Source organism: Dasypus novemcinctus, chromosome 2 (genome assembly GCF_030445035.2).
Source record: "Dasypus novemcinctus isolate mDasNov1 chromosome 2, mDasNov1.1.hap2, whole genome shotgun sequence".
Classification (NCBI taxonomy): Eukaryota; Metazoa; Chordata; class Mammalia; order Cingulata; family Dasypodidae; genus Dasypus; species Dasypus novemcinctus.
The window spans coordinates 183,805,159-183,948,329 of NC_080674.1; the positions used below are offsets into that span (position 1 = coordinate 183,805,159).

At 48.7% G+C, this 143,171-nt stretch overlaps 1 protein-coding gene and 1 pseudogene across 1 annotated transcript; both read right to left on the reverse strand.

Annotated features, from left to right (window-relative positions):
* Positions 1–7,528: 7,528 nt before the first annotated feature.
* STC2 (stanniocalcin 2) lies at positions 7,529–21,237 on the reverse strand. The gene is made up of 4 exons (XM_004473643.4): positions 20,831–21,237; positions 18,677–18,819; positions 15,942–16,153; positions 7,529–10,947 (listed from the first exon to the last, which is right to left on the reverse strand). Exons 1-4 carry the CDS (start codon positions 20,979–20,981, stop codon positions 10,542–10,544), a joined length of 912 nt encoding a protein of 303 aa, XP_004473700.1. The 5' UTR covers positions 20,982–21,237; the 3' UTR covers positions 7,529–10,541.
* Positions 21,238–22,685: 1,448 nt separating this feature from the next.
* LOC101417681 (ATM interactor-like) lies at positions 22,686–90,053 on the reverse strand (annotated as a pseudogene).
* Positions 90,054–143,171: the final 53,118 nt, after the last annotated feature.

Consider the following 143,171-nt stretch of genomic DNA (forward strand, 5'->3'; position numbering starts at 1 on the left):
GGTCAAGTATACGTGAGTTGGCTGGGTGTAAGGTAATAGGGAGTGGTAGGGACTATGGTGAACAGGAATGTGGGCTCAGAATTGATGGATATTTTTATTCTCGAAGAGGAGCTGGAAATCTGGCTTTTTGTGGCTTATACATGTTGGCTACTCATTTGGCTTTCAACAAATCAACTTGTGAGTCAAACACAACGCACCTAGGGGCAATATTTGACCCGTGAGCTACCATTTTGTGAAGCTGTAGTGTGGGCTTCGAGTTTTGGCAAATATTGTAGTGTTCATTGTCTTACCTGTTTCTCACAATAACCTTATGAAACCTGTTGCCAATGGTCTGGTCAGGGGTAGAACCTGTCTCAAGAACTAAGCCTAGAGCTCTGTTTAAAGGGATTTTTTGCCCATCAGATAGGGGAAGTTTTTGTTTTTGTTTTGGGGGTAGCTAGGGGAGAGTTGTCGCCCAGATCTCTCTTCACGAGAAAACCTGCTGCAAAGAGTGTAGGTAGCTGCCAGTCCACAGCTGCCACAGCTCAGGGGCCAGCGCAGCGTCATGCTGAGGCCGTGCTCTGTTCCAGCTGTTTGGGCTGAGTCTGTGCATGCGGTGGCACTAGAACTGGGCCGTTCCTGCCTAACTCAGGGCTCCTCTAGTGGGCAAGCTTTGTCCTGGGGCTCCCCGTCGTGCTGGCCGAGACTTTGTAGGAGCTGCCCTGCAGTCCTCTGCAGCCCCCTGTCCTTCCCTCTCTTCCTTCCCAGCAGTCTGCCCTGCACTGAGGCCTGAGGCTCTACCTGCTTACTCTTGTTTGTTTGTTTTTAGGAGGTACCAGGGATCAAACGTGGGATCTCATGCCTGAGAAGCAGGTGCTCAACCCCGTGAGCTGCATCCGCTCCCCTCCATCCTCTCACTCTTGTTCTCCACTTTATCCTCCACAGCGTTTCCCCCAATCCACCTCGTACACTTCTAGTTCTGCCTCTGTGCCCCAAGGGCCCTGACAGGCACGGCTTTTAGGGCCCGGGTCCCTGAGACTACCCGTGGGGAGGCTGCTTCTCTCTCCGCCCGAGGGTGCCCTTGTAGAAAAGCGGTGATTGGGAGAGCAATCTCGGGACGTTCAGGCTTGGCTGGGAGGGGCCTCAGAGGGCAGCTGGCCCCATTCCTCCTGCACAGCTGCAGCCGTGAGGGGCCAAAGACCCCTCCACCAGGTGCTGGCAGTCACCGGAATGGCCCCAGGAAGGCCTTCTGTCTTCTTGGGAGCAGGAGAGACCCAGGGCCAGGAGGACCAGGAATTCATTCTCTGCTGTTCTCCTATCTGTTGTCAGATTGTAGGAAATGCAGTTCAGGAGCTTCTCCAAAGGTAGGGGAGAGGCTTCCTACCCCAACCCTGCTGCAGGACACTCGGGGTTTGATCAGGGGACCCTTGTAATAGGTTGAATCATGTCCCCTCGAAATTCATGTCTACCTGGCGTCTCAGAATGGGAGCTTATTTGGAAATAGGGTCTTTGCAGGTGTACTTAGCTAAGATGATGTCATGATCACCCAGGACAATTAACAAGGAGCTGATGATGGACAACGCCCATCCCAAGGAACAGAGAGTGTCTGCAACGGCAAGCAAGATAGTTCCATCCACCTGCCCCATGGGACCTAAGACCCCTCTTAATTAGGAGCAGAGTGGGCATCACCATCCCCAATCCTCAAGATTGGGGAATGGACTAAAGTAAGTAGACTTACTGTTATTCTATAGCAGCCTTATTATTCTAGCAATGCAAGAACTTCTATCATTGATGTAAAGGCAGTGGCCACCAGAGGTTCTGAAGGATGGGAGAGGGAAGAAGAGGTGTAATATAGGGGCATTTTCCAGACATTGGAGTAGTCCTGCATGACATTGCAGTTACGGAGACAGGCCGTTGTATATTTTGTCATAACTTACAAAATTGTGCAGGGCAGAGTATAAACTACAACGTAAACTGTAGTCCCTGGTTAGTAGCGGTGCTTCAATGTGGGTGCATCATTTGCCACAGACCACTGGTGAGCACAGGTGGGAAAGTGTGGGTGGGGGAGGGAGTGGGGCATATGGGAATCCCTGGTACTTTTTATGTAACATTTATGTAATCTAAAGCTTCTTTAAAAATAAAAAAAAATTAATTATTTAAAAAAAAAAGGTGAAGTCATAAGATGAGGTCATCCTGGATGAGGGGTGGGCCCTAAGTCCAACCACGGATGTCCTTAGGAAAAGAGGACAGGCAGAGAGACGTACTCAGGAGGAGAAGGCCGTGTGGCAGCGGAGTCGGGGCTGAGAGGGATGCGGCTGCCTGCAGAGGACGGCCACCGGCAAAAGCTGGGAACAGGTTCTCCCTCAGAGCCCGGAAGAGGCCAAGCCTGCTGACCTTGACCATTGACCTCTGGCCTCCACAACTGTGAGAGAAAGAATACATTTCTTGTGGTTTCAAGCCACCAAGTCTGCGGCACTTTGTTCCGTCAGCCCCAAGCTGGGGAAGCGAACCTAACCCGCCCCCCAGAACCCCACTCTGCGCCCGTGGTGACGGCTGACCCTCTCCTGCATCCTCCCTGGAGAAGAAAGGCCGATGGTTGGCCCAGGGACGGGAGTCTCTTGGCAAACTCTGGGAAACTCTTCAAAAAGGCTGGTGGGATTGACGAGCCCATGCTGAGGAGTCCTAGTTCTTGGGCCACCCTGAGCTGACCTCTTCTCCCCCAGCCTTCCCTGTTCTAGAAATGTCAGTTTCCACCGAGTTTCGGGCTGGGGAGGAGATGGGACCCCACCATGAACCCACCACGGGCTGGATGGTCCAGGAAGGGGGAGGCGTGATTGCTATTTATTCTCTTTTCATTAGCACGCCTTCTCTCCATTGACTATTTCAAAATGACACTTTTGCAATCAAGGTCTCTGACCTTGGCCGTGGGAGGGGTTGGATTGGTGTCAACTTCTGGAGGACGGAGGCTCCTTCCCTCTTCCTCCCCTCACTGCCCCCCTGATGATTCTGCAGATGTGGGGGGGCGATGTTGGAACGGAGCGAAGGGTGAGTCAGGTGGGGAGGGTCCCAAAGACCCCTCCTCCCCTTGCCGTGGGGGGTGAATGGGAGTCTCGGGCGTTTTCTGCAGTGAGAGGGGCGTTTCGCCTTAGCTCTAGGGCTCTGGAACTCGCCCGTGTTCTGTTCTTAGAGTCGAAAGTGAGGAGAGACTTCTGAACCGCCAGTTCCCTTTCAGAGTTCCTCCTGCGGGGTGGGCACGAGCCTCGCGGGACCACCGAGCTGGGAGCGCTCCGGGGGAGGAGGAGCTGACCAGCCTGGAGGACGGTCTTCATTTTCGGGGTGCTAGTCTCGGCTTGGAAACGCTCACGAGCTCTCGAGCGTCTTGCACGTCCGCCCCTCTTAACTCAGAGGAGGCATCTGGAGCCTGTCCTGGGGCTCCATTCTGCTCTTTTGTGCTTGTCATCGTTTTGCTTTTTAAAAATACATTTCTCTTCATTTCAGCTGAGTCATTTTCCTCCTCCTCCTCTGCCTCCTCCTCTTCTTGAGACTCCCGGGAGCCGGAAGGAGCCCTGTCCCAAATCCTTGGCTCCTACATAGCAGATCTCTTCCAAATGTCAAAATCGTAGGAAAGCTGGCACGGAGCAGGGCAGGCTCTGGCCAGCCCCCCTCTCCTCCCTGGTCTTTGTCGGTTTCTGCTTTCCTTTCTCATTAAGGAAGTTTCTTAATCGGCTTTTCTGTGGGTACCTGGCCTTGATGTGTTCAGAAAGGCTGGCAGGAAGGGCCCTCTCCTCCTGAGCCTGGCTTCCTGGCTGCCCCGCTGAGCCCGGGGCTCCTTTCCAATCTCCAGCCCTGTGAGAGACACAGCATCTTCAAACTTCTCAGGGTTTGCTCTCGCCCTGCAGGGAGGGGCTGGGACCTGCTCAAAGTCCCCATCCAGATAGCCCTGGAAGGCAGCGCAAGCGCCTCATGCCCCTTGCAGGCAAATACCCCCCTGTGCAGAGCCGGCCTCTCTGGTCTGTCAGTCAAGAACTTCTACTCTCCTCCCAGAATTGACGGGATGGAGTGGAAAGGACAGGGACAGCTCAACCGGTCTCTGCTCTCGGCTTTGGGCTGAAGCCTTCCAAAAAGCAGCCTAGGAGAAATAATAACCATCATTTATATGGAATGTCACAGTCTTCAGAGCATTTCCTATGTATTATGACTTTTCATGTAGCTTATGTCATTTTAGCCTCACAATTCCCCTGTGAGAAGAGCTGGGTCGTTGTTAGTTTCCTTATTTTGTAGCTGAGGAAACAGGCTTAGAAATTTAACTGATTGGCCGTGTCTGAGGCTCTGTCCTGATTTACTTTTCCAGTCATTATTTATACACCATCTTATTCCAAATCAGATGAACTGGTGCAAGACTTAGAAGTGGCCTGACCAGTACCCTTACTTAGGTCTTCTGACTCTAATGACTGGCTTCCTGCTAATTTTTTATTTTTGAAGCCTTCTCACTGATTCTCTGACACCCCCATGCCTTTTATAAGGACACAACGATCTATTTGCTTTTAAGGTTAAAGTGAATTAAAACTAATCTGAATAGACATTCTGGCACCCTTTTAGACAAGAGGAGATGCCAAGGTTTATTCGTTCATTCACACTGCACAACGATGGGGCCCCTGGGGTTCTACAATGTTGTGTGCAAAATGTGATTTAGTCTCTGTCCTCATGGTGTTTAGAAACTACCGTTGTTACACTATTAAGGGTGAATAGAGTATGGATTAGAGTGGACTTACTGATATTCTATTCATGAACTATCGTGATTAGTAATCGAAGAAAATGTGGCATTGGTGTGGAGAAAGTGGCCATGGTGGCTGCTGGGGGTGGGGAATGGGAGAAAGAGATGAGATGTGGGGGCGTTTTTGGGACTTGGAGTTGTCCTGGGTGGTGCTGCAGGGACAGTTATCAGACACCGTATGTCCTCCCATGACCCACTGGGTGGACTGTGGGAGGGTGTGGGCTATGGTGTGGACCATTGACCATGAGGTGCAGCGGTGCTCAGAGATGTATTCACCAAATGCAATGAATGTCTCATGATGATGGAGGAGGTTGTTGTTATGGGGGGAGGAGTGGGGTGAGGGGGTATATGGGGATCTCATAGTTTTTGAATGTAATATTAAAAAACTAAAGACAAAAAAAAAAGGGTGAATTCAATCCCCTAGCTTAGATTTAAAGAATATTCTGAAAAATCCTTTAACCTCTCGAGACCGCCATGCTGTGAGAGCCCTCAGGCAATGAGATGCCACGTAGGGAGGCGGAGAGTGGCACCGGGGCGCCATCTTGAAGAAGCCAGCTTGGAGTTGGCGCCTCCAGCTCCAGCTGCCCTAGCTGACACTGTGAGAAGAGACTGCCCGAGTCCTCTCGAAATGTCCCTACCCTCAAAATGGCAAGGAAAATAAAATGGTTGTTTTAGCCCACGATGGCTTGGGGTCGTTTGTTACATAGCAGTGAACAGCTGGGATAGACTTCTAGAGCCTGATAGATTTTCCTTGCACAAAGCCCTCTTTGGAACACGCAGTCCTTTGCTGACTTTTCTTCGTGACTCTGCGGGGCAAGCAGGTGGCCACCATCCTCTTTAGCATGCCGCTTCTTTCCACATGGGCACCCCCCTTAACTTTGAGAGCCGTAAAAAAAAACTGCTGGAAGCGCTCTCCTGGAAAATAGAACCAGCTTAATCTCTTCAGCGCCCTATGAACAATTGCCCTGCCTCTGAGAATTCCTCGGAAGTGCGCTTCTTGTTTCTCTCACTTCTAGCTAGTGCAAGGGCAGAGAGGGATTTTAGATGGCAGCTAGTGGCTGCGTACCCGAGTGAAAGCAGACTGAGGTTCTGGGGAACGGCAGGATTCATTCTGGTGAGGTCTATTTCAAGCATAAGCTTAGGTTGGTTTTGTAGCTTTTGTTTGTTTGTTTGTTCTCTCTTTGGGGAACGACTTTTTTTTTTTTTTCTTCCTTCTTTTTGGGAGTGATAAAAACCCAAACTGATTATGCAAGCAGCAACGTGACTCCTAGCCCTAGGCTTCTACTGCTCTTTCTTCTCTTCTCCGCCCACAAAAAAATAATTCACCGAAATCCTGTTCTCTGGCCAAGGCTTCTCCGCTCTTCAGCAGGGGGGCTTTCTTTTTTTGTTGACTTTAGAAGAAATTCAGATTTCTGTCTTCAGATTTTGGGACTCGCAGCTCCAGCTTCCTTTGGAAACTTTGCTTGAATATCGGCCTACTGGGAGGCCCTTTCTGCTTTCTTCCTCTCAGAGCCTGATATGAGCTGTTGGACTGGAGCAGGCCTGTAGGTTAGGGAGAGAAGAGGCACTTGACACTCAAAGGCAAGCAAGGAAGACAGAGCATACGGAGGCCTGGGCCCATTTGCCCAAGGCAGACTGAGCTCTCCATCTGGAAAATGGGGTTGAGAAATGACACCTGTAAAGCACCAGGCAGAGTACCTGGCCCATAATTGTACTAGACATTGTAACTATCGTGATGAAGATGACGATGATGCTTTCGGGGGGCCTAGGATTGGGCTGGTTTCCTAGCTCTAGTTGCTTGTTCACAGAAGTCAGCTTCTCCCAAAATGCTTTCCCCAGTGGCGCATGACGGGGCAACAACAACAAAATGACCCATTTGAAAGGAAAAGCGATGATTCTCTGCGACTTGCCCTCTCAGTCTTCATCGGAACCGAAATTTGAGCCTTTGCAGGGATCCAAGGTGAGAGCATCGATGTTCCTTTCCGTTCTAAAGCAGAACTTCTCAGAGGCCTGGCGCTATAAATACAAGAGTATAATTATTCTTTCGCTAAGCCTCGTGTAAAATAGGACCGATACTGATTGGTTTAGATTAAAAATAAATGGAGTGTGGAGAGTCCAGACCTGACAGTGGAGGAAAGCACACAGGCTTGGGAGTCCCAGATCTGGGTTGAGTCCCCGCCCCCCACCCTGCCCACTCGCCAGCGACATGGTTGGGGACAAGCTGCCTCCTCTCTCTCTGCCTCAGTTTCTTCACCCGTAAAGTGGGGTTAATACCTCCTGGTCTGTGGGATGCAGTCAGGACGAGACAAGGTGTGCCAAATGCCCAGCGCGGTGCCCGGCACACAGAGGGCACACCAGTGGTGCTGACCGCTGTTCTGGAGCGGGGAGGCGTTGGGAGGAGATGCAGCGCGGCCCTGCCCGTGCCTGGCCCCTGGCTGCAAAGTGGTGGCATCAGCAGGCCCAGCCAGAAAGAAGGGGCAACCAGTCCACAGGGGAGACCCAAAGCGAGACCAGGGAAAGCTGACATGGGGCGTGGGGCGTGTGCGGGATTTCCAGGCCAACCGCGTGGGGTTCATGCTCCTCTCAGCCTGTGGGAGCCAGGGAGGGACCCAGAGCTGATGGAGGAGCCCAGGGACGGGTGTTTTCACCTGTCCCCCCCCCATAACGCGAACATTCCCCGGAAGCACAGGATTCTCTTGGCTCAAAAGCTCGCCCCCCGCCCCCCACTGGATATCCCAAAAGCCCTCTCTGCCAATAACGCCACTCAAGTGGAAGTCATTTATTTAAAGCCTTTATTAATCCTTGAAGAGAAATAACGCAGTGGGACAAGGTACACTGTTGCCTAAATTCATAGCAGAAACAGATATTAGGACTTAGCAAGCTCGTGCGGCGCCAATTCTGAGATCAGAGGAGGTCTTTCTTCCTTAGGAAATGGCCCCTGGAAGCATTGTTCCCCATGTTGTCCTAGCAAAGCCCTTTACTTGGTCAGAGTTTAAATCCTCTGTGTGTGTGTCAACACTGGACTACAGTTCTGGGCTGGTGTTTTCTATTTATTTAGTTTTGGGTGTCAGCATTTTGCTCTGCTCACTCCTCTCGATTCAGGGCTACTTACTGACACCACCGAGAGGTGTTCAGACCTCTTGTTAAGATGCAAAGTTCAAAATAAACATCATATCTATATTTGGAGATCAACATCCTTCCTCAAAGGAAGGCTCATGAGAAAATTTGTATGGAGTGCGAAGCCCAAGCAGAGGCTCTATTTTTAATGACTGCTTTGCTTACGTTTTAGATTGTACAAATGCCTTGGTAAACGCTAACAGGAATTCGGACTCTCCTCCGCTTTGAGACAAAGTACCTGAGCAATAAATACCACTGTATGCTTCCAATAACATTACGGACGAGAATGAAATATTTACCTGACTTTGAGGCAAAAGCAAAACTTTTGAGGAAAAAAACAGAGTGGCATGAAAAATACACAACGGAGACCAGGAAAGGGGTTCAAATAATCAGAGTAAGCCATGTCATGATGCCCTTAGGGAGAAAACACCGATATCATAAATACAAATGACAAATATGTACAATAGAAACTACCACTGGGACATCAGTAGGCAAACACATAAAACATTTGCACTGAGGAACCAATAAAAGGGATGCCTTTCGCACATCCAGGCCAGGGGCTGGAGAATAAAGGAAGAGCTGACTGAGCAACGCGGGAGAATGTTATTGCTTTAGGTTTTGAGTGATGTAAGTAAAACAGTCGGCGCGCTCGAGGGCCACTCGGCGTGAGCCGGCCCGGTTCCCGTCGGTTCCCATGGCAGAGCCTGACACACCCCTCCCCACCCAGGGCTGGATTCGGGCTGCCAGCTCCTCTGTCCTCCGTGGCACCAGCTGTTTCTGGGTGCTCCTCGCCCTTGCTGACACCCTCCTTAGCTTCCCTCCAACCCAGAACCCAAATGGTATTTCTCCAACATGGACCACCAAGAAGAGCGGCGGGTGCCCCAGCACCAGGTCTGGACCACAGGGAGACTGGATTGAGGGTAGATAGATACTAATTGTGTCTGGCGATGAGGCTATTCCCAGGAATCCCTCATGTCAGAGCAGATCCGGGAGTTTCTTGTCTCTGGCCTCAGGCTGCTTGGAGCTAAGGAGGTGATCTAGAATTGAAGATCTTTTTCTCCACCATCCACTAGAGCACGGGGGTCTGGCAAACCACAGCCTGCAGGCCAAATCCCCCTGGACTGCTGTGCTAAATAAAGTTTTATGGGAAGGTAGCCAAGCCTATTCATTTGCACATTACCTCGGCTGTTTTTACTTGACAGTACCTGCAGGTAAATGCAATGGAAGAAACAGCAAGGCTGAAAATACTGTATTTACTACTCTTAGGCCCTTTACGGAAAACAATTTGCCCACCCCTGTCCTAAAATGACCTGGACCAGAGCACCCTTTTCACTCCTTATAAAACTGGGTTCGTATTTGAGGACTGGCTGTGAGGAGGGATAAGCTTTAACTTGATAGCCTGTTAGGAATGGACAGACAAGAGACATTTTAATTAACTACAATTAGCCAACTGCCGACACTTTCTTTGGTAGTCTTCCCTTCTTATTTTTACTTCTCTCTCATCTCCATGCCTTTCCTGGACCCACTTTGATTTCCTTTCCTCATGGCTCAAAATTTCCAGTTAGGATCAGGGAAATCCTATCCCTTAGGGGTTTTCGACAGCTTCCTTCATTTATGTAAAAGGTCAGCATGCCCTGATGGAAGTTGTCAAGAAACCTTCATTCCTCTCTCTCCTTTTCCATCTTCCAGCCTGGAAAAGCAAGGCTTCCCGCGTGGCCTCGGGGAATCGATTGCTGGGTGCTCGCCCCGTCTTGGCTGAGGGTCAAGGGGAGTTAACACCCTTCTAAGGGAAATCTTTCAGATGTATTTCTCCTGTGTTTTCCTTCATGTGTAAGGTTTGCCCCAAGCAGGCAATCAGATGTAGAGGCATTGCTGCTTGTTTCCTTTTTAAATAGCAGTTAGAAAAAACCCCAAAGGATGGGCTGTTTCTTTCTTCCCCTCCCCCCACCTTTGAGCTGGTTTTTAATGGACCCAGTTGCTTTGTTTGGAAGCCATTTATTTAGATGACAGATAGGTAGATGTAACTGGATAAATAAAAAAGTGAAATCGAGATTTGAAGCAGTGGTTAAAATACAAACACGTCGGGGCTCCTCCCTTGGGCGGTGCCCCCCTCCCCCAGACAGAACGGCTCAGAAATTACACGTAGAATCCTACACCCCCACTCCCATCCCAAGCAGCTCTAAACCCCAAGGTCCCATGCAAGAAACTGAATTTCGGTTTGGCACCAAGCACCCCCGCGGCCTCCTCTCCATCCGTCTCCTGCCTTCTCAGCGATATTTTTACATTCACTCCTGCGCCGGAATCCTGGGCCCTGCGGAATCCAGCTGTCCTGCCCTCCAGGAAGACAGTACCAGGGGCTGCGGGGCAGGGCCTAGCTTGACCCTGCCCCCTCCCCGCTCACCTCCCCCACAACAGAGTAAACTGCAGAGTTACAAGGGGGGACGTGGTGCACTCACTTGCGTAGGGTAAGTGCAGAATTCACCAGGTATCCCGCCCAAGGAGTCTCCACCTCACCTGCTCGTTCTGCTAAGATACACCTTCGTGAGGTCCACAATTCCCCATAAAATCCTGCGTGTGATATCCCCCCTTCCTTAACGGTAAATGTTTTGGAATGTCCATAGATAAGAAAATGGACGGCAGGAGGAAAGCTCTCAGGGCCGGGCCTTGGATTTCACCTCCGGTTATCAGAATACTCGGACTGTTCATCCTCCCACTCGCTGCTTCCAGAAGATCCCTGGGCCCCGGGGGTGCCGGCTCTGCCCCGGGCGAAGGCGTTGGGGTGGCTCCTGCTGCCTCGCTCGCCCTTGGAGCCTCGGCTGCTCTCTCTGCTGCTGGGCTCTGAGGGGTGAGGGCTTGCATCTCCTCCCGGCTGCGCCCTGGAGAGCTTGGCTCTGTCCCCCTGGAGCTGGCGCTCCGGAGGCACGGTGGGCGGCCTCTGGGTGGCCGAGGTGCAGAAGCTCAGGATGGAGCACAGGCTCCCCCAGTTCTGTTCGCACTGCACCTGCACGCTGTGGGTGACGGCCTCCTTCACCTCCTCGCCGCACGTCAGCAGCAGGTTCACCAGGTCCACGTAGGGTCTAGAGATTGACGGCAGAGAGGGGGAGATGCTGAGAATGCAACGAGCCCCCAGAAAGGGAGACTGTAAGGCCGCCTGTTGGCCTGGGCTTGATCTGGTGTAAGATCTTTCTGGAATTGCCTTCAAGCAATGCTAGTGTGTACCAGGCCCCTTGCCAGGCTTTTGGGGTGAGTTAGAGGCACAGGCTCCCACTGTCGGAGTAACCACAGAGCGAGAGCACCCGGCACGAGAAGGGCCAGAAATAATTCACAGGGGCACAGAAAAATGGCTGGAGGCCGCACACTGCAACCAAGCACCCCTGGGGAAGGTGGGGAGCTGGGGGTGAGGATGCCAGGGAGGGCCGCTGTGTGAATAATGCAAGAGCAGAAGCCTGCTGGGCTGCTTGGGTGTCAGCTGGACTGCAGCTGTGTCTCGGGGACCAGGGGAAGAGGCCTTAGGCAGGAGGGGGGGGGCCTTACACCCCAAACTGAGGTGTCTTCTTTGGTGGGCAGGGAGGTGGTGCAACGGGAGATCCAGGGCTCAGGGAGGGGCCCCGAGTGGCCTCCACGAGCCCCACGCTGATCTCCTGCACGAGGCTCTAGCGTACCCAGTGTGCTTTGCAGGAGGCACCCCGTGCCCGCGTCAGCCACTGGTTTAGGCCAATGGGAAAAATCACGGCTCACAACGACGGGCGTTTTTTAGAAGGTGCTGGATGTGCTTCCCCTGGCACACGGAGGTGCTGGTGGGGGGAGGGGGACTGCCTTCCCGGGATGTCATTTCCGACGGGAGTTTTCCCTTTTTCGGTGGTAGAGGCCCAGGCTTGGGAGTGGCTATCTGAATATCTTTGTTCTTTCACTCTGGGCTTCCCCAAAACTGGAGGTGAGGGCTGGCGGGGACCCGCCTATGTGTTTGGCACCAGCCATGGGCTCTCCGTGAAAGAAACATTCAGTTCTGGAGGGAGGGCCGTTCTGGCTGCCCTGGGTGGTTCTTAAGGAAAACTGCCCGAGGAGGCATGACTCTATCAAGCAAACTTTCCTCACAGGGGCGGGGTGGCTGTGGGAAAGGGGGGCCGGCCGCGTGCCTGCTTTTTATATTTATGGGCCCATCTGGATGAGGGATGTCCCAGTATTGGGCTCGGCTGACCCACTCCCTGAGCCTCTCTTCCCCCTTACTGGACTTTTAAAACCCCCAGGGAGGGTGTGGAATGTTTCACAGAGCCAGCCAGCGTTCTCGAGCAGTCCCCCGTCCAGCCAAAGTTTCTGCATCTATCTGTCCATGAGCATCCCCTCTGGACCCCAGTCTTGGGCAGGGACGATCATATTTAGAAGGAGAAGGGAAATTTTTTTCCTCCCGTGAAGCCTGGACCACCTGGGTGGCTGTGCTACAACCCATTTCATCTCTTCTTTGCAGGCTGGCATCTGTTCCCGTACAGAGAGAATAGGTTGGGTTTTGGGGAATTGTAAAGTCATTTACTGCCATTTTTATTAACTAGTGCCCCGATTCTACTTGTGTGAAATGGCCCTCCTTTCACGGATATGAAAAACGGGAGACCGGGGGAGGGAAGGTGGCTTTTGGAAGCTTCCCAGGGCTAGCCTAGAAGGCCTGAGGCTGGGTTGAGAGCTGAGAGGCGGAACGTTCTGGCTGATAAGAGATCAAGCTGCCTTTTAAGGCCTTCTGGATGGTTCTGGAATCGGAGTCAGTGCGTTGGGACTGGGCAAACTGCTCCCGCTAAGGCAAGCCCCCAGCGGAGACCAGCAACATGATGGCACTCAGGCCACCGCGGGCCACCTGAGAAGGGCAGGACGGAACCCTCGGGAAATGCTTAATGCATGTTTGTTTCTTTCCATTTTTGCAAATGAGCCACTGTCCCAGGGAGCTCAGGTTGCCTGGCTGTATCTGCTAAAGCAGCAACAGGATTTGAGCACTTAGTTGTACGCCCCACCCCTCCCCGGCGAGAGGAGCAAATGGGCAGCAGGGACGGATTCTCTGTCTTTTTGGAAGACAACAGGGATGCTCCTTTTCAAGTTTCTTTCCCCAGAGTGAGGAGAGGGCTATCTTGGGAATCTGCAGACTGCCTCTTGGCCTCCTTTGCCGGGGCATCCTGCCTGCCAAGAGAGCTCTCACAGCCCCAAGGCAGACTCGAGAAGGCTGGGCCAGCCCCGGCGCTTCTTTGCCGGAGGAGAAAGCTGTGCTGGGAGGGGTGTGTGCACCGAGTACAGTCGTTCTAAGCTGTGTTCTGAGCTGGCGTGGTGCCAGGCTGCAAGCTCAGCCCGTGTCTAGTGACAAAGCCTAGTGACAAAGCCCAGCTCTCTCAACTGGGTGTCAGCAGGGCTAAAGGATTTTACAAAAAATACTTGGAGGAGGACGTGGCTGAAGGCTCCAGATGAGCAAGAGGTTGCCAGCACGCAGTGACTGTGTGTGTGTGTGCGCGCGTGCACGGGGGCCAAGCAGGCTGGATGCAGCTAGGGAGAGGCAAATAATTTGGAGAGAGTGGGGTGGGACCGCTGTGGGGAGCAGAGAGGAACGGAGAGTTTGAAAAGAGCCACCCCAACTGGAGTGTGAGCGTTTTTGGCTGGGTGGCAATTCGGTCGAGGAATGGGGACAGCAGGGGATGCGGTCTCCTCTCCGAAGTGGAAAGCGATTTCGCTCTCATTTTCTTGTTCGTGACCAAAGCTGCACCTTTTTAACGGCCTTCTTGATATTTGGGAACTGACAGCGTTCTCTGGGCCCAGATCAGTTAGGATGGTTAACAACAAGAAGAAGAAGAGAGCTTGGGGAATTCTGCCTGAAGGCCAAGTTGATGCACTGTGTAGTCAAGGCTTTAGAACGGGTGGCAGGGGGGGCTTATGAGGGGGTGGGGAGCTGGAGTCAGGTGAGACCTTCTGCCCAGAAGTGCTAGTTTAGCTCAAAGCAAGGGGACTTGCAGGCAGTGGTAATGAGTATTCTTAAAGAAAGGCCCACACTTCTTATTGGGATGGGCTATGTCCATTCCCATAGCCGGCTGGGGTGGGGGTGGGGGCCATTTGCTCATTTTAAATGAGGCAAGGAGCCCTTTGTAAGAAATGGACTGATGCTTCTCAGGCCATATCCATGGAGAAGGCACTAGAAAGTCACAGTGCTTTACCCCCTTCTTATAACCTAGGGGAACCGAAAAACTACAAAACCTTCAGTGTGTCCAAAGAAGACTTTTCTCCAAAAAGACAAAAGTCTACTTGTGCTCTAGGAATGTTATCGTTCTTTTTTAATAAACTAGCACCCCATCATCTATCCTCCAGGCCAACAAACTGTCTCTAAAGGGTGATAACAGGTTGAGGGTGACGTACTGCGTGGAATTTTTCAGCTGTGGAGCATTTGCCTTGACTCACTGATAGATGTGGTAGAATAATCCTTTGTTTCACCTTGGAGGAAGGGACTTTTACTGTGCTCTCTTTATATAAGGAGCATGCTTGAGTAAAGGGAAAAAAAATGCCACATTTGGGAACCAGTGAGCCTTCAGCTGTTGGGTGGGGAGAGAAAAGGCCAGGAGCAAGGTGCTTTGAGGTATATTCCCGACAACTGGCTTAATTTGTGTGTATCACCAATTCCCAAGTTGGAAAGTAGGAAGGAAATCTCAGAGATACAGTTTCCTCGTCTGTTACATGGTACTCGGGGTTTCTATTTTGTAGCCACATAGGGAAGGATAAATGAAGTAACCTAGGCAAAGCCTTTCCAAGGGTCTGGCACACTCCCCAAAATGGTAGCTATTATTACTGTGCTTGCTACTGCTGATGTTGTCACTATTGTTCCTTTATAGCAGTTGGAAGAAAAAGTAATATTTTATAAAGCTTCCGTGTACCTCAAGGTAAAGGCAACGCTATTATGCTTTTGGCAAGAGCTGCCTGCAGGGCGCCACAATGAACCTTGGCATTTCTAACACTGTACCAGGGATGTTGTAAGATACCTAGGCTCTGCAACCAAGTGGAAAGTGACACGAGATGATTTTTGTCCTCCATGATCCAAGTGGTGATGGTGGTAGGCTGCCTATTTACCGACACAGCTGGGAAAGGTTGTGGAACAGAGGAGCAAGAGTTCATAAAATTATACTGATTTGACCCAGTGAATCACCATGGAAAAAGCAATGGTGCCTCTGAGCTGGCCACGATTTCTACAGGACTGCTTAGCTGGCAGGTTTCTCTCTGCCCTGAATGTCTGAGGAAGGACCAACTGACCATGCTATATATTAGGAAAAACTGCACCAACATGCTTTTCTACAGATGGGATTAAAAAAAAAATCTTTTGTTGTTGTTGTTGTTGGGATGTTTCTTAAGGAATGAGATGTCCTGGGTTTATCACTGAATTGCAAGTCTTCAAGTAAGTAAGGTCACATCTCCTCACTTTGGCATAAAGATGCTTAGCTGGTGAGTTACAGGTTTTTGACATTTGTTTCGTAGTTTCTCAGGGAGGACATCAATGTGTTACAGAAAGTGAATTGGACCTTCATAGGGAAAAAAGAAGCTATTGCTTCTGGCTTTTAAGAGCGGAGGATCTGGGATCTGAATCCTGGCTTTGCTTTCCATTAGCTGCGTGACCTTCACCTCCCGAGTCTCGATTTACTCATCTACAAAATGGGAAACGATAGTGGCACCTTTCTCACAAGGGCTGTTTGCATCCAGTGAAAATTTCATATAAAGCCCTTAGCAGAGCGCCTGGCACTTAGCAAACATTTACTGAGCCGTCAATGTTGTTAGCTCTCTGCTGTCCGTAAGGACACCTCTACATACAGCTACTGGGACTTCTCAGAGAACTATTTTATTCTTGACCAAGGGGAAAGGAAGAGAATTTCTGAATCCTATGCATTTCACGCTCCATACAAAATCCCCTGCTAATACTGCTTATGATTCTCAAACTGATGGTGGGAATTGCTTTCGCTTTTCCTGACAGTCAATGGGAAGGGCCCTGGGGTGGAGCGGGTGGTCAGGGCAGCTTTCCGAGGTAAACCTATGGCACAGAATCGTCCTCCTGTGGGGCAGTACTCACTCGTGCTGCAGCAAGTCCCTGAAGCGAATCATCTCCACCATCACCTGCGTGTTCTCCTGGGCGGCGGCGCACAGGCCGTGTCTCAGGTAGCACTCCCGCTGCAGCTGGAACACCGTTTCCCTGATGGCCTGGCACTTCCGGCTGATGCAGCTGAATCGGTGCCGCAGAGCGTGAGCCTTACACTTCAGGGTGTCCTTGATGAAGGACTTGCCCTGAGAGCACCGAGGGCGGGGCAGGGAGGCAGGGAGACAGACGTTAGGTCTCGTTACAAGTGTGGACAGGTACCCTTCCTGGGCTTACACAGGGGTTTGCGGGCCCCTGGACCCCAAAGGCCGGCTCTGGACTGACCGTCTTCCAGGCAACAGGCTAGTGTCACATCAGGAGGTAGGTCCAGAGCGACACGGCCCTCTGGCATTCGGCCAAAAAGGATGTTACTTCTGCAGATGAACAAATCTGCCTCCTTCCCCTCCAGCTGCTCTGTTCGATTCCTTTGTCCTGGCACGTCCCTGGCTGGCTGGTGTCAACTTTTCTGCCACGCCGGGGGAATGCGGCCAGGTGTAAATCCATATAGCGCCTTCTTGGTTCCCAGCAATAGCTTTTCCGAGTAGAGGATGCCTGGTTGTCCCACGCTCATAGCTTTCCTTTCCCTTTCTGTTCTGCCAACAATGTTCAGGTCAGGGCGAAGCGGGCCTCCCCCTCTACCTGGGTGCCTCCCACCCTGCCAAGGCCCCAAATCCACACTCTTGTTTCCTCCTAGCTGTTGGAGGAGGAACCTTCTTTTCCTTTTTGAAAATGACTCTACTCCTTTAAACTGTTGGGATTATTGCCTCTACAAAGGCTCACCAGGCACCCTTGCTGGCAGTATCTAGAGCCTGGACTGTCCAAGCCACAGCCCCTCCCCCAAGTTCCCTCCTCGGGGTAGGGGTGGGGGCGGCTCCCCGGCCAGGCATACATCTGGCCTACAGTTCTCCCTTTCTGTTCTTATCTTAGAAAGGAGACAGCTGTTGGGGATGTGGAGGCCAGCTCAGAGCTGCTAGCCCCCTTCTCAGGCTCCCATGGCACGGGGCAGTGTGGGAGACCTCCTGGGGCATCCCTGCTCCCACCGCTACAGAAACCAGCTGTGGGTGGAGAGGTTGCCCCTCTGCTGTCGAAAGGCCCAGAAATCAGCGAGCTGAGGAAGTAAAGGGGTTTACCTTGGAAGGGGGAGGCCATCGTACGCACTTATTTCGGTTTTCCCTTCAGAAGCAATTGAAATGTCTAGATGGTGTCTGATCATAGAAAAACCATGCGCCCCCCTCACCCCCACCTTCTCACCTTCTCAGGGCCCCCTCTCCTCTGATTTTTTTTTTTGTCAAGGGGAGCCAAATAGGATGGAGGGCAGAGTGTGCCCATTTATTAAGTACTGTGCTGAGAATCGACTGGAAAGGATGTCTCTAACTTGAGAACATGCTTCTGCTGGCCGAGAGAAAAGCACGATTAATTTCTGCGTGGGCTGCAGCAGTGCGTCCTTCAGTATTCTTCCCTGACATCCGGTGGGATTGCTCTGAAATACACATCTTTCCTCCGGATTTCCCACTACGTTTCCTAATTCCAGTTAATACAGAAGGGATGCTTTACCAGGGTAACAGCCTCTAGGAGCGTCAAGGAATTCAAACGTTCTACCCCTTTCCTTCCCCGGTTTCTGTTTCCCCTCCTGCCACCCCATATCCTCTGCAGCTTAGGCTGCCAGCTCTGTTACATCCCCTCCCAGTTCCCAGGCTTTGCTTTGTCATGCTCTCTACAGGATGTCAGGAGGTAGTGGCTGGGGACTTCCATAAATCACACCTAAACTCCTGGCCTCATCCAAATGTTGTCATCAGTCTTCAATGAAATGGGAGATGGAATTTATGGGATTTAATAACAGGGTGCTTTGGCAGTGCAGATAAGGGCTGGGCAGAAAAATGAGGAAGGCCAGTCCAATGCCCCATGCCATTTAAAGATGTGTGTGGATTGTCAGCCCTGGAGCCCAATGGTGCTTGGTTTAGTCCCTCTTATGCCCCATGCAGCAACTCGGCTTTACTCTTGGGATGCCAGGACAACTGAAGTGGGTCAGGGCCTGGCTATATTTATTATCTAGAGCAAAAGAAAAGTGCAAAAGAGCAAAAGGGACTCTTTCAGGATTCTGAATTTCCAGGGCGGGAGAAGAAGGTCTGTGTTATCCAGCTTGCCTGCCCACACAAGCAGTAGATGAGAACTTTCTAGGAATTTGGTGTGGCACTGACTCCTCTTCTCGGTGAGGTGAAAATAGCTTTTGGAACGTATAATTGGAGTCCCTGTCTCTTACCCACTTCCCCAATCTTGTTCCTAACACATGCACCCGGGGACTGAGTTTTGTGTGGCTACACAGTGTGTCACTTACCAGGTATTTATCATTTCTTTTGAATTTGTCTCCTCTATTAAAATTCCCCTACTCCCCCCCACCCCAGTGAAATGTTCAGCTTGCTCTTCATTCCACTCTGCCTGTGAAGACACTGCTTGAGTGCACAATTTAGCCTACATGAGAAATCCAGAGAGCAGAAGATAAGTGCAGGTGGGCAGGGGGCACCCTGGCATTCTACTGTACATCTCAAAAGTCTTTTGCAAGTGCTGAAACACACCACAAAGAACTGCTAAGGCAATCTGTTAACAAGTCTTTCCAATGTGTATTTCAATCATGCTGTGCTAACTTAAAATATTCTTTATCTATGGTTGTTTACCTGGGCATCAAATTTTCCAGCGTTGTGTAGAAAGCTCATGCAAATCCCATGTAAGCCTCGAATTTCACAAGAGTTGTTCTCGAAACACTCAAACACGCCACATCCCACATCACCTGCGCTGACCAAACAGTGCTGGATTTCCGCTAAAACAAGAATTAAATAAAATATATGTATAACTCTCAGCTATGCTGGGGAATGCAGAGAGATATAAAAAAAAAGGTAAGTCATGACTTTCAGGATTCAAAAAGCTGAGGAAGCAAAAAAAAATTTCATCCTTTAATCTTATGATTAAGTATCAGTAACTCATGAAAAACATCAATAATTGTAAAAATTAGTCAAACCAGCATTACAAAAATCACAACCAGCATACCATTTTTCATCCTACCCATTTCCTTAAAATATTTGTGGGAATATTTAGTGTAAGAACAGAAGATATTTCAGGTTTTAAACCCACAGCACAAAAATAAGGTTTTAAACGATCAGCTTTCTTGCTCCTGTACTTTTATCAATGAAATACCCTTTTCTATTTGGATCTGTAGACGCTGTTGCTATTAAATCACAGCTATTTCCTTCCTGACCCCAAATAAGACCGTCCAAAAGGCAGTTTCAATTCAGCTTTATGATTCAACACCTAAAAATCAAAACAAAATTCCTATTAAGGCAGCGCCTCCAAACCAGCCGCATTAAAAATACCAAGCGAGCGAAGCTGCGGTTTGCGAGCAGGCTCAGGATTCGAGTCGGATGGGAGATAACCCTCAGAGACGCGGCCATCCGCAGTTAGAGGCTCCTTTTAATTAGGGATCCGGGGTGAGATGTCACTTAATTCCCCCAGAAGGCCCGCGGCCCTGCGAGAATGTGGCCCTAATTCCTCTCTTAGAGGGAGTTCACCGTCAGGCTGCCTTGTGCAAAGGCTCTCCTAGTTCCCTACCCCCTACCCAATTCCCTGATGTAAACCAACCACAAAATTATATCAGAAGAGCATATTTGGAAGAAGGGCGGGGTCGGAGGAGATAATCCGTCTTCAGACGAAATCGAGCGAAAGAACGAGGGGCGTGTATTTGTTGAGGGTCACCAACTACCAAGAAGCACGTTCACTCCGGGAAAGCGCAGGAGAGGGAGGGGGAAGGGAGAGGGAGCGAGAAGGAGCGGGGGAGGGGGCGCCGGCCCGGGGTGCTGGCACCTGCACCGGGAGGTGCGAGGTGCCGGGATCACCCCACGCGCGGTCGGGGCAGCCGGGCAGGACCGCGCACGGCGGCGATTCACTCACTTGGGTGTCCCTAATGAGCACTCGTGTTTCCTGCTCCTGCGGGTGCGCACGCACGCCGCCGCCGCCGCGTTCGCAGGGCCCTCTAAAATAAGCGGGGAAGGGTGAGGGGCGCAGAGCGAAGGAGCAGCAAGCATTTAAAAACATTTTCCCCTGTCCTTGGAGCTGGGAGGAGGTCCGGCCCGTGCCCGGCACGCTCGGCTGTGCTCGGCAGCCTGGGGGTGAGCGGAGAGCCGGTCGAGCAGCGGCGGCGCACGGCTCGGGGCCGTGTCACCGTTTCTTCGCTCGCCGACCAGCCCCGAAGCAGGGGGCGGCGAGAGCGCCCCGGAGGTAGGCTCTGCGTCTCCCCCCGCTTCCCTTTTCCGAAAGCAATACCCCCGGGGCAAAGTTCTCAGGGCAAATTTGTCTCGGCGACAAAGTCCTCGGAGGTCTGGCATCTTTCGAGGAGGGGGAGGAGCCCTCCTGTCCAGGCTGGCCGGCTGGGAAGAGAAGTTCTCTGGGCTCAGAAGCAGCCCGGCTCCGGGACCCTCAGTCCCTCCTGCCGGCCGGCCGGGATGGAGTAGCGCGCTTTGCACCGGATCCGGGATTCGGGGGCAGGCGCTGGCAGCGTCCAGCGCTGCCTCATTTCCCCTCGACCCCGGGGAGGACAGCAACAAGTCCTGCCCCAGCCATTTCCTCACCCTGCAGCGCGTGCGGATTCCTGGCGCTCGGAGCCCCGCGTGGACCTCGCCTCGCGCTTCCCTTGGAGAGTCCAGCGCCGCCTCAAGAGTTTGCGCGGCCATGGGTGGGCGCCCGACTCCGGGCGAAGCGTCCCGGGCGCGCTGCGGGGGCGCACGGGGTCCTCTCCTCCTTTCCCAGCAGCTCCCGGCCGCGGGGACGCACGCGCTTACCTGCGTTCTGCAGGGACAGGCGGCCTTTCTGGTGCGGGATCCTGTCTGGGGGACCCTCGGGCCGCTTGGTGGCGTCGATCCCCCGGGCCGGGTCGAAGGTGGCCAACACCAAAGCCACGGTCAGGATTCGGCCCAGCCGCTCGGCACGCATGCTTCTGGGTATAAACCTCCCGCCGGGAGACCTGGATTCTTTGTGCGCCCCTCCTCCTCCCTTTCCTCCTTCGCCGCTTCCCCTCCTCCTCCCACTCTTCCTCCTTGCTCGCCTTTTCCCTCCTCCTCGCGGCCGCCGCTAGGATAGAGGTTACCCAGCGCCCTCCCGTAGCTCTCCGGAGGACATGTGACCAGGCTGCGAGCCGCGCCGCGAGTGCCCGGCAATGGCAGGGATGGTGCCTCAAATATCCCTGGAAGCTCTGGTGTCACTTGAATGAAGGAGTCGAGCAGGTGTTGTCCCGGCGGCTGGACCAATCCGAGACCCCGGCCCGTTTGACAACACGGCCGGGAGGCGGGGCCTGCGTTCAACTACTACAGGAGAACAGCCGAGCGCCGCCGCGAGCGCCTGACAAAGTTGCAGACCTGGCGGCGGCCACGCGTCTGCGGGTGCGTGTGCGGGTCCTCCAGGGCAATGGCCCGATGGAGCTTTTTTTTTTCTTTTCCAAGCGAATTCCAGCTTCCGTTGCAGCTAAAGAAGGGCGTGAGGAGACGGTCTGCTCTGGGACAGCGCCCTCCGGGACTCCAGGCTCGCAACCCTCGCGCGCCAGGCTGGGAAAATTTCCTCTTTGGAATTCACTGAGATTCCCAGCCCCAAGGCCTTGACAGATTCAAGGAGCTTCCCGGGCACAGTGATGCTCGGGGCAAACTGAGCACATATGGGATTCCTGGTATTGTGCCGCTTTGCATTAAAAAAACTAGAACCAAAAACAACTGAGCAGCTGCCCCCATCGTTCCCCTTTGTTTTTGCTCCGCTTTGGTGCCGTGTCTCGGTGGGGCCGTGCGACACAGAAGGTGTCTGCTTCTCACCCCCACCCTCCAACCCAGACGGATTCCGGGCTGGGTTGCAGAGACCCGGGTGACAGTCCGGACTTGCATCATTTCCAGGCGGGTAGTAGAGAGGCCCCGGCAGCCCTGAGTCAGCCGGCAGCGGAGCATCGCGTGCCCCGGGGGCCGGAGCTTGAAAGGCAACTTTACGTTTACGCGTCTCCAAACACATTCTTCCATTTTCCCAAAGTGCTACTGGCCGCCCGGTCCCGGGTCCCCTTCCTCTCCAGTCCTCGGGTGGCAAATGGCTAAACAAACAAGCCACCAAACACAGCCCCCCCCCCCCCCCCCCCCGGAAATTCTCTCCATCTCTTTCTTCACTCTCCTGGTTCGAGCGTCCTCCCCAAACGCTTCCTCCCCTGGCCGCGGAAGCTTGGAGAAAGTTGGGCGCCTCTCGGAGCGCCTCTTTCCCTGCTGTGTGTGTACGTGTGCAAGCTCACGTCTCCCCGGCGCAGGGGACAGGAACTGCACCCGGCATCGTCAGCCCGACGGCGCAGCTCGGGGTCTCGCCGGGCTGGGGGAGGGCGGGGACCCGAGCGCAGCCACCCAGCACATCCTGAGTTGGCGCGCCCTCGCCCCTCCCCCGCCACCTCCCGCCTGTAGGAGAACAGGTGAGCCAGAGTACCAGCTCCCACCTTCCATCCCCCCCACCCCCGAACCCCCCACCCATGCCCTCTGCGGTAATGTGCCTGGAAGGTTTCATCACCCACTGCCGGCGGCGCTGCGGCCCCAGGTCTCCGCGGCAGGGCGCACTGTCTGCCTCGTTGGGGCTGCCATGTGACACGGCTGGGGGAGGGGGCGCGGAGACGCGCCGGGCAGGTCACGCTCCGGCCGCCGCTGCACTGGGGCTTGGGGAAGGCGGAGGCGGGGGCGGGGGGGCGAGGTGGCCACGGTGGCCGCAGCTGTCCAGCGCGTCGAACGGCCCTGAGGAGGGAGGAAGGAGAAGGGGTGGGGAAGGCGCCTTTGGAGTGGGTTCTTCCCCGGCCTCGATCGCCCATCTGCCCGCCCGACTTTCAGAGCCCCAGTAAATGGTCACTGTGAAGGTCCCAGTCTGCTGCGGAGCGCAGAAACGGACTACTCATGCCTGGGATTCCAGCAGCAATTGCTTCCCGCAGCTTCAGCTCTTTTGTGGAAGGAGGTGGCGGTAGGAGTACATTAAAATGGGTGGTTCGCATTTCCCACCCCCCTTTTGTTTGCAGAGTTAACTTAGCTTCCTTCATTAGTTTATGAAAAAACAAGAAACAAAAACCCACCTCTGGTGGAAGCTAGGGGGGCGGGGGAAGCAGTTGCAGCCTGGGCCTCTCACTAACTTCTTAAGCCCCTCAATTTCCTGGGATCAGAAGGCCATTTGGTCCCACTCTTGCTTGTAGGTATAGCTGGTTAGGCTTTCTTTTCCTGTAGCCTCTTTTGTAGGTGAGAACCTGAGCCATACTGGAATTAAAAAGGCATCTGGCCACCTGGTTCTCTGAGCAACAGAAACAGGAGAGAGGCAAGGGAGGGAGCAAGCTGGCCTTTGCCAGATGCAAGTTACTCTTGAGCCTGCTGGGTGACCACCCAGAGGTCACCAGGCCAATAGGGCTCTGACCGCTGGGTCCCCTGGGCTCCTTCCTCCTCACCGCCTTTAGCTAGGGGCTGCCTTTTGCCACCACGAGGCCCTGGGACTACACTTATTGGACCTATGGGACACTGCTGCTGTTTTGTTTTTTGTTTTTAAATAGAATGTAATTTAAAAATTTATTTTGAGGCTAATTTGCTCCAGAATTTCACAGAGGACATTCTTGGTTTCACCTGAGCCAAATGCCCCTTTAGAACTAAAAAAGAGCACCCAGTAACTGGAATTCAAGGTATTGCAAGCAGAAGCCCTGGTTCTGAAAGATTTTTGTCTCGATCACTTAGCCGGGACCGATACCACCAGGCAGGAAAACGCATTCTAGCCAGTCCACCAGGGCTGTGAAAATTCTTCTGCAGAATGAGTAGGCAATTTGCATGGGACTCTTGGTGTAGGCTGCAGGCCTGGGGGAGGAGGACAGTGAGGATGGGCTGCAGGGGCTGGGGGAGGATTGGTCTGGTGGCTTTATTGCCCTGTGATCCCCACCCTGCTTTTTTTTCAGTTCTGTAACTGGGGCCTGGTTTGGCAGATTGTGGCTGATGGGAGTTGGGGGATGGGAGGAGGTAGTGGTACTCACCATGATTAGTATAAAGCCAAAATGAATTGAGAACTGATACCATGCGTCACACCGAGTGTTGCTGCAGACCCAAGTCCGCCCTAGATGGGAATTGAGATTTTATACAGTTGCCTCCTGGGAGGCGCAAGGACTGATCAGCCGGCGGCGTTGCCTTGAGGTTGGGGACTCCTGTGAAGTCTGGGTGGATGGGTCCTCTCCTTCCAGTCAGAGGATGAGGCTGCCTCACGACATCAGGGGCTTCTGTGGTGACGCTCGGAGCTCATGTTTTCCTCTCCAAATCCCTTTTTTCAGATAAATTCAGTCATCATTTAATGAGCAAGTTTCAGGAAGGGGGTAATTGGGTTAGACCTTGAAAGATGGGGGAGAATTTTGACGAAAAGGGGTAGGGAAGAGAAAAAGAGTGCCGCAGGGGAAGGACCAGCAGGGGCAGGTGCACAGAGGGATGCATGGTGGGATTTGTATCGGGAACAGAGCTGCCCGGTTCGTTGTTGACGATGAAACCAGCGCGGTCGCTTGGGCAGGAGTGTCCAGGCTGGGGCCATCGTGGCAAATCTGTGCTCACTGCTGAAGATCTTGTTCTCTCACCCGATGATATTTAAGAATGAGACTTTAGGATGCGCTTAGTCTAGAGTCTGCGCTGGAATTAGAAAAAGACTAGGGGTCTCAGTGCTGCCACTGGGAAGGGCATGAAGATGAGAAGAATGGGAAGCAATTAATTGGCGTCTTCTTGATGTAGGCTGTGATACCCGGCAGGACAGAAAGTGTTCTCGCTCAGGTGTGTGCACACTGGGGCCTTTGAAGATGGGGACGGTTCTTAGGTGATGAAGCCGGGTCAGTGTTGTCTAGTCCAGAGCCTGAGCGGAGAACGTGGCTGACGCGTGGAGAGCTCCGCCCAGCGCACGCCCCGCCCCCTGGGGCCGCCTGTCTGCGCTGATGGCACCACCTTATGGCCCGAGAGGGAACTGCCACACCAAACAGTCGACGCTTTCCTGGTCTCTAAGCTGACTGCGGGCCTGCTCACCAACGCTGAGTCTCCTTCCTTTTCCCCCATTTCCTTATCTTTTTCCTAGCAAATCAATTCATGCCACTTTACGCAGTGTTCTCCCAATGGCATGTTTTAGCCCCCTCCTCAAGAAAAGCTCTGTCACACTTTTTGCTTTCCCTCTTCCTCCTCTTCCTGCCCTGGTCTTGGTGAACCCCCAGTCTAACCTGCACCCATCCTAGTCTACTGTAAGCGAGGCTCCTTTCCTATGTGATGGAAGATGAAAAAAACCAAACGAAACCGAAGTGAAACTACACTGGAAAAATAACTACTGCTAGTTGCTAGCGGCCTGTAAAAAGTCTCCTCTTCCCTTTTTCTTAGTTCATTAAACCGTATTTCATGAAGATAGAGTTCAGGAATAAAGGAGAATATGTCTTCAATATTTGGGTTTGTTGTTTTAGTACTGAGCAAAACTGCCACCTACTAATTTCCACCATAAAAGTACAGTGTTTGGACAACATAATGAGTTAAGTAGGCTTTCGTGAGCTTGCCTGTAAACCTAGCCATCATTTATAACATTGTTTATTAGAGGACAGTATATTCTGAGTTACCAAAACAGCCAGCTCCCAAAGTTTTGAAACATAACACTTTTGTGAATTGGGCATTTCCTCTGTCATTGATCAATAGTCAAACCATGTTCATGGATTGACTGGAAACACAAAAGATTAAAAAAAAATTTTTTTTAAAGCCCAGGATAATAGGCATACTGTATCCTGTACAATAAATTCATTTACAGGGAAGAATATAAAGCAGTAAACATCGGGTGTCTGATTGTGGTCCGAGTTTTGTTAGTACCTTGCTCTGAAGCCTGAGTACTCTCCCAGAATAGTCTCTCTTGTTTTCTTTGGGCCATAAATTTTAATTTTTGCTTCCTCATTGTGTCCTGAGATGAATTTCAGGGAGAGGCTTCCTAGCTTCCATAAAGAGTGAGCTGGTTGAGCCCCAGAGGTGAGCCTCCCAAGGCTGGAATATTACAGCGCTCTCTCTGGATTTCAGAACTTTTGGCTTTCAGCTGGGTGAAGGAAGAGTCCTTTTGTGGGACAGTTTCCCAGCGAACCAGATTTGGAAAACCTTCACAAAGTGACCAAATCTAATACTGTGGTTTTAATCCTCAGGACCCTTCAGACCCCATTTCAGTTTTTGAACTTTTCTGAGCAGTTCTAACTATTTGTAAAGGTTGATGTTACATGAATTTTTGTTCTTTCTTAGAAGTCTTCCAAAGATCAAAGAGAATATTTATTATTATTTTTGAAATAGAATATAGCTTATTCTATCTCGAAGTTACTCTTATAAGACCATTGGAACCTTAGTGATTTTATTTTTCTTATATCCTGAAACACTTTCTGTTCTGTTATCCTAGGAATTATTTCGTCATTGCTCATGAATTATTTTCAATTATGCTAAAAAGACTAAAATAATAAGAAAATAGAATAATAATGAAATCACCTGTAAGGGTGAAGTAACAGTGAAATAAATCGTCACTATTGCATCTTCCTTTGGTTCTCTTGTTAGATTGCTCAATGTCTTACATCATCTTGTAAGAAGGTATAAAAGAAAACGGAGGAAGTGATTTTCGTAGTCTTATTTCCTTGCTTTCATGGAATGCTGTTGAGAATACAGACATTTCCATTTTCTGCACATGATGGCAGAGAGAAGAAAACGGACAAAGGAAAACCATTTTGCAGTTATTAAACAAATCAGAGGATAAATGCAAAGAATGGAGAGCAGCATTGTAGATTCTAAAGGACAGTGAGGACATTGACTGTAAAAGCGAAGCCTCAGACTATGAGTTTTACATGACAACATTCCAGATGAATTTTCTGAAACTCAGGAATCTATGAGTGAACAGTATACATCCAAGGACAAAGAAAAAAATAAGTTAGTCATTCAACAAGGATGACTTCATCAAACAATATTTTGCAATGAGAACCTGGACCATCCTGTTTCTGCTAAAAGAAGGGGTGGAGGGCAACATTCCTTTACTTTTTATGATGCTTGTTTACCAAAATTTACTTGATACAGTTTGAAAGGGACAAGTGATGAAGTCATATGTGTTTACAAAGGTGATTGGAAAGAAATAGATGATAGAGAAATGAGAAAAATCATTGGACTTGTTATGCTGAACATTTATAAATTTGAAAATGAAAATGCTTTGCAAAGACAGTGACGGTCTTCTCATTAACAAAATAATGGGCTGTCAAAAGTTTCAAAGGTATTTAGCTGTGCAAGCGCAAGGAGAGCCAGAAGATCAGGTAGAACTTATTAGAGATGTACTTGAAGTCTGGAATCAACGTTTATCAGATGGATATATTTCAAGTTCATTTATGACAGTTGATGAGCCCTTAGTCGCATTCGAAGGCCATTGCCCATTTTGGATCTATATACCTTCAAAACCAGGAGAATATGAAATGAAAATTAGGGATTGCTATGACTAACTTCTTATGGGATTCTCTAATAAAGTTTTTATTTTAATCATCCTTTTAGTCTTACTTCTATAAATAATCATAAAATTAGAAGATTTCATTTACCAGTAGTAAATGGTGATGACAGCTTTTTCCTGGTATCCTGGGATTTAAGGTTATAGAGACAAAATAGTAAAACAAAAATGAAGGAAACCCTTTCAGGCAAGGGGAAGTCAGTGTAGAATTCTCCCTGCATTTGGAATACTTTCTCCTCCCCACATTCCCACACATGCCCATCATTAAGGATTGATGATTATCTTAAAGCCAGTGTTTCAAGTGAGAGACCTCTTCATATAGGCTCCCTATCTATACTCTCCTTTAGCATAACTCAGTGCCTCTCAAAGTAGGGTGGGGTAAGAATTCTTTACAAGACTGTAGTCATATAACATGACTATTTTAATGGGTATTTTATACTCATTATAGGGTTTTTAAGGTTAATTTTTACCATTCAAGATTTTCACTTGATCTGAAGATTCTGGAGTCAGATATACTCTCCATCCGTTCATTTGTTCATTCAACAAACTCTTGTGTGTGCCTATATACTAAATCCGGTATTGCTCACTGGGCAACAAGGAAGAGAGAGGCACCATCTCTGCCCTTATAGAGGTAGGCAATTTAGAGGGAGGAGGCAGTAATTTTTAACAGTTTCATAGGTAGGAATTATCATAAAGATGAGGACAGACTACCCTGGGAACCAGGGGAAGGGTTGAGGCATTCTTGAAGGGCATCACAGATGAAAAATTTTAGGTTTCACATTCACTTCTTTAAAAATGGAGATTGGATCTTGAAGGATGCTTAGGAGGTATTTAGAGGGCAGAAAAGAGCAGAGAGAGCACTCCAGGCAAATGATGCAACATAGGTCAGAGGAGCAGAGAGGGCGGCAGGATGGCAAAGCTGGGTGGTTTAGTGTGAGTTTAGTGAATTATGTACCCCAGGCTAGACATGTTCTTAATCTTGGTTCTTCATTCCTGTGGGTGAGAACCCATTGTAAACAGGACCTCTTGAAGGTGCCATTTTAGTTAAGATGTGGCCCAAGTGAATGAAGTTGGTTCTTAATGTGGATGACCGGAGTCCTTATAACCAGAAGAAATTCAGAAATAGAGAAAGCCTCAGGGAGGGGCCAGAGGTGGGAAGTCAGCAGAACCCCAGAGGAGAAAGGAGAGGACATTGCCATGGGATGGGAAAGCCAAGGAGCCCAGGGGCCGCCGGCCCGCCCGAGTGCTGGCTTCCAGCCTCTGGAACCACGAGACAGTATGTCCCTGTTGTTTGAGCCCGTGACGTCGTGTTTGTCATAGCGGCTTTGGGAAACTGAGACAGCGTGACCGGGGAGGAGAGGAATCTTGGTGGAAGCAGTGGCTGGGGCTAAACCCCGAGGGCTTTCTCTCTGACTTTGTCTGCCTCTACCAGAAAACTCAAGCAAAAGTGGCTTAAAGAAGAAAAGAAAGTGCACGATTTCCCCATTCCAGGCAGTCCTGAGGATGTGGTGCTAGACTGGGTGCAGCAGGTGGATTCGAGGGAGAGACCCCCCCCAAGGGGATCTCTCACACAGAGAGAAGTCTGGAGATGGAAAGGAAGGTGTGATTTTGAGAGGCTGGTGGGGAATAAACACGGATAACGAACCACCTTTTACACACGAGTGGTAAATGGATAAAAGGACCAAAGTTTCCCCACCTTCCCCTCGCCTGCCCCTGGGCCCTCTTCTCCTCCTCCACCCACCTTCTCCATAAATGCTATCATTACAACTCTGGTTGCCCCGGCAAAAATCAAGAAACAGATGGGAGTCGTCTTGCTATTTTCTTTTCCTTCACTTCTCTGCTAATTCTAATGAAACGCATCAGTAGTTCTTGTTGCTTTTGACCCCAGTACGTGTTGATTCCATTCACCCCTCTCCGTTTCCACTGCCACCAGTCACGCTGTCTGGGCCTATTGCAGAGTTGATGAGCTTGGTCTCCTGCTTCTACTTTCACCTGCGAATACTCTCTAATCCAAATTCTCCACATCATAGCCAGACTGATTAAAAAAACCCAAAACACAAAAAGAGACCAACCAAAACAGAAATCATACCACTCGGTTGCTTAACACCTCCTGTGGCCTCCTTAGAATGAAGTCAACACTCCTGACCACAGTCCAGAAGGCTCTGCAAGGTCTAGCGCTTCAGGTTAGCCGAATTCACGGGAACCACTTTCTTCCTTCCTTATTCCCTTCCGGGACCTTTGGTCTATACTGCAAATTGGCCAAGCTCCTTTCTGTTTTAGGGCCTTAATGCAGGCTGTTCACACAAACCATTGCACAGTTATCACCTTGTTTATTCATTTGTTTTAATTATTGTTTGTCTTCTTCCTCCCACTCAAAATGAATTGTAAGCTCCCTGAGGGCAAAGATATTGTCGACCATGTTCACTCTCCAATCTCCAGGGACTGTACCTGCTACAGTCCCTGGCACACAGCAGGTTAAAGATCTATCTATATCCATCATCAGTTATGTCTTTCTCTCCCCCTCATCTATCTATATTTATATCTCTCTATATAGATTTACCTATATATCTCTATTTACCTATCAATTATGTATCTAGTCAACGATCTGTCTATAGCTATCCATCTATTTCTTCCATCCATCCATTCATCCATCTCTATCTAGCTATCATCTATCATAAATTATCTATCTATCTATCTATCTATCTATCTATCTATCTATCTATCTATCTATCTATCTATCTATCATCTGTCTGTGTCGGATGATGAACTACCTTTGTTCCATTAGCAGAATTGGGACTTAAAGAGTGGAAGCCCAATTTTGGGAGGGGAGAAGGTGGTGGATAGAAGGGGCTGATGGACCATGCAGGGGGATGTCCAATGGACAACTCAATAGGCATTCTCTGAACTCTTGAGACACTTTGCAGTTTAGTCAAGGCCTTGATCACATACTGCTTTGCATTGTAGTTACTAATAGGTTTGTGTACATTGTCTCTTTAGAACTCTGCAAACTTGGGAGGGAGTAGAATTACTATCTGCATTTTACGGATGAGAACCTCAAGTTCAGAGATTCTTGTGGTTCACACAACTGGAAGGGTCCGAGTCCAGATCTGAATCTGGGTATTCAGATTCCTACTCTTTGTATTTGACCGTGGTTCTAGAAATCATAACAACTCCTCAATCCCCAACAGTTAACAAAAAAGGTAACAGATCATGTTGCAAAACACTTCCTTTTCGATGCTGATCAAGCTCAGCTTAGCTGGCAAGCTGGAGGAAGCCAATCCATGCGTACTTATGTATTTTTGTATATGATATGTATATGTATATTTTTATGTATATGTATATATACTTTTTCCCGAAGACCTTAAAACCTCAAGAAAAGCAGAAGAACCAGGGAGAGAGAAAAGTATAAATAGAAGAAAGGCCTCTGAGGAAAGAAATGGAAACAAACAAAGGTAAGATTATAATCTAAAAGAAAGCCGAAGAATATTTTTAGATTCTTCTTGTTTTGGGGCCAAGCTACCCACAAGAAGAAATGGATAATGAGATAAATTAGGCACACAAAACTAAAGCAAGAAGGCTAATATTTGGTGAGAGAAAAAAAGAGAACCCCCCCCCACCCCCGGAACCCAGGAATAGCAGAGAAGAAGAGAGGCTTGTCAGAGGGGGATAAGCAGGAGTCAGTACGGGAACCAACTCCGTGAGGTTCCCTGAAGGTTCCGGGCATAGATGGTGGGCACTTAGGGGCGACAGAAGAGAGGAAGGCACACGCACTCCATCTCAGTTTGTTGACAGCAGGGGTGAAGTGGGCAGCTGCACAACGAACTGGATGAAGGTGAGGAGAGGTGATTGATAATGAGAGGAGGCAGGGGGCAGCTTCTGGGTGGGTGGGGCAAGCAGGGGCTTCAGATCCCAGTCTTGACCCTGATCGCCTCGTAACTTTGGCCAGGTTACTTAGCCTCTCTGAGCTTCTGTCCGCTCAACAAGAGCATAAGCACATCAACAGCTACTTCATAGGGTCGATGTAGATTTAAACGGGGCAATGTGTCAAAATGTCTTGCTCAGTACTTGGCACCGGGAAGACACTGCCTAGCTGTTGGTTTCCCCGGTGATCAAAACAGCAGTGCGGGAAGCGGATGAGGCTGAAGCGGCCTGCTTCCCACATGGGAGGTCCTGGGTTTGGTCCCCAGTGCCTCCTAAAAACAACAACAAAAAAACCGACAAGCAGACAAACGAACAAACCAACTCAGGAGAGCCGATGTGGCTCAGTGGTTGCGCGCCGACTTCCCACACGCGAGGTTCTGGGTTCAATCCCCAGCCCCAGTACCTCAAAAACAAAACAAAGGAAAACAAAAAAAGACCCACACCACACAATACAAAAATGGCATTGGTCGCTGCCATTCTCTGAGCGGTATCTGAGCCTGAGGACAAACTTTCGGCACCAAGAAGTCCACAGAAGGCAGGGAGCTAACTGTCCCCTCTGTCTCACCTGTCCCAGGCAGCTCTGTCTACACGGAGAGAAGGGTGAGGGCTTCATCAGTGAGGAAACTGTGTGGTTAGCATCTTGACACGCTTCTATTTGCAGGTTACTGTATGTAACTCAGCACATTTGCTTTTTTAATAATGCCTTAATGGACTGTGATAGTAGAAAGAGAAAAGTCCTTTATTTTGTTTTTTTGTGAGTATGTCTTCCAAATGGTATTTTTAAAGGTTTATTTTTGTGAGTTCACCATGTTCTTGAATAATGTTTCCCTAAGTGCCGTCAAAGGCAAAACTTGCGCGGTGCGTGAAATCTGGTCATGCATATTTCAGAGTGTGACCGTCTTTTGACCAGCCTTGGGCTCCGTTTGCCAAGTTCTGCCCTGACTCGGGTTCCCTTCGGCGCCCTCGCGTGATCTGGCTTGCTGACTGGAAGCGTCGGAACGCAGGCGGAGCTGATGGGAGTGGCCTCTGCCGGGGTCACCCTTCCCCCTTTACTTTTTTTTCTTAAAGATTTATTTATTTATTTATTCCCCCCACCCCTGCCGCTCTCGTTGTCTGCTCTCTGTGTCCATTTGCCGTGCGTTCTTCTGTGTCTGCTTGCCTTCTCTTTAGGCGGCACCGGGAACCCATCCTGGGACCTTCCGGAGTGGGAGAGAGGCGCTCCATCTCTTGCGCCACCTCAGCTCCCTGGTCTGCTGCGTCTCTCATTGTCTCTCCTCTGTGTCTCTTTTTGTTGCATCATCTCGTTGTGCCAGCTCTGCGCTTGGGCCAGCTTGCCGTGCGGGCCAGCACTCCTGCGCGGGCCAGCGCTCTGCGCCGGCCAGCTTGCCTTCACTAGGAGGCCCCGGGAATCGAACCCTGGACCTCTCATATGGTAGACGGGAGCCCGATCGTTTGAGCCACAGCCGCTTCCCCCACTTTACTTTTGACAGCTTGGTTCTCTGACCTCAGTAGTGGACACCAGACCCTCATATCTCAGTCGTTTATTTAATCAATATTTTGATGAGTGCTTTTGATGTGTCGGTCCCTGTGCTGGGTTTGGGGGGACAGAGTGGTGAATGAGAGACGAATGGCCTGTGGCAGCCGGGGTAATTGGGGAAGGCCTGCCTGGACAGGGTTCATTCCTCCAGGCTGGCAGGAAGAAGGCAGCCATGCGAAGAGCAGGGGAGGCTGCTGTCGGGCAGCAGGGGCGCAGGTGCGAAGGCCTGAGGTTGGAATACGCTCGGCTTGTCCAGGGGACTGAAGGTGGTTGGTGTGGCTGGAGCTAGTGAGTTTTGAGGAGAGTAGCAGGAGATGAATAACTTAGGGCCAATGACCAGGGTAAGGAGCAGGGGTCGTTTTGTTAAGTGGGATGCTTTGAGTCCTGTAGGAGTTATCCCGGAGAAGGGGAGGCAAGCCACGCGAGGCAGAGGGAACAGCCCGGCCGAAGGCTCAGTGAAGGCGAGTCTGGTTCTAGCTAGAGTGGACATGGTTGGCTAGTGCCCCTCTCCTTGGTCGCACAGCTCTGCTTCTCTCTGCAGATCCACTTTCTTCGTGTCTCCGGGCCACCTGGCAGAAAATGGCCTTCCATGACTCTGGAATTTTGTACCTCCAATGTGCAGGAGACCAGCCCAGAGTGCGTTCTAATCCCAAATTCGGAAAAGTTCCTAATTCCAGAGGGAGGACCTGACCGGCTCAGCTTCCTCCTCCAGTCCCTTGTGGTCAAGGGGGTGGTCATGTGAACCTGGTGCCTGGTGCTCCCCCCAACACCCCGAGACCCCGCGGGGTAGGAAGGGCCCTCGTAAGGTGGACAGGGTCACCCCAGCTAATCTCACCTGGGCTCCTGCCCTCGTCCCACCCCCCGCCCCAGGCTCTGTGTGTGTTCCACTCTCTTACATACTGTTTTGCTCCGTTCTCTGGAGGCTTCTGTGAGTGCAGACTCATTCGTTGCAGCGAGCGAACTATAAGCTTCCTCAAGTCAGGGGGCTGCTGGGGACCTTCCTCTTTCGTGTGACTCCCTCGGTGTGTCCCCGTTCTGGGCGCAGAGAGGCTCTGGGTGAATGTTTGTCCACTGGGTCCAATTGCCTCGTGACTCTGACCTAGTCTCAATTCACGAAGGGCCGTGTGGGGCCGCGTGCTGGCTGTGGATTTATGCAACGCATGTCAGCCTCACCCCAACATCCGCCGTTCGCTCACCGTCTGGGTCTTTTTTCCCACACCTGCCTTCCACTCAGGGCATTCATACTTTCTACTTGTCTTTCATTTTGGCTCCCTTTTTTCACTTTGAAAATTTATTGAACAGGAAGTTTTATTTGGTGAAAGCCCATGAAAGCCAGTATCCCTGCTCATCGTTGAAAGTTGATTGTGAGAATAAACCCAAGCGATGCGATAGAAAGCCTTGTCCGCAGCGCTGAATCACCTCGAGGGCGCGGGTCATGAACGCGCACATCACCCTTTGGGGAATCAGATTTATGTCGCTGTGCGAGGCTGTCCCGAAGACAACGGCAGCTGTCCCCGGACAAACTTCCAGCTCCTGGGCCACTCTCTGTTCTGTGAACGCGGACCAGCCAGCCAGCGGCTACCCCTTGCCATGGACTGTAGCCAGGAGGCAGCGTGAAGACCAGGAGAGGGCCAAAGGAAAATGACTACTTGGTAATTAAACCCAGCCAGTCTGGTCCTGTTTCCTTGCCCTTTTTTTTTTCCTTCACTTTTAAAAAATTTCCTTGACTTTCTTTTTTAGGGTTAGTGTGATACATTTGTTACAGCCGATGAAGCAGTCTAAGGAGATGGATGGTGATTAAGGGTTGGCCCTGGTTTTCTCATAGGCCAGCAGGGTTTCACTCGCTTGCCCGAGGCACTCCTGACCTGAGCTCGTTTCCCCCACTCCCTCCATACGTGGCCTCCCCCCTCCCCTTGCTCCACGCTGGGAGGGGACCCCAGTCTTCTCTTGCCCCCCTTAGCTGCTCATCCCGAGGCAGCCGCGGAGGAGGAGGCCCCTGGCGTGGGAAGGGGAGACGGGCTGGCCACGCAGAGAGCCGCCGTGGGCCTGGAGGGGCGAGAGCAGCAGGAGGGGCTGGGGCACCGAGGCGCTGGCGGGGAGGGCCGGGGGCTGACTGTGGTCGCTTGCAGCCAAGACAGTGGTTTTGGCTGAGAGCGGGAGGACAGCAAATGGTACATTTTTCTATCGAGCCCCGGAGGTGCCCTTGGGTGGGTCAGGAAAAGCAACATTTGGTTCTTAGATTGCAATGAGTAACACTCCTGTGGGATGAAAGATGTGAAGAGTAAGAGGTAAGGTACCAACGTAAAAGCAATATGATAATTAAGGTAAAGACTCTCTGTGGGCTTAGGCTATTTGGATTTGGCTTAATTAGTTGGATTTCAGCCGGTTAAGAGACCGAATGACAACAGTGGATCGTCAATAAAACTCCAAATCCCAAAACGCCTGTGGCTTGGCTTAACAGAGTGGGCTGGGACCACGGGGGAGACACACCTTCGAAGCCCCTCGGCTGAATTCTTTCCCAGTAGGCCTTGTGGTCTATCTGTCCCCCCTCCCCCTGCACCTGGCGACAGGCCTGGCAGGTAACCCCTGGCTTCTGGCTGCCTGTATCTGAAGCCGCAGCCCTTGCCTTGGGCCCCGGGCCTCGGGCGCTGCTGCCGAAACCGTGTGGTTGGGGACGTGGCTGGGGACGTGGCTTTCAAGGATGCTGGGAACCAGCCTGCCTGCGGGAGGGCCTGGAGGGCCCGCGCCAGCTGCTTCAGGAGGGCGCCTTCCCCTCCGCCTCTAGGTAGGGTGGCTCACCCTGGCTGGGTGTGTAAACCGACCACCACCGGCTCGGTTCTGGGTCTGCATCCTGCGTTTATCTCCTTCTCGTGGCTTTGGGCAATCTGATTAACCTCGGGCACCTAGATCAACTGCCGAGTTAGAACCCCAGCTCTGCCACTTGCTGGCTGTGTGACCTTGGACAAGTCATTGCCCGCTCTGTTCCTCAGTAAAATGAAAATGGTGCTAATGATAGTACTTATCTCTTAGGGTGGTTGTGACGATGAAGAGACTTAGTAGATGTTGCTCAGAGCCCTAACAGTGGTGCCTGGCGTGCAGTCGGCACCGAGTAGAAATGGGAGCTGCTGGGGCTATTTGCAGCCTCCGCCTCCCCACCCTTTGTGCACCAGGTGGGTCTATGAAGTGGAGAACTCTGCCAGCCTTGCCTGTGGGGGCCTGTCCTCATCCTCACGCTCTCTCCCTTCTTCTCTCCCTGTCGCTCTCCTTCCCCCTCCCCCCTCCCTCTCCCCCTCCCCCTCCCTCCCCCCCCTCCCTCCACCTCCCCCTTCCTCTTAGCAGGTCTGCTACACCAACCTTCCAGTCTATTATTTTTTTTAAAGATTTCTTTCTTTCTCTCCTCCCCCCCCCCCCCGCCCAGTTGTCTGTTCTCTGTGTCTATCTGCTGCATGTTCTTCTTTGTCCGCTTCTGTTGTTGTCAGCGGCATGGGAATCTGTGTTTCTTTTTGTTGCATCATCTTGTTGTGTCAGCTCTCCGTGTGGGTGGCACCATTCCTGGGCAGGCTGCACTTCCATTCGCGCTGGGTGGCTCTCCTTATGGGGCGCACTCCTCGCGCGTGATGCAGGGACACCCCTGTGTGGCAGGGCACTCCTTGCGCGCATCAGCACTGCGCATGGGCCAGCTCCACACGGGTCAAGGAGGCCCGGAGTTTGAACCTTGGACCTCCCATGTGGTAGGGGGACGCCCTAACCACTGGGCCAAGTTCGCTTCCCACCTTCCAGTCTTGCCTTGGGCCCGGGTCTCTTACGTCCAGATCGTGTGTGCATACCACCGAATTCATCCCCCCACCTGCGCTCACCCGCTTCGCCCTCCTTGGAAACAGGGCTCCACCTGCCCAGTCCTCCCCGCCCACCCTCCCACCACAGTCTTGTCACCCACCCCTTCTCCCAGTTGTCTTCCTTCCCGTTAAACCCTCTTCTGCTCTCAGTACCCTCCGCCGCCCACCACTCCGTGTCCAGGGACCTCCGCTTACACCTAGCTGGAAGCCCCCGTCCTGACTCTCACCTAGCCCCTTTGGGCTCTGGGGGTGCTGGCTGGACCGGGAGGGGCTCTCCTCCAGGCCGAGCCCTGGGCCCCTCTCCCTACCTACGTCTCCGTGGGCCCTCTTGGGAGCCCCCGGGGCCTCTGACCTGTTCTCTTTTCAGCCCCCGTCCCCTGGAGAATCCTCCAACGGCTGCAGCGGCTGCAGTTCCCTCCCGTGTGGCTGCCTCTGCTCAGAGCCTGGCTGCGTCCCCAGGAATCTCAGTCCGGGTCTCCTCAGAACGTGCAGAATCAGAGTCCTCAGCCTGCCCCTCCCCTGGCTCAGCCCCAGAACCAGCGGGGTCCCCTCCCCGCCCTTCCCCACCCAGCCTGCCTCAGCAGCCGCCCCCCTCGCCCCAGCCTGGTCCTGCCCTCTGGTTGTGACAGCAGACTTGTCAGTGGTCTGTTCTTTCCAGCACATCCTCTGACACCCTTGCCAGCTTGTGGTATTGCGCGTATCGTGGGAAACCTTTGACAGCTCCCGTAGGCCGGTACGCTGACCGCAGACCTCTTGGCAGACAGCCCCGTCCTCGTGTCCTCTCCGTGCTGACCCCCAGGTGGCATGGCCTTGCGGCCCCGTTCTCATCTCCTGCCTTTGGCCCTCCCGCCTCTCTCTTAGGCCCTGCCTGCCCCCACAAGGGCTATCCTGCCCGTTCTTGCTCTTGATCTCGAAGCCTCTTTCCTTCGTGCCTCTCCAAATCCTCCCCCTACTGCAAGGCTTCCTTTCTGGGAGCTTCCTCTGGGGTTGGCCTCAGTGTGTGGGCGCCTCCTTAGGGCATGGCTCACGTGCTGCCTCTTGGGCAGCCCAGCTCAGTTCTTGAGCAAAGATGCCTGTTTCCTACCTCTTTGGTTCTTCCTCACCTCCTAGAGGACCTGAGCACATAGTAGGTGGCCATCCCACACCTGCCGAATGCATGCACCCAGTAGGACTGAATGGCAAGTTGGTGGTGATGCTAAGTTAAGCAGATGAGAAACACTTTCCTGGGTGCTCAGGGGGTGCGAATCAAGTGTGTCCCCCAACGTTACAGTCTCAGGAGGTTGGCGGGTTCTTCTTGTGTTTGAGGCCGAAGGCTCTAAGCTCTATCTTAACTACATTCGTTTCCATGGTTCTCCCTCTCTCTGCCTCTCTGCCCAGCAGGGTTTCCAGAACATTAAAGACCGTAAACAAATGACAAGTCAAGTTCAGCCCTATCGGATCAGCCTCGGGTAGCCTGCTCCCCAGCTTACAGACATTCGTTTGTTTGGTAGCTACAGCTTGGCTGTTGTCCTGCCTGAAACTGTACTGCTCATGGCTCACCAGCCTCTTGGGATGCGTCCCCTGCGTGGCCATCCCTTGGGCATGTCCAAGCAGTTCCAAGTGGAAACCACAGCTGTGCCCATACATACATCTGGAGAGCCGAGCGGTCGGGGAGGCCGGTGGCGCCCCGAGGCCCTGGAAGCCACCTCCAGCGGGCAGGGCTGCTCCCTCCCCTGACGCCCGGGCCCAGAGACCGAGGTGGAAATCCACGCAGGAGCCCCCGGCCTGGAGCCCGGGAACTTTTCAGCTTTAACAAAAGCCAAGGCCTTCCTGGAATTTTCTTTTAAAGACCCGGCACATTAAGAAACAAGACGCAGCAAATCGACACCAAGAACAGACAACCGGGGGAGGGGGGGAAATTAAATAAAATAAATAAATCTTTGAAAAAAAAAAAAATAAAGACCCGGCACACAGCCCTGCTTGACCTCTGCTGGCATGTTTTGGAATCGGCAACCCTTCCTGCTTTCCCTGGTAACCCAAAATGCCACCCTGGCCGGTGGGCGCGGCGGAATGAATGAGCACAACGAGGGCATTGCAACTGATTTTGAAAAGGGTTTTGCAAAGGATTTCTTTTTATTTGGTCGTTTTTTCTGGAAAGGTCAAAGAATTGAGAAACGTCCTCGACGAGGATTTATACTTAGGGTTTACAAAAAAGCACACTTTGTTGATAAAATATGAACTGTTTGAAAGATTTATAAGAGTCTGAAATCCTGCATAGCCCTTCAGAATGTGAAGCAGCAGGAAACCACTGTGATATTTTTAAAACAAGTATTTATAAAAGTAATTGGGTACTCTTGATGTGGAAGCAGGAGGAGGAAAAAAAACTGCTAAAGAAGCTATATTGGACTTGACATAAAAGCGAGGTATGTAATTTGGGAGCAGAGTGAAGGCAGAGAGACGCGGACACGCAGTACCTGCGGGGTTCTCGCGTCCGCAGAGCTGGAGGCAGGAACGGGCAGCGGCGGCACTGGCCCAGGTGGGCAGCCGCCGCCAGCCCCCGGCGCGGCTCTTCAAGGCCTGCAGTTAGGGCCCAGGTAGGGCAGCTGCATTTCTGAAACCCCAAAGCTCCCAGGCCCTCTAAAACTGATTACATGCAAACGGGACAGAAAACACATGTTTCTGAGAACATTTTGGTTAAAATTAAAAATGTGGCAGGGGCTGTGCCAATAATTTACTCGAGAATATCCGAACCAGATGCTGCTAGCCCGTAATTCCGAGTAATTTGCCAAAATTATGTATTTACTTTTAACCTCAGGGATGAAGCTAAACTATGCATGGTTTTTGTTATTTGCGAGGAAAAAAAAAATTCCGACGTGACTTGGGCTAATACCGGCTGGAGGACAAGACACGGGCAGGCTCTCTGTTAACTGTGGCTCAGATACGCACAGGATTAGCCAAAGGCTAGCAGGGACAGATTCTCAAGAAAGATGTCATATACACAAGGAGGGGCGACAAAAGATTTGGGGCGATGGGGGGTAGAGCGTTAATTCATGAAATGACAGACTTGCATTAAGGCAGTGCCTGCTGGTGACAGAATCCCAGTTCCTCCAGGGTTTCCACTCATGGACATGCCATCTTGTTTATGGGATGCCAAACATCTGGATGGAAATGGGAACACATTCAGGCAGCTGTCTGGATTCCTGTTCTCGATGCAGCCGAATAATGGAGTAGTGGGGCTGGCCGGTCAGCGGACAATTATATTTTTTGGTTCTTGTTTAGATGCTTAGTCTTTAGCCAGAGAGGGCCAATCCAGGGCAGTGGGCGAGCAAGCAGGCAGCTGCTGAAGGCCGGTGGCCTGGGCTCAAGTCCTGACTTTGCCAACCTTGGAGGGGGTTACTTAAGTCCTCTGTGCTTAGTTTTCTCATCTGTAAAATGGGCGTGGTAACAGGCTACATACTTTGGAAGGTTGGGTGAGAGTTAAGGGAGTGTATATGAGCAAAGCAAAGTATAATGTCCCAAACATCTTCATTATTAATATTATTTGAGAGCTAGGAGAGGGTAGTCCTTGAATTTATACCCTTGCCCTTTGGGTAAATGGAAGTCTTTCTTGGAGAGGGAGTGATTTTCTTTTCTTTTTTAAAAATATATGATTTCCTTTTGATATAGAAACCTCTTGAGTTCACGGCCTCAATTTGGCCCCCTCTCCCACCAGAAATACTTTGGTGACCTGGAGGCTGATATTTCTCAATTCCTCTAATCCGTGTGTGGCTGTTTCTAGACCAGCCCTTCTGCAAGGCAAATCTGTAAGTTGTGTAGGACCTTTCCATGGTCCCCCACCTCCTACCCCCTAAACCATCCCTGCCCCGGGCCTACAGTGTGGCCTCTAAGCCATTTCATCCTTCATGCCTGCTGGCCTGGTGCTGCGCACACAGGCCTGGGGAAGTGTTTTGGGGTCTCGGAGGATGCACTGCCTGAGGAGGAGGGATCCAGGCACGAGGTCCTGTTCACAGATGAGAAGTGGTGTCGGCGTCAGCCACTGTGACGGGGAGCCTTTTGCAGGACCACACGCAGCGTGAGGGCATCAGGGGCCAGGCAGCGGTCCCCGCTTCCGAACACCTGCTCGGGGCTGGTCCCTGCACAGGGGGCCAGCAAACCAGCCAGTTGTGCTGGAGGAGGTCTGGGTTTCCTTATCTGCGGGCAGATGGGCTCTTCTGGGCCTCGGTCCCTCCCCTCTGAAATGAGGCGGTTCGGCTGCAGTGGTCTCCGTGCGCCTTTCTCGCTCTGAAGGCCCGTGAGTCAAGAATTCCTGGAGTCGCCCGTCGGAGGCAGCCGCCCCTGGGTAGGACGGTGTGGTGGGTTGGCGTACGCGCCTGAGCCGACACGTGTTCTTCATCTTACTCCGTGCCTGTGGGTGTGAGCCCGTTATAAATAGGGCCTCTTGAGGATGGTATTTTTAGTTAAGGTCTGGCCCAGCGGCGGGAGAGTGGGTCTTGATCTGGATGTGTGGCGGCCTTGCAAAGAGAAAGCCACAGGAAGGAGCGTGGGGCTGGAAAGCCGAGGAACCCCAGGGCTCGCCTGCAGCCAGCCCCAGAACGCGTCCTGGCTCTGCCGGCGTCCAGCTTTGGGACTTCTCCTAGCCTCAGAGCCATGAGCCAATAAATAAATTCCTGTTGTTTAAGCCGAAACCAATCTGTGGTGTTTGTGATTGCAGCTCAGGCAAAATAAGATGGGCATCTTAGACCTCTCTCTGGGGTCGCTGCAGCAGGGGGGTGGGGGAGGCTGGATGCCAGGGGAGGGGCGTCCTTCCAGGTGTGGGCTGGAGAGGCGCCTGGGAGAGGGGGATGCCTGAGAAGGTGGGGGGTGCGAGCTTCCCTTAGAAAGGTGAGAGGCCGGAGCGAGGCCCCGCTGATCCCCTGGACCGTGAGCCACTCGGCTCCAGGACACCTGCTCGGGGCCTGATCCAGAGCAGTGGCCAATGAGGCGTCCCTGGACTGCAAGGAGGTTTTGAGCCCTAGTGACACTTTTGACAGCCGCTCACCTCTGAACAAGGCTCTCTTTCCACCGAGTTTAATAATAACCCCCCATTTCCCCTGCTTTTCCCACCCCCCGCCAAGAAGACCCCTCCTGGCGCTCTGAACCGTGGGAAAATGGAAAAGGTCTCATTTAGAACCCAGAGGCTGGCTCCCTCCCACCTCCCTCAGTCCTCGGCGCCTTGCGCCTTGCATCTAGCCGTCCACCGGCCTGCTTTTGTTCTGCAATTGACCTTTTTGGGCGCAATTTAACCTTTCTTCTGGATGCTTAAAAAAGCCACCTAAGTGCTCAACAGGCTCCATTCCTGCAATCTGCCCTGCACTTCTTGCACTTGGCCCCATTGCCTTGTAAATGACCCCAGCTTTCTATCTTTACAGATGGGAAGAGGGTCTCGCAGGAGGGACCCCTCCCCCACTCCTGAGGGCTCCCTTTTGACCTGCGCCCTGGCTGAGTCCCCTTCTCAGGTGGAGGTGACCCTCCTGCAAGCTGCCCCTCGGGAAGACTTTGCTTGCTGCCAGGCAGGAAAGATTGCAGAAACGCCCCCTTTTTAAGTACATGCCGTAAGCTCTGAGGTTGTTGAGGACATTAGGACGAGGCCAGGCAGAGGCCCTGCCTGCTGACATTTCCATCCCGTCTCTCCTTTCTGGGTCTGCCGGGTTCCAAGGAAAGCCCACCAAGAGGGGCCCCTCCCGTGTGGTGCGGGCGATGCTGCCCCGAGGGACAGCCTTGAGAGTGTGGCCATCGTCACATAGGGGGCGCCCGAGGGAGAGGCCGCCGTCCCACCTGGAGGTGCAGATGCTGCCTCCCGTGGGTGCCCAGGAGGAGACCCGTGGGCGTGCGGGGTGGCTTTTGCCGGAAGCGGTTACACTTGCCTCTGCTGGACACGTGGGGATGAGCAAGCGCTTTTCTTCGTTGGAATCCCCGAGGAGCGGCCGCTAAGTGCACCCCTGGCTGTGCTTTTGCTGTCAGGTTGCCAACTACCCTGTGAGCAAAGGAGGCGACAGAGGAGCAGACGCTGCGGTTGCCTGAGCCAGGGTGAGCGCCGGCTCCCGGGAGGCCCGTCCACCCCGAGGCATTTTGCTGGTAATTAACGAGGTCGCAGCGAGGGAAACCCCAGTGCGTGGTGATGATTGGCAGCCCGGTGTCCTGTGGGCGTGGCCGTGCAGGGTGCTGGTCCGGACGCAGGCCCGCCCACACCCGCACACACGCATGCTCCCCCAGACACGCATGCTCCCACACATGCATGCTCCCCCAGACATGCATGCTCCCACACACGCATGTCCCCAGACACGCATGCTCGCACACACGCATGCTCCCACACACGTGGGCACACACATACACCTGCACCCCCACATGCATGCACGCACACGTGTGCTCACCGACCCACCCACAGATGCACACAAGCACGAGAGCACTCACGCACGGGCGCGCAGGTGAACCCCACTCTATTTGTAAAAGCAATAAACCTAGCAAAAATTGAGGTAAATGCCGGCATAAAATCTTCCACATTTCTCACTGCTCCTTAACTATTAACACCTCTTCCTCTTTTTTTCCTTCTCCCTTCCTCATTCTGCTTTAAGAAGAGAGGCTGCTACTTCCTCTCACTCAGACTTGGGCATTGAAAACCGCCCCGCCCCGCGAGTCTTATAACTGACTCTCTGACTGGAATGAAAGCCCCCTGCATCCTGTCTTCCCCGGGAGGCTGTGCTGTAAAATGGTTCAGCTTGCTGGGTCTGGGATTGGACTATCTTCTGGGCCTATAACTTTTGGATTCAACCTGGGACCTCCTATGTGGGAGCTGGCGCTCAACCACTGAGCCACCTCAGCTCCCCTGAGTTGGCTCCCTTGTCTGTTTTGCTCGTTGTTTTGACTTGTTGTCTGCTTGTTGTTGTTGTTATTTTTGGCTTGTTTTTTCTTCCTGTTTTTACTCTGTCTGCATGTCTGCTTGTAGTTTTTGCTCATTGTCTGCTTGCTGTTTTTTTTTAAATTTGTTTTTTATTTATTTTAAAAAGATACATAGATCACACAGAATGTTACTTTAAAAAAATATAGGAGGTCCCCACTTTTCCCACATTAACAACCTCTTTCATCAATGTGGCACATTCACTGCATTTGATGAACGTGTTTTGGAGCACTGCTGCACTGCATGGATTATAGTTTACATTGTAGTTTATACTCTCCCCCAGTCCATTCAGTGGGTTATGGCAGATAGATAATGTCCTGCATCTGTCTCTGCAATATCATTCAGGACAACTCCAAGTCCTGAAAATGCCCCCTCATCACATCTCTTCTTCCCTCTCCCTGCCTTTAGCAACTCCAGTGGCCACTGTCTCCACATCAATGGTACAATTTCTTCCATTGCTAGAGTCACTGTAATTCTATAGTAAAATACCAGTAAGTCCACTCTGGTCCATATTTTACTCCTCCACCCTGAGAACCCTGGGGTGGCGATGCCCACCCCACCTCTCAATTGGAAGGGGGCTTCGACCCCACATGGCTGGTGGATGGGACTCTTGTGCCTGCTGCTGTCGACTCTCTCAGTTTCTGGGTGTGGTGGTTGTCCCTCTGTTGCGTTCTTTTTTTGTTTGTTTGTTTGCTGTCTGCTCGTTGTTTCTTTGTTTTCTTCAGGAGGCACTGGGAACCAAACCCAGGACGTCCCGCGTAGGAGGCGAGCACTCAACTGCTTGAGCCACATCTGCTCCCCTGGGCCTATATATAACTTTACTAGCTGTGTGACAGTAGGCAAGTCACCGAACTCTTTGTTTCTCAGTGTCCTTGCCTGTAAAATGCAAATAATGATTATCCACCATTAAAGGATGTTGTGAGAATAAAATAAAATAAATAATAAATACTAATAATTATTAGTTTACCCCTGGCCCTGACCTCTGGAGAGAATCTTTTGCCTGCTTTGGGCAGCCTTCTTGCCTTCAACTACCCAGGCTTTGTGGCTGGGGAAGAAATCATCTTTCTCTTCCACGTGAGTTGGAGAAGAGCAAGCCAGCAAGATCAGACATGGGCCCATGATGCCTCTCTTCAGTCTACAGGCTTCTCTCTACCTACCTGACTGCTTCTCTTTTTACCCTTTCAAGCTGTACTTGGGATTATTCCTAATTTGCATCACATGGTTTCTTAGCAACCCTCACTAATATAGGATTAGGTACAAAAATACTTTGGTTAGAATTTCAAGCATTTTCATTTATTATAGGCCATTGCTTTAAAAAAATAATTACTTTGAATCTCCCCCATCCTTATTTCAAAAGTAAAACAAATTCATGGTAAAATATTCAGAATACCCAGATAATGAGAAAGAGGAATCCAAATCACCCTTTGGTCAGCATTTGGGTGTATAGTATTCCACTTTTAAAAATACATATACATACATATTTGATGCAAAATTGGAATTGGACTATGCGTACTCTTTGTTCTGAGTTTTTTCTTCCATTTCTCAATGTCCATCATTCCTAGTGATTTTAAAAATGAACCAACAATTCGGTGGCATTGAGTACATTTGCGATGTTGTGCAACCGCCTCTCTATCAAGTTCCAGAATATTTTCATCACACCAAAAGAAATCCCTGTACACATTAAGCTGTCACTTCCATCCCCTAGTTTGGATAAACACCTGTCTTGATTCTGTCTCTATAGACTTGATGTCTTATAAAAATGGCATCATACAATATGTGACCTTTAGGCATCCGGCTTCTTCTGCTTAGCATAATACTTGAGGTTCATCCGCTTTGTCTCATGTACCAGAACCTTGTTCCTCTTTATGGCTAAATAATATTTCATGCTGTGCATAGACCCTATTTTGCTTATCTCCTCATCTGTTGACGGGCACCTGGGTTGTTTCCACTTTTTGGCTATTGTGAATAATGCTGCTAGGAACATTCATGTACCAGTATTTGGCTGCACCCCTGTTTTCAATTCTTTTGGTGTGCCTGGTGTTTTAAAATAATTTTTAAAAGAATGCATGTTTCTAATCAGATAAAAAGTGGCTTTTCCAGGAAAGGCACGTTACCCGCTCTAGGTGCACAGTCTCAGTGGAGAGGCCGTGGATGTGCAAATGGCAATGAGGCCAACTGACTGTCCCCTGGGTGCACGGATCAGCCCCGTGGTGTGTCCCCTGGCCGGAGGTGGGGAGGGCCAGGGAGGATGCAGTTGAACGTGGGTGGAAAAGCGTCTCCCCACCCCAGTTTTTTTCTTGCAACCAGAGATGGCTTTCGTTCCCGGTACAAGGGGCTGGATGGACAGGGTCTCCTCTTGGCCTCCACCAACACCGGAGCAGTGACAGAGGAGGTGGACCTCTCGAGACCTGGACGGGGGTAGGGAACGAGGGGCTTTGCGTCCCAGAGCGGTGTGGTGCGTGGTGGGAGTTCAGCATGCAGACGCTATCTGGGCCCAGCCCCACTAGTGCTGCTTGCTGGCCTGGGGACGGTGGGCAAGTCGCTGACTCTTTCGCTGTGCCTCAGTTTCCTCATCGACAAGCTGGGGATCCTAATGCTATCTATCTCTTAATGTGGTTGTGTGGCTATAAAACACTTAGAGCAGTGGTCTGAAACACGTAGAATTGTGGCCTAAAATGAGGACACATGAGCTTTAATTGTACTTATCACTGTTTTTAGCGTAAGGCCTCTCAGCCTTGGTGGAACATCAGGATTTCCTGGGGGAGCTTTCAGAAAACACTGTTGCCTGGGACCCACCCGGAGATTCTTACCCAGTAAGAAGGCTGAGACCCATTTCTAGGTAAAGAGAGGGAGGCCACCCCTCTAGCATAACCTTTGATTACAACGGCACATCACTGAAATAAGGATTTACCCTGGCAGCTCAAAGCTATGCTGTACTGTAGTCCCCAAACTGCCTGAGTGCTGGAATTACTTAGATGGAGAGCTTGGGAGAAAAAAAAAAAAAGACAGATTCTTGGGGTTGATTCCTGAAGCTTCTTAGTCTGTGGGTCTGCAGGGGGCCCAGGAATCTGGATTTCAATACCCCCCAGGCTAGTGGATAGAGCAGCCACTGCCTGTTGTTTCCTGATGGGCCAGCTGTCACACCTCTCTGAGGCTCAGCTTCCTCAGCTGTAAATGGGGACAACAGTATCCCCCCTTGCAGTGTTGTTATATTAGAGGTATTGGAGGAAAGAAAGACCCAGCCCTTTTCAGACCTTTTCTGTGCATGACAGAAAGAGGCCAAGAGATGAGGACAGAGCAGGACAGGTGTGGGGCCTCTGAGTGGTCTGCCTGGGCTCCCAGACTGGCAGAGCACCTGAGGCCCGGCTGGATGGGCAAGGATTGGAGCCAGGTGTGGGCTGCCTCTGCTTGGCCAGTGCCTGGCCAGTGGGGTGGGGGCTCTTTCTGATCTCCCACAGCTCTGGTTGCCCAGCCTTGGGAACGTTTCTCTGTTGTGTTAGTTTCCTATGGTTGCTGTGGCAAGTTGTCACAGACTCAGTGGCTTAAAACAACACACAACTGTTGAAATTTATTGAGGAATGGATGTAGCTCAAGTGGTTGAACACCTGCTTCCCATTGTACGAGGTCCCGATTTTGATCCCTGGTACCCCCTAAAAACAAACAGACAAAAAACCCCACCAAAAACCACTCCTTATTGGGGAGCAGATGTAGCTCTGTGGTTGAGCACCTGCTTCCCACGTACTAGGTCCTGGGTTCAATCCCCGGTACCTCCCCCCCCCAAAAAAGCTGGAATCTTTTCTGTGTCATGAGCATGGGACATCTCCACAAATTTAAGTTCATGTTCAACTGGAGAAAAAAAGTGAGCCCTTCTCCCATTGTGTCATCCTGACTTCCTCTTCTGCCTCCCTCTTCCACTCTTGAGAGCTTTCATGGTAACTGAGGGCAATCTTCCCATCTGTTGATTGTCAGCCTTTGTTCCATCTGCAAACTTATTTTTTTTAAGTTCAAATAAAAAACCTTTTATTTTTAAAAAAGCTTTAGATTATATAAACGTTACATCGAAAATATGAAAATATAGGGGATTCCCAGATACTCCCCCACTTTTCCCCATTAACATCTTTCATTAGTGTGGTATGTTTGTTACAGTTGATGAACACATATTGAAGCACTGCTACAACCATGTTCTATAGCTTCCACTCATGGTTTACACTTTGCACCACACAATTTTATATGTTTTGGCAAATGTATAATGGCCTGTATCATTATATATCATGACATTGCAGTGTCATACAGGATAATTCCAATGTCCCCAAAAAAGCCCCATGTCACACCTATTTTTCCCTCTCCCTCCCCTCAGAAGCTCTGGTGATCACTGCCTTTATGTCAATGTTACAAGTTCTTCTATTGCTAGAATAATAATATGTCTACTTTAGAACATACTTGCAATCCCCTTATGTTTGTTTGTTCCTCAGTCTTGAGGATTTTGGCATAGCAATGCCCACCCTGCCTCCAATTGAGAGGGGTCTTAGATTTCACGGGGCAGATGGATGGAACTGCCTTGCTTGCACTTGCAGATACCCTCAGTTTTTTTGGGATGTGGGTTGTCCATTGCAAACTTAATTCCCGTTTGCCATGTAAGGGGACATAGCCACAGGTCTGGGGACCTCTTGGGGTGGGCTGTTGTTCTGCCTACCACATCTGTGGTCTTGAACTTGTCCTTAGATCTTTTCTTGTTAGTAATCTACATCACTTCTCCTTACCCAGATGCAAACTTCTGAAAGACTCAAGGTGTCTTGTTCTCCCCTGTGTTATCCATGCTTTGATTTTAAAACTCCTTACCTCGGGAGGGATGGGAGAATTTTCCAAGGGCAGTTTCAAAGGAATCCTAAAGTGCCATCTGCTGTGGAAGCTGATTCTCCTTTTCCTTCTGTTCTTTCCAGATGGTTTTCTCCCACCTTAACAAAGAAACACAAGCCCTCCTTCACCCTGAAGTGCCAAATTGTGACATACAAAATACTGGTGTATGTGAAGCCTCTGCATCCCACCCTCGTCCATCTGATTAGGACATACATTTCCAATAATTGTACTGTGTATTTAATATTTATATACCAAAATTTGTAATATGCTTACATTATTTTATCAAATGTGTAGGAGTAATAATTACAAAGAGAGCTTGATCCAGAGAAAAAAAATTTTTTAAGGAGATACCAGGGATGAACCCAGGACCTCGTACATAGGAAGCAGGTGCTCAGCCACTGAGCTACACCCATTCCCCAGCGAGAGTAGATTTTTCATTTGTTTGTTTTTTAGTCAGTACCGGGGATCAAACTTGGGACCTCATACACGGGAAGCATGTACTAAACCACTAGCACTCCATCCGTTCCCCCAGAGGAAAATTCTTAACAGTCAGAAGCTAATGGTCACGGGAAGTTACAAAAAATAGAACTTCAATTTATATACATTTTTTTTTCTTGCATGAACGGTGATAGGGTGATTAATAAATGGCTTTCTAGCTTAATCATCATATTAGAATGAAATTCTGTGAGGAAAGCAAAGTGGAAATATGATTTCAAGGAGAAAAAAATGTAAAATTTTCTGACTCATAGAAAAGCTTGTTCATGCATTGTTTTAAAAATAGTTGATGGTGGGTATCAAATTGCTATGGTATTTAAGTGGCATTGGAAATATTTAAAAGAGTGATGTAACAGTTTCATTTATAAAATGTCAATATTTACAATACAGTGGGAGTTGCATACTTTGAAGTATTTACATTTATGGTAAAAAACTTGGATGCCAAGTTAAAATTGTGCAAAGGACTATATAGCATGTCATAATTCTCTTAGTGGGTAATGTGAGCTCAAAAGTTTGACCACCAACTACCCTATAGCACTGACACATAGTAGGTGCTTAAAAAATGTTTGGCTCCAAGGAAGGAGTTCAGTGACACTTCTAAAACATTAGAAAGGCTAAAATGAAAGTGGCCATGCAAGTTTTCAATGAGAAAGTTTTAACAAATAAGATTCCCTGACAGATGGCTTAGATGAACGCTTCTTGGCTGCTTGTGCCATTGCAAGCATCTTTTGGGGACTCTGGGATTCTAAGAAACCACTGACCTCCTTTCTTAGACTGGGAAATTGGAAGTTGGCTTAAGAGAACAGAGGCAATTGTGATCTTACGGTCTTTGCAAAGTCCCTGAGGAGTAGCACTGGGAAGGGATAATAGGGCTCTCCATAGAGATTTAAATTGCATATCCATCCATCCATCCATCCATCCATCCATCCATCCATCCATCCATCCATCATCCATCCATCCATCCATCCATCCATCCATCCATCCAACCATCCATCCATCCATCCATCCATCCATCCATCCATCCATCCATCCATCCATCCATCCATCCATCCAACCATCCAGCCATCCATCCAACCATCCATCCAACCATCCAGCCAGCCAGCCAGCCAGCCAGCCAGCCAGCCAGCCAGCCAGCCAAGTTCACAGAGGGCTAGGTGCGTTCCAGGAGCTTGGAGGTGGGGGTTGGAGGGAAGGCAGGAAGTACGATTGTGACTAAAACACAGTTCCTTCCCCTAAGGGGCACGAAGCCCATGGTCGACACACGGCCTCTGGGCCTTTCCGGACTTCTCCCGAGACCCTCCCTCGCTGCTTCCTCCTTCCCTTTTGCCATTCCTGTCGGCAGCCGTGGGAACAGGGTCCAGGTGTGCCTGCCGCCCCCCGCCCTTCCCCTGGCTGCGGCCGCTCCCCGGATGACCTCCACAGCCCCCTGCACCCAAATGCCCCAGGGCCTTTAGTCTGTTGATTCCTCATTAGTAGAAATCGAGTCCATTTTTAGGAGTGATGAGTGGATGGAAAAAAGTCATCAATCACGCATGACAGATGTCGCCACAGCTTAATGAAGGCCAGACAATTTCAGCTCAGAAACTCTGTAGAAAGAATGTCTGGTTGTGGAGCAGGGATTCAGAGTCTCAGGCAAGCATCTGCTATCAATTTATCTTCATTTTTGGGCCAGGTGACCGGCTCTACAATGTAGGGGATAGAAAAATGGACGGGATGTAGTTTCTCCCCTCATGGAGGTTATAATTTTAAAAAAATTAAATGTATGTATGTATGGAGGGAAAATAACACAAGGCATAAAATTGTGTTTGTCCTTCTGTCCTCTACCCCCCTTCAGGGGACGGGGTTGGGGGGGCGGAGAGAAAGAGAGAGAGAGATTGGATTCTGTCTTTGGCTGCTAGGCTGACTCCTCTGCATAGAGAGGCGGTGGCTCCAGCTGGGATTCTAGACCCTGCTATCCTGATGGGGTAATTACTGGGAGGATGGGGTGGTAGAAAGGAACTGAGAGGTGAAGCAAAAACAAAAACGCTGGAGAACAGAACAGTACAGATTCAAGAAGGAAGCCTGGGAAGTTGAAGGACTCAAGATCCTTATCTGGGGTTTTAGGAGAAGTTTCAAGGGGAAGTGAGTTAAGGCTGAGGCATGAGGAAAGAGGCTGCTGAGGAAACGGAATTGGACGAGGTGTTGAGCATGAGAGCAACCGGGAAAGAGGGTTGGGTGAAGCATTGGTTTTGGTTGTGAATTGGATCCCCTTCGTTGTTCCAGAAGAGATGCTGGTAAAGATGGGAATTGCTTTGAACTACTTTGGTCTCTTGACTGTACTTCCTAAAATATATCAGGCAGATGCTTGTCCACATGATTCCCTGGCTTGTATTTGTGTTCAATGCATTTTTATTAAATGAGTTAATGTATGTAACTGTGAATTGTAAATGACAAAACACTGCATTTGTTGTTGCTAAAATTACAATGAAAATAATAACTCCCAGTTTAAACTGAGGTCTATTAGAAAGTATCTTCAGGGAAGCAGATGTGGCTCAACTGATAGAGCGTCCGTCTACCATATGGGAGGTCCAGGGTTCAAACCCAGGGCCTCCTGACCTGTGTGGTGAGCTGGCCCACACGCAGTGCTGATGCGTGCAAGGAATGCTGCGCCACACAGGGGTGTCCCCTGTGTAGGGGAGCCCCATGTGCAAGGAGTGGTCCCCTGCAAGGAGAGCCACCCTGTGCGAAAAAAGCGCAGCCTGCCCAGGAGTGGTGCCGCACACACAGAGAGCTGACACAGCAAGATGATGCATCAAAAAGAAACAGATTCCCAGTGCCACTGACAAGAATGCAAGTGGACACAGAAGAACACATAGTGAATGGACACAGAAAGCAGACAACTGGGGGTGGGGGGGGGCAGCGGGCGGGGAAGGGGAGAGAAATAAATAAATAAACAAAACAAATAAATAAATCTTTAAACTAAAAAAGAAGGTGTCTTCAAGATACAATGTAGGGAAATGGATGTGGCTCAAGCAATTGCGCTCCCACCTACCACATGGGCGGTCCGTGGTTTTGGTTCCTGGTGCCTCCTAAAGAAGACGATCAAGACAATGAGCTGATGAGACATGCAGGCATGGTACGCTCATGCAACTAAATTATGAAACAAGAGACACGGGGAGGAAAACATAGTGAGAGATACAACAGAGCAGGGAGCGGAGGTGGCTCAAGTGGTCAGGCACCTCCCTCCCACATTGGAGGTCCCAGGTTCGGCTTTCAGTGCCTCCTAAAGAAATAAGGAAGACGGACAGACACATCAAGTTCAAACAACGAGGGGGAAAGAAATATATAAATAAAATAAATCTTTAAATAAAAAAGAGAAAATGTAAATCTGATCATATTGTTCTTATGCTTAAAACCCTTCACTGGCTTTCTCCTGCATGTGATGTAAAATCCCAGCTCCTTCCAGTGGCTTCTAAGGAACAGGCGTCCACATGCCCCTCCCAGCATATCTCAGGTCATTTTACTCACTCTTCCCCACCCACGCTGGCTTTCTTTCAGTTTTTGGAAAACTATAAACTCAGCTACTGCCCTCAGCCAGGAATGCACCTTCTCCCAATTTTCCAGCTCCCTATTCTGCATGCTGTGTCCTTCCTCATTCTTCAAGTCTTGGGTTAAATCTCATTTCCTCAGAGGCCTTCTCTGACCCTGTGATCTAAAATGAGTTAACCAGAGAACAGGTGCAGCTCAGAGGTTTGGGCACCTGCTTCCAACGTACGATGCCCCAGGTTCGAACTCTGGTTCCTCCCCCCCCAAAAAAAAAAAAGAATAAATAAAGTAAGTTAGCCCATGAGTATCTCTCAGCATCCTTTTCTTCCCTTTATGACGATTTCCTTTCCTTTTACCAGTTTGCCATCTGCCCCTTGATTAGCTTGCTAGGGCTGCTGTAACAATGTACGACATTGGGGGGCTTGAAACAACAGACATTTATTCTCTCATAGTTCTGGAGGTCAGAAGTTCAAAATCAAGGTGTCTGCAGGGCCCTGCTCCCTCCAAAGGCTCTAGGAGAAGGCCCCTTCCTTGCCTCTTGCAGCTTCCGGTGGTGGTTGGCAATCCTTGGCATTCCTTGGCTGCCCCTGATGCCACGGGGCCTCCTTCCCTGTGTGCTCTGAATCTCCCCTTCCTTTCTCTGCTTAAGACACCAGCCATTGGATTCAGGGCCCACCCTAATCCAGGATGACCTCATCTTAATTTTACTATTTAAATCTGCAGACACTTGTTTTCATTTGCTAAAGGCTGCCAATGCAAAATACCAGAATGGGGTTGGCTTTTAGACTGGGAATTTATTAGGTTAAAAGCTTAGAGTTCTCAGACTGTGAAAATGCCCAGATCAAGAGCTGCTGTCTCCCCAGAGGTCCCTGCTGGAGACGCTGGACCCCTGCCACGGGCGAGGCAAGATGGCGGCCGGCCTCCACCCTCTCCTCCAGCGTTGTGTCTGTGCCTCTGGGTGGGTGGGGGCGCTTTCCGGGCCTCTGTGCTCCGCTGATTCTAGCCTCTGGCCTCTCTCTCAGCCTCTCGGAGTTTTTCTGTGTTTCAGCAGCTGCAGGTGATCCTGGAGGCTTCTCTGGCCTGGCAGGGTGAAAGGGCAGCCCTTTTTCTGTCTTCTCCATTTATAAAGGACCCCAGTAAAAGGATTGAGACCCACCGTGGTTCCCGCCTCACTGAAGTCCTCCAATCAATGACCCCCAACTGAATTCAACCCAATCAAAGGGTACCCCCCCTCCCTCACAGGAATGGACCAATTTAAGAACATCATTTTCTGGGGTCCACTAAAGACTCAAACAAACGCAACACTTTTCAGATAAGGTCATGGTCAGAGGTTCCGGGTGGACAGGGATTTTTGGAGGACACTATTTAACCCTGCACCCCCCTCCCAGCGCTACTCCCCCCCCAGCACTCCTCCCCAACCTCTCACTCTCGGCCCCACCAGGGCAGGAAGCGGATCTTTTTAATTCCTTGCCGAATCCTGCCTAGCACCGTATCTGACACGCAGCACAGCAGTTGCTGGATAAATATTTATTGGATGAAATCAAGTAACCTGTCTCCTTGTTCAGCATCGGTCTCGGGAAACCTTGGCTTCTGGGGAGCCTTAGGTCTTGGCGCGTGGGTGTGGAAGGCTCGCATCTCACCTGCCGGATGCCCCCGGAAGCTGCTGCCCTTGGTGAGGCGCTTAGCCGATCCCTCTGAAGTTGAGCCCACACTGCCCCTTTTCTTCAGTCTTCCTTTCCTTATAGAAAGGGTGACACTTAATTTCCCCATGGTCCTTTGCAAATGGCCCCAGACACCACTGTGAGTCGGGGGCGGCCAGGCTTGGAGACTGGAGGCTAAGAGCACGGGGTGCAGGCACATTAGGTTTCGGCAGGACGCAATGCCAAAGAAAACACATTCTTTGACGAGAAGGGTAATGTTGAAGGCTTTGTCTAATGTTAAGATGGGGGGGCAGACCCTTTGAACTGGTTTAGCGTCCATGATAATATATGGTTCAGGACTCAATAAAAGGGTGTAATTCTATTGAGGGATTCCACTGAGCTCATAAACCGCGAGAGCGCGGCTCGTCAGCAGACCTCAGAGATTGGGTTACACAGAGCCTGTCAGCAGGGACCACTCAGGCCTGCTGGTCATGCCTGAGAAAGAGTTATCACAGGGTTCTCTAAGGACTGTCACAGGGTTTCTCTGGTTGGATGTCTAGAAAATCAGTTTCCAAATAATTCAGTTAAATTGCGAGTGTGTGTGTATGTATATGCGCATGTGTCTGTGTGGCCCCCAAATATAGCAAGGATTGCAGGAGAAGAAAAATTTCATTACATGATATTTGTTAGTGAAATTTATATGGTCCCCCCTGCTTCTCTAAAGATGCATAAAGAAGCAAGCAATGTCTCCTGGTAATCCATGTGAAACAGCCTTCACCCTTACCAAGGAATCCTGACAGCAAATGTGAAAAGTGTCATGATGTAAGACAATAGGGAAGAGTGGGGACTGTGGTTGAGGAATGTGCATGTCTTGCTTAAACCCTGGGTTTGCCAAACAAAATGTGTGCAGGCCAGGATTAGATCATGATGTATATACTTATCTTTCCACTAGACCTAGGGTTCACAAAACACAACAGTTGGGTCAAATCCAGCCTGCCACCTGTTTTTGTAGTTGAAGTTTTATTGGAACACAGCCACACCTATTTGTCTACTTATTAACTTTGGCTGCTTTTGCACTACAATACCAGAGTTGAGTAGTTGGAGAATAGACTAAATTACACTCAAAACCTAAAATACTTACTGTCTGGGGCCCTTTACAGAAAAAATTGCTGGCTCTTTCACTAGACTGTGAGCTTCTAGAAGGCAGCTTGGCACGTATTCTAATCTCAGGTATTACGATTATTTATTTACTTATTTTTGAGGACAGGATTTTCTGTTAGCCACGGCAGGTACTGTGGGTTGCTTACCCAGTAGCCATTCTCCCTTCTTCCTTCCGACAGGGGCAGCCACATACTTCAGGCATGTGGGAGATGGGCTTCTCCCCACCCCAAAGAGGTTGAATCACCATCAGTTCAAGACTGTTGTGGGAAACCCACTCCTAGTTTTGTGGTTTAGGCACAAGTGTGGCCAATGAGATGTGAGGGGAAAGGTACTGGAAGTTTCTGAGAAGGGAAATCTATGAGATGTGGGGAGGTGGTGATCGCAGGATCTCCAGCATCACGAGACAAGCCTGAGGCCAAAAGCCAAAGCCGCGGACGGCAAATGACAGGATAGAGCCTGGGTCCTCAATAACATAAAGGAAACCAAATTAACCCACAATCCAAGATTGTAAATTCAGTTCCTCAGTGGCATAGCTCTATTTCAAGTGCTCACTGGCCCCATGTGCCTGGTGGCTATCATCTTGGACTGTAGAGCTTAGGGAACATTTCATCCTCATCATCGTGGCATGTTATATTGGACAGCACTGATCTAGAGCAGCGTGGACCACCCCTAGCCAGAGAGGTCCAGCCCGCGCGGGAGAAACCATCCAAGTCCCAGAGGTCAGCCGGACTGTGGCTCGTGGGGTCCAGTTCTCCCTGCCAGTTATCTTGACCGTCCTTTGAGCACCACCGTTGTACCAGGACGTAGCCGAGGGAGCATCCCAGCCAGGGCGGGCCTGGTGACCTCGCGTTCCACAGGACGCTGTCACCCGGCATGCTCAGCCGCACTGGTCTGCCGTCCCTTCCTCATGACAGCTGCTCAGCCGCAGAGTGCCTGGAGTCCTGCCCTCGTACTGCCGTGGAGTCGTCACAGCTCCCGTTGGCACGCAGTGTAAATCAAAGTTATTTATTGTGCACAATTTTTATTTATCTTTTATTAGAGAAGTTGTGGGTTTCCAGAACAATCGTACATAAAGTTCAGGATTCCCATATATCGCCCTCTTACCGACACCTTGCATTGGTGCAGCGCTTGTGTTACCACCTATGAAAGCACGTTTTTGTAGTTTTTAAGTGTGATACTGATGGAACAAGCGTATTTTCTAATTCCTAACAAGGAATGTAAAATTGCTCTTGAAAAATCTTAGCCATAAACCATCAGTTTTAAGACAAACTGGGGAAGGTAAGGGAAACATTCATTCTGGAAAGTAACTGATCTGACCCATCCCAAGAAAAAGTATTGGGTTATTTCCTAGAGCTGATGAGGACTGCTGAAAGGAAAGTCAGAGTAAAAATTTGTCAGCAAATTTCAAAATTTCTAGAAAGGAAAGCAGTTGGATTTTGGGTTGCAGAAGTTCCTCATTAGCTGAAGATAATTGGTGTGGAGACACCATCCTTGCAGTATATCCACTTAAAATAGGGGCTAAAGTTTCTTATAGAATTAAAACAAACAATCCAAAATCTTGCTGGGTGCTTTGAATGGATATATGAAATAATTTTTAAAAGTTAATTTTTATCATTTGGTTTAATCTTGTATTTGTCCTTTGGACAACAGGTGCACATAATCTTTGATATTTGACTCACTCTCATCAGTGGTCCTTGCACGCCTTGTGCAATAATTTTAATAATGTAATAAGGATGTGTGAACCCACCACTCGATACAAGCTAGGACTGTGTTAATAACCTACTGTAAACTATATGTCTTCCAGCCCATTCTCCTGCCTCCCTGCACTCGAGGTAGCTGACAACCTGAATGCTTATCATTCCCTTGCTTTTCTTTTTATATTGCTTTATTGCATCTCTGTGTATTCCTAACATGTCTATATTTTTATCTTAGTTTCTTTTAGCTCTATAAAAAATGTGCACCATGCTGTATGTAATTTGCCTTTTTCCCTAAACATTATATATTGATAAAACCCAACCCCATTGTGTGTCATTGTCCTGCACCCATGTGGACACTTTAAAATGCTCCATGGTGTGACTGTATCACTGCTGTATGATCACGCTCCTGTTGGTGAGTCTGCGATTATTCATTTGCAAGTTTTCACTCCTGTGAAAAGGGTAGCTGGGAACATTAAAGTAAATCCCTCAAGATTTGGGAGCATCATCCCCTTTCATGATTAATAGTAACATACTTTTAGGGAGACAGGTTTCCAGTTGTGACTGGCTATGAGATTTCCCGGCTTGCTAACACGTGAACTGGTGGCTCCTGGGCATATATTCAGCTACAGGAGATACTGCCATCTGTTTTCCAAAATGGTTGCACTGGTTCTCACTCTGTCTAGCAATGTATAAGAGATCCCATGGATCTGCATTCTCTCCACCTGTTGGTATTGTCAGATGTTGCTACACAGGGGTGGCAAGTCAGATCAGCAAGGAAAGGAGGATTAGTAAAGAAAAGAAAAAAAATGGAGCTGTTTACTTATTAAAAACAAAAAAAAGGAAAAGGCACATCAGGGAGTCTAGTAAATTTAGAAAATCCTAACATGTATTAACTTTTTCTACTTCTTAGATCAAAGAACACAGAAGCTGATCATCACTGCAGAAGCAGCATAAATGAAAACATTCTATTTAATACATGTATTTTGATATATATAAATATGTATACATCTCTCTCTGTCTTTCTCTGTCTCTCTCTGTCTCTCTCTGTCTCTCTCTGTCTCTGTCTCTGTCTCTCTCTCTCTCTCCCTGTCTGTCCTAGGCACTGGGGATACACAGAATTGAATAAAGCACTATTTCTGTCTGTGAAGATCTTGAAGTCTAGAAACAGAGTGAGGAACACAGCAATAGATAATGTCCATAAAATGTGGTAAATGCTATTGATAAGGAAATGCCCAGGAAGAGATAGTCGTCTAAGAAGGCTTCAGGGTCTATCCCTAACTATCTTCTCACCTCACCTGAGGGTTTTTATAGACCGAGTCCATATCATGCGCCTTGAGGCACATCTCTGTAGGCAGAGAATATTTCTCCATCCATAGTTGTGCTTGGTCATATGATTTGCCTGGGCCAATGGAATAGAAGCGGGAAAAAAAAAAAGTCCTGTGAACTTCCTGGAGGTTTATAAGAAGATTTAATTACCTCTCAGCTTTCCTGGGAATCCTGAGGCGGCCTGGCGGGCCTTGGGGATGGAAGGCTGGGAAGGGAGCTCCGAGCTAGAGCTCTATTTGATTGAGTCATCTGCAGGTTTCATTACGGAGACTGTAACGATATTACAGGCCCTTGGGAAGTAACGAAATGTACACCTTGAATATATTATTATATTTTGGTCTTTATACATTTTGTTCTCTGTTGGCTTTTGGCCAGGCAAGAGAACAAAGAGGGTAAAATATAGCAGGTATTAATAATAAGGAATAGCAAGGCATAGGAAAATCAGTTCAAAGGTTTTCTTTTCTTTTTCTTATTGACAACTATTAGCAGATCTAAGCAGTAGAGATGGGGGAAAATGGAGTGGAAAAAAAGGGTTATCTAATGAGGAAAAAAGATGAATTTGCATCTACCTCATACAGCATAAAGAATGGACTAAAGACTTCAACATCAACAACAAAAATTTAAAATTCTTGCATAAAATATAAAAGAATATGTTTTCGTTCTTGGGCCAAGGGAGGATTTTTAAAACCAGACGCAAAGATTTTCTATAGAAAAAAGTTGACTATAAAAGATTGATATATTTGACTATGTTAAATGGAAAAGCATTTGGTAATTAAAAGATACCATAAATAAAGCAAAATGACAGTTACTAGGGGAAGATATTTGCAGTATACACAACCAACAAAGGATCAGTTGAAAAGAACATTTGCAAATCCATAAGAGATGAAAACTGAAAAAATGGGCCAAGCATGAACAGATATTTTTCAAGAGAGGAATCCCAAGAAGCCAGTCAGATTATGAAATCTTGCTCAGTATCATTAGGGTCAGGAAAATCTAGATCAAGATCTCAAGGAGATTGCCATTTACATGCATTTAGTTGGGGAAAATGTATACTTAACCAAATTTAGTTTATGACTGCAACTATGCAATTATAAACTCTTGGAACATACAAAGTAAGACTCAATTTTTTTTTTTTTGGTGGAAATTTTTGGCCAAATAATGATACCCATAGCTTTATCATAAAAAGGATCCATGTTCACAAAAATATTTCAGGACACCAAATTCTCATCAAATAAGAGCTGATTATCCTGCAGACTTTTCCTTTTTAACTGTTACCTGCTTTACCTTGGCCAGATCCTCGTTTGCCAAAGATTCTTCTTTTGATTTGAGCAGCTCTCAGCCATTACTCTACTGGAATTCATGAATTGCATCTCTGGAAAGATTGTCACTGTCACTTGCAGTCCATTTGCATTGGAATGACGTTGCATTGTCGGGAGTGTGCAGCTTCCCTGGGTGCTTGACAAGACATTGACTGAGAACTGAGGAGATTTGGGGCTTGGGAGCTCCTATTAGAGTGGGAGGGAGAGGCATGTCTGGGGTGGGGACTAACCTCCTAGGTAACCACTTCCCTGATGAACATGTGTATTATGATCGGTCTAGTTTTCCCATGCCACTGCCTAACTGAAGTCCTGCATAAAAGAAATCTTTGGATAACAAGGACCACCTGTTGGTTCTTTCATAGCCGCATCCTTAGACTGAAAACGGGTCATTGTATTAGTTTCCTATGGCTGCTCCGACAAACGACCTCCAGCAGTTTATGTTAAAACAACATAAACTTATTACACAGTGGTTCTGGAGCTTGGAAGTCTGAAGTGTGTCTCACTGGGCTGAAATCAAGGTTTTGAAAGGGCTGGGTTCCTTCTGGAGGCTCTAGGGGGAGAACCCGTTTCCTTGCCTTTTCCAGCTTCGAGAGGCCACCTGAATTCCTTGGCTTGTGGCGCCTTCCTCCATCTGCAAAGCCCACAGTGGTGGGGTGAGGTCTTCTCATGCTGCCACCTCTCTGATTCTCTCTTCTGCCTCCTTCTTCCACTTTTAATGACCCTTGTGATTCCATTGGGCTCACTGGATGATCCAGGATAATCTCCCTATTTTAAGATCAGCTGATGAGTAATCTTAATTCCATCTGCAGCCTTAATTCTCCTTTGCCTTGGAACCTAATATACTCACAGGTTTGGGGTCTAGGATGTGAATATTTTTGGGGGGCCATTACTCTGCCTAGCTTGCAATTCATTCAGCTATTCTAACTTGTTGTAAATATTACTCAAAAGCCATGTGTTTGCTTTGCTTTAATTTTGTACTCATGGGGAAAACGTCTGTATTTAAGGAAGTAACACTATGAAGCCTTTAGAATTTGTTTCTCCATGATATGCATCCTTTGGCTGTTAGGATCACTGCCCCTTCTACTTCCCACTCCTAAAATTTATTCTCTCAAGTGGATCTACTTGTATAGACAACTGATTCTGGTGCTTAGATGTCTCTTATCACTATGATAAATCTAAAAATTAATTATAGAATACAATAACCCCCCCCCCCCATGAGTTTGGGTGGTCTGAATTGATCCTCCTCAGCCTGCTAACCCTTGGGTAAACTGATCAGATTGCATCTGAAATGCCAGCTCATAAAAGCCTCCTGACCATTTTCTTTATCATCTCATAACTGAAACAATTGGCAGGACAAATATTGTTAGGAGAATTTTATCAAAAAAGTATACTGGGTTACTCAGAGTTTGTGAGGGTGGCTTCCTGATGATGGAATCAGACAGGTTTGAAACCACATTCTACCACTTCCCAGCTGTGTGACTTTGGGCAAGTTATTCAGCATTTCTGAGCCTCAGGCTCCTCATCAGGACAAAGGGTAATAAAAGTATCTGCGTGGACATATTGTTGTCCAAGTGTCCACAGATGAATGGATAAACCAAATACGGTATAGACATATAATGGAATGTCATGCAGCTGTAAAAAGGAATGAAGTTCTAATACATGTTGCAATGTGGATGAACCTTGAAGATATGCTGAGTGCAACAAGGCAGGTACAAAAGGACAAATATTGTACCATCCCACAGATGCCTTTGGCTCTTGTGCCTTTTCCACTGAACCCGTGCAAGAGATGCTTGTCAGTCTCACTCACCATTGCATCCCAGCACCTAGCATGCTGCCTGGCACAAGGGCATAGTTCATATTAATCAGTTCCTTTGTTGAGTAGCCCAGGACCACCTAGGAGGTTGGAAGTTGGGGTGGCTTACAGTAGCTTTTGTCTGTCTAGTGATCATTATCTCCCTGTTTTGGTAATTGCACATTGATTTTCTTGGGGAAACCCACTCTTCCCCAACTCTCCAACTACTTGGTTTGATGGAGGCTGCTCCCAACTCCAACAGCAGGGGTCTGGCCAATAGGAGCTCATGAATCTTCCTGGCCACCTTGACTGGCTCAAAGATGGGCATGTGACTGAAAGCAAGCCAATGAAATTCCATTCTGTGGCTTTTGAGGGAACTGTTAGAGAAGAGGGTCTCACTTTCTTCTGGGGTTGCTGAGCTGGTGGAGTGGTGGTCATCTTTGCCACCACTTGGCGGACAGCAGATCTTAGACCAGAGCCAACACAAAAACAGTGGTGTGCTGTCATGGTGGGAGACAGTTTCTTCATAACATTCTTTGAGAACCTGGAGATGCTTTTATTTTTTTTTACAAATTCTTTTTTGTGTGAGTTGTTTGAGTTGAATTTCATTCATGCGTTCTTAAAGGGGGCTAGGTGAGTGGATGTGGCTCAAGAACTGGAGCTCCTGCTTCCCATATGGGAGGTCCCAGGTTCGGCTCCCAGTGCCTCCTTAAAAAACAAACAAACAAGCAAACATGAAAAAACCACTCAGGGGAGCCCCTGTGGCTCAGTGGTTGAACACTGGCTTCCCACATATGAGGTCCTGGGTTCAATCCCTGACCCTGGTACCTTAAAAAAGAGGGGGGGGGGCGGGCTGGATTAGTATGATTGCAGAATTGAGATTAGAGCCCACATTCGTGTCTTCTCCACTTTCCTTGGGTCCATCCCCCATATCCATGTGTTCAGTGTCAGCCTGAAGTCTCGTGAGAGGAGATGCTCTCTCCTGTGTAGGAATTTGCCACCTGTGCTGATGGAGCCCTGCCCACATCAACCAAGCAGTTTACCTGGCAAAACATTTGTTCCATGGGGGGGTGGCTTAAACTTCACTCACCCTCAGGAGGCTCCCACAATACCTTCAAAACGAAATTTCATAATAGAAGGTGCCTGGGAATCGGGGCTGGCATAGGAAAGTGTAGGCCTTTGAAGAGGGTTAGAATAATCAACTGGCGGGTCCCCACATGAGTGCACATGTGGCTCATGAAACAGCAAGGAAGGAAACAACACGGTTGGCCTTGTTTTCTCTTCCTGTTTTACCAAATTCAGTGCTGCTGAACACGGCCCCAAAATGTATAAGAATGCTTGGATGGTGGTTGTAGATTTGGGGAGACACTTACCAATTGCTTCCAAAATGTGAAGTGCTGGTCTTAGTTTCCCTGGCTGCTAAAACAAACCCTGTACAATGGGTTGGCTTAAACAATAGGAACTTATTGGTTCATGGTTTTGAGGATAGGAGAAGTTCTCCCCGGGGCTGGTTCCTGGAGATCCTTGATCCTTGGTGCTTCTGTCACATGGCGATGCATGTGGCAGCAATTTATTTCTCTTTCAGGTCATATTGGCTTCCAGCTTCTGTCTGTTCCACATGACATGTTTCTTTGTAGCCTCTATGAGACCTCCAGTAAATAGGATTAAGGCCCGTACCTACTGATTCAGTTGGCTACAACTTAACAACTTAATCATAAGCTACTATTTACAATGGGTTCCTACCCACAGGAATGGATTAAGTTTATGAATATGTTTTCCTGGGGTACATAATTCAATCCCCAACAGTGCCAAAGGGAAAAGTGCATGAAAGTAGGGTGTATATATCAGTCAGGATATATTAGGTTTGGCTGAAGTAACAAACATCCCCCAAATCCCAATGACTTTTTAACAACAAAGGTTTATTTCTTGTTCACATTCCGTGTCCATGTGGGTTGGCAAGGGCACCCAGGAAAATAGAGCACAGCCACCTCCATTGTGGCTGGTGATCCCCCAGGGAGCATGTACTGGCAATTAAATGACATAGTTACTTTCGCTCCTAACTCATGGACTAGAATAAGGCCCTGCCCAACCACATGGGGACTGGAAAGTACAGTCCTAGCATGTGCTGAAAGGGGGGAGAACTGGGAATACTTGGTGAGCAATATTTATAGCATCCATGGAAGGTAAAGTCTGGGCCTTGTCTCTGGTGGGGGCGGTGGTGGATAAGATGTAGAGGCGGGGAGAGGGCACCAAGCGTATTAAGAGATGGGAAGAAAGACGGTGGGGGTGGAACGTACAGGCCTCAGAGTCCCTGAGTGCGAGTCCACTTGCTGAATCTAGAGTTCCCATTGCTGCGTGTGTATTATGTACCAGGTAAGCCCTTGTACTAAGCCCTCGGATCGGTAGGGAGCTCAGAGAGGGGTGCAGACTGAATCGTGTCCCCCCTAAAAGGCATGCTCGGGTCCCAGCCCTTGGTCCTGTGGTGTGTGCCCACTTGTAATGAGGACCTGTGAAGACAGGTGAGGGCTGAGACTTCAGCGGAGAGGGAGGGTGGACGAGGGGAGGCGCGGGGACTGGAGAGAGCGTTCAGAGCCAGCTCACACGCTCCAGCCCGATGGGGAGCTGCCGAAAACGCCCCTCGCCCGCCCCTCGGGGGACATCTCCCTGCTGCACCAGGCTCAGTCTGCTGGGCTGGCTTTGGCGGGGGACAGAGCTGGATGAGGAGCTGCCGCCGTGTCAGGCAGGGGAGGCAGTGTGCTGGGGAGGGGGGACCGGAGAGCAGAGGCAGTTCTGGTGGAAATTGTGGGGGTTCGAGCCATCACCGCCCCTCGCCCTGACTTTGGCCTACTTAGGGGGCCGGGTCTGAGGGTACTGTCCCCCGCCCCCCTGGAACAGGGCTGGTCTCTCACCTCCCCGTGGGCACTGTGTGGAGGGGGTACTCCTGTCCGTGCTCTCCGTGATCCCTCTGGCCAGTCTCGTGTCCGCTTAAGGAGTTTGGGAGTGGCATTATTTTCCTGCTTTTATGTCTCAGTTGTGGAGTCTGAGCTGTGGGCTGTGGGAATGGTTTCCTCATTGCAGCGCCAAACTGGGCTATGGGTTCTGGATGGGTAGTTACCCCCAACCCACTCCAAGTATACTTTCATGTATGATCATCTTCACCACGCCCGCCCCCTTTCCCTGACTCTCTGTTAACTGGTGTTCATTTCTTCCTCTCTTTGGGAGAGGATCTCCAAGTGGTGATTTCTGTCCCAGTCACATCAACAGGTAATTATTGATATGTATGCATATATTACTTTTTAACCCCTCCTCAATATAGCTCCACCCCCTATGACACACCTTTTAAAATGTGCTCAGCTAATAAAACTTGGTTGTCTTGAACTCTGAAGACCTTTAAAACTGATTTGGGAAATACATTCTGTTAGTTGCGGTTCCGTTGTATCAGACTTTCTGCTAAATAGGTACAGCAACCAGCAGCCCCAGATGAGCTTAAAGATGTGATGTGGGGGCGTTTTCGGGACTTGGAGTTGTCCTGGGTGGTGCTGCAGGGACAGTAACTGGACATTGTATGTCCTCCCATGGCCCACTGGGTGGAATGTGGGAAAGTGTGGGATCTGATGTGGACCATTGACCGTGAGGTACAGCGGTGCTCAGAGATGTATTCTCCAAGTGTGGTGAATGTCTCATGATGATGGAGGAGGTTGTTGTTATGGGGGGAGGAGTGGAGTGAAGGGGGTGGGGGGTATATGGGGGCCTCATATTTTTTGAATGTAACATTGAAAAAAAATAAAGACCAAAAAAAAAGGATTTTAAGGGATGAAGTAAATAAAGTTTCCATAAGAACAACAACAACAAAAAAGAATTAATAAAGAATGAAAACCTCTTGAGAAAATCAGAATACGCAGATGTTATAATGCAAAAAAAATAAAAAAAATAAAAAATAAAAAGAGGCCCTCTGAAGGTATTAAGGTGTGCTCAGGGCGAAGGCGGGTGGGCCTTAGTCCAGTATGACTGACTGCAGGCCTTATAAGCAAAGGAAGGGGGACACAGAAGGAGAAGCACGGGCGCCTCCAGGAGTCGGGAGTCAAGGGAACCCAGAAGAGAATGGAGAAGATGCCGCCTTGTGCTGCCATGTGATGGAAAAACCGAGGAGCCCCAGATATTGCCAGCCATCCGGAAGATAACGACCCTGGGGGGAAGCAAGCCTACTAGCCCCTGTGACCGCGAGCCAGTAATTCCTATTAATTAAGCCAAACCATCGCATGGTATTTGTTTTAGCAGCCGGGAAACTAGAACAGGTTAGTGCCAGAACCCGCTCTGCCCACAAAGGGAAGTCCTATCAGAAGACAAGGAAGCACTCGAAACCGGAGGGAAAGCGGCGGAACCAGCCTTCCCAGTGGGCATCGGTTAGTCCTGGGGTGCTTGATGGCAGGACCGGAGCACAGCCCCTTCGGCTCCAACCGTTTCCTGCCTTCATGTCACGCAGGAGTCAGATTCCCAGGAGAGGGGTTACTGCAGGGCTTGGGTTTTGGTGCCGCTCGACTCTGCAGGCTGGAGGGTGCTGACCAGAGAGAAATCACAAGCTGCTTCTAGAAGAGGGCTGTGTGTGTGAGTGTGTGACGGACGACTGCTCAGGCAGAGCAGATGTCCATAAGAGCACCTTAAAAATTTCTTTAATTTTCTTCCCTCCTTCTGGACCTACATTGGAGTCCAGAAACCAGATGATTCTTCCCACCATTCCATGTTCCTCTTGGAGCAGCGGTGATTGGACCTGGTACAAAGCGGGGCGTGGTCTCACTTTGCTTCCCACTGATGCTCTCCCAGGATTCGTCACATCATTCCATCTCCAGTGGACTTCTTACCTCCAGAAGGAGAAAGCATGATTCTCCATCCAGTCTTTTTTTAAACTCATCTGGCTTGCACTCAAAGAGAAGCCCTCAAAGGAAGCTGTGGAGGCCTGAGAACAAAATGGGGAGTTATGTTTTTGTACAGCATGTGCCCACTTTGAAAAGGAGAAACATTCCTTCATGAGAAGCCTCTAGCCTGACCCTTGTGGAACTGATTTGAACAATCAGAAGATGCACGCTCTCACAGAACAGAGTCCAGAGGTGGTGTGGGCTTCAGGTATGGTGCCATCAGGGCGCAGTCTTAGGTTCTCTGACTCTCTGGGCTCAGCCTCCTCCATGTGTTGATGAGGCATTTAGGGTCTGGCTCCCTTCATTCGTTCATGGTGATTTGCTCGCTTATTATATCCAGAGCGAGCGAGTGAGCGAGAGAGCACAGCCCTCCCATTACCTTCATTTTAGGTAGGTCAGCTTGGTCACACATCAACTCTCACCCAGTAAGTGGTGCTGGGACAACGCCGTATGCTGATTGGCCCAAGTCCGCATTCCTGAGCCAATCACAGGGAATCATCCTTAAGCCAATCAGGCCCAGCCTTGGAGTGGGGGGTGGGCTTGGATTCCCTGAGGCACAGGGACTTCTGGGAGAAGGAGGAGCAGGTACTGGGTACTCAGACAGCAATACCCACCATAGTATATGAGGAAAGTGGACGGCTGGGGTGGCCCAGGAAGAAAATGCCGTATTGACCTCTGCCAGGGGATCCAGGGAATAAGATCTTTTAAAACATATAACTCGTATCGCTCGAGTCAAGTCAAAACCCTAAGAAAAATCCCAAGGTCACCACATATAACTTAGGAGAAAAGTGCTGTAATGGCTTCTATGCATTGAGGCCTTCTTCTGTACCAACAATTGAACTTGGAGCTTCCCCTAAATCGTAGCATCAAGTAATGTAATCTTCACAACAGCCCTAAGGGAGGTAGTATTATCAGCCCTGTTTTCTTGGTGAAGAAACAATGTTCAGAATGTGTCATGACTTGCTCAAGGCCACACAGCTGAGAGGGAAAGTCAGGTTTCTGCATGGAAAAAGCCAGAGCACAATGTTTTTTGCCTGCCACACTCAAAGGAACAAAAGGAGGATATGTGAGTTTATTTCGTGTGCGTCTAATACCATTGTCCAAAACCAGGAAATGCCCTTCAGTCTCTGGGGCTGTGGGAAAAACATGAAAAACAGTGTTAAAATTTAAAAAGAAAGTGAAAATGGAACCAGCAGAATTGGGAGAGTAAGGCAGAATCCACCCTACCCTCTTTTCCCCTAAACCCACAGAATCCTGTCTGGATTTGGGACAGGAAGGTGGGACCCCTTGCCCACCACGAACTTGTCATACTCTGGACATTGATGAGAGATTAGTTTATGCTAATGGGACCTTTTAAAAGGAGACATTTTTTGGGTCCAGCTTGTCAGTCATTCAGATGGAAATCTACAGCATTAAAACTGATTCAGACATATATTTTGACAGTTGGAAGTTATTTTATGAATCCCAGAAAGAGAAAGATTTTAAAAAACTAATCTATTCTTGTGGGTGTGAGATATCCTTTGATTGCATTAAATTTGGTTGAGAGTCCTTCGATTAGAATTTTTGATAAGATGGATTTAGTGCTCTTGGTTGGACTGAGTCGGAGAGGCTTGAGCAGCTTGGGTCTCCGTCCTCTAGCTGGGTTGATATAAACGATGACCCAGAGAGAGAGACACACAGACACAGGGAAAGGAAGCGGCCGTATTTGATCCTGCAATGATGAGAGAAAGGATCCAGTGTCACCCACATGAGGAGAGAAGAGAGACTCAAAGAGCTGAGGCCCAGGGAGAGATGTGTGCCTGCAGCTTACAGCTGAACTCGGGAAGAGGGTGGAGCCACCGAGCCTGAGAGAGGAGGCTGGCAAGAGACAAGCCCCAGGTTAGACTTACTGGCTTAAAACAGCACAGACTGCTTATCTTAAAGTTCTGGAGGTTAGAAGTCCAAAATGAGTGTCACAGGGCTGAAATCCGAGGTGTTGGCAGAACTGCTTTGCTCCTGGAGCCCCGGGGGAGAATCCATTTCCTTGTCTTCTCCAGCTTTTAGAGACCACTTGTGTTCCTCCCTCCATCTTAAAAGTGCCTCGCTCCAACTTTTGCTTCCATCACCCTCTCCTTTTCTGCCTTTGACCCACGGTCCTTAGAAGGACGCTTGTATTTATAGTGGGTCCAGCTGGATGATCTTTCCACTTGAAGACCCTTGAATTAGTCACAGAAAGTAACATAGTCACATGTTTTGGGGACCCACCTGAAAGGTAATACAAAGGCATCCCCTTCTTTTTTTTTTTAATTTTTTTAATTGATTTTGTAAAAATATTACATTAAAAAAATATGAGGTCCCATTCAACCCCACCACTCCCACCCCACCACTCTCCCCCCAGCAACACTCACTCCCATCATCATGACACATCCATTGCATTTGGTAAGTACATCTCTGGGTATCTCTGCACCTCATGGTCATTGGTCCACATCATGGCCCACACTCTCCCCCATTCCATCCAGTGGGCCCTGGGAGGATTTACAATGTCCGGTGATTGCCCCTGAAGCACCATCCAGGGCAACTCCAAGTCCCAAAGGTGCCTCCACATCTCATCTCTTCCTGCCATTCCCCATACCCATCAGCCCCATGTCCACTTTTCCCACTCCAATGCCACCTTTTCTCTGTGGACTTTGGATTGATTGTGTCCGTTGCACCTCTATGTCAAGAGGAGGCTCAGACTCCACATGGATACTGGATGCAATCCTCCTGCTTTCAGTTGTAGGCACTCTAGGCTCCATGGTGTGGTGGTTGTCCTTCTTCAACTCCATCTTAGCTGAGTGAGGTGAGTCCAATAAATCAGATTGTAGGAGCTGGAATCTGTTGAGGCTCAGGGCCTGGCTATCATATTGTCAGTAAAAAGATTCAATCCCCTAAATATATCTTAAACCCCAATACCAACTACAATTCCAGTAAAGTAGCATGATAGTCTTATGAAAAGAGATCCCCTCTGGGACCCAGAGGGCATCCCCTTCTGAAAGCCATCCTCACCCCCTGTCAAAGTCTTGGAAAGGCACAGACTCTGACGGATCGGCTTAAAATGGAAGATTAGCAAAGGAATGTTCTGGAAATCACTACTGCAGATTGGGGGTTTAAAATTCTAATTTGATAGCCTTTAATAGAGTTTTGAGGCTGTTTACACACATGCTCACACAGCAATAGGGAAAGTGGGGCTGTTAGCTGGATGATTTGGGCTCCTAATGATTATTAGGCCTGATATTTCCATGTAAATTCTTCCCCTGGCCCTCCAATAATTGAGCTCGAATGGCCACTTCCCCTGTGTTCAGTTTCCAGGTGTGTCCCTGCCGTCTCCTCCCACCTGGTGTCTGCTAGGAGGCTGGTCACAGGTGATTCTGCAAGCAGAGAAGGCATCTGGTGAGGCCTGGGGAGCTGGGAGGAGGGATGTTTGGGTTGGGGGGAAGGGGAGGGAGCACGTACAGGGGAGCAGTGTTTCCCAAACTTCGTGTGCCATTATTAACAATTTTTCCTACATTGGTGTCTTACCTGTCCTTTACTTACTATATTTTTTAAAACCGACTGACTTTTAATGAAATAATTTTATTTGATGAAAAAATAGTACCATACACCGTCAAGAGAATACAATCCTAAAACAAATAACTTTTAAAATCAGAAGTTGTCCATGCTAACTTATGCTCTATAGTTTAACTCCTTAAGTTTCCTCATTGCATTTAGTTCATCATAGGAGAGAGAATGTAGGTTGACAAGGGGAAGCTGATACCGAATATATGTGGAATGTTTAATAAGGCTGATTGTAAATATATGGAAATGGATAGAGTCGATGGCAACACATTGTAATGAGTTCAGCTAACACTGCTGATTTATAAATGTGATTGTGGCTGAAAGGGATAGTCTGGGAGGTTTATGTTAATTGAAAGACAGAGGATAAATTGTGACTGTATAAAACAGTGATTTTGGTGGTTGATGAGGATTGTAGTTAATAATACAGGAACAAGAATGTTCCTCCATTACAATATGTTAAGAACATGACAATGCATGGGAAAATACAAAAGTGTAACTTAGGCTGTAGTTAACAGGAATATTGTAATATTTTGTGGCAACGGGCAAAGTAGATATTGTATCAATGCTAAAGGTAAAAAAAAAAGAATATGGGATTTAGTTTTATGAGACACGAATATGAACAAGCATTTTTTTTTTCATTTTCATTAACAGGGAGACCTTGGTCATGTCATTTAACCAATCTGTGCTCATTTATTCATTTTTCGGAACACTGGAGAAACAATTGAGTTTGTTTTTAGGACTAAATAAGATAAATATGCCTGGAAAAAGAAATCCATATGCCCCTTAAATTCTCTCCTTTGGTGCGTATATCAGAACTTCAAACTTCAGTGAGCACGCAGATCACCTGGGGCTCTTGTTAAGATGCAGTTTCTGAGCCCTGGGTCTGCCACAGGGTCTGAAATTCTGCATTTCTAACAAGCTCCTTGCAGTGCTGGATGTTGACACAACACATGGTAGCCCCAGGCACAGCAGACTGAACCTCACAGTCAGGGGACCCCAAGGCCTGTTCTTTCCACCCCCGGCCTTCCCTACCCTCACCTTTCTTCCTTCTTCTGTATGATTAATGCCTTTTTATCTCCCTCCTCAACCTTTTATCGCCCTCTTCTGTCAGAGACAATGCCCTCAGTTTACCTCCCATGGATGTTATCAGTGCTGCTCAACCAGTACTCTCAGTTCCCTCCTTTCCAATGTAAGGTAGGATTGCGCTTTCTATACCCATTAGGGTTGGGCAGTGCCTAGTGCTGGCCAATGAGTTATGACTGGAAGTGACTGTATCATTTAATTGCGGTGCACGACCCTCTGGAGCTCCTTCTCCCACCTGGGATGGTGACCAACTGCAGTGGGGTACCCTTGCCAACTTGCATGGATATAGAGCATGAACAAGAAAGAAACCTTTGCTGTTAAAAGCCATTGGGATTTGGGAGTTGTTTGTCCCTGCAGCAAAACCTAGCCTAACCTGACTGATACACATACCCTGGCTTCACCCACTTTCCCCTTCAACATATTAGTATAGCACTTTGCATATTGGAAGCACTTGGGAAGTGTTTGTGGAATTGCTTATTTTCCTTCCAAAACCTACAGCCATTGCTCTGTCATTCTTATACCACGTTGGGCCCTGTTGAGGGGTATGGAATATGATATAACAGGAAGAAGAAAAGAGAGCCAGTCATGGTCCCTTGCCTCCTCCCACGCCGTGCTTTGAGTCGTGAGGATGTGCGCTACACTTTGGGAAGCACTGCAGTGAGGTCACAAAGATGCTGGGGTTCTCATTGTAGACATAAGTCCCATCATTCAAGGGGGGGACCCTAAGACATCATGCGGAGAACGGACTTGTTCATCTTTTATCCAGCCAGCGGGTGCTGAGCTCATCTTGGTGCTGGGTGCAGGCACTCAGGGGTGCTGCCCTCCAGGAGCCCATGGTCTGGTGTGGGAAGAGGTGGGTGGGGATGAAAGCCAAACACCACAGCTCAGCACCATCAGGGCTCGAGCCCCGTGGCCTGGGAGTGGAGAGGTGAGAGCGACTCACCCCAGTTTTGGAGATTCACATGCCATTTGGATCAAGTCTGAAAGAGAGCTGGCTTTACCTCCCCCAACCCCCCCCCCCAAAAAAAAAAGGGCTTGGAAGCAAAATAAAGGGCACAGAGCCTTTTGGAAAGGGAGAATTCTTGATTCCCAGCTCTGCAGGTACATTAACTGGCAAAGCCCCTGGAACCTTGTTGTCCAGGAAAGCTGTGCCCGATTGACAGGCCACCTCCCATATGCACAGCTGAGTTAGTGAGTGCTCACCCCGTGTTTAGGAAAGAGCTGGAACTTGATCTAACATGGTGCCCAAAGGAAGAGGGCAACGGAAGCCAGGCTTTCTCTGTGGTGCTTGGGGAAGAGAGCAGCACCGGCAGCCAAGTGGGTGCGTGAGGCTGGGAACTTGAGCAGTGAAGTACGTGAGGTGAAGGAGCTGGACAAGGTCACCCTGGAGTTAACGGAATGCCCCAGCAGGGTGACCAGGTCACAGGAGCAAAGGTCTTGCAGCAGAAGGGAAGACACCTCTTATTCTGGCAGACCTGGGACCATCCCTCTCAGTAAACCTGTTTACTTGAGAGGAAATGGGCAGCCTGGGGCTGTCCTTTTTTCCCAAGCACCACAGAAAAAGCCTAGCGTTCATTGCCCTGATTCCTTTGGGCACCATGTTAGATCAAGTTCCAGCTCTTTCCTAAACACGGGGTGAGCACTCACTACCTCAGCTGTGCATATGGGAGGTGGCCTGTCAATCGGGCACAGCTTTCCTGGACAACAAGGTTCCAGGGGCTTTGCCAGTTAATGTACCTGCAGAGCTGGGAATCAAGAATTCTCCTTTCTGACAGTCTTTGTGCCCTTTATTGTGTGTGTGTGTGTGGGGGGGGGGGGGGCAGGTAAAGCTTGCTGTCTTTTTTTTAAAGACTTTTTTTAAGATTTATTTTATTTTATTTTTTAAAAATTTATTTCTCTCCCTCCCCCCGCCGATGTCTGCTCTCTGTGTCTATTTGCTGTGTGTTCTTCTTTGTCCTCTTCTGTTGTTGTCAGCGGCATGGGAATCTGTGTTTCTATTTGCTGTGTCATCTTGTTGATGTCAGCTCTCCGTGTGGGTGGAACCATTCCTGGGCAGGCTGCACTTTCTTTTGCGCTGGGTGGCTCTCCTTACGGGGCGCACTTCTTGCACATGGGGCTCCCCTATGTGGGGGACACCCCTGTGTGGCACGGCACTCCTTGCGCACATCAGCACTGCACATGGGCCAGCTCCACACGGGTCAAGGAGGCCCGGGGTTTGAACCGCGGACCTCCCATGTGGTAGACGGACGCCCTAACCACTGGGCCAAGTCCGCTTTGCACAGCCTACTGTCTTTCAGAACTTGATCCAAATGGCATGTGAGGGAAGCGGATGTGGCTCTACAGATAGAGTGTTCACCTACCATATAGGAGGTCCAGGGGCTCGATACCCAAGGCCTCCTGACTCATGTGGTGAGCTGGCCCACGCACAGTGCTGCTGTGTGCAAGGAGTGCCAGCCCACAAAGGCATGCCCCCGCATAAAGGTGCCCTCCATGCAAGGAGTGACTCCTTTGCAAGGAGAGTCGTCCTGTGCGAAACTGCAGCCCACCCAGGAGTGGTGGGTGCCACACACACAGAAAGCTGATGCAGCAAGATGACGCAACAAAGAGACACAGATCCCCAGTGCCACGTGATGAGAATCAAGCAGATACAGGAGATGATGCAGAGAATGGACACAGAGAGCAGACAATGGGGGGTGGGAGAAATAAATAAACCTTAAAAAAACAACAACAAAAAAAACAAATGGCATGTGAATCTCCAAAACTGGGGTTAGTCATTCCAGCCTCTGTTTTTGGGCACAATGAATGTAAAGTTTTTGGAATAAAATGATGAAGAAGTTAACATGTTTTAATGATGTCGATACCCAGCGTTCTTGCAGCCATTTTGCCACCAGGAAGATACAGCTTGTCTGAGAAGGGAGCTGTGTGAAAGGAAGGTGACGGAAGGGACGCTGAGAGGGACCAGGATCTGACAACACCACTGAAGCCTTGGATCAAGCCATGCCTGAGGCCACTGCTCCTGTGGACTTTTTAGTTACGGGATCTAAATTTGAGTCAGATTCTCTGTCTCTGATAAGAGTGCTAGCAAACAGAAATCTAGTGATGGGGGAGAAAGGCATATTAAAACTGCCCCTCACTGAGTGCTCACAGTGCACTCTTCTAAGCAATATATATATAAATATGTATATAGCTTCATTTAATCCTCAACAGACCATTGAGGTGGGCTTCTCTTATCCTCATTTTATAGACAAGGAAACGGAGGCATATGGAGGTTTAAAAACTTGCCCCAGGCCACACAGCCACGTTTGGACCAGGCAGTTTGGCCTCAGGCCCTGTGCCCTTAGCCACTCTTCACCAGAGCACAGAGTTGCTGCCCTTCTGCAGCTGACCGAGGCTGAGTGGCCGGCAGGTCCTTCCCCTCCAGCACAGCCTGTGGGGTTCTGGACACTCAGGCTGCGAGGAAAAACCCACAGGATGTTCTCAAATTCATTGTCTTTCTCCATTTAGAAGATGATGATGCTTTTCCATTACGCAGGACAATGATATGGGATTAATTTGGTAATTCAGTGTTTGTTGCTGGGAATGAATAAATTGTTCTCCATTACTCGGAGATTTTTGTCAACTCACTCTGAAGTTGGAGAAGCAAGTCGCCTGCTTTTTCAGCGTGGCATCCACTTCTACTTTTGTAACTTTATATAATATAGGCTGACAGTATTTCCCCATTTGTATTTTTCTTGGAAGATGTTACTTACTGTTCCTGATGTTTGAGGGAAAAAAATTAGGTCGCTCCCTCACTTCTTCCTTAAACTATCTGTAACACATGCTTCATTAGGCAAAGACATGAGTTCTCTGAAGGATATATAACTGATGCTAAGCCTTTTTCCGGTTCTAACCCACCTGTTCTCCAAGGCTGCTGTGTTCTCAAATGTGTGCAGGAAGCGTCTGAAATGACGTCAGCTGTGTTTGTTGTATGAACTGTTGTTTGACGTGGAGCCCTCTTGTAAACTGTAACATCATTATATTTTACAAACTCTTGAAATCCTTTGGCCCCTCCAGCGTTGACTTTCTGCAGCTTACCTCCCTCCCACTACAGACGCACATCTCTAAGAAGCCCGGGGTCCATCTTGCACGCCACTCAAGTGTGGGCACACTCACTTGTGCATATGGACTCTTGAAAGTATATCGACTTTCAAGATATACTGTGAAGTTATATCTTGGAGTTAAACCTTTGCCTTTTCTTCTCTTTCTTTCATTCTTTTCCTTCCCCTCCCACCTTCCCTCTCTTCTTTCCGAGCATGTTGCAATCCTTTGAAATAATTTGGTTTGTTGGGTTTTAAAAGACACACAGAACATTGGAACTTGTGTTTTTTTTTTTTTTTTTTTTTTTTTAAAGATTTATTTTATTTATTTAATTTCCCCCCCCTCCCCAGGTTGTCTGTTCTTGGTGTCTATTTGCTGCGTCTTGTTTCTTTGTCCGCTTCTGTTGTCGTCAGCGGCACGGGAAGTGTGGGTGGCGCCATTCCTGGGCAGGCTGCTTTTTCTTTTCACTCTGGGCGGCTTTCCTCACGGGTGCACTCCTTGTGCGTGGGGCTCCCCCACGCGGGGGACACCCTTGCGTGGCACGGCACTCCTTGCGCGCATCAGCACTGCGCATGGCCAGCTGCACACGGGTCAAGGAGGCCCGGGGTTTGAACCGCGGACCTCCCATATGGTAGACGGACGCCCTAACCACTGGGCCAAAGTCCGTTTCCCTGGAACTTGTGTTTTGACACTTATTGTACCCTAAAATTGTGCAGAATTTTCTTCCCTTCTGAAATTAAAAAAAAAAAAGTCACATGAAGATCAGTTGTTAAAGTCCTTTTGGAATTCTTTGCAACATTTATTCTCAAAGTACTTTCCTTGTGGGGGGCAATGAGAGAGCATATATGGACTTTAGAGTCAGACAGACTGGGGTCACATTCCGGGGTTTACTTAATAGCTGTGGGACCTTGGGCAAAATACTCCCGAGCTCCGAAGCTCAGTTTCCCTCCTCCATGAAATGAGGAAACAAATATCTCTTTGAAAGGGGATAAAGAATAGTATAAGTGTCTGGGACATAGGGAGTACTTGTAAAATAATTGTGATTTTTCTTACTGTCCTCCCTTGTGGCTTTTTCCTTCGGAACTTAAATAGCGACTTCAGGCTTAAGTGGAGAAGTAGGAGTAAAGTGAATTGTGATGCCCTTTGATGGCTTGTGTTGAGCGGAACTGTTTATGCTAATTGGGGCTCACACAAAAAATGGACATTGGACGCAATCAATTGCTTTCAGACAGATTCCCTACTAAGCCGTACACTCCCCTGATTCGTTTAACACTTGACTTGATTTTCATGCTGTTTTGGGAAAGGATTCGAGGCACACTCTGGAGCACTGTCCCTCCCCCAGAACAGGCTGGGACTGCCTCGAAAAGCAGAGTTTTAAGGTAGAAGCCAGGACACTGCTAGCTCCTAAGAGGATACAAAAGCGCAGCGGAGCTCTGGAGGAAAGAAGGAGGAGGAGCAGAGAAAGGGGGCGCCTCGTGGAGGAAGGCCACCCTGGGATGGGAGAGGAGGGGGAGGGCAGGAGAGAAGGGGTGCTGCGGCTGGGTGAGTAAGGCCGCACACAGACCGTTAAAATGTTGCTCATTTCTATTATATCATGAGAAAATGGCAGTGACCAGAGCTGCCTGGATTAGGAAAAAAGGGTGTAATTCCATCTTGGGGCTTCTGGTGAACTGAACTTGTGGTTCTGTGGTTTATGATATCACCAGAACCCCTGGCTGGAATTATAGCCTTTTAATTTACAACTTGGCCAGCAGGGAGGCGGGGGTCCATCATGCCTGCTCGAAATGTGGCGAGGACTCGGGGATCGAGGTTGGTCTGGGAGGTCGAGGTCTGGAGGCTGGCCTCGTCTGCCCTCAGGGGGACCTCGGTTGAGCCCCTTTTTCTGTTCTGTCCCCTGATTGCTCTTCCTGCCTGCTCATCCCTCCCTCCTCACTTCCCCAGTTTCACAGTTGATTTTCCCATGATTTATTTTATGAAAAGCCCGGGTTCATGAGATGCTTCTGACCTTCATGCTCATTAAGCTCACAGTTCAAACCTCTCCCTCTCAAAACTCTACCAAGATCAGCTAACAGGGAGGTGAAGATGGTCAACCACCACACCAGGGAACTGAGAGTGCCTACAATTGCAAGCAGGAGAATGGCATCCATCAGCCATGTGGAATCTAAGCCCCTCTCGATATAGAGAGGACATCACCAACTCAGGGTCCACAGGATGGAGGAATAAACTATAGACTAGAGTGGACTTACTGATATTCTACTATAAAATTATTGTGACTAGTAATGGAAGAAACTGTAGCATCGATGTGGAGAAAGTAGCCATGGTAGTTGCTGAGGGCAGGGAGAGGGAAGAAGAGATGTGATGTGGGGGCATTTTCAGGACTTGGAGTTGTCCTGAATGACATTGCAGGGACAGATGCTGGACATTATATATCCTTCCACAACCCACTGAATGGACTGGGGGAGAGTGTAAACTACAATGTAAACTATTATCCATGCAGTGCAGCAGTGCTCCAAAATGTATTCACCAAATGCAATGAATGTGCCACAATGATGAAAGATGTTGTTGATGTGGGAGGGGCGGGGGGTTGGGGTGTGGGGTATATGGGAACTTCTTATATTTTTTAATGTAACATGTTTTGTGATCTATGTATCTTAAAAAAAACAAAAAACAAACAAACAAAAAAACCCAACCAAGAAAGGTTCGGGTGTGAGAGTTTTGACTTCTGAAGGAAGACCCCCTACCTGAAATTGGAAGTCTCGCCTCTGTCTCCACCACACAAGGCAAGGTGAGGAAGTGAATTGCTCACTGTTTACCTGGGCCAGTGCTCCAGCCTCGATAGCCTGGATGGGGCTTCCACACTCAGGCGGCATATCCGCACCTCAGCGCCTTTGATTTTCCAGTGTCCTCATCCTCCATTCAGTCACCAACTTTCCTTCCTTCTTTCCTTCCTTAGCCTCCATTTAATCTCCTTCCTTCCTTCCTTCCTTCCTTCCTTCCTTCCTTCCTTCCTTCCTTCCTTCCTTCCTTCCTTCCTTCCTTCCTTCCTTCCTTCCTTCCTTCCTTCCTTCCTTCCTTCCTTCCTTCCTTCCTTCCTTCCTTCCTTCCTTCCTTCCTTCCTTCCTTCCTTCCTTCCTTCCTTCCTTCCTTCCTTCCTTCCTTCCTTCCTTCCTTCCTTCCTTCCTTCCTTCCTTCCTTCCTTCCTTCCTTCCTTCCTTTTCTTCTTTTTTTCTTTTTTTCTTTCTTCTTTTTTTGTGGTAAGATTTTTATACTATTCTTTCTTTTTTCTTCTGTATTTTCTTTTAAATGTTACATTAAAAAAATATGAGGTCCCCATATACCCCCCACCCTGCTACCCCACTCTTCCCACATCAACAAGATGCCTCTTCCATCATCGTGGCACGCTCACTGCACCTGGTGAATACATTCTGGAGCACTGCTGCACCACATGGACAGTGGTCTACATTGTAGTCTACACTCTCTCCCATTCCATCCAGTGGGCCATGGCAGGACACACAGTTTCCAGCATCTGTCCCCGCAGCACCACCCAGGACAACTCCAAATTCTGAAAATGCACCCACATCATATCTCTTCTTCCCTCTCCCTATCATCAGCAGCTACCATGGCCACTTTCTCCATATCGATATTACAATTTCTTCCATTACTAGTCACAATAGTTCCCCAGCAGAACACCAGTAAGTCCACTCTAATCTATACTCTATTCCTCCATCCTGTGGACCCTGGGATGGTTAAGTCCAGTCCCCCTCTATATCAAGAGGGGGTTAGATTCCACATGGATGATGGATGCAATTCTCCTGCTTGCAGTTGTAGGCAGTCTTGGCTCCCTGGTGTGGTGGTTGACCTTTTTCACCTCCCTGTTTGCTGGCCAGGGTAAGTCCAATAAACCAGATGGTAGGAGTTGCAAGTCTGCTGAGGTTCAGGGCCTGGCCATCACATGGACGGTCCAGAGATTCAGGTCTCCAGAGTATACACCAACCCAACACCAACCAAAGGTATGGTAAAAGTAACAGAAGAGGCATGTGTAGAAAGGTTATATCTGAGTCCAACTCTATCACACTCAGGAACACAAATTCCAAAGTAGGGCCAACTGACATGGCCCTGAACTCCAGAGCCATCTGCCATGACCACAGAACCTGTGGGTCTCCGTAGCCCTCAGGAGAATCAGTATCTGGGTTTCTATCTACTTTGGCTGTCTCTGGTACCCTGCCGAGGCATGCATAAACATTACCCCTCTGATGACCACCACCCCTGACTCTTTTTTGGAGACTCATAACCATATAAACTCATAGAAATGTTCCACAAGATCATGCAATGATGGATATAGGACATGTTAAATTACAACAGAAATGTATAAAAGTCTATGGGCTAAAATGCAAACCATAATATAAAACATAAGATAACTAAAAATTTAGAAAATTGTATAGTAAAAAATATAAACCTTAATGTAAACTCAAATGGAACCATGTTTGAAAGCTATTGTTTCAATATCTGTACATCAACTGCAGCAAATATAATATGAACATGTAAAAAGATCATTGCTGGGGAAGGGACAAAGGGTTTGATGTTGGATATGTGGGAGTATGATATATTGTATGTGTGAATTACTGTGATCTAAAACTTACGTGAAGACAAACTTAATAATTAGAAAAAAAAAGAAGAAAGGATGTAGACATTGAGGAACAAATGGAAGAAATTGCCTTGCCACTGTACCTACAGGGCAACACCTATAGCAGTGATGAAGCAAAATGTCAAAAACAAAGCTTTTTCATTTTTTCATTTTTTGATACCCCAGTTTATTTCTCCTTTATTTAATTTTTCTAAATTACTATGTATTGTATATCTAATCTTTAAACCCATCACTATATTCCATTTTACTATTAATGGAACCTGGCAATATATTAGGCTTCCTTTTTAAAGAAGTTTTGGACTGCAGAGAGGTTCAACTATGGCAGGGAGGAACACTGGTGTGGGGTGTTATTGATAGGGGGCACATAGTTGGGAGGGAGTTCTCCAGGGCATGTAAACAGGGTACATAAAAAAGTTTGGATATTTTCATAGTGATTTCAGTTAAAAACGACAACTTAGAGAGTACTGAGTTCATAGCCAGGGGAGCTCTATCACATCCCCCAATGGAACAGCAACAATACCCCAAGTGCAATGGCAAAGACCAATAAAGATGGATGGTCCAACAATGAGCTCTTGATACTGATGGCTCCAAATATGAGCCTGTGTGCCTGAAACACGAACTAGGCCTAAAGCTGCAGGGTGCCTAAGAATTACCTCCTGAGAGCCTCCATGTTGCTCAAATGTGTCCACTCTCTAAGCCAAACTCAGCATGTAAATGCATTACCTTCCCCCCAATGTGGGACAGGACTCCTGGGGATGAGCCTCCGTGGCGCTGAGGGATTACTACAAGCACTAGCTGACAATGTAACTAGAAAAAGACCTTGAATAAAACGGTCAACTCAGACCAGCAGAATATCTCAGCCTACATGTAATATCAGGTGTTAAAAACTGCTGTTTGACCTTGAATAAAAGGGAGAAATGGAAAGGACAAATGAGTTTATATGGCTATGGATCTTTCTTTCTTTCTTTCTTTCTTTCTTTCAACATCATATACTTTATAATACACTCACATTTATACACAAATTTCATGTTTACAAGTATAAAAGGCAAAGAACCTCAGAGAAGCCGAGCATCTGCATAATCGATGACATTCAATAGTTAATGCTGTTGTCCCTGTTCCCCGTTTTCTAAATCCAGAAGAAAACTGTAAATGCGATCTTGCACGTGGACTTCACTTTTAGAAGTTGAAGACTGTTTTTCCGCACATCTGTGTTTCCACAGAACTGAGCTGAAGGAACTGGCTAGAAGGAAGTCCTCTACTGCTGTCCATGTTTCATTGCTGGTGAAAAACAAACTCCCCAGGATTTCAATACCAGAATTCTTGGTCTGTGTTTCTGTGCTGTTCAACTGAACTTTGCTTTCTAGAGTGGTGGAAATGCCTTCTGTTTGAACTTCTGTGTCTGAGGAATCAGTGCTTGTGGAAAAGCTGGAGCATTTCAGAATACTGCCCAGAGGCAGAGGAGGGCGACTGTCTAAAAAGCAGTTCAAGTGTCTTCAGAAATGTCTTCACACCTCACCGCTTGGTCCATGTGTTATCTGTGGAATTTTGCACTTCGCTGGTTGACTTTCTTTGGAGATCCCACCTGGACTGGAAACAAACATCTAAAAAACCATTGGTCTGAGCAGCTATTGATGAAGTTACTTTAGAAATGGGCAACAGTGTTTGAGGATGAAAGCTAATGGGAAGTGAAACGTGAAAACCAAACATCAAGGCAGTCTGAGAACAAGACGACACAGAGCAATCTGGGGCAGCCACCGTGAAGAAGGCAGAAAGCTTTGTGAGGCATTGGACAGATCTGTCTGCGTGTTGATTGAAGAAATGCTGCTCTTTGACAGGGGGTCCCTAGCTGTAGATTAGTAGGTAGATGTTTACCCCAGTTCACCTGAACACCTGTACTGATTGACTCAACAGCAATAGGATTCACACTCTTTGAGAGAGGTAGGCTCTCCTGAAAAGAGCAAGCCTCTGAATATAGGCCGAGGATCAGGGTTCCCATGGACAAAGGAAGTGAGTGGACGGCGCCTGTGGCTGAGCCCTGATGGTTGACACCTATGGCCACAGGCTGGGCTGAGGAGTCCACTGTAGGCACAAAAACAGTCATGGGAGAAAACTGCGTGGCAGGCAGTTTAACCGAAGCCATTCTGGGCTTTGGTAAAAGCAACTTCTGAAGATGTCTTGAAGCTGCTAAAAGAGTCTGCTTTCCGGTATTAAAGTTGCAAGAATCTTCAAAGGAAGCTGCTAACTTTATTCTGAAGTTTCTAGTTCTTTTCTATTTTTTTAAATATAGTTTTAAAAATTATTTTTAAAGATACTTAGATTATGTAAATGTTACATAAAAAATATAGGGGATTCCCATATGCTCCATTTCCATCCCCTCCCACATTTTCCCACATAAAACACAATACTTCATTAGTGTGGTACATTTATTAACAATTGGTGAACACATTTTGGAGCATTGCTACTAAGTGTGGATTATAGTTTACATTGTAGTTTACACTCTTTCCTGCACAATTTCGTAAGTTATGACCAGATGTATAATGGCTTGTATCTGTCATCGCAATATCATTCAGGACAATTTCCAAGTCCTGAAAATGGCCCCATATTACAACTGTTTTTTCCTCTACCCGCCTCAGAACCTCCATTGGCCATTGCCTCCAGATCAATGATAAAAGATTTCCCATTGCTAGAATCACAGTAAGTCTCTACCAGGACACCAGTAAGCCTACTCTAGTCCATCGTTCATTCCCTAATCCTGAGGATTCTGGGATGGTGATGCCCACCCCACCTCTAATTGAGAGGGGGCTTAGATCCCATGGGGCAGATAGATGGTACTATCTTGCTTGCAGTTTTAGACTTTCTCTGTTTCTTAAGATGGTTGTTCATCATCATCACCACCTGACTGAGTCCAATGAACTGTAGAGTAGGTGTTGCAATTCTATTGAGATTCAGGGCCCAGCTGGCACATGGGCAGACCAAAGATTTAAGTTTCTTGGACATACATCTATCAACTCTAGCACTACCTATTGGATCAAATAGAAGGGGCAGGAGAGCCACATGTAGGGAAACCACAACTGAGTCCAACTCTGTCACACAGGGGAGCGTAAGTTCCCAAGTAGGGCCCCCTGGCAGGGCACCAAACTCCTGATCCGTCTGTCCTGCCTATAGGTATGCCCCAGGTGAAACTTCTCCCATGCATCTCCCATCTCTGACACACCCTGCACCAATGATCCTCCCTGCCACAGTTGTAACCCTACTGTGATCCAAAACTTCATAAAAAACGAAGCTAAGAAAATAACCAAATACAATTAATAAGAAAATGAAATATTAATGATAGTTTAAAAAAGAACAAATAAAATGCAAAAAGTTGAAAAAATTTGGAATAATAAAAATAATTAAAAATACGAAATTAATTTTTTTTACATTATGTCTTTTGTCACTGTAAGATTTGTTATCTTGTATACACAGTGACATTTTCTTCTGTTCATTCGCCCAGCGTCTTATTTTTTTCATTTTGTCTTCAGAGAAGCTTTCGGATACAGAAAAGTCACTTACAGAATATAGGGAGTTCTCATGTACCCAACATCCTTCCCCTATTCCTCTTTCCCCTGTGAATCACATTTTACACGTGGGTGGTACATTTGTTACAATAGATGTATAAATATTGAAACATTGCTACTAACCATGGCCAATGATTTACATTTTGGTCTACATTTTGGACCATATACTTTTATAAATTTTAATGAAATTTAACATGGCCTATATCCACCATTGCAAGATCATGTAGATCACTTCCACTGCCCCCCCCCAAATGCCCCCTGTTCCATCTACTCCACTCCTCCCTCCCCCTCCCCTCGGGACCCACCGCAACCACCTGCCTTCACTCCTTGAAGGACGAGATTCATGGTTACCTGCAGCAACACTGAGGGCTTGACACGCTGGCCTGTCCTTCCCTATTGGTCATTGCTTATGCTCTCAACAGACTCTCGCGCCTCAATCTGAGAACATAGCAGGACTCCCCAGAATGGGGGTCCACTACCTTCCTGCTCCTTATGTGGGTCTCCACCCACTATGGCACGATGAGCACTCATGCACTCCCTAGAAGCCTGCCCCAGGTGCGCCCTGTGCTGAATGCCCCCCACACGCAACACCCTAAACCAGGAACCCTTCCCTGCCGTATTGCCCAAAGAACATTCCCAATGTTGTAGTTCCAGCCACATACCCTTAAGTCCCCAGTGTTCACCTGGTCCCTCTCTCAGACCTCACCCCTGTTCCATGGACAGTCCATCCCACCCACCTCACCCAATGCCCCTCACAATCTAGCACCGCCGTCTTGTCCCTCCACTGTGCAACCACACACTGCCACCTAGCCCCTGGAGTTTCTAGTTCTTGAGTGTCTGGTCTAGGGGTTGGTTTAGTGGTCCACGATTCCATGGTCTTTTTTGGAACAACTTCTGGTTGTTCATGGAGCTCTCATTTTCCTTTGCCTGCTAGGTGGATCGCTGTGCTCAGCAGGGATCTCCTGGCCGGTTTGGTAGATGGGAGACTGCAAGGCAGTTCCGCTGGCCTGGAAGGTCTTGCCACGTCCTCCGTATGTCTTTTTATTGTCTTTTAAAGATTTCTTTTATTTATTCCTCTCCCCTTCCTTCCACCCCTCCACTCCTGTAGTCTGCTGTCTGTGTCCATTCGCTGTGTTCTTCTGTGTCCACTTGCATTTCTTTTCAGATGGCACCGGGAATCTGTGTCTCTTTTTCGTTGCGTTGGCTCTCTGTGTGTGTGGTGCCACTCCTGGGTGGGCTGCATTTTTTTTGCATGGGGTGGCTCTCCTTGCAGGGCGCACTCCTTGCACATGGGGCTCCCGTATGTGGGGGCACTGCTGTGTGGCACGGCCCTCCTTGTGCATGGCAGCACTGTGCGTGGGCCAGCTCACCACACGGGCCAGGAGGCCCTGGACCTCCCATATGGTAGGTGGACGCTCTATCAGTTGAGCCACAGCCGCTTCCCTGCATGTCCTTCCAAGTTCCATTCAGTGCCATACAAGTTTCTGCACTTACTACATTTGTGCTTCTTTGCGACGGCTTGCTCGGTCGGTAGAGGTGGGGTCTGGCTGCGGACGAGGGGTCGGTCCAGCTCTGGATGAGGGGTCGGTCCCGCTTGGGACGAGGGGTCGGTCCCACTTGGGACGAGGGGTCGGTCCGGCAGCAGACGAGGGATCGGTCTCACAAGGGTTTGCGCGGTTCGGCTGATGGGGTCGCCCGGCGAAGCCGGCGACGAAGGGGTCGCCCGGAGAAGCAGGCGACGAACTGGGGACAAGGGAGGCCAGGCCCTTGTCGGGGGCTCTCAGGACTGGAGGGCGCACGGCAGAAGAACTACCGCGGAGACAAGGTAAACACGCAAGTCCACTTTACTGAGGGAGAGGCAACAGTTTTATAGGGGCTGGGGAAGGCTGATTGGTCGAAGCCACGCCCTGTTCTGATTGGTTGCCGGCGAAAGGTCAGTGGGCGGTACTGGACGGGGGAGGGGTGGTGGTTAGGGATTGGCTGTCACTGTTGCTGGGGGAAGGGGCAGGGTTTAGGGATTGGTGGCTGCTGTTGCTGGGGTGGAGGGCAGACTTGAGTTTCCCGCCCACGCCTGGCTGTTGCTGCTGTCGGGGGAAGGGAAAAGGGCGGGCTGGATTTTTCCGCCCACACCTGGCTGTTGCTGCTGTTGGGGGAGGGGAAAAGGGCGGGCTGGATTTTTCCGCCCACACCTGGCTGTTGCTGCTGTCGGGGGAGGGGAAAAGGGCAGACTGGAATTTTCTGCCCTGCACCTGCGCAGGGAGAAGGAAGAAGGGGGGTGCCGCCCCACAAGGCATCGGGTGGCGCCATCTGGGAGGAGGGGTGGCCGCGGAAGCATGGCTGCCGAGAAGGGGAGACCCGAGGGCACTCTGCGCCCATGCCGAGCTTCCTTCAGGGGTGGCGGTGAGTCCGACCAGCCACCCTATTATGGGGGCAGCGGCTTGGCCTGCCGCGGCTGCTCCCCCGCCAGGCCAGCAAACCACACTTCAGCCTGAGGGGTGACCGCATTTCCCCCTTCTTTTCAAATAAGCACCAGGATGGCAGCAGCAACAAGTAGCTGAGGCCCAAGAGGCAGTAAGCAATGAGGGAAGCGGGGCTGAAGAGGGAGGTGAGTATGATGGGGATACAAATGTACAATTTGGGGGGCGGTATCTTGCTGTTGCAAGCAAGGGTGGCCAATGTCCAATTCCCGTTGATCTCGGTGGCTATAAGGTCTATCTGTTGTTAAAAGTCCAGGATGATAGCGCATTACAGGTGGTTGATCTCTTCTTGGTGGCGAAGAGCGGCAGAGGCAGACTGTGTGATGGTCTGGAGGATCACAGTGGTGAGGACAAGTTGCGTCAGGGCACCAGCGACGGTGGTGGCAGCAGCGTCGGGAGTGGTGGAGACGTAGGCGAGGACAAGAAGGCCAAGGTCTCCACGGGTGCGAGAGAGGCCGATGTTAATGGGGCGGGCCGACATGGGCGGCCCAATCTGCAACGCAGTAGGGGTTCAAGCGAAAAAAGGAGGGGGGCGGGGGACGAGAAAGGACGCTTTGGATGGCTGAGAAGAGGAGTGAGGTCGAGACAGGAGGAAGCTCCGCAGAAGTATGGGGAGCTGTTAAAAGCAGAAACGTTATTAGATGCTAGAAAGCAGGCCGCAGGCCGGGGAAAGCAGGTTGCGGGCCGTTTCGCGGGGCTGGAGCTGCTTGAGAGCGATGGCGGCATGGGGGGCCGTGGTTACAATCTTCTGGGGTGGTAGTGGCTAGACAGATGGCAGAAAATATTATCAAGAAAGCAAAGGTTATGAGGAAGAAATAGAGTATTAAAGGCTGTGGGGGAAGTGAGAAGATCATTTAGAGGATAGGGTTGAGAATGGTATGTTTAAGACAGAAGCTTTGTGGTTTGTAGGAGACTGCTTTATAAACGAAGGAGAATGAGGGCAGTAAATATAGTAATGATAGATAGGAAGATGACAGTGAGGAGGAGTCTTTGTTTAAGGTTCCAATCGTCCGGCGCAACAGTGGCTAGGCCGATAGCGAGGGGTGTTGCTAAATAGACAATGGCTGCAAAGACAAAACCATTTTTTGTTTCCTTAAGAATAACTTTTCTTTAAATACTTAGTAGCATGCAATATTAGAAACCGTTTCCTAAAAGCAAGTTGGCAGGGGAGCTTGGTTGCTGTTAATCTTTCCTGTTATAAAATTACCTTTTATTATTATTATCATCAATTTAGTTTTATATATATATTTAAGAATGACCTTTTGGAATTAGCCATTTAATACCTTAATGTAAACTATTGAAGATAAATTTTATCCTTACAGAACACATTCCCTTACGTAAAGTTATCACAATACCTTTTACACTTGCCGCATGCAAATTAAATTTCAAGAGTTTATGAAAAATTAGCCATCTTACTTTAGGACAAAATACGTCTTTTTGCAAAACTTATTACATTTCCATTAGCATTTTTACAAACTTTTAACCTTTTTAATATTCATATAAGTTTTACATTCTTTATATTATCCTGTGAAGAAAAATAAGTTATTCATTTTAATCTAGGCAAGAACAACTTTTTATGAAGACGTACAGTTAATTTTGTTAATTAAGACTTACAATTTTTTTTAATTGTAGATATCTTATTAACATTTAAACTTATGTATTAATATAATAAACTTAAGTATTAATATAAGCGCTTATTTAATTTTTGGCCATTTGAATAGAGCTCTTTTAAAGATTTCTAGTAATTTATATTTACCATCCGGAGGTATCACAATATATGTTGACATTGAGCGAACAGACAGACAAACACAGAACAATTACAACACATTAACAGAAATATATAATATTAAAGGGGAGAAGAAGGTCCCGATATACTTGAAGCTGTTTGAAAGAGATCTTACACCGGTGAGTGTCTAGGAGACCGGCGAGGGCCCGAACTTGTGGGGCTTGCTTAGCAGATAGGATGTTACCCATTGCTAATGGCCTTTTGGAGCCGATAAGAAAAGGGGCCCTTACCTTGAGAGCGCGGCGATGGGAGCCAAGGTGCGCTGTGAGACGAGGGGTCGGAGCCGGTGGGGCTCCGACGGTGGTCGCGGGCCAAGAGAAGGCCCCGACGAGGGGAGGGCGGGACGACGAGCAGTGGAGCAAGGCAAAGGGGAGCAAGCGCAGAGGAGAGGAGGCAGAGGTGAAGGCAGGGGTGGAGGTGCTCAGGCACGCGCTCCTGAGAGTTTTATTGGCGCCTCTTAATCACAGCGGGTCGGTATAAGCCCCCGACATGGAAGGAGAAAGCCATCCAGCGATTCTCCCAGACCGCCGTGGATCGTATGAGGTCGCCAAGGTTCAGGAGCAGCAATGCAGAGCGAAAAGATAGGGGTGAGAAGAGAGGAGAGCATAGGGCTATGGTAGGGTTACTTCAGACGTGCAAGCGCGTGCTCCCGAGAAATCCAAGGCTCCTCTTAATCATAGCGGGTCGGTATAAGCCCCCGACATGGAAGGAGAAAGCCATCCAGCGATTCTCCCAGACCGCCGTAGATCGTATGAGGTAGCCAAGGCTCAGGTAGCAGCAATGTTGCACGAGAGAAGTCCCAAGGTGAGAAGAGAGGAGGGCGTAGGGCTGTGGTAGGATTACTTCAGACGTGCAAGCGCGCGCTCCCGAGAAATCCAAGGCTCCTCTTAATCATAGCGGGTCGGTATAAGCCCCCGACATGGAAGGAGAAAGCCATCCAGCGATTCTCCCAGACCGCCGTGGATCGTATGAGGTAGCCAAGGCTCAGGTAGCAGCAATGTTGCACGAGAGAAGTCCCACGGTGAGAAGAGAGGAGGGGGGGGCGCCAGGTTATGGAGTGAGGCTGTGGTGGAGTTGCCTTGCCCCACGTTGTGCTGTGGTGGGGTTGCTTTGCCCCACGTTGGGCGCCAGCTGCGGCGGCTTGCTCGGTCGGTAGAGGTGGGGTCTGGCTGCGGACGAGGGGTCGGTCCAGCTCTGGACGAGGGGTCGGTCCCGCTTGGGACGAGGGGTCGGTCCCACCTGGGACGAGGGGTCGGTCCGGCAGCAGACGAGGGATCGGTCTCACAAGGGGTTGCGCGGTTCGGCTGACGGGGTCGCCCGGCGAAGCCGGCGACGAAGGGGTCGCCCGGAGAAGCAGGCGACGAACTGGGGACAAGGGAGGCCAGGCCCTTGTCAGCGGCTCTCAGGACTGGAGGGCGCACGGCAGAAGAACTACCGCGGAGACAAGGTAAACACACAAGTCCCCTTTATTGAGGGAGAGGCAACAGTTTTATAGGGGCTGGGGAAGGCTGATTGGTCGAAGCCACGCCCTGTTCTGATTGGTTGCCGGCGAAAGGTCAGTGGGCGGTACTGGACGGGGGAGGGGTGGTGGTTAGGGATTGGCTGTCACTGTTGCTGGGGGAAGGGGCAGGGTTTAGGGATTGGTGGCTGCTGTTGCTGGGGTGGAGGGCAGACTTGAGTTTCCCGCCCACGCCTGGCTGTTGCTGCTGTTGGGGGAGGGGAAAAGGGCGGGCTGGATTTTTCCGCCCACACCTGGCTGTTGCTGCTGTCGGGGGAGGGGAAAAGGGCAGACTGGAATTTTCTGCCCTGCGCCTGCGCAGGGAGAAGGAAGAAGGGGGGTGCCGCCCCACAAGGCATCGGGTGGCGCCATCTGGGAGGAGGGGTGGCCGCGGAAGCATGGCTGCCGAGAAGGGGAGACCCGAGGGCACTCTGCGCCCATGCCGAGCTTCCTTCAGGGGTGGCGGTGAGTCCGACCAGCCACCCTATTATGGGGGCAGCGGCTTGGCCTGCCGCGACTGCTCCCCCGCCAGGCCAGCAAACCACACTTCAGCCTGAGGGGTGACCGCACTTCTTTTCAACCTGCTTTTTCGTAAAGCGTCTTTTCCCAACTGGCAGACACTCAGGTTTCTGCTCTCACAAGCCGCTTTCTGCTGACACTGCTAGTTATGTTTTTTGAGTCACAGAATGCCTGCTAGGTTCATATCATTTGCATTTCATCTTTAGAGAAATGATGTAAGACAATGACATACCTGCAGGCGGTGGATCTTGACCAGGTGCATACTGAGCAGGTGGCTGTTGGGTAGGATCTCGCTGCAGCCACACACAGGGCACAAGACGTTGGCTTGGGACAGCTTGCTCATCAAAGGCTGCATCAGCTCCTGGGTGGGTGGCATCGGAGCTGTGGGGGGGCTGCCCCTCAGCTGTCCCGGGGCTCTCTAGCAGCTGCCGGGACTGCTGGGGCGCCCAAGCCTGGACCTGTGGGCTCTGCCACTGCCCAACACACCAACCTTTAACAAATATTTTCTGAATACTTTTTATGTGCCCAGAGGCCAGGGGTGGAATCTGAGGACATGATGGAAAGGAAGATGGATATGATCTCGGCCCTCGTGTAGGTCCCCCTGCCTACCTGCCTTTGCCATTTGGGTGTTGCAGCTATTTCAGAGTTCTTCTGTCCAAGCTTTATCTCCAATTCTGCTCCTCCTCAACTGTTCTCTTTTTCAGTTTCTGTCACCATTCAGCCTCGCTGCTGAAACCAGAAAACTAGGAAAGTCCTGCCTAATTTCTCTCTTTCCCTCATCTCCAACATCCCACCCATCAGCTAACCTTTTCCAAATTCTTGGTCCACAGAATCCTTGAGCTTACTACCATAGTGGTATTTTATGCCACTAAGTCTGGGGCATGCTTGTTACGCAGCAGTTGATAACCAGTGTGGCCCAGCCTCTTCCTGCTCCCCAATGTCATCTTGTGCCACTTTCCTCTGCTGCCCAATCTCCAGCCACTCTGACTTTTCTGATCTTTGAACACACCCAGCTCATACCCCCCCGGGGGCCTTTACACTTCTTGTTTCCTCTTCCTGGAATTGCTCATGGTCCTGGTCACTCAGGCCTCTCTCAGCTCAAACGTTGCCTACTCAGACCTTCTGCATACGGCAGCTCCCCTGGTGTTTCTTTCTTAGATCTTATTACAATCTGAATGTGTTTGATTTAACCATTTACTTGTTTTTGTCTCTTCACTAGTCCATGAGCTCTGCAAGGCCTTTGCTCACAATTCAATCCCCTGCTCAGTACAGTTCCTGGTATCTAGTAGGTAGGTGCTCAATAAATATTTCTCTTCCTCTTCCTCATCCCCCCTGCAGTAGCCTTAAATCCGCCGATGGGGTGACATTGAAAAGAAGTGCGGTCCCACCCAACATTAAAAGAAGTTGCATCCTGGCAGGGGATGGGGAGACTGTTGGGGCTGGGTTTACTTGAAAGCTCGCATGGACTCTATCAGTATCAGTATCACCTGGGAATTTGTTAGAAATGCAAATTCTCAGGCCCCAGCCCAGACCTGCTGAGTCAGGAGCTCTGGGATTGGGGCACAACGGGCTTTATTTTAACAAGCCATGCCCCTTCTCCCTGCACACTCACGTTTGAGAACAACTGCTGTCTATTCTCCACCCATCTGTGGAACTGATTTTAGAAGGTAAACTGGATTATATAACCTCCCAACTGAAAACCCTGAGAGCTTCCCTCTGCACTTAGCGTCACATGCAAACTCCTGTATGCCTGCAGGACCCTGCGCCATCTGGCTCTGACTTCCCTCCCCAGCCCCCTCTTGAGCGCCGTTTTCCCTGGACTTGCCGGCTATCAGACAGTCTCATCTTTCAGTTCCGTAATCACTCGATTCCCTCTGCAGCCTCAGGACCTTTGCACAGTCTCTTCTCTCTGCCTGGAACACTCCCTCTCCCCCTATTTTTTACATGGATAGCCCCTTTGTCTCCTCACTCAGGCTCATCAAAATGTCACCTTCTCAAAAAGTTCTCCCCCAACCATCTCAAAATAGGTTGCCCTGGGTATTTCTCTGCTCAGTCCTTTTGTGTCTCTCACAGCACACACACATGGTAATTAATGTGCTTGCTTATTTCTTGGGTCTGTCTTCTGCGTTAGGAAGAAAGCTCGTTGGGGACAGGAACCCCGTCTGTTCACCGTCGTACTCCTAGTACCTAGCACAGCACTGGAAACAGAGTGAGGAATGAATGAATGAGTGAATGGTCTTGACTTGCTCTTAAGGTCTCAGCTATTCCTTTCTCTGACAGTTTCCATACACTGCATTTCCTCTCCCTCGACAGACCGTGATCTTGTTCTAATGCTCCCTGGACACCGCCATCACGACACATTTCCTTAGGAAGCATTGGGGGACGAGGGTGTGGCAGCGACGTGGCACGAGTGTGGGCTTGGAGGCACAGAGCCCTGGGTTCCCTAAGCAGCCTCTGTCCCTTCCCGGCTTGCCTCTCTGAGCCCCCTCACCTGTAGAGTGGGGAGCTTCTTGGGGGGACAAGAGATAACGTGTCCAGGCCAGAGCAGGTCCTGTAGGGGTGGCAGCTGCTATGGGTGGGGAGCTCTCGACTGACATCATTCCCTGTGAGAGCTGGGCGCCCCTGGCTCTGTCCTGTCTGTCGTCTGCGTGCCCTCCGTGCCTACACCCGCCTGGCCTCTGGCGGCTGGAGGGGGGCGCGACGAGGCAAGGTGAGAGTTCCTCTGCCCACCCTCTTCCCAGGCGCGCCCAGGCCAGGGATTTGGCAGCGAGCGGGGGGACAGTGGGAGGACTGACAGTGCCTGTGGGTGAGTCACGGGGGGAGGCAACTCAACTGGTTTGAAAAGCAAGCTGGACCAATTTACCGATGCCCCCCTCCAGGAGCATTGCCAGTAGAGGAGCAACGAAGAGGAAATGATAGGGTCACAGCTTGAGCGAGGGCTTTGTCCGAATTGCCTAGTGAGGCCACCGTGTTGTTTCATAAACGGACCTGAAGGGCCCATCTGGTCTCTTCTCTAGCGGAGACCTCTCCCTTCCAGTGCTGGCCCCAGTTGCCTCGGTTGCAGGAGGCACCTGTTACCTGAGAACGGCCTCAGGTGTCTGTCCAGCCCTCACCTGGTGACTGCTGGAATCTGCTTCTCTCTCCCTGAACCTCCTGGTGCTGTGGTTGCTGACGGCGACCCGTCTGGACTCCCCCCTCCGCTCTCTGCTGTCCTCCCCGAAGCTTCCCTAACTGCCCCTCCCCGCCCCGGGAGCGCGAGACTCACCCCTAAGGCCAGCGGCGCCTGCCGTCCGGTACTGTGTCGAGTTTCAGGGGTCCTGGCTTCCTTTGGGAGGCAGCACTTCGCCACTTGCCATCTTCCTGGGAACTCCGTGGGCACTGCTTAGATCGTTACTTTGTATAATACTTCGTATTTCTCTTTGAACCTCCTCACTGTTTGGTGTCAATAGGTTTATTTTAAATGGATGATTTAGATCACTATCATAAGTAGAAAACCAGTTTCAATTGCCATTGAGCCATAAACATAAATAGAACAAAGGCAAAATAACTTCTTACGTTTCTGTTAGATCCTTTTGCCTGCCAAAGGCTTTATTTTGTGCCCAAAGCATCCTTTCTCTTTGTTAAAAATGGAGAACAGCAAGTTTTAGAGACGCATTAGTCATGTTAGCATTAAACTGTGATGTTCTCCCTAATATAATCAGAAAACTTGAAAGAGAATTGAGAGCAAAATATTCGGGGGTGCAAAAGGAATTGTGGTTTTGGATCATGAATTTTATTTTATTTTTTTTATTGACTTTGTAATAATATTACATTAAAAATATATATGTGAGGTCCCATTCAACCCCACCCCCTCACCCCCCTCTCCCCCCCCCCAACAACACTTGTTCCCATCATCATGACACATCCATTGGATTTGGTAAGTACATCTTTGGGCACCTCTGCACCTCATAGACAATGGTTCACATCATGGCCCATACTCTCCTCCATTCCATCCAGTGGGCCCTGTGAGGATTTACAATGTCCGGTGATTACCTCTGAAGTACCATCCAGGGCAGCTCCATGTCCCAAAGACGCCTCCACCTCTCATCTCTTCCTGCCTTTCCCCATACCCATCGTCCACCATGTCCACTTTTCCCAATCCAATGCCACCTCTTCTATGTGGACATTGGATTGGTTGTTGGACCATGAATTTTAAATCATTATAACTAGGCTCAAGCACATCTTTATTAATCAAAATAAGAACCAATACAATCAACGCATTTTTGCCAATGAGAAGTAAGTTTGTTTATCCCTGCAGCATAAAAATCCATGCTTCTGGATTCGACAAACTCTTGGAAAGCATTTTCTGCATCCTGCTGGTTGTGGAAGCATTTTCCCTGCAAAAAGTTGTCAAGATGCTTGAAGAGGTGGTAGTCGGTTGGCGAGAGGTCAGGTGAGTATGGTGGATGAGGCAAAACTTCATAGCCAATTCCCTCAACTCTTGAAGGTTGGTTGTGCGACATGCAGTCGGGCATTGTCATGGAGAAGAATCAGGCCCTTTCTGTTGACCAATGCCGGCTGCAGGCGTTGCAGTTTTCAGGGCATCTCATCCATTTGCTGAGCATACTTCTCAGATGTAATGGTTTCGCCGGGATTCAGAAAGCTGTAGTGGATCACACCGGCAGCAGACCACCAAACAGGGACCATGACCTTTTTTGGGGGCAAGTTTGGCTTCGGGAAGTGCTTGGAGCTTCTTCTCGGTCCAACCACTGAGCTGGTCATCACCAATTGTATAGAATCCACTTTTTGTCGTACATCACAATCCAATTGAGAAATGGTTAGTTGTTGCATAGAATAAGAGAAGAAGACACTTCAAAATGATGATTTAAAAAATTTTTGGTCAGTAGAGGAGGCACCCACTTACGGAGTGTTTTCACCTTTACAGTTTGCTTCAAATGCCGAATGACCTTAGAATGGTCAACATTGAGTTCTTTGGCAACTTCTCGTATAGTTGTAAGAGGATCAGCTTCTATGATTGTTCTCAATTGTCTTTGTCAACTTCCAGCAGCCAGCCACTACGCTCCTCATCTTCAAGGCTCTCCTCTCCTTTGCAAAACCTCTTAAACCACCCCTGCACTGTACATTCGTTAGCAGTTCCTGGCCAAATGCGTTGTTGATGTTGTGAGGTGTCTCTGCTGCTTTACGACCCATTTTGAACTCAAATAGGAAAATTGCTTGAATTTCCTTTTTGTCTAACATCATTTCCTTAGTCTAAAATAAAAATAAAACAACAGCAAGTAATAAGTAAATAGCAAAAATACATAAAGTGAGAAAAGCACATTAAAATGAAGTATAACAGAACCACATTTATTTAAGAATATATGCCAATATCGAATGGCAAATTTCAACGATGCAAAACTGCAATTACTTTTGCACCAGTCTAATAATTTCTTGATTTCATGTTACTTAAGGCTACATCCAAGTACCTCCTAAAACATCTTGGGTGTTTAGAAGTCACGTTTACCTGGCACAGGTACGAAGTGTTTAACATATATTAACTCATTTCTCTTTACTGCAACCGTATAATGCTGTAATAAAATAATCCCCATTTCACAGATGAGGAAATTGAGGCATTGAGAGATTAATATACCCATGTTCACATAGCCAGTGAGTAGTGGAGGCAGAGTTTGAACCCAGCTGGATCTGTTGGTCTCAAATGCCACTCTGTATAGCCTCTTTTTTTTTTTTAGGGTTTCGGGGGTACTGGGGATTGAACCTGGGACCACATACACGGGAAGCAGGCCCTCAACCACTGAGCTACACCCGCTCCCATGTATAGCCTCTTGAAGGCATCACTCGTTCCCGTGCCTCGGGAAGCGCTGGCTGTGGGAAGGGCTGCAGACGGCGGGGCTCTTCGCTGGGCGGGATGGGTCCGCTCAGGCAGAGCTCATTCACCCATTGCTCTTCTCCTGGGCCGGCCCCTGTCAGCCCACCGACAGCACCGCTGTCCCCTTAGCTCCGTCCCCTTCACCGAGTATCTACTGCGGGCCTGGCGCTATGCCGGACACTGGGACACAGAGATCATGTCGGTCCATCCTTGCCTTCAAGGAGCGCACAGTTGGCCGGTGGAGGACAGAGACTTGCAACAGACCCCGCAAGGGCCCCGTGGTAGAGTTCTGTTATGGAGGAAGGGACAGCCAACTCTAGGACAGAGGTCTTAACTTTTTGTGTTCTAGGGACCTCTTTGCCAGTCAGGTGAAAATCATGGACCCCTTTTCAGAATGGAGCGGCAGATAGTTTTAGGACACTCAGCGTCGGCATGTCTTTAAATGAAACTTTAGGATTATTAAAAATTAAGTTTTACAACTTTTCCTTAATTGCAATGCCTGATAACCTAACGCGGTTCAACATCTATTCTAAGGTCATTTTCAGCAAACGTTTAGAAATTTGCATTTTCCCATGGCGTCATAAACGATGTCCGCCATCCTTACCAACCTTTTTGCAGGCAGTTGTCCAGTGCCTTCAGAACATGCTACATCAAAATGAAAATCATACTAGGTCCACGCTATCCTGCTCATTATTTAATAAATATATCACACCTGCACCAACACGTCCCGGCAAGAATATTGTTTTATTGAAATTCAATCCAAGCTCATGGAACTCCTGAAATCTCCCCACGAACCCTCGGTTAAAAACCCGTGCTCTAGGAGCACGGGGCGTGGGGATGGGCAGGGGCGCCCTGCTCAGGTTGGAAGATGGTTAGGTAGGTGGCGTTTGCAGGCTCCCTGGAATGAAAAGGGAGATGAAGGATGCCGGGTGCAGAGGGAAGAATGGAAGAAGGAAGAGGACAGAGCACGACCGGCTGGGTGTGGGCAGGCCAGCGCGCTTCTCAGCAGCCTTGGAGGGCGCAGGCAAACCTGCCCTTGACGCAGTCAGCCCTCGCTCTGAAAGCCCTGGGGAGCATTGCAAGGAAGATCTTGAACTCCGTTGTCACTGCTCTTTCAAAGGGCGGTGATTGGGAACGGTGCGCAAAGACCCCTGAAGACCTCAGCATCAGAGAGAAGAAGGGAAGCTTTAACCCCCCGCCGTTCCCCAAAGATCCATTTTGCTGGGTCCCGTCACTGCTCCGACTTTTTTGGTACAATGTCCACACTACCCTTGCAGCCTGTGACTCGGAGGCGCGAACTTGGACAGCCTAGAGCGGTACTTTTAGGGGTGCATTTATTTTAGACCCCACAGTGGCAATTGGGTCAGATTTCTACGCGATGCATTTGTGTTCTGTGTGTAAGGAAGCACTGCTCTATGGCTGGGCTGCTTGCGCCCCACACCTCTCCAGAACTTGTGCTCTGGAAGGAATGAAACCTCCTGGGGCCATACTCAGAATAGAACATCCTTGGCTTGACCTGGGGACTCCTGGAGGGCCCTGATGAGACCCCCTGAGGGGTGGCTGTCTCAGTCCACACCTGGAGCTCCATGTGGAAGGTCAGGGCCTCGGAGCACACAGCTGTAGGGCTGTGGATGAGCGCCAGGCTGTGAGCCTTTTGGAGAGATGCCAGGGCTCACTGGGATTTTTTTGTTTTTTGCTTTCTGAGCTATAGAGGACCTCATACATGGGAAGCCGGCATCCAACCACTGAGCCACATTGGCTCCCCTGAAGTTTTTATTTTCTTTCAAATTTACTTTGTATTTAAAAAAATTTATCCCCTCCTCCCCTGAGATGGTTCTCTCATCTGTCTTCTCGTTGTTTGTTCACCTTCTCCAGGAGGCACCGGGAATGAACCCGGGACCTCCCATATGGGAGGCAAGTGCTCAGTGGCCTCAGCTACATCCACTCCCTGTGGGTTGTGGTGTCTGCTGGCTTGTGACATCTGCTCATTTAGGCATCTGATCGTTGCAGTGAGTGTGACATCTAGCTCATTGAGGCAGGTGCAGCATCTGCTCATCTTCTTTAGGAGGCACTGGGACCTGAACCTGGGACCTCCCATGTGGTAGGCGGGTGCTCAACTGCTTGAGCCACATCCACTGGAATATTGTAGAGGGTGCATGCACCATTGTGCAACACTTTACAGTGTGGCAGAGGGTTGGTTTCAGCATGGGAGGGGAGGAAAAAAAGTCACAATTTAAACCGGAGCAATTTAGATTGTACCTCACTGAAGAATAGAAATTGTTTGGAAAGCTTAGGAAATACAGGCAGGTGGGAAATCTGACCATCACTAATAAGCTGCAGAATATTGGCTGTATTGCCCAACCTTTTGAGACAGTAGCGCCTTTTTTTTTTCTTTAGTGTGGAGATTAGGCCACCAGTAGGGAAGCTTTAATGTCACTTTCATTTTTTAAAATATATTTTTATTACAGAAGTTGTGAACTTACAAAAAAATCATGCAGTCAGTTTTTAAGTTCAGTGATTTCCTGGGAAAGGTAGGTAGGGATATGCTGTTACTGTTTTACTTCAGTGTACTGGGCAAGTGCTTTAGATTGCAAGCAACCGAAACTCTCTCTGGGGATTTATTGGAAGAATTTTGGGTATGTTCACAGAATCAGAAGAAAAGCTGAGGGCCTAAATCTTGCAAAGGAGAGGAACTAGAATAAAGCTGGGGATCTAGATAGCAGGAACTAAAGTACACTCTTCTCAGGGTTCAACTGGCAGGGATATAAAGCCCAGTCATTTTCTTTGGCTTTGCGTTGCTCTACTCAAGCTTTAAAATTCCTGTGCAAGAGAGAGTCAAATTGACCTGTCCAGGCTCACTGGGTTGATAGGTCCATCAAGACTGCATGCAATGGGGAAGCAGATGTGGCTCAAGCGAGTGGGCTTCTGTCTACCATATGGGAGGTCCCGGGTTCAATTCCCGGACCTCCTGGTGAAGGCAAGCTGGCCCATGTGGCAAGCTGGCCTGAGCGGAGATCTGGCCCATGCAGAGTACTGCCCTGTGTGGCAAGCTGGCCTGAGCAAAGAGCTGGTGCTGCAAGATGATGTAACAAAAGAGACACAGAGGAGAGACAATAAGAGACGCAGGAGACAAGGGAGCTGAGGTGGAGCAAGAGACCGAGCACCTCTCTCCCACTCTGGAAGGTCCAGGATTGGTTTCTGGTGCTGCCTAAAGAGAAGACAAGCAGACACAGAAGAACACACAGTGAACAGACACAGAGAGCAGACAATGGTGGGGGGAGGGAAGGGAGGATAAATAAATAAATCTTTAAAAAAAAAGACTGCCTGCAATGGAGGGGGGGATTAATTCCCCTCCAAAAAAGTGTGTTGTTACTGAAGAAAAGGGGGCAGAGATGTAGACGGGCTAAAAGAACTGATTTCCATGACTTAGAAATAATGAATAAAAAGGAGAATCCAGGCAACCACTGAGATAATTTGGACAATTATCATGTCTCTTTTTGAAGGCAGAATGATGGTAAACACTGGCCTTCTCAATCCTACTGACCATTTGCTTACATATTCCAGATGGTTTGCCTGGAATTGAGCCCTTCTCCATGTGGTCAGTGAGTTGGCCATGGCGAAGGATCCTGGCTATTTCATCCACGTGTTCAATGCATGGGGGAGTGGAATTGGATGGATGGGGATTGAGTAAAGTGGAAATGGCTGGAGTGATGACGCTGTGATTTGTCTTTTCAGTTCTGGAGCCCTAATCATGAGTTTCTGCCCAGGTCTCTCTGCAGATGTTCCTTGGATGAGACTGGCAAAGGAAGAGGAATTCTAGGTGTGTTGAAGCTCACCCTTAAGCTCTTGGCTTACTTTCCTCCCTTGTCTTCGTGGGCTAGAAGAGCAAGTTATATTATTAAATTTCTACCGTCTCATCTTATCATGGGCTAACAATGGAGAAAATGCTAAGCAGCATTTCCCAAAGCACGTTATGGGATCTAGACTTTCAGCTGTTCCTTAAAAATTAAAAAGGGGGGGTTTATAGTCAAATAAGGTTGGAATATATTGCAAATTGTATGGTCTGTTGGATATTCCTGATGCACATTAGCATATTATAAGCTCTGATAAGTCCTGCAGTAAAAAAGCCTGGTTAGCTGTGTCTAATTTAGCATTTCCCCAATTTTTTTTTTTTTATCATGGGACACCTTAGTAATATCTTCTTACTCTGAGGAATGCTGGCTCAGAGTTCTCTTTCAACTTAATTGATTGGGAACAGCCGGGTTATTGGCCACCTGTTTATCTTCTTGACACTTGTACATTTCTACGTGCTGACTTAAGGCAGTATTTGCCTATATTTGACAATTCTAAAGTAAACTGAGGACCTTACAGCATACTTACATGTTACTTCTGATTTTTTTAAACTGGGTTTATTTATTCTGCTAACAAATGTTTGTCAGGCACTATTGCACAGGTGTCCCGTGAGGCACAAGTGGAGACAGAAAGATAAATAAGGGATGGACCCTTTCTTAAAGAGCTCATGGACTCACAGGAGAAGAGTACATGCAAGCCAATTACTAACAAGAGGTAGAATTAATAATGAGTCATACTGCTTTGTGCAGCACTTTATGTGGGTAGGCATTTTATGTGCATTCTGTCTAATGCATACACCAGTTATGTACCTTGTACCCGGTGCTCACAGCAACTCTGTGTTATAGGCAATATTTTCCCATTTTACAGATAGGGGAACTGAGAGAAGAGAATTGAGGTTCAGGGAGATTTGTCATTAGTCCGTACAGTTACAGTGACAGAGACAGGGTTTGAATGGACTCCAAAGCCCAAGGTCTTTCTCAACATCCCACGCTGCTGCCACTTCCTGACCAGACTTCCCACATCTCAAATCCGGATAGTTTATGAGACTCAAGTAGTAGACTCGGCCCTAATATTTCTAATGAGCTGTGATCCTTGTCGTCAGTGGGAACTGAGAAGAAAGATACTTTACTTTTTCTTTTTAAAAGTGATTTCTAATTGCCTGAGCACTTCATAAATACGTTCTTCATATAAAATTAAAGTACTATAGATAAGCTAAAGTATGCTATAACTATTGTTCTGGTCATCTCTTCCTTGTCCCAAAAGTAAATAACCACATATTACATATATACAAATGTATAGAATATAGAATAATTCACACTGAATGAATTATCTTACAAATTTTCTTTTTGCCCTTGACAGTATATTTTGGGGATTCTCCTAAGCTAGTACATAACGCTTTACATCATTCTTTTTCAATTTTTCATTTTGTAACAACTTTTAAATTTTGAAACAGAAAAGTCGCAGGAATAATAATTCCAAGAATTTCCAAATATTTACTCCCCCCATTTAATATTTTATCCCATTTGCCATATATATATGTGTGTACCTATATAGTAACTCTTTTCTGAACCATTTGAAAAATAGGCTGCATACATCATAACCCTTTACCTCTTCACTGTAGATTTCCTAAGCATAATAGGATGGTCTCCTAAATACCCATAGTAAGTTTTCAATTTCACTAAATTTAATGTTGGCATAATACTTTTATTGAGTTTACTATCTGTATTCCACTTTTGTCAATAAACCGACTAATGTTCTTTGAAGTATTTCTCCTTCCAGTCTAGGACCCAGGCTCTGACCAGATATTGCATTTAGTTGTCTTATCTCGCTAGATTCCTTTGGTATGGAATATTTTTAGAGTCATTCTTCATAGTTTTTGATATTGACTCTTTTGAAGAACACAGTATTTTTTTCTAAAATAAGCAATTCTTATTTGGGGATTTCTATTGTTTACTCGTGATTAGATTCAAGTTAGGCATTTTCATCAGAACATTATGTAGGTGGTGAGTCCTTCTCTGGAGATCACTCCGGTCCACTCACAATGTCAGTGATGCTCATTTTAATCTGTGGTTTGATATACATAGTAATAGAGTTAATATTTTTCCTTTTGCAACTAATAAGCAGTCTGTTGGGAGACACTTTAAGACCATGCTCTTCATCAGAATTTTCCCTCGGAAAGCACCCTTTGATATTCTGAACCAGTCTTTATTATGATGGTTTTTCCAGCAGTTACAAGCCCTCCTCACGTACTATTATTGGGCTTGGTATTCTTTAAGCTAAGAGATTTTCCTTCTTCCCTGCTGTGATGCTTAAGTTCCTGTGTCACCTTGGCCAGCTTATGGTGTCCAGCTGTTTGGTCAAGCAAACACTGACCTGATTGCTACTGTGAGGGTATTTGTGGATTTAAAGCATCAGTCCTTTGATTATGTGGCTGATTATATTTATAATCAACAAGGAGAATGCCTTCAGTGACAATAGAAATCTCCTCTGATCAGTTGAGGGCCTTAAGGAGAGAACTGATGATTTCAGCAGTCGGAAAGAAGAGTTTACTTCTCTACTTCAGCCAACCAGCTTTTCCCAGGCAATTCTTTGAAAACCTTCATCGGAGATCCCAGCTGGCAGCCTGCACTACAGAATTCAGACTTGCTCCTCTCTACAGTTGTGTGAGCCAATTATATACCCTGTCAGTCTCCTGAGAACCCTGGAGACTGATGTGTTTTTCATTTCTATTTATTATGGACTCACGGATTCTATTTTTCAATGGCCTGTAATTCATTACTATCCTTAATTATTTTGGTGCTCAAATTGTCTCAGACTTGGCCAGTGGGAATTCTTCTCTGTGTCCTTGTGACATATTTCCATTTCCTTTTTTTTGTGTGAAGGTTTTCAACCATTTAGTATAAAAAAAATGTTCAACAGAAAAGTTGAAAGTCTAATATGATGATCGTTACTCTATGTACCACTTTGAGTCAACAATTTTTTCCTGTGACAATACATGTGTGTGTTTGTACTATATATAAGGCTACCAGGCTATCATCTAGTCTCTCTCTCTTTTTTTTATCCACCCCCTTCCCCCCGCCTTGTGGCTTTTTTTTGCATGCTGTCTGCTCTCTGTGTCCATTTGCTGTGCCTTCTTCTGTGTCTGTATTTATTTTATTTTATTTCCCCTTCCCCCTTGCGGCTTGTTTGCTGTCTGCTCTCTGTGTCCATTCGCTGCATGCTCCCCTGTGTTCTTGCCTGTCTCCCTCTTTTTTTGTTGCGTCACCTTGCTGAGTTGGCTCTCTGTGACACCTGGGCCAGCAGCATTCCGCCGCTTGCGGGCGAGCCTGCCTTCACAAGGAGGCCCCGGGGTGTGAACACAGGGCTTTGCATATAGTAGACGGGAGCCCAACTGATTGAGCCATGGCCGTTTTCCTCTCTATATTTTTTCCTTCTGGCTGTACCCTTTAAAAATAAGTTGCAAACATATGACACTTCTCCCATTCCGTTATTTGAATGGAGAGAACTTACTATAATGACTTGTTACCTAGGGATAAAGTCATTAACTCGGTAACTGAAAGGATAGACAGAGAACTGAAGAATCATGGAGGAGGCAATTTCAGGAAGCAGCTACCACCCCTAGGGCTGGGGGGATAATGGGGCAGAGGTTGGGATTATCAAAACCAGAAACTGACAGGAGTGGGCTCAAGGACACTCTGACTCCAGGGCCGAGGTGCGGCTCGGCTGGTGCTGGTCTGAGATGTGGGGATGGGGTCAGACGTCTGAGGAGAGGGCTGGCTGGAGGGGGCTGAGTCACTGGGGGGCTGGATTCAGCAGCTGCTACAGGAAAGAAATGCCCCTGCCAGTGTACTAGCCTTCCAGGTGAGGGAACAGGAAGCAGACAGGAAGGAGAAGGCCCTTCTTCCTCCTCCAGCCTTGCAGTCTCCCTCTAGCGCCCCCTTTTGGCAGAGCCTATCATGTTGTATGCAGAGTTGCAGACCGAGCACCTTAAAGCCATATATAGAAGGGTGGGTTTGGAGCAGAGAGACAAAATTTCAGTAACTGGCACAAACCCTTTAGCACTCTTCAGCATGTGTCGCCCAAATTGGAGGTTCTCCTACAGTTAGGTAATACCATTACCATGCCTAAGAAACCATTTCCCCAAATCATCTTATACCCTGCCCATATCTCCCAAATAGCTTTTATGGCTAAGAGTCTTGTTTTGGGCAATAAGAATCCAATCAGGGTTCCTGTATGGCATTTACCTGATATGCTCATTAGTCTCTTTTATTCTAGAACAGCCTCTTTGTGCCCCCGCCCCCACCCTTAAATGAACCTGACAAGAGCCTAAACCAAATGAGTCCCATGTTCTGAATTTAGCATGGCGTTTCTTCATGGTGTTTCTTTACCTGTTACTCTAGGCTTGTCATTTGCTATAACCTAGAAGTTAAATGTAAAGCCTTGGATAGATTCATGTCTGTTTTGATGCATTAGATTTTGCATGAGTTTTTGACAAACACTAATGGGGATGTGGAAGACATTGTGGCAATGTATATTTTAGCATATGAATTATTAATATCATTTTTTAAGGTATTTATTAACTTTGGACATACTTCTGCACTCCTGGCTTCAAAAGCCAAACAATTCTCTTGGAAAGAGGAAGCACAACTCTTTTCAATGTAATGGGTGCTGCCAGTTAGTTCTGCTAGAACCTGCCCTTGTTCCCCATGCACTGAGCTCTCCCCTGCCATCCTCTTGCATCATTTGGAGATACCCTGTACTGTGCTCCTGAACTTCAGCTCCTCGAGACTGTGTTTTATCCCCTAAGCATCCTGTTGGCATTCCTTTGGGTCCGCAATGCCCTACTGTGTACAGTGTGGGGGCATCCCTGCTTCCCTGGGCACACCAGGCTTGGTTCTCTGCCGCCTCTGAGTGCTTCGCTTCAGAGCTAGTTGAAAGCAAACTGAGATTTGTGAACCTGTTCATTTCTGACTTGCAGTCATTCTCTTCGTGAGTTCTTCCCGGGATGGCTTGTAGACCTTGCACTGTGTCGTTTCCTCATCCACGATCTTGTCTTTCTCACCTGAGACTGGGGTCGGCCCCCTGTGTCACCAGTGTTCTCTCTGCTTTGCCATTTACTGCCTTGGATCTTGGCCATCCTGGTTTTCCTTTGGCATCACAGAGCAGAGCCTTCGCCTACTATTTTGGATCTTTTCTCCATGGATTTTATTTCCATTCACCTTCATATGTGCATGTGTGTGAGTGGGAGGGTCAGGCATACTCAGTTTTGAGCCAAGTAGCCAGATGAGAGTTCTCGTTTTAGTTCCTTATGCCTGCAGGTCTCCAGCAAGTATAGTGAAATTTTGAGGAGGACCAGGTGTAAGAAAACTAGAGCTCAAGTTCAAACTGACACCCAGTTTCAGCGTGGTGGGGATTATGGTGAACTTCAGGGCCCATTGAAAAAAATGACCAGAAGTTCTTTGCAGTAGCTCCTACCAAGAGGTGAAGTCTATTTGCCTACCCTGCAAATCTGGTCGGTCTTTTGTCTTGCTTTAACCAATGGGTCATTAACGAACATCACGCAAGCAGGGGTTTGAAAAGTGCATGTCTATCAGGGTTTGCCCTCCCTTACTGATAGAAGCCCACTAGGTGAAGAAGCCTGAGCTAGCCTGCTGGACAGGCCATGTGGAGGAGAACCTAGGTATCCCATCCAACAAACCATCAGCCTCTGACTGCAGCCACATGAGCCAGCCTAGTCGAGACCAGCGGAAGAACCACTCAGCTGAGCCCAGCGCAAATTACTGTGACACAGGACTGCAGTTATTAAATGGCTGTTTTAAGCCACCAAGTTTCTTATGTAGCAAAGCCTAATGGATTCATATCCCACCTTGTGAGGGTAACTCCCTCTCAGACCCAGCCCAAAGTTGCTATGTGAGAATATGGGCCCAGTGCTGTTATATCCTCCAGTTTTTCAAAAGAAGAGAAAAATTCAAGGTCGTTTTTACACAAAATATTCCAACTTTTAAATGATGGAACTAGTTAAAATAATAATAATAAACCAGCATTCTAGAGGCCCAAAGAAACATCTAGGGGCTGGATTCAGCCCCCTCAGGCACCTCTCTTCTTGCTCCTGGCTCCAGGTTTTACCCCATTGTTTTCTGCCTCAGCAGAGGTGGATGCTGGGGAGACACTCGAGGCAGCTGCCTCTAGGATGCCTGAAGGCTTCATCGCCAGCTGCCCTGAAGCACTGAGTCAATTATGGACATTTATGGCAGGATGAGGACGCTTCTAAAAAAATCTCCAAGGCGGGGATTGCTTCTGCTCTTTCTTCAAGACTAGAACAAAACACCACTTCTCCTCTGAGCTTCTCTACTGCATAGTTCATTTCTTCTCCAGGCAAATCATAAATGCTTTTTTCTTTCATGTCTGTCTCCCTCACTAGATTTGGGGAGCTCCTGGAGGGCCACAGCTGGGGGCCTTATTTACCGTTCCATCCTGGTGTCCAGGCCAAAGTGTGTTGAAGGAACAGGTGACCCAGCAAATGCCTGGGATGTTCTTTTGTGCCCCTCCTTTCTGAAGTTCTCCAAACACTTGACATGGGACAAGCTGCATCTTGTCACAGCTCCTGTCACCTTTCCTTGGGCACCCTTCTGCCAGAAGTGAGCCGTGAGCACAGCTGTTTATCTAGCTAAGGAATTCAAGAACATGGAATATTCTGACCTTTTGGTCAACTTATGGAAAAGCAACAAACAAAGGAAAACCAACATCCAAAGCCAGGCACAAGGGCCCTCAACTTGTTAAGTGTGTCAGAGGCTCAGTTCTCAAAATGGGGCACCCAGTGGGCACTCTGACCCTGGGAAAGTAACCCTCGCCCCCTCAGGGGAGGAGCTCGGTGCCCTTCAGAGCCATCTGCAGAGGGTCCTCACTGCCGCAGAGCAGTTCTGGCCACAGGATAGCACAGCGCCAGCCCCTCTGGAGCAAGGTGACTTACCTTGCATAGGGGCGCGGGGGGTTTTATTGGGCCTGTGCAATCTGGACCAGGTCAGACATTTGGGGATGATGTGGCACGATAGAGCGGCCCGGTGTCCAGGCTCCACAGCTGCCCCGGCCTCCCATGGAGGGCGCTAAGGCTGACGGACACACCTTTTCCATGTTCATTCACATGTTTAGCCTCTCATAGTCCAAGGCTTGGCGTGGACTGGGTAGGCCAGAAGAGCTTTGGGCAGAGGCCGTCAGATGCGTTCAGGGGAAGCCTGGAAAGGAACAGATGTGACAGCCCGGCCTCCCCTCCTGGCTGCATGGACACATCTCCCAGACAAGGGCACATGGGACCCAGCGGGCGGAGGTTTATTCGCCTGCCTTGGCAGGAGCGGGGCTGGGGGGCGCATGTTTTCCCTCTCTTCACTAGGGGGTGGGCGAGTTGGGATGTCCGCTGCCTTAGCACTCGCCCTGCAGGGGCACCAGGGTGCTTGGAGGACTGGGCCAGCCCCAGAGACCCGGTGGGGCGAGGCCTGCAGATGAGCTGTCTTCGGAGGCAGGTTCCCCGGGGGGGCTGGCGGCTGGTCTGGCTTGTTCGGCCCGTGGCAGGGCAGGAAGGACAGCTGCTCTGGACTGGGACCCTCTGCAGGCCTGACCTCCAGGGGGGCCCCAGGCCATCCTCCGCATGATGGGCGGCTCTGGCCTTTTCACAGGCCTGTCGTGCAAGAAGGAGGACACGGGGCTGGCTTCCTCTTCTACAGCATTGCCGTATAGGCCCTGAGGTTTCCCCCAGCGGTAGACTTAGAGGTGCCAAGAAGCCTGACGCCCCCTCTCTCCTGCCCACCGCCTGAACTTCCTGCATTCAAAATTCTGTGCCTTTGAATTAAGGTGTGAGTGCTCCTGTGAGGTCTCTTTAAAAAGGCAGCTACGGCTGAGGGAAAGAATACATTAAGAGAGGGCTGCTGTCCTTACCTAACAGTGAGTTAATTTACACACGCGCACGCACACTGGCCCTTTAGCTTGACACAGGGCTGAGAGGAAGGGCAGGTGCTCAGGGTTGTGGTAGGGGACTCTGGTAGGTGGGAAAAAGGGGCATTTGGAGATCCCGGGCAGGTGGGGAATGGTGATAGCAAGGGCCTCTTGGCAGTTTTCTGGGGAGAGAAAGAAGAGGAAGAGTGTTTTGGGGTGGAAGAGGGGAGCTGAAGGAGGAGAGGGTAGGGACTCTGGGAGCCAGCGTCCCGTGATTTGCTCACCTGCTGCCTTTCCATCGAGCTCCTTGGATTCTGAGCTGATATTTAGCCTCTCGCCCTTTCCAACCTCCGTGTCTCTTGTTTAGGGATGGAGTGAAGGAGAATGTGGGAACTTCAGCTACTTAACTCTCTTCCAGACCTATCCTCCTCAATAAACGAGGTAATGTGTGGGTGGCACCTAGCACCGACTAGTTTCTTGATGCCATACAAGAAAATTTGGACTGTCTCTATAATGGAACAGTAGTAAAAAGAATGAAATAGCCCAAAATAGCACTAACTAGGAAGAGTCCTGAATATGGAATGGCTGTAAGTACTAATATAGAATGGTACTAAAAAGAAAATACCGCAGTTGCTGGGAGGTCGCGCTGGAGTCGGTGCAGGGCTGGAAGACGCTGGCATGAGCCCGTGGCCTGCCATCTGGCTGGAAGTAGATGAGAGGGGTCCGTCTGGCCTTGGGGCTCCTCAGCTAAGTGGTTGCCTTTTTTTATTGGAGGGAGGGATGGGCTACATGTAGACCCAGGTTAAAAGTACATTAGATCAAAAAAAAAAAAAAACTAAAGTAGAGAAGCAGCTTACAAACACCATTTTGCATGATATACACCCAAACAAATAATTTCAGAACACCACACTACACCAAAAGGATATAAAAAACAAACCGTGTACAAAAGCAAAATGTTCCTCCTGGGAACAAACAGTCGGCTTGCTTTGCTACGTGCGGGCAGCCTTCCCCACCCTGTAGTCCAGATGCTCAGCCCTGTTTATCTTCACGGAGGGAAAGAAGGTAGAGACATCTCCGGATTCATCCTCACTTCATTCAAAAGGGATTCAGTTCACTTTATAACAAACATGAAGGAAACAACAGGACAGCATATGTAAATGAGAATGTCAGGGTGAAGAGGGGAAAAGTGTAAGAAAAGGAGAAAAAGCCAGAGGTAGGCTGGTGCACTGAAATTTAAATCTTAAGGTTCTGCACAATTTCCAACTTTGGTCATGAGTTTCATGGTGGCCAAAGCAAAGAGGGAAAAGAGGCCTCACTGTCCATCATCTGAATGTAAGCCAATTCAGGAGGACAGTTCTGCCTGGACCCGAGGCTGTGCACGTTTCTACCCTAGGTATTCCTGGGGGAAATACTGTGTGATGCAATAGAAGACTTCCTTATGACAGCTCTGAAGTAAATGGAATGGTGAGTTCTAAACAACCTACAGCAGATGCTCTCTACGCAAGGGCCCTCCATTAAAAACACTTCTAGAGAGCAGATGTGGCTCAAGCTGTTGGGAGTAACTGCTTCCCACATGAGAGGTCCCCGGTTTGGTTCCTGGTGCCTCCAAAAAACAAACAACAACCAAACAAATGATAAAAACCAGCTCAGGGGAATTGATGTTGAGCACTGGCTTCCCACATATGATTTCCTGGGTTCAATTCCTGGCCCTGGGTACCAGAAAAAAAATTTTTCTATAAGAACTCAAAACACTCTGTTCCAAAAAATTCAGCATTTTAATGATTGGATTTTACCCAATACCTAAAGATAAAATTTCAAAAGTGTGGAATGACAATTTGCAAGGTGTGTTCTGTGGGATAATAGTAAGTACGATGTGGGAAAAAAAGATTAAACAGAGGTAAATAGGATATTTCTAAATGCTGCAGACCTTCTCAGAACCTTTAATATGGTGCTATACTTGATGCCTCTATGGTTTGTAGTCTTTCCAAAATCTATATGACTGCTTAACAGTGTGTTTGTCTGTAGCATTCTGTGAGTCCAGGGGAAAGATAAGAATGACAAGAAAGTAAAGAGTCCAGAGCCCAAAGCTAAAGCCACACATTCCTGTCCCTTCACTCCATGCTTTCTGCTAACTCATTTTTGGAAGGGACTGTCACCTTGGAAAGTCCTGATCTGGAGCAGTGTTTTCTGTGTTGGTTATAACTTTCCTAATATACATATACATATACATATACATATACATATACATATACATATACATTTGTGTATATATATATACACACACACATAATTAATGTAAATAAATTTAGAACTATTCTAAAATATTCAATTAAGCCACCTAAAAATTGATCTTGCTCGGTGGTGAGCCTCCTGATAGCCCCTGGGAGTCTAGCCATAGATGGATGTGTGGGCTGCACTTTGGTCCATCCATGAATCTTCCACAGACTTGGGATCTCATCCCTGCGATGTGATAAGAATTAGGTGGAGGAGAGTGAGTGGTTCTATTTGGTGGCCCTGGCCCTGCAGTACAGCAGGCAGTTCTGTACACTTGGGGCGGTTGGGTGAGGGCTGATCCATTGGCTTTGACCTTCAATGGAGTGTAGAGTAGAAGATCAGGATGTAAACCCAGTATCACTTGACACTACCAGATATGAGCTAAAAGAAAATGAACATTATTCTCCATCTCCTAAACTCCCCAGTGGGTCCATTTCTTTCCCCCCTTTGTTTACATATATTTTTTATCTTCTTGGGGTAATATTTCCAGATGGGATCCTTCAGAGTGTTTGAGCAGCAATTGGATTTACATCCTATCCTATCTTCAGCATTTTCCCCAGTTTTTGTGGCCAAATGTTTGGAAATGTTTGCTTTTTAAAGGCAGCCATTCATTTATCTCTTTCTTCAGCAAACATATAGTCAATGCTGACCATATGCAAAAAGGAGTCAAGCAAATGCACACCAATATATACAAAAGTCATCTAAAAGTTACATAAATCTCTGTATAAATAGTTTCAACTAGATTTCCAGCCAAAAATGGCAAGCATGATGTACTTGACAAAGAACAGCAAACCCTATTCTTTAGAACAGTGATTTTTAAACAGTCTGTGCTCAATGGTTCTTGCTTACCAAACCAATTTGATAATTAAATCTGAGCATCCTGAGAGCAAAGTGCTGTGGATCATGTTTTGTCTTCTGTCTGCCATATTTTCAGCTTTCTCCCTTTGCTCTGGCCCTCAGACTGTTCCCTCTTCTTTTCTTTACAACTTTGGGCTTTTTCTTTCCTACGATTCCCCAGGAATAAAGTCCTCAATTCCCTCACATTCATTCAGCAAATATTTATTATCTACAGTCTGAGGCCCTGCCTTTGGTATCCTCTATGTTGGGTAAATTTTTATCCATGCCCCCTCCAAAGACCTTCTGAAACCCGCCTTGTCTAGAGAAACTTTCCCTCAGGAAATTTTCTATTTAGTTTTTGGTTAAAATAGGTTGTTAATAGAAAGCAGAACATCTTCTGTGAGGACGTCAGGTAAGAGAGGTTTTGCTACAGACCATTTCCAAGTGAGGTGAGGTACTGTGCTCAGCCGTGCCTCAGACAGGTTGTGATTTGGTTGGTAGGAAATGTGCAAAGTGGGGAAAAATATCCATGGTGGTGAAAAGCCTGGGCTGATAGGTTGCTTTAAAAAATTCCATTTTTTTTTTTAAAGTTAGAAATGAAATTCTCTGCATGTTAGGCCAAAGAGCAATAGGGGCTTTTGTTTGGAAGAATCAGTCCATCTGCAACTTTGGTGTGAGTGTGGCAATCGCTCATTAAATTATGATAGAATTTACCCACCTGCGAAAGCTTGATGCTTACTGACTTGCTCAAGGACTTGAGTGAACCAAGGAGACCTCCTTTCAGACACTGGGATACGTCTGACGAGGAGTAATTAATGGATTTGCCAATTGTGCTGTGCTATTTCTGGAGATGAGCATCTGCTTGGGAGGATCTCTCTAGAGGCAGAGTAGAGAAGTATTAGTGAATTAACCCATTAGCATTCTGTTTAAGCTTCTCTTGTGAAGCTTGACATCTCTTAACTGAGATATTATATTGGCCTGAAAGTTGTAGTCCTGTGGCCTAAATGTTTTGTGCTGGTCTTACTGAGACAGAAAATATTTCTGGTTAAGGGTCCAGAAATGGCTAGTGAAATTCACTGCCAATCTTTTTCAGACAGTCTTTGTGGAGCAGCTACTAGGTGGTACACTGGGGTGTGCCCTAGCTTCAGAAGAAGGGCCTGGCATTGCCAGTCTATAGTTCTCCTTCTTTGCTAGTTTGTTTCTTTTCCTAGTATAGCACATCAATATTTTGCATGTTGCAAACAGCATTTTCTCTCCAAGTTTACCCCCTTTCTTTTAAATTTCAGATTTCGCATTGGCACAACGTGGAGACCCAAACCATCGCCACCTGAGAACCCTGCAAAATATGGCTTCCGCCTTTCCACCTTGAGTTTTCAATATAAGCATTTTTCTTCCAGAAAAATAAGGGAGCAAGCTTATTTTCTTCTTTTTTTTCTGTAAGAGTAGATTATGGTTTTAGAATGTTATCCTGGTCCAGCAAGTTTTGCAACACAATTACCTCATCTGTATGAACTCAGATTCTGTGGTCTTACAAAAAGGCATAGAAGATTAATTGGAAGGGTTATTTGGAACAATTGATACTACTTTATCTCATTTGATATGTCTTTGGTTCTTAACTTGTTGATTTAAAGACGCTTGTTTCCTGATTGATTACTTGAAAATGATTCTTGGACATTTTACAGCATTGGGAATTTTTTATGAAAAAAAAAAACTTTTCACTATAAAAAATGCAGAAAAACAATAGAAGAGACTTGCAAATGATCCACAATTATATATTTAAAAATTCAGTGCAGATATGCACTTATATTTATTTACAAAAGTGAATTCAGAAGTAGGGGGTAGGAATAGAGTTAAGACTTAAAATGAATAGAGTTTGTATTTGGGACAATGGAAAAGTTTTGGTAATGGGTGGTGGTGATGGTAGCATAACATTGCGAACATAATTAACAGCCCTGAATTATATATTTGAATGTGGTTAAAAGGGGAAATGTTAGTTTGTATATACGGTACCAGGATAAAAATTGAAAAAAAAAGTCTATGGTGCTGCACAACACAGTGGACCCTAAGTTAAACCCTCGACTATACTTAATAGTACAATTATGAAAATGTGCTTTCTTCAATTGTAACAAATGTTAGTAATAGCGTGGTATGTGGGAACCCTGTATTTTATGCATGATTGTTCTGTAAACCTACAACTTCTCTATTTAAAAAAAGTGAGTTCATGTTGTACCTACCATTTATAGTCAGTTTTTCACTAAAAAACATCACAAGAATTCCCATGCTCTTTCTTACTTCTCTATCATCACTTTACTAGCTGCGTAGTTATTCTGTGTTTAGTGCCATAATTAAACCAGTCCTTCATTGTTTGGACAGGGAGGCTATTTCCAAGTTTTTGCTTTTATAAACAATGCTTCACGGAATGTCCAAATGCATGTATCTTTAGCCATGATGATTTTTCCGTAGGGATAAATGCTTAGAAGTGGAACTGCTGTGTCAAAGTTATTTTGCAAGGTTATTAATAGATTTTGAATATTTCCCTCCAAAAATATTTTACCAATTTATCCTCTGATGCAGAGTATACGAGACTGCCTGTTCTCTTCTCAACAGCAGGTATCATGAAAAAGCTTCAAAACATATTTGCCAATGTGATGGGCAAAAATGTTATCCAACTGACTTTTGTGTCCATTTCCTCTATTATTAGTGAGGATGAATATTTTTATGTTTATTGACCATTTGTATTTTGTTATTCATGAATTGCTTATTCATGTCTTTCACTCGTTTTTCTACGGAAGTGTGGTTTTTCCCATTTGTACGTTAAGGCTAGTAAATATCTCCTATTTATATTGTAAATATTTCCCCCTTCTAATGTAGTTTAAAGTAATTAATTTTTTTAGAGTTTTTCAATTTTACACAGTTAAATCCATCATTGTTTTCCTCTGTGGCTTCTGCCTTTATTGTATGCCCAGCTTTTAAGTTTTTTTTTTTTAAAGATTTGTTTTACTTATTTATCTCTTTCCATACCCTTATTTTTTGCACTTGCTGTGTCTGTTCATCTTCTTTGTTTCTTTAGGAGGCACCGGGAACCAAACCCAGGACCTTCGATGAGGGAGGGAGGTGCCTAATCACTTAAGCTACCTCCGGTCCTTGCTTGTTGTGTTTCATGTTTTTCCTCTGTGTCACTTGTTGTGTCATCTTGTCATGTCAGCTCGCCGTCCTGCTCGTCCTCTTTAGGAGGCACTGGGAACCTCTGCTCCCTACTTTGTTGTGTCTCTCATTCTGTTTTTCTTCTTGTGTTTCTTGTTGCATTATCTTGTGTGCTTGCTGCACCTGCCCGTTGTGCCAGTGTGCTGTCTTCTTTAGGAGGCACTGGGAACCTCTGCTCCCTGTTTTGTTGTGTCTCTCATTATGTTTTTCTTCTTGTGTTTCTTGTTGCATCATCTTGTTGTGTGCTGCGCCTGCCCGTTGTGCCAGTGTGCTGTCTTCTTTAGGAGGCACTGGGAACCGAACTATGGACCTCCCATGTGGTAGGCAGGAGCTCAGTCACTTGAGCCACATCCACTTCCCTCTTAGCATGCTTGACTGTGGGCATTTTTAATCTTATTTTAAATCTTTTAAATGCAATGTATGCATGGTCTTTGTGGTAGATTGAATCAGGTACGCCAACAAGACACGTTCTTAACCTTGATCTGTGTTCCTGTGGGTCTAAACCCATTTGTAAATAGAATCTTTTGAAGGTGTGTTATCAATTACTTGTGCCTCGGATCTTCTAAGATCCTGTTTAGGTGGGACCCGACTGAATCAGGGTGCGTCTTAATCTGTACTCCAGGAACCCCTTGGAAGTAGAAGAAATGCAAATGCAGCTAGTCAGAGAGGCCACACAGGAAGATGGGAGGCAAAATGCCCCCCAAGGAACCCCAGGTTGCTGCCAGCTGGCACTGAGCACTGCAGACTCTCAGAGAAAGCATGGCCCTGTGGCCACCTTTCGATCTGGGACTTTTGGCCTCTAGAGCCAATAGAGGCCAACACAGTCTTGGAGCCAACCCCTTGTGTGGGATTTGTCATAGCACACTGGCAAACGAAGACAGCACCATATCATGACATTTCCCATGTCGTTGCGTGTTTTTCTCTATCATCGTTTTCCTTGCTGCATGGTTATTCTCTGATAATGCCATAACGCCTTGTTGCTGGAGGTATGTCTAGAGCTGGGGGGCCTGGAGGCCCCCTTTTTCCTCTCAGCAGCAAGATCTTGTGGCTCTTGCACCCCTCCTTGCCCTGGATCCCGAGCGTGGCCTGCTTAGGGGCTGGGGTGGAGCGAGAACACGAGAGGCCAGTGGCCCAGCTCTCCGTGCTCCAGAGCAGGGCGTCGGTTTCAAACGCCTTTGTGATGTCCAGCTTTCTCCACGAAGACGATGTCAAAGGGGACCTCCGGTGCCAGGCTGTGCGAGCATCACACCGGCCCTTGCCTGCTGGTGCTCGCAGCCCCGAGGTCAGATGCTGAAGCCATGTGGGCAGCTGGGATCAGGGCGAGGGCTCCTGCACTCTCAGCTGATGCTTTTAAGCGATCTTATTCTAATGGATCCATCCTTGAAACACTTTCATCAGTACAAGGAAAACTGAATGTTCTGAAAGTTTCTGATTCATCTTGTTGGAGGGCTAAAATAAAGTAAGATTTTTCTTTAACCACGTTAAAAAAAAAAAGCCAGACCCTTTCTTTACTCGGTGTTCCTTGGAACACAATCACACATCCCACAGGGCCACCTGCGGAGGCAAAGTGCTTCTTTTCTCCTCTTGCCTTCCTGATTTTCTTTTAAAGTCAAGAACTTGGATTGAATGAAACACTGGTTTTGTTCACAGAACGTTTTGATGCCTAATTTTGTTCTTGTTCAGTCATTTTAGAAAATACACTGTTTCAGCTCAGGTTCGAACTGGTCTGCTAGTTTTTTGTTGTTGTTCTCGTTGCTGCGAAAACCACTTCGGTCTGTTTCACCGCTGTCCATTCGCAAGATGGATGTTCGGGGCCCAGCTCCGGGTGTGCCACGTGTGTGCGGTCGGTTCTGGTCACTGATTGAGGGCGCGAGCTCTGGATTGGAACTGAATTTCTTCTGTCCAGGGGAGATTCGCTCTCCTGTTGGCCAGCTGCTGCCCTCACAGCTCCTGAAAGCTGCCCCGGAATTCCCGGGGAGTGGCACCTCACCTCCTGGCCAGGTGTTGGATGGGGCTGCGTGGGAGCAGAGCCCGGGCAGGGCGGGTAGAATGGGAGGTGGGGGCGCTGTCGGCTGGGTGCGCGCCGCACCGGCTCACAGCTCGGGGTGCCAGGAAGGGCAGCACAGGGTGTCCCTCGGTCTCCTCTTGCTGGAACCACCCCTTCCTGAAATCCGTTCACAGGGATGAACTCATCAGCGGAGGTCTGGAAGGGCTCGACGTCGCCAAGGGACGTCAGGCCGAGGAGTGTGGGTGTAGAGCTGAGTGGTGTGACTCGAAAGTTTGTCGTCAGCGAGAATTCCCTGCCCTGGCGCTGTGTGACCTCTGGCACGTACTTGCTTGCTTCAGGCTTCCATTTCCTCCATTGTAAAAAGGGGATAGTAAGAACAGACCTGGAGGGTGGGATATGAGGATCAGCTAGGAGCCAGCCTGAAAGGCTCTAGCACGGTGCCTGGAGTACAGTATTGGGCCACAAGCTCAGCCCCACTCTTTTAATAAGTTTTGGGGAACACGCCCCAGATGCATGGAATAGGACCAGAATATATCAAGGCCGTGTGAGAACCAGCGCATGGTACACACAGTTAAATGTCCTGGGAGTTCAAATCAGAGGGATTCCCAAGCGCTTGGGGGGCAGGGCAGGCTCCCTGGTGGTTTGACCTAGGCTTTGGAGGAGAATTCCATGGAGAGGAGGGTGACAGCCCCGGCAGACACGGTATGTCCTGCTCAGGGCTGAGCGCAGCTTCTCCTGCGTTGATCACTGCCTTTGCTTTCGATGTTAACCCTGGCCACGGGCGTGTAACAAGTCAGTGGCAGAACAGGGGCTGGAGGCAGGTTCCTCCCTCGTCCACCATCCACCACACCTTGCTGGCCTCTGGTATTTCTGTCATTCTGTACTAGTCAGCCAAAGGGGTGCTGATGCAAAATACCAAGCATCTGTTGGCTTTTATAAAGGGCATTTGTTTGGGGTAGAAGCTTACAGTTACCAGGTCATAAAGCATCAGTTACTTCCCTCACCAAAGTCAGTTGCCACATGTTGGCCCAAGTTGACTGCCGACGTCTGCGAGGGCCCAGCCCTCCTCTTCCTCTTCAGGCTCCGTGGTCCCAGCTCCAGTCTCAGCTGCAGGCTGGGCTAAGTCTCCTCTCTCTCTCAGGGCTCGTTTCTCTCTGGGCTCAGCTGTCCTGCTCTCTCCACAAGGTCTGCTGTGGACTCTCAGGCTCTCTCTCTTCCCGGGGCCTCTGCCGTGTCTACAGAGCTGTCTCTATTCCTCTGTGTTCTTCTCCTGTGTGTTTACTCCACGGGGCTCCAGCGTCAAAACTTCAACTCGCTCCTTTGCCTTGTTGTTTTCCCTGTGAGTTCCCGCCTACCAAGGGGGTGGGGACTCGATGCCCTACTGACGTGGCCCAATCAAAGCCCTCATCATAATTTAATCAAGTAAAAGTGAAACCTCCTAATTAACACTAATATGCCCAGAGGAACCAGACCAGTTTAGAAACATAATCCAATATCTATTTTTGGAATTCATGAACAATATCAAACCGCTACATAGTCACCGTGCTTTGGATTGCAAGTGACAGAAAAACCCACTGCAAACTGGTTTGAGCAGGAAACTAAAAGCACACATAAAATAACCACCACAGAGGAGAGAATATGTTGGCTGGCAAAACGTAAGTGTTCAGGGGTGAAAACCTTAGGAGAGCCGAGCCTGGAAGGTCAAGCAAGGTCAACAAGCGCATGCTCCTCATCCCTCGCCCTCCTCTTTTTGCTCAGTCTCGCTCTGTGCTTCGCTCTCGGGCAGACCCTCCCCGTGGTGACTCCTGGCTGTTCCAGGCTTGCACATTCCCAGTTTCAAGGCCGGCAGAAAGAAAGCACGCCTCCCTCCCCGTGAGTGCCGCAGGCAAATCCCATCGGCCTGACTTTGGCCATGGACCCACTCCCCAGCCAATGGGCGCCAGATGGCGTTTGATTTTGCGCTTTCCTTGTCCAGTGCCAGGCCAGGGCTCACACAGGAGTCTGCGAAGTGACCTGGTAGATGGGGGATTAGCTACCGAGCAGGCAAAATTAACAGAACTAACAGTGCCCACTCAGGACCCTGCCAAGGGTTAACACACTCCTTGTGGTTGTTTGGGGCCCCCAGTTCAGGAGGGCACCCCGAGAATGACCAGCCACCAAGAGGTGGGAGCCGCTTTTCCTTTTGGGTTCTGAGCAAATGCTTTCTAACAGAAGCAGTAGAACTAGAACTACAATTCCAGCTGCCCCGACTTCCAGCCGTGGATGATGCTGGCGTGACTGTTGTGTCACCCTGGCATGTGGCGGGATGGGGGCAGGCCCCAGATGGGTCTGGAGAGCTGCCCTTTAGAGTTCCTGGTCACGGGACCGTGTTCCTTCAGCTGTGACCGCGGCACATTCCCCGGGCAGTGTGGTAAGGCGGGGGCGAGCTGGGGATGGGAGGAATCCAAGTGCCTCGTGCTGGCTGGCCTGGAGTCCGCGGCTCAGAGCGGGACAGGAGCCTGAGTGGGCCCTCGTCGCCCCTGCTCTCTGTGTCCTTGGGCAGGGGGCCGGGTTGGTTTCCCTTCCCTGGGTCACAGCTCTGGGCGGTGGGATTCAGGAGATGGCTTGTCCACTGCCTCGTGGCTGCCAGGAGGAAGGGAGCGAAGCAGTGACGGCCTGTGCCTCTGCGTTCAGTATTGTGAGGACTGGAAGCACAGGCCAGGGAAGATGGGCCATGGGCACCCCTTCCCCTTGCTTTTTGGGGGGATGCACGGAGCCCACCCAGCCTAGCCTTTTTGCACCTAGTATCTGAATTGATGTCCCTGAGAGCAGATGATTGATGATTTAAGAAGGAATTGCTCCCAAGGAAAGCAGGGAAGGGTGTAAGTGATGGGGGAGCAGGGCAAGGAAGGGAAGGAGCCAGGCAAGGGAGTGACCATGGACAGGGCGAGCTTCTACCGGATCCCACAGGGTCCTCCCTCCAAGTTGGCTCTGCCTGGAGGCAAGAGAGCTGGGCTCCCGCACTCCCACAGCCTTCAGCCATGGGCTAAGAGTCACCAGGGGGACGCAGCCTCCTGAGTACTTCTTGTGGGTTTAGGCTTTTGGAAACAAAACACGGGGAAGGTTGGGAAGGAGTATCAGAAACAGTGAGAGGCACTGGGAGGGGTCTGGAGGGAGCAGGGCCATTGTTTACTATAGTATTTTTTTTCCGCTTTCTGTTCTCAAAACTCTACCACATGTGTTCTGGGAGAGTCCATGAACAGTGTTCTTCCCCATGCAGAAGACTCTAGAAAACACCCAAGTCTGTACCTCAGGGTTCCTTGTATTAATTGGGTCTAAGGAAATGGACCTGAGCAAAATCAGCTCATCCCACTGAGCAGGATGGGGAGAGGTCTGGCTTCAGGCATGGCTGTATCCAGTCATCCAAATGATGCATTTCTCTCTCTCTGTTCTGTATTTGTGCTGTTTCTGTCCTCGGTTGGCGCTCTTCTGTGGTGGCAGGATGGCTGCCAGCAGTTCTGGGGAGACTTGTGTCCACGGGAAAGACAGTAGTTAGCTCTTGGGCCTCCAGCAAAGGCCCTGGGGTGGCCTCTGTTTGGGTTACAGGCCTACCCCTGAACTAATCTCTGATGCTCTTTTTGAACAGGCCTGAGTCACTCTCGCCCCTGGAGTGTTTTGTGTGTGTGTGAAACTTTCCCAAGGAACATCAGGGCTCAGTTACTGATGGAGGCAGGGACCCAGGCACCACGTCAGACATTCACTGGGCCGCGTGCTTGGGCCCCTGGGTCTCGGTTCCTGCCCTAATGCTCAGAGCAGAGGTGACGTGTCCCTGACTGCAAACCCTGGAACCAGAGGCTTTGACTGACCTTGGACCTCAGGGCCAGAGTTCCTGCCCCAGCATGGAATGGGTGTGGCTGTGCACATTCATTTATTTATTTTACTTCTTCAAAGTAGAACATTTTGTTCATTAGTTTTGAAAGTTGTATGTAGGCTGGTTTTGAAAATTTAGACGATAAAGTATAAAGTGCAAATCACTCACCATCCCAGCCCCAAAGAAAACTCGCTGTTAATATTTTGGAGGAGTAAAACTTTCTAGATACCTCTTTCACCCCCATGTCACTGACCCAAATTTCCACCTTCTTTCTTTAATAGGCTAACAAAGTAACTCCAGGTCGCAGGAAATTCCATCTGCCTTCAGTTGTCCTTGTCACTTCTTGCTCTGGCTCATCCATCTGTGCGTCCGTTCCGATCATTTTGAATGCCTGTGACAATAGGAGTGATCAAAATAGACAAAAACACCTGTTCTTGTAGAGCTTAGGGTTTTGTGGCCTTCCAACAGTAAACAGTAAACCTAACAAATAAGTAGGCTCTCTCATCTATAGAACATGCCAAGTGCTATGGCAAAGGGTGAGGGTTGAGCAGAGTGGGAGGGTGGGGGGCTGGAGCAGGGGTGGGCTGCAGGGGGCCTACTACCCAGGACTTCAGGGAAGGCGTCCCTGAAAGGAGGGGTTGGAGCAAACTGGAAGGTGGGGAGGGGGCTATCTGCAGGAAGAGAATTGCAGGCAGAGGAGATAGCCTGTGCACAGTCCCTAAGACGGAGGATGAGCCTGGAAGGTCTGAGGAAGAGAAAGACCTGGGTGAAGCGAGCCGAGTGAACGGTGGGAGTTTTGAGGGTGTGGAAGGACGGGGGTGGCAGAGGGAGCAGAGTGGGGAGGGGGCTGCTCTTGAAGGAGGCAAATGGGGAGCGGTGGGCAGGCTTTGACTCGGGAGATGCCCCCGTGCCTCCTTCCTGCTCTCTCTGGCTGCCTCAGCTCCTCACACTGATCTCCCCTTACCCGAACAGGGTCCATCTCCCACGCCTCCAGGCCAGCTTAAGCTGAGGCCGACAGGGGAATGCAGTGGCTAAGTGTCAGCCAAAGAGGTGTTGATGCAAAATACCAGGATCTGTTGGCTTTTATAAAGGGTATTTATTTGGGGTAGAAGCTTAGTTACCAGGCCATGAGGTGTAAGTTACTTCCCTCACTAAAGTCTTTGCCACGTGTTGGAGCAAGACGGCTGCTGACATCTGCCAGGAGTTCAGGCTTCCTGGGTTCCTCTCTTCCCGGGCCTTGATTCTCTCTGGGCTCAGCTGCTCTGCTCCTCTGTGTGTTTACTTCCCTGACTCCATCTCAAAACTCCCACTCTCTTCTCTGCCATGTAGTTTTCTCTGTGAGTCCCTGACCACCAAGGGGGCGGGGATGCCACATCCCACTGGATGAGCAGGCAAGCAGGAGAAAGCAGGAAGGAAAGACCGGAGCATCTCATCATCTAATCAAGTAAAAGTGAGCCCTCTGAATCCAATACACTCTAATCTGCCCAGAGGAACAGACCAGTTTACCAACATAATCCAATCTCTGTTTTTGAAATTCATCAACAGTATCAAACTGCACACTAAGTGAGCTTGATCACTGCTTAAGGAAAATGTGGGTGCTGCAGTGGTTGGGTTGCCTTCACCCTCCCACCCTTCCCCCCTCAAAGATAGGCCCAAGTGTCTTTGAATGTGACCCGTGAATGTGGCCTTCCTTGCCAAGAGGGTCTTGTAGATGGCATCAAGTTAAGAGCAGGTCACACTGGATAAGGGGGTCCAAAGGCCAGTGTGAAGAGGAGAGACAGTCGTGCCGGAGAGAAGGCTGCGGGAAGACGGAGGCAGGGGGACAGGTTGTCCTTCAGCCCCCATGAGCCACCGGCCCTGTGGCCACCTTGGCTGGACATCTGGCCTCCTTAACCGTGAGATAGGACATTTCTGTGCTTATGCCATCCTGTTTGTGGCGACTTATTACGGCAGTTCTCAGACACGCAGACAGGCATGGGCATACCTAGATATGCACGTAGAGTAATAATACCAAGGGCAAAAGGACATGCAGTACTGGGCAAGGAATAAGGGGGGCTGTTGAGATTTGCTCGTGCAGTGTTGCTTGATTCTTGCAAAATATTGTGCTTTTCTTTTAACTGAAGAACGGTTAGGGCTTAGGAATGGCCGGGGGGCAAGTAACAGGCGGGCGCCCCACCGAGGGCTGGCTGCTGCCCTGGGACTCCTTTTGGCTCCACACTTAGAGTCCAGCCTGCCTCCTCTCCCTCCGTTTTGGGATCCTCAATGCCTCCACGAAGTTTCCAGGCCAGTGGACCCCAAAAGCCCCCCAGGAAGGAGCCCTGACCATCACTGTCCAGCTCCCAGTCAAGACTGCTCTCTCTCGGCTTCTACCGCGCCCGCCGCCCCCACCCGGCTTCCCCTGCCCTTCCCTCCACCTCCCGCTTCTGCTTCTGGGCCCTCTCTGTGGGTGTCTCCGCGTCAGCCTCTGCCCCCAGCTGCTGGCCTCCCCCGCGGGTCTCTGATACAGATTCCCAGAGACCCACAACTGAGTGGTTCAGTTCTCCAGCCCTGGCACCATCCCAGGCCCCCTGGCAGATCAATGCCCTGGCTTCAAAGGGGGGAAAATGGTGTGACTGTGCTAGCCCCTCACCTAGTGCAGGGTGGGTGAAGTCCACTTGTCCTGCCCGGCCTTCCTGGGGGGAGGCGTTAGAGGTCTCTCTACGTGTTTGGGAAGATCAATGTGAATCCTGTTCCTTGGGGAAAATCTGTTTGGACTTTCACCTGTATCTGGTGTCCAAGGAATCTGTTGCTTTTTGTGATTCCTGATGCAATACCTCTGGCTTCCATTTGTTTAGTTGTTCAACAAACACTGATGGAGCGCTCAGGTCCCGTGCTGGGTGCTAGTTCACACAGACAATTTTAACTAGACTCTTGACCCCTGGGAGAAACACTCGTCAGCTGTGGCAGGTGTTCAGTACAGGGTTGTAACCGTTGTCATCTCCATCATCACCACCATCATCTTACTCTTCATTGTCACCACCATCATCATCATCTCCACCATCATCTTCATCATCTCCATCATCTTCATCTTTATCTTCGTCATCATCATCATCATCACAACTTACATTTATTCTAATTGTTTCAAGTATTTCACATGGATTAATTCATTTAATCGTCACAATCACTCTATGACCAAGGTGGCCTTATTACCCCCATTTTACAGATGAAGCAACTCAAGTACGAAGAGATTTAGTAACGCGCCCAAGGTCACACCCCTAAAAAGTGCTCGAGCAGGGATTTGAATGCCTGTGGTTGATTCTAGAGCAAGAGAAGTAGCTGTGCTCCTCAGGGCACACTGGTTTCATGAGACAGTAACAGACATTCTAGAAAGAAAGGGAGTTCCGTTAACAGTTTAGGGAAGGTTGGGCCACACAGGACAAGTCTTCTTTACTGCAGGACTTCTCAGAGCCTTTTATTTGCTAAGGGATAAATTTCTAGAGGGAGGTTGTAGGCAACAATTTCCAAATTTAACTGACCATGCTTTTGGGGGCAGAGGTGGAAACATCTATCAACATAGCAAAGAAGAGGTGTGTCACTGGAGACACCCTGAGAAAGGCTGCTTTGTGGCTTATGTTTCCTTGCCATCCCTACGGTAGTTTTCTTACTTTATCTTTCCATGACGACTGCTCGGGCTTCCTTTTACCACCCGCCGTGCTCATGGGGCCCACCCATGTGGGTGGGTGGTTGAACGTGGGGGACACCCTTCTGACACTTGATGCTCAATAGTACTTGTTGACGTAAGGACGACACTGGGGTGGAGCGGTGCTGGAGCCGAGCCGGCTGGTGGAGCGGCCCCCAAGGCAAGAGGGCCACGGAGGCCAATAGCCCAGGTGCTGTGTGGCCTCCTGACAAAGGAAGGGCGATGCCTGGGGACTCGGACAAGGTGTGGGGCCCAAGAGGAGGCTGCACGTCTGGTCCGGGCAGGCAGCTGCCTGCGTCAATGGAGCTCACTGTCCGTCCTGGCCGGGGCAGCGTTGCCCTCACTCTGCTTTGGCACCTGAGTCAGGCAGGAATGGAGGAAGAGTCAAGGTTCTCGTTCAGGTTTCACTAGTAGGGCTCCTCCTGGGATGACTTATATGCCTGCTTCCTTAGGGCCTTCAGAAGGTAGAAGATGGCTCGTGGGGGAGGACTGAAGCAAACAGGGCTTCTCGACCTGGTGAGGACTACACTTGAATTAAGTCCGGTGGTCCCACTTCTCGGCATCCCGTCTCTGAGAAGGACAAAGCAAAGGGCAGAAAGTGAGTTTTAAAGAGGAGGGTTGTGAAAAACAAAACACCTTAAAAATAGAACAGTGGCAGGATTGTGTGGGAGTTTGGATTTTATGAGCTGGAAGATTCCATGGGAGATTATCAAGTGCAGTCATCGTTGTGGCTGAGGTGGCTCTTGGTGACTCAATGTCCTTTCTTCCTTTCCAAATAACACAAGTTTATTTTTTTTTTTAGCTCGGGAACATTGCTACCTAGCTAAAAGACTATCCGTCCCAGGCTCCCTTGCAGCTAGGTGAGGTTGTATGACTAAACTCTGTCCAGCAAAGTGTAAGAAGGAGCATTGTGTGGTAATTCCAGGTAACTCTCTTTCTTTCTCTGGCAGTTTGGAACACAAACCGATGCCTGGACTGGAGCAGCCATCTTGGGCCATGAGGTGACATGCTAAGGATGGTAAAGTACAAAGCCAGAAGCTGTGAAACCACCACATGCACCTGGAGCTGTCTGTCTCTGGACTTCTTTTATGTGAAAGAGAAATCCTTTCTGTCCTATTTAAGCCACTGTGATCTGTGGGTAACAGAGAAGGGGAGCTCTGTTAGAGCAGCTCACCTGACACAGTCATGAGCCTATCTTTCCAACCTGGTTGGCTTGAAAGTGAAAATTCTGAAGATCTGAGGTCAGAGTGGAAACTCTGAAGACCTTGGGGTCGTGACATGTTCTCCTGACTGGCTTAGGCTGCTGCTGTTCACTGGACTCGTCCTTTCTGGCCAAAGCAGTCAGAAAGTGCTGGACACAGGATGACAGGGAAGGGAGGCTGTGACTGGTGCTAGGAAGCCTGGACTGCCAAATGTCCTGTTCTGAAAAGGGAGCAGGTTTCACGTGGACAAGATGGAAGGACTGCTTGTTCCCTCTGGAAAGTTCTATTAAAGAGACCAACCCAGACACACTTGAATATTAATGGGAAACTCTTCCTGTTGTTTATGAATCATTTCAGAGATGATTTTAAAAGAGAGGAGGGAGAGAGAAAAAGCCATTTGTTAGTTAAACGCAGCCCAGACAATTATTTATAGATGCATCTGAGTGGCTTGTTTTCACACGGAGCAACTGTCTGTGAAGACACCACTTTGACACGGTAAGCACCCCCTGGCACTAAGAATAAAGTTATAAATGTCTTTTATGAGAGTCAACAAACCAGACAAATAGCCCCACCAGCCGTCCTTCACGTCGAGAAGCAGAACAAAGACGGTCGTCTCCGTCATCCGCCCGGCACAGGGAAGGTGCCAGGCCCAGCGACCTCGCCGGGCGGGCGCTGCCCTTCCAGCGGATGCCATTTCTCCGGGCACTGCCGCCACGGCGGGCAGATGCTCGCTTATTTCCATTCCTCCGCTTCTCTGATTGGCTTGGGCAGCTAAATATCTCCTTCCCAAGAGAACATCTGCTCTCTTAAAAAATGGAAAAAAGCAGGAGGATCTCTAGGCTGTTCAGACGGCCGCTCGCCCTCCAGTGAACCTCGTTTAGTGGGGCCCCCGGGGTTCGTGGCTCCTGGGGTTCCTGCGGCCTCTCAAGAGGGCCGGCGCTACCCAAGCCCCTCCAGGGTTTCTGGAACTCCTGCCCCGTTGAATGTACTAGGGGAGAGTTCAGGTTCTGTGCTGTGGTGCCGTAGGCTTCCTAGCCGCTTCCACCAAGGGAAGGTCGGTTTTCTCGACGTCTTTGATTTAGGGATGCCTTCTTACCGCCGGGGACGCCATGGTTTGGTGGGAAACAAATCCACAACAATTCGGAGATGCTAAGAAAATAGGGCAGGAAGGCCTCGAACTCGACAGGGAAAGGTAACTTAAGTGCTTCTGAGGTAGAACAGTCTCCTTGGGGAAGGGATCCGGTGTTTCGGAGCTCCTTTGCCTCCTTTTCCTTCCCTTTCTCTCAGGCAGCCTCTGGGAGGAAGGGACGCTCCCCGAGCACCGTGAGGGGGGGACTTGGGACTGCCCGGGCCTAGCTGGTGCGGTGGCCCCGTGGCCCGGCGCCGCGCGGCGCTGCAGGGCCTCTCTCGCTCCCTGGGCCGCCCCTGCTCAACTCCGCGGTCTTTCCTCCGTCTTCTGCCGCCTGGGTCCAGCCCGCAGGCCTCTGGGGGCCCACTGGCTCTCGCGGCTCCTCCGGCCTCCCGACCAGCCCTCCTGGGAGCTTCGGGGTCCCCTTGACGCCCCCCACAGGGGTCAAGTGTGGGAGTCGAGGAGCATGGGCTCCGCGTGCTCTTCTGGCTGGTCTCCTGGCCTTCGGTGTTTCTACACGGTGCTGGGCCGTGTGGACATTCGCATTTTGCTGGGGGGCATTCAGTGAGGTGGTTTCCGTTTTCTCGCTGGACCCCTTCCTGAGGGGAGGTTGCTGGGGCCTTCAGAGATCAGGCTGAGGGGGCGACCCTCCCGCCTCTTCTGCTCACCCTGAATCCCTCTGCCTCCTCAGCCGCTCCCCATCGGTAAAAAAAAATGGCTTCCTTCTTCCTGCCGGGAGGAAATCTGGAGCGTCGGGTCTTTTCTCTACCTGGAGTTTATATGTTCCAACCACCACACGTTATTTTTATTTTTATTTATTTATGTTTTTCAGATTTATATATTCCCCCTTCCTGTTGCCTGCTCTCTGTGTCCATTTGCTGTGTGTTCTTCTGTGCCCGCTTATATTCTCATCAGGCGGCTCTGGGAATCTGTGTCTCTTTTTGTTGCATCATCTTGCTGCGTCAGCTCTCGTGTGTGCGGTGCCACTCCTGCGTGGGCTGCGGTTTCACACAGGGCAGCTCTCCTTTTTGCAGGGGCCACTCCTTGTGCGGGGGGCACCCTTATGCGGGGACACCCCTGCGTGGGCCGGCACTCCTTGCATGCAGCAGCACTGCACGTGGGCCCGCTCACCACACGAGCCAGGAGTCCCTGGGGATCAAACCCTTGGACCTCCTATATGGTAGGCAGACGCTCCATCAGTTGAGCCACATCCGCTTCCCCACACGTTATTTTTGAAGAAGTTTTAGGTTACAGAAAAGTTACGTAGAAAACATAGGAGATTCCCTCATACCCGCTCTCCCTTTCACATTTTCCCTTATTAATAACATCTCCCATGAGTATGGTACATTTGTTACATTTGATGGTCAAATATTGAAGCATCACTACTAAAAATGATCAATAGATTACTTTATGGTTTTCACTTTGCATTGCACAATTTTATAAGTTTTAACGAAATGTGTAATGGCCTGTATTGCAAAATCATGCAGATAAATTCCAAAGCCTTAAAAATGCCCCATGTTCCTATTCTTCCCTCCTCCTCCCCTCAGAACTTTCCCCCCTTCCTTACACAAAAGTTTATCAGAAATATAGAGTGTTCTGCAGCTGGAGACCTTGATCAATCAGCACACAAAGACCTTCTTTTGTAGCTTCTGGTCACTCAAACTCCCCACTCTCCTCCCCAGCAGCCACCCCGTGGGAAACTCCCGTTGCCTGTCTGCATCCAGCTTCATCAATGGTGGGGACCTTGCAATCTGTAGAAGCTAAAGCTTTCCTAAGTGTCCCCTCCTCTCTCAGTCCCTGCCACCTCACCTCCCACCTGCCCCCAGCCACAGGGGACCCAGGTCTGGACAGTCAGATAACTGCCGTCGTGACAGTCTGGCTCTGGGATGGTCACGTGACTCCAGCTCCCCGGGAATTTCCCGCTGCCGGTGGTGCGGGGTGCCTGCCCTTGTGCGGTTGCCATGTTGGAGCAATGTGACCTTGGGACAGCTCAAGGTCATCCTTCCCACCCTGTGGAGGAAGGCAACATCCAGAGAGAAGCAGAGAAGAGAAACGAAGCGCTTCCACGAGGCCTTTGGGTCCTGGCATCCACCTTGCCTCGAGATGCACCCTTTTTCCCAGCTATGAGAGTTTAGATTGCTTTTCTGTCACAGGTGGGAGAGATTTAACTTGTAGTGAGTTCCGTTAGGTCAGAGCTCACCAGGGAAGTGGTTAGGGGAGGCAGAGGTGAAGAACATAGGTTCTGGAATGAGACTGACTGGGTTCACTTTCTGGCTGTACCACTTCGTGACCTTGGGTAAATCTCTTACCTTTTTTTCCATGTCCATTTCTGCATCTGCAGGGTGACACAATTAAATGAGTTGATTTATGTCCAGTGCCTGGGTCATGGTGTGATGATTAATTTCATGTGTCGACTTGGCTAGGTTATGGTGTCCAGCAGTTTGGCCAAGCAAGCACTAGCCTGATTGTTACTGTGAGGGTATTTTGTACATGGATTGCATCTATAGGCAACGATTGCATCTGCAATCAGCAAAGATGAGTGCCCTCAGCCATAGGGAAAGTCCTCTCATCTAATCGCTGAGAAGGTGAAAACCAGAACTGAAGATTTCAGCAGAGAGAAGAATTTCTGCCTCTTGTTTAGCAACTCAACTTCTGGGAATTTCAATTTCACCTTCATCGGAGTTTCCAGTTTGCAGCCTGTCTTACAGAGTCCAGATGTACCAAATTTCATAATCACCTTTTCCAAAGTTTCCAGCTTGTGGTCTGCTCTACAGAATTCAGATTTGCCAATCTCCGTGGTCATGTGAGCCAATTCCTATAATAAATCTCTTAATATTTATATATATCTCCTGTCGTTTCTGTTTCTCAGGAGAACCATAACACACATGGTGAACTGCTAATAAATACTATTTTTTTTCTTTATTTTTTTAATGTTACATTAAAAAAATATGAGGTCCCCATATACCCCCTACCCCCCTCACCCCACTCTTCCCCCCATAACAACCTCCTCCTCTATCATCATGAGACATTCATTGCACTTGGTGAATACATTTCTGAGCACCACTGCACCTCATGGTCAGTGGTCCACACCATAGCCCACACTCTCCCATAGTCCACCCAGAGGGCCATGGGAGGACATACAATGTCCGGTAACTGTCCCCGCAGCACCACCCAGGACATTCATCTGTATACATTTCACAGAAGGCATTGCCACGCTCATCAGCTCCATCTTCATCTTTCTCCAATCCCATCACCCCTGTCCCAAGCCTAATATTGTCATACAGTCGAGTTGGAACGGTCAGCCTTCAAGTGGTAGGAAATGGCCAGTGATGACATTTTTCAATCTAAGGCTGGACAAACAAAAAAACAGTTTCAAACATGAGGCACTAAAATGGAACAGAAATTCTGAATTTGCACTGAGAATGTCTGGCTCTAACATACAGGTCTAAATTTTGGCCATCTTTCTTTTTTCCTTTAGAAATTACCTTTCATCAGTCAGGTTCTCTCATCCCACTCGGTATCCCTATGCCAAAATTAAAAAAAAACTCTGCATGAAGGAAGCTTTGTACTGATGCCCCCAACTTCCCAGACCTTGCTCCTGCTTGGAGCCCCCCTTCCTCCTGGCAAGTTCCCTGCACCCCAGACAGATGTGCTACAGCATCGTGTTTTGGTCGAAGCAGCTAAGAGCCTTCATCAGAGTCCTAGGAATCTTGCAAACTTGAACAGAATGCAAACCCCTCCCAAAGATGGCTTGCGTGGAGGAGAAAAGGTGTGGGCAGGAGTGTTTTGGGACTGTTTGTCCTTTGTCTGCACATATTAAAGGTTGGCCTAGTTTAAAATTGAGTTCTTTCCTATTTTTTTAAATTGGAGTTTTGAAGAAGGTGGATGATTAGTGTGTGTGCATAAAAGCTCGTCTTGAGGTAAAAAATATTCACGTCAGTGGACAGTTCTATAACTGGGCAGAGACAGTCTCGGGATGTTGAATAAAGGACATAGCAAGATTTTTGGATTTCTATTTTTAAAATTCCTTCAGAATATTTTTAGTTGATCTGTCACCTTTAGTTTAGAGTCACAGAAGAGACTTTATTTCATTTAGTTTCATCACCAAGACAGCAAAGATAGTTGATTGAAATCATGACTTTTGGGGAATAACTAATAGCGTCGTTTTTCCTTTGGCTGCTGGGGAACTCCAAGCTGAAATTGAACCTATGGACAATGATGCTGTGGGGCTGGTACCAGTTTCTGTGAATACACTTTTCCTGACACCATCCTGCCACTACATCTTCCTGCACTATGTCTGTTATTGAATTCTCCATTCTATTGCATATATTTTTTATAGACTTTCTTCAAATCCATTCATCCATCCATACCTATATAAGTGCTTTGGAAATATTTTCTTGTGTCTCAATCTGATGTTGGAAACACTCAAGTTTTAACCTTATAGTTTGAAGTTGAGCCTCTTTAATATTCTGTCCAGCTGCGTTTAGCTAATGTCTTTCAATTTGAGATTAACAATAAGAAACAGGGAATTTTTTTTTTCAGGACTACTGCATTTTCTTTGGTTTTGAAACAGATTTGTGGATAGGTATACTTAAGGACATATCTCCAAATATATCTACACACATATTTAATCAACTGTAAGTATGATGGACACATGCATTCAGAATCCTGCCATTTTGGAATGATTAGGTTAGGCGGGTGTTCTGGTTAATTGAAAATGCTGGTCAAGAACAAATTGCTTTTTTTCTCTCTCTTTATTATTTTTTTTAGATGTTACATTCAAAAAATATAAGAGGTCCCCATATACCCCCTCTCACCCCAAATTGCTTTTTATGTCATCTAAAAACTATCACTTAAAACAATGATGCTATAGTGCACCTAACTCAAGGTAGACTGAATAATTAGATTATTCTCTCTTTTTAAAAAAAAATTTCAGAAAGGCTTCAGGTTTTTAAAATATCTTGGGATGAGGCTATACAGCTATGTCAATGGAATAGAAATAAACTAATTTTGAAGTTTCTCTTGAGTTAGGGATATATATATACTAGAAATTGTGAATTGTGGCTTTGAGGGCATGGTGTTTGAAGGTTTTCTTGAATCGGATGCCATCATTTAAAATGGGGAGAGGTCACATGAAAATCTAGATTTCAAGTTTCTCTTGAACAATTGTTGAGCCTGGACTCCACAGGCTCTGCCAGTCTCTTTGACATACCTGGCCCACAGAGGCATTTGAATCTGCGACTCCTGGAGCATGCTCTACCAACTTGTTGCAAATCTTTAATAAACAGTGATTAAATTACCAAGATAAACTGTGTTTTGCATCGATTTGGTGCTTTTTATTTTTCAAAAGAGTTTCAAACCCACTAGCTCCTCACTGTAGCCTGTGGCATAGGCAAGGCCATCGTGCTGTGCCCATTTCCCAGATGGAGAAGTTGGGATTCCTGGAGGGGAGGGAGAACCTCTACATTTAAGAGTCCCTAACTCTCTTTAGAAAGAGAGCCTTGTCACCCATGAACCTTGAGGTTATATACTTACCCCCCCAAATAAAATATATTTACTGTTTTTTTCCTGCTGATTATATAAACAATACAATCTCAAGGTAAAAAAGTTTGATTAGTATAGAAGTGTTTAAAAAGAAAGTAAAAATTACCTGAAATAGCTTCATACAGAGATAATCACTGCTAATTTTGGTGACTGCGCTTCCAAACCTCTCCCTAAGCATATGTGCAGACATGCATAGTTCTAGAAGTTTACCTAAACGAGAGACTAGTAATGATGCAGTTTTGTAACTTTTTTTTCCTACTCAGGAATACATCGCAACTTTCCACATCTGTACAGAGAGGTGAACATAATTATTTAATTATTTTTAAAGTAACGCAGCATTTCATTGCAGGTGTATATGGAAATATCTTTAGCCAGTCCTCTGTAGCTGGCCATTTAGATTGCTTTCATTTCCCCCCCTCCCGTATTATAAACAAAACTGAAATGAACACCCTGGTATATGTTTCTTTGTCCACTTGTTCAACGAGCTCAGAAGGGCACATTCCTCCATGTGTAAGTATAGTTTGAAACCGTACTTGTGTGTATTTTAACAATCAATGACTTGGGAGATAATTCCTTTATAGGACCAAGTGGGCTCTTGCATGTGAGCAACAAGTCCATAATTTGTGGTGTCCTTGTCTCTCCAAGGACTAGCTGTGTGACCGTGGGCATTGAAAAAGAAAAGTTCCAACAAACCTTCGTTGAGCATCTTTTTTGTATACCAAGCCGTACTATCCTGGAGCTATAAAGACAAATGAAACAGAAGTCTGGCACTTCTTGAGCCTAATCCTAGTGTATAAGCACATGTGTGCACACACACATGCACACACACACACGCACGTGTACTCTATAATAGAACAAGAGCTGGACTTCCAGACAGATGAGCCGGAAGGAGAAAGGGGTACTTACGCCTGGGAAGGAGATAACCCTGAAGGATGAATAGGATGACAAGCAGAGATGGAAGAAAGGCATTTCAGACGGGACGATAACCTGGGAAAGTCCAGCAGTTCAGACATTTTTTGGGAGATGAGTTAATATCCTGGAATGGCTAGATCTTAGGCGTGTGATGGGAAAAAATTTCTGAGGTCATGAGCGAGGGGGTAAAGCTCTTTGCCTCATCTTCCTCATAAATGTGGGTAATAATTTTTCTTATGTCATAGAGTTGGAAGATTAAAAAACACTCAATGGATGTAAGGTGTTTGGCACATACTAGGTGCTCAATAAATGTTGTTATTGTGCTTATTGCCTGTTTCCTTCATAACTTCCTCTTAAATCTCCTGTCAGCCTTTGACGTTCTAGAGCTTCAGCAGTCCTCCTGGGAGTCCCCAGGGCTCCACTCCTCCAGGTGGCCTCTCCTGACCTCCCCCCGTTCCTTCACGGTCTTCCTGGAGAGGGAGTGACCAGCACCACGCAGGAATTCAGGGTTCAGATGTGGAGGAAGACAGCCACGAGGCTCACGGCCTTTGGTTTCAGTTGCTTCACTCTCAAAAGCCTGTTTCTGGGCTCAAGACTCTCAGACCTCAAGCTGGACTCTTGGTTCAGAAATGTGGAAAAGCCATAGCATTTCAAACATTTTCCATGAAGTGCTGTAAATGTCCAGTGCCAGGCAATGGCGCCGTTTCGAGGTGACGGAATGGAAAAATCCACGGGCGTGGGAGACTTTTTTCGCCGCAAGCCGCTGCTGTGCAATTTGGGACAAACCCTTTATCTCCCTGGCCTTAGTTTCACGACGATGTTGATGATGATGGCGATGGTAGGAATGAAAAATACCGACCACAGTTAGCAAGGCATGTGTCAGGTTCTTGACGGATATGACTTAATCTCATTTAATCCTGTGGCCTTGGTATTATTATCCCCATTTTACAGAGGAGCAAACCATGGCCCAAAGACAAGAACTCAATTTGTTTAAGATCATACAACTAGTGTCAAAGCAAGGGCTGTTTGATCTACAAAGCGATGATTCCTCGCCATTCCCTCCCTGTGTTTTTTTCTTCTGGGAAAATTTTAGAGCTTGGGTGAGATGACCGGAAAGGTTGCTCTAAACTCTAAAATCCCTAGTCTGGGAGAATGCCCACCTTCCCCAACCAAGGTTGTTGATGTTACTGAATATGATGTGAGATCTTCGTCACAACACGCTCTAAGGCCCCCGACGGGGCAGCCCAGGCGAGGGCCCACAGAGGTGTCCAGGTGGCGTTGCTGGCACCTGTTTTACCTTGTCTCAGGCTGGGAAGCGCAGCAGGGACAGTTCCTTGCCACACCCCCTCATGCCAGGTGGCGATTAAATTCGTCGTTTGATTTGGGAGGCTTTGCCCCTCCTGGTTTCAGACCCACCCTCTGAGCTGGTGGCTTTTGATAGACAAGGGAAAAGGGGGTGTCTTCTGCAGCCCCCCGGGAACTCCGAGTCACCTCCCTTACTGAGCTGTCCTGTCTGGGAGGACGGGCATGACCCTCACCCCAAGCAGAAATGGATCCACCAGCTCAGGGGAGGAACGTACAGCCTGCTTTACAGGAGGGTCTTTTGTTTTTTTTTCCTGGCCTCTGGATTCACAGGGGCTGGATTTGAATCCAGGATCTGCCACACAGCCTAGCAAAAGGTCCCTGGAGGTGCTTGTGCCTCCTCGCTGAAAAAGGTGTTTAAAACTCTCTGTCAAGGACGCTAAGTGTACAGCCCCGTTTTCAAAGACGAGGTGTGACATACGTGCAGGAATGCCCTGATGTTAAGTGTACAACGCCACGAACTTTTACACGCGTTTGCACCTGCGGGACCACTGCCCAGATCAAGATGTGGACTATTTCCTTCCCTCCAGAAGGTTCCCTCGTGCCTCCTTGCAGGCAACCCTTGCGTCTCATCTGAGGTGGCCCTGGTTCTCCCTGGTTATCAGCCTCAGGGGCTCGGTGGCCCGGCCGAGAGACTCATGGGATGTTAAAACACACTGATGGGTTACAGGGACATACACACGACTACTGGTGTCTGTACCCTTGCACCCCAAAACAACGGCTTTTAATCCATCTTTTCATTTGGGCTTTTTTGCTTTCTCAGTTTTCTGAGATGTTTTCAGGGGATTTTTATTTGTTTTTTGGCTCTTCCTTAGCTTTTTTTTTTAATTTAAATTTTATCGTGATAACGCCCATTTGACAATTGATCTTTTTTTTGTTTTTGTTTTTGTTTTTTTAAAGATTTATTTATTTATTTAATCCCCCCCCTCCCCGGTTGTCTGTTCTTGGTGTCTTTTTGCTGCGTCTTGTTTCTTTGTCCGCTTCTGTTGTCGTCAGCGGCACGGGAAGTGTGGGCGGCGCCATTCCTGGGCAGGCTGCACTTTCTTTCGCGCTGGGCGGCTCTCCTTACGGGGCGCACTCATTGCACGCGGGGCTCCCCCACGCGGGGGACACCCCTGCGTGGCACAGCACTCCTTGCGCGCATCAGCACTGCGCATGGCCAGCTCCACACGGGTCAAGGAGGCCCGGGGTTTGAACCGCGGACCTCCCATGTGGTAGACGGACGCCCCAACCACTGGGCCAAGTCCGTTTTCCTCATCGTTTTTAAGTGTGTAATTCAGCAGGATTAATTACATTGACAACGTTGCATTACCATTACCACCACCCTCCCCAAAACCTTTCCATCGCCCCAACCAGACGCTCTGCTCCCCTTGCCTCCTTAGCTTTCCGAGGAGAGAGGATTCTTGGACGTCAGGAGGGGTTTTGAGTCCCTGCATCTGAAACTGCAGTGCCAGTCAGAAGTGAGCCACGAAGGAAGGCGCCCAGACCTGAAAGAGGAGAGAAATCACCCGCTGCTGCGTGGCAGGGGGCCTTGGGAGCTCACGACTCAGCCTCGGGCTTAGCAACTCCCCGAGTTGCTTAAGGGCCCCTTAAGGGAGGGTGTAGGCTGTGAAAAACACAGAGGAGCAAAGCGAACCGGGAAGCTGAGGTGCCCGGGGCTGGGACCCTCCCGCCTCGCTCGGGGTCAGCCGCCTCCCGCGGGGCTCTGCTCCTCGCTGTACCTGCTGTTTCCCACCTTCTCGGATACTTCTGCTTACTACAGCTTTGCCTTCCTCGTGGGTTGCCCTATGGCTCAGCTCTTACAGACCCCTCCCACCCGTCGCCGCCCCCTGCCCCAGGAGGTCCTGGTTCAGATTCCTGTAGGAGGGGGTGCCGTTGGCCCGCTTCTCTTTTCCTTTGGGTCTGGACCCCGTCCCCGCTCCCATGCAGTGGATGGTGAGGTGGGTGCTGGTGGTTGGAGGTGGGGTGGGGTCAACGGAGAAGAAGGGGAGTGGGAGGCCAGATTTAGGACCAAGCCGTGGCCAGTGTTATTCTCATTATGCTTATTTCTGCTTCCTGGTCGGTTACGTGGAGCCCGCCTTCTCTCAGGACTCCTGCGGTGCCCACCCCTTCCCACTTCCAAGAGAGTTATGCATAGCTCTGACCTTGTGGTCATCCTCAAGGAGATTTAATATAGTCACTTAAAAAAATTCCGGACATTCTAATCCATGTGGAGTAACCCCTAAGGAATCTGAATTGTTCAATGTGCTTCAATTTGTTTTCCACGCGTCCTTACTCCAGCACTTGCCTTTATTTTCACCTTTTAAATTATTGCTATATTTATTGTATAAAGTAATCATGCATGAAATCAGTGACATTGTGTTAGGGACCATTCCATTGCTTATGACAGAAAACTCACTCCCAAATGGATTAATCATAAAGTGGAATTTGTTGATTCACAGAAATGAGCAGCCTCAGGGGCCTTCGGGGCAGCTTGATTCAGCGTGAATAAGCACTTGAAAGCAAGGCAATCTGGATAAATCTCAGCTCTGCTTCCTCTGGCTTGGCTCCAGCCACACAGGTTCTCTCCCCATTGTCCTGATGGTTACCTCTGGCTGAACACCCTTCAATCCATATGCTGCAGGAAAGAGAACATTCCTTTCTTTAACCGTTAAACAAAAATCCTGGGTTTTGCTCTTATTGGGGCAAATTAGAGAGCATGAACGAGGGCAGGGCTGTAGGATTACACGAATTAGCTTGGACCCAAATCACATGTCCTACCCTTAGTGCCAGAGGGTGGCACCGGCTCCTTTCGCAGCCTGGGACAAAAACGCGGGGCCGTTACCAAGAGGCAGAGAGCGCGTGTCAGGCAGTCCACATAACCCGCCTCCACTGAGGATGGACAGCAGTGCTTTGCCCCCTGAGCGCGCCACTGCCCACGGACGGGCGCACCTTAGGAACCCGAGGCGGGGAAGCGGCCTGTCTGGCTTGCTGAAGTGCTGGTGGGAGCCTCTGATTCCCAGCCTCCCAGCGCTCTCCCGCCTCCTGCTCCTCAGCTCCCTGCCCGTGGGGCCTCGAAGCACCCTTCCTCCCAGGCACCCTTGCCGCATCCCTTCTCTCCTCTGCACTCATGCCCCCACATCAGTCTCTTTGTTCTGGGGTCTTACTTGCTGTAACTCTTGGGCAATCTGCTTGTTCCTTTTGGGCTCCCTTTGATTGCACTCTTTTTTTTTTTTTCGTCTTCCTCTGCTCCTTCAAAAAAAATTATTTTTTTTTAGTTCTGCCTCCTCCTCTTTCCTTTTGTTCTAGTTGCTGATGACAGGGGAGAGCCTGCCGTTTCTCTTGGTTTTGTTTTTTACATTTCACATTATCGATGGGTGTCCTTTTTAATTTGTTTGCATCTTGGAAAACTGTTCCTTCAAGCCCAGCCAGATGGGGCCACTGGCAGAGTCGGCATTCCTTGTCCCTTCGAGCACGGCCAGTGGCTGTGGTACCCCAGTCTTAAGCACTGAACTCTGGACTCGGAGTCAGAAAACCTGCGTCCTAGTCCCGATTCTGTGGCCGAGATGCTTAAACTCCCCTTTTCCCAAAGAGGCAGGAGGGGTCACAGCTCTTCGGAGGTATTTACAGAGGACCCACGGTATGCCCACGGCTGTGTACCAGGCTCTGGGAAAAGTACGCAAACACGCTGCTGCCTCTGTGCTCGGGGCCTTTGCAATTTTAGACAGACCCTTTGGTTCAGACCCACGAAGCGCCCAGTGAGTTTCGCGGGGCAGGACCCAGCCCACGGGAGCCAGGGCTGGCCGAGCGTCTGCTCGGACCAGGCGCTCGTTTGCAAGCTGGTTTATTCCCTCACTCCTACCCCGACCCGAGGCTGATATTTTAGTCCCATTTACCAGAGGAGTAATATCGAGACTCAGAGATTCAGGCTGACTTTCCAAAGCTATGGGCTGGAAAAGCAGCGAAAAGTAGTTCTCTCTGCCCTGCTGTGCAGTGTCTCTTTATTCAATTGATAGCAAGTTTCTAGTTTCTATTCTTTAGCTTCTACACGACCCATCTCCTTTATGTGTGTGGAGAGGAGGACCTAACACAAGAGTGTTAAATGTAAGGAGGCTGGGAAGCCAGAACAGCCGGCACAGACCTCCTGTGACTGAATGTAAATGTTGTCATTAGTGGAAAGGCGGCTGCGTATCATTTGTGCCAAGATATTATATTTTCTCTGTGGCCCGTTGGGCAGGGAGTGTCTTCTCAGTAAAGCACCCACAGGTTCACTGAGGAAGTATCTGTTGATAACCTGCTCTGTGTGAACCTCACAGTGCTGGGAGCAAAACAGATGGAGTTCAATGATTGCTATCTTGCGATGCCTCTAGAAGGAGGGATGAGACAACAGCCACTGTCCTACAAGAGAGGAAGCACTCTCTCTGCTAAGAGCAATGGAATAAAAGTAATAGCGAATACTAGCAGGGTGCTTCCTTCTTGTCAGGCTCTGTCCCTGTTGTTTCGCAGATGTTGCCTCATTGTTAAAGCACCCGGAGAGGTAACTTCTGCTCCGTATAGGTGAAGAGGCTGAGCCAAGAGAGGTTAGGTAGTTTGTTCTTGGGCACCGAGATATTAAGTGGAAAAGGAAGGATTTGGGCCCAGGCTGACCAGCTCCCAAGTCCACCCTCCCAGGCCTGCTTCTCTCCACCCCCCTAGCATTCCAAGGTCACTTGCTGCTGGGGGGTCTGGGGAGGCTTTCTGGAGGAGAGGCATTTGAGCTGCCTCTGCAGGGGGAAGGAGGAGGCTTTCTCCCTGCGGATAAGGGGGCGTTACCGGCTCCAAGCAGCCTGGCCTAAGAACAACGGGGAGTCCTTCGCTCCCAGTGGCGGGACCTGAAGCCTAGCGCTTGGTTTCTCCAAATCACCGCACAGCCTCGTGTCACCTCACTGGCGTCACCCATCCTACAGCACCCTGATTCGGCCCTTTACAACATGGAGCTGCAGCAAACCCTACATGTACTCACAGCAGTTGGTTCTAAGATGCCCCTGAAGGCATGTCCTGCATTGCTTCTACAGTTCCTGCCTTTTTTCCCCCTTGGAGTGACCTTGTGTCCTTTTGTGGTAGGACGAGAAACGTATCAGGGCTGCCGTTTCCATCATCCAGCCCTACCGGGCCTGAGATAAATGCCTTCCAGGATGGACACGTGCCATGTGACCCAAGGCGTGCGTGGTTAGCAGGCGTGAGAGAGAAATAACTGTAATAGCTCCTCTGAGGCCAAGTTAGGACTACCTGCTGATACACAATCTAGTTACTGAGTAATGCAGTTCTTTTTGGATCATGCTGTCTTTCAAGAGGAAGGAGTGGTCCTCATCAGTGTTAAATGATGCTGATAGTTCAAGGCCATGGGCTCTGAGCATGGACCCCTGGACTTAGAATGTGGAGGCCACTGGTGGCCTTGGCTGGAGCAGTCTGAGTGGAGCAGAGGGGCTGAAAGCCCGGCGGGAGTGGGCTTAAGAGAGACTGGAAGGAGACACATTAGACAGTTTGAGTTTAGGTAACTTTTTAAGAAAATCTACTCGGTGAAAGAGAACAAACAAATGCAGAGGTAGCTGGAGGGGGCTGTGGGGTTAACGTAGTTAAAGGTTATATATACATAAGAAATGACAACACGTTTGTAAGATGATGGGAAGGTCCAGCAGGGAGGCCTGCTAATGTGGGAGCCAGTGACTTTAATTGCTGGAGCAGTGCCCTTGAGTAGGTGGAGGTGATGGGAGCCCGGCTTAAGGGAGGGGCTGGCTTTTTCAGGGAGCCAGATGGTCACAGAGGGAAAGCAAGAGAACAGGGATGGGTGAAGACAGGCCTTTTCATTTCCTAGGCTGCCAGAAGCAGATCCCGTGAAATGGGACTGTGCTAGTTTACAATTTGAGGCCGCGAGAATGTCCAAATCAAGGCATCATGAAGGTGATGCTTTCTCCTCGAAGTCCGGCTGTGGTCTACTGCACTGAGTGACCCAGGGCTCCTGTGCCACATGGCAAGGCACCCGGTGGCATCTGTGGGTCTCTCCCTTCTCTTCTGAGTTTTGTTGCTTTCAGCTTCTTGCTTCTGTAGCTCTCTCTCTCTTCATTCCATTTATAGAGGGATCCAGTTAGAGGATTAAGAGTAGGAGATAGAACATAGGTTGAGAAGGGGGAGATGATGCTGAATGAAGGTAGTATGTTTAATAAGGTTGATTATAAATATGTAGAAATGGATAACATTGATGGTAGCACATTATAATGAATGTAACTAACATTGCTGATTTATAAACGTGACTGTAGCTGTGAAAGGGGTAACCTAGGGAGGTTAATGTTAATTGAAAGACAGAAGATAATCTAGGGACTGTATAACATAGTGATTTGGGTGGTAGATGAGAATTGTGGTTAATAGTACAAATACAAAAATGTTCCTCTATTACAAAGTGTTAAGAACATGGTGCTACACAGGAAAAATACAGCGAATGTAACTTACACACTGTTAACAGTAATATTGTAATATTTTTGTAGCAAAGGCAAAGAAGATACCTTATCAATGGCAAAGGTAAAAAAAAATATATGGGATTTAGTTTTATGAGATGTAAATATGAACAAGCATTTTTTTTCCATGTTCATTAAAAAGGAGAACCTGGTCATGTCATTTAACCAATCTGTGCTCATTTATTCCTCTTTCAAAACACTGGAGAAACAGCTGAGTTTGTTTTAAGATTAAATAAATACGTGTGCCTGGACAGGATTTTTTGAAGTGATGCTTCCATAATTTGTTGAGCTGCCTTTTGTCTGTTGTTTTGTTTTTCAGAGTTGAAATAAAGTTGTTTTTTTTTTTTAAAAGACCCACCCTGAATGAGGTGGGTCACACCTTGACGGGTTACCTCATCAAAAGGTCCTGCTTACAATGAGTCCACACCCACAGGAATGGATTACATTTAAGAACACGTTTTTCTGGGGTACACACAGCTTCCAACCACCACAGCAGGTGAGCAGAATCCTTGGGGGGAAAGGTGTAAGGTCCTCTTATGACTTCTGTGTTTTTCACCGAATACAATAGCAAGGTCGTCCACCAGCTGAGAGTGAGGATGGGGGAGGCAGTTTGAGGTTAGGGGCGAAGATGTGAGACTAGCCCCCCGGGTGAGAGGAAAAGACCTGACCACACAGGTAGGCTTGCTCAGCAGGTCAAGGGGCCGGGGGAGGTTGCTTGCAGGTGTGTTTCTCCAGGCACATTCAGCTGCTGGAGCTGGCCAGAGCAGGCGGAGAGCCGGGCTTTACTAGGGTTGGGTTTCACCAGACAAGAATGAAGAAAGAAATACGGCCACCGTGGTTGGGGACTTAAGAAAGGGAGTGGACAGAGCTTGGCATCTCCCCAGGCAGGGGCTTAGGCCCTTTTGGGGACTGGGTCAATGATTGGAGGACCCAATGGGCTTGTAAGATGAAGAGATGGGTTATCGGAGGGCACACGTGGGAAACGTAGGAGGTGGAGCTCCTGGGCCGGGGGTTTGACATTGCAGTTGTAGAGAGGGTGCAGATTCTGCTGCTGACACAACCTAGCCTCTGACGGGGGGGGGGGGGGGGGGGGGTTGGGCAAAAAAGGGCTAATCAGAGGTGAGGAGGTTGAGAAACTGAGAGGAAAGGAGAGTGGGAGAATTGTTTTCATGGAATTGAAGTCACTAAGCAATATGACAGGAGTGGTTTTTGGAAAATGAGACAGTGAGGCCGGAGCTAAAATCTTTAAGGAACTGGATGGGCGGACGACACTGCCATCTCCAGGGGCCCGTGGTGCGGTGGGTAAGAGGCCAGGCTTCAGCGCCCACTCCCTGAGTTTGACTCTTATCTGTGTGGTCTTCGGTGAACGAAGTAACCTCTCCATGCCTCAGTTTCCTCATTTGTGAAATGAGGATAAGAATTACGTGCTTTTGTGAGGTATATATGGGTTAGTAAGTATAAAGTGCTTAAAACACAGTGCCTGGAAGCGGACTTGGCCCAGTGGTTAGGGCATCCGTCTACCACATGGGAGGTCCGCGGTTCAAACCCTGGGTCTCCTTGACCCATGTGGAGCTGGCCCATGCGCAGTGCTGATGCGCGCAAGGAGTGCCCTGCCACGCAGGGGTGTCCCCCGCATAGGGGAGCCCCACACGCAAGGAGTGCGCCCCGTAAGGAGAGCCGCCCAGCGCAAAAGAAAGTGCAGCCTGCCCAGGAATGGCACCGCACACACAGAGAGCTGACACAAGATGACACAACAAAAGAAACACAGATTCCCGGTGCCACTGGTAGGGATAGAAGCAGTCACAGAAGAACACACAGTGAATGGACACAGAGACCAGACAACTGGGAGGAGGGGGGAAGGGGAGAGAAATAAATAAAAAATAAATCTTAAAAAGCAAAACAAAACAAAAAACACACACAGTGCCTGGTGCAGAGTGAGCTTTCTGTAAAGGTTACTGTTGGGATAAAATGTGTGTGTGGGATTGCAGGAGGCAGGTGGTGGGTGGGTCTGGTCTAATGGCATGGGCTTCCAGGCCCGCGAGCCTTTTGGGGGACGTGGGTGACACAGCAGCTAGGAGGACACGTCCTCCATCTCCAGGCCCAGCGGCACAAGGCGTTTGGGAAGGAACATAGCCACCCTTTGAGCAGGAGGAGGAGACAGCCAAGCACTCAGGAGAGCACTTGGATTCAGCTAAGGGCAAGAAGGTGAAGGGAAGATTGCAGAAGAGGTCAGGAACGAAGCCTCTTGCCGAGAACGGACAGGGAGAACCACAGGGCGTCCTGAGAGCCAGGGGGTGGGGGAGAGCTGTGCACGAGCTGTTCGGGCACGGCCGATGAGGGGGGTGGCTGGAAGCCACGGGCTCGGCAAAGCCCAGAAGCATTTACTTCTGGCCCTTTGCGGAATGTTTGCTGACCCTTGTTGTTAGACATTCTTCTTTTTTCGTCCATTTCTTCTTTCTTCTTCTACCAGCTTGTTTCTCTTTTTCTCCAAGCCATAGGATAAAATATTAAAATAAAGGTAGATCTGCCCAATGCAGCATCCCATTTTCTTGGGCATTTTTTTTTTTCATTCTTTTTAATCACAGAATTTCAGTTTTTACAAATACTCTTAGAATAATTCAGGTGACTGAAATTTGGGGGGAGAACAGTTCTTGTACATGAAGAATTCTATTACATGCTCCATTTTTCTGCAAATAACTCTATTGGCTGGATTAACAAACACTGTCACAGAAACAAACTGTTGTTTTATTTTAAGCCATAAGTCACTGCATTTATATCCACAAAAAGCCACGAATAAACTTGCATTTCTCCTTTATTAGGAGGACTTAAATAGATGTTTAAACATTAAGGCAATGAAGACTCTAAAACATAATGAAATTCTTAGTTAAGGCTTTGTTTCAAAACCCATATTCATAGCCAACTGTGAGCAAAGCAAACTGCTTTGTCTGCTAAATGGTGCTCATCTGCCCAGGATATACCGTCTTTCCCATTACCAACACGTCCTCTGTATCTGATGTATGGAATACGAATTAGTAGCAAGACCACCATTTTACTTTCATGAATTATTAGTCCCCTTACTAGGTTTTCTTCTGACGATTTAGCCCTCAGTAGCACAAGCATGTGCAAAAGTAGGGACAAAGCATTTCTTTGCAAAGTTAGAAAGCTTATAGACAGCACTGATTCTTACTTTTCTTAATTTCCAACAATTAAGCAGAGTCTCCTAAATGCAGGAAACCCCCAAAACATGCTTGACCATGCTCCCATCTCAAAACAAGAAAAATGTGATCTTGGTGATTGAAACGATAGGTCTTACCTTCCTTATTCTCTTTTGAAGAAGCATGTTTGTTATAACCTTCTTTAAAGAAAATAAGGGAAAATG

Coding starts and splice junctions, on each gene's coding strand:
- STC2 (XM_004473643.4), bottom strand. CDS start 20,981: ATGCGTGCCGAGCGGCTGGGCCGAATCCTGACCGTGGCTTTGGTGTTG. Junction 16,154..18,676: donor CTGGAAAATTTGATGCCCAG/GTAAACAACCAT, acceptor CGGTGCTCTCAG/GGCAAGTCCTTCATCAAGGA. Junction 10,948..15,941: donor AGGGACTTGCTGCAGCACGA/GTGAGTACTGCC, acceptor GTCAATCTCTAG/ACCCTACGTGGACCTGGTGA.